The sequence below is a fragment of the Podarcis muralis genome, chromosome 14, assembly GCF_964188315.1.
Source record: "Podarcis muralis chromosome 14, rPodMur119.hap1.1, whole genome shotgun sequence".
Taxonomy (NCBI): domain Eukaryota; kingdom Metazoa; phylum Chordata; class Lepidosauria; order Squamata; family Lacertidae; genus Podarcis; species Podarcis muralis.
In genome coordinates this window covers 25,403,548-25,547,726 of record NC_135668.1, presented here as the reverse complement: position 1 = coordinate 25,547,726, position 144,179 = coordinate 25,403,548, and positions in this window count along the sequence as shown.

Here is a 144,179-nt window from a genome sequence, read left to right as displayed (position 1 = left end):
TGGAGAGTCGGCTGGCTGGCTAGGCCCCTAGATTTAGAGGCCCTAAGCTTCAGCCTACTTAGCCTATACATAAATCCGGCACTGGTCCTAAGCTATAGCTTGTTTAGCTTATACGTAAATCCGGCACTGACTGTGGCTCAGTGGCACAGCACCTGCCTTGCATGCAGAAGGTCTCAGGTTCAATTCCTGGCATCTCCAGGTAGAGCCAGGAGACAGCTCTGCCTGAAACCTTGGAGATCTTCTGCCAGACGACACCAAACTAGATGGACAAGGTGGTCTGACTCTGCATTGGGAAGCTTCCTATAAGAAAGGGCCCTCGGATATCAATCAGACATCACTTGCCCACTCCTCCTTTGCTCTCTTTTATCAGCCTGAGGAAAAGCTAAACCAGTGCAGGTGCTTCCACTTCGGGGACTGCAACGGCAGCCACCAGCCCCGGTGCTTTGGAAGCTAACAAATTTGCTGTGTCACAATTGATAATCAACTCGAGTAAAAGAATGTCCAAATCAATTGAGCTTTAGCGAGGGCAAACTGACTGGACACTGCGAGGCTCCCAGCAAAAAGTAGGCCAAGCTTGATAAATTTGCCCTTATTATAGCTATTGATGTTTAAATTTCTTCGGGGATCTTGCTACATGGGTGCCTGGCGGTGACAGAGGTACAGTGACCTCCTTCGATCCTTAATCTACACCTGTTAGCTGCCTCCCCAGTTGCTTGTGAGTATACTCCAGCTTAAAGGTTAACAAAAAAGAAAAACAGGCCGCGTTTACGTGGCGCAGCAACAGATCAATGCCGAGTAAATAACCTTCTCCCTCTTATTTCCCCCAAGCATTATTGATCCTGGTTCTTTGTTCTTTGTCATGTTTCTGTCTTCTAATCCCATGGGACACTAAACGATCGCCTCATATTGGACATGTTAACTGGCACATTATGACAGCTACCATTTTGTCACTCAATGTAGTGTTCTCTCTATAAAAACAGACCTTACTTTACGGCTTTGTGAGGCAGGCTGCCTTTGTGCTGGATCTCAAGCTTCAGCATACTATGGTTTGTTTGTTTATTTATTTGTGTCCAATTCCTCTTTTTTAAAAGAGAATTTAGGGCTGTGCTTTGGCATCAAGGGCCTCGTGGTGGCTCACAATGCCATTTTAATATAGCAGAAAAACCAAATATAATTAATAGAGAACATGTCAAAAAATGTTCTATTCCACCTAATTGTTGGAGGGGTTGTGATGAACTTGCCACACATTATCATTTATGGAGAAAATGTACATCAGTACAAGATTTTTGGAATTTAATTTTGACAGAAATGATAAATATTTCTAAAGAAACTATTGTTTACAGTCCAAAATTAATATTGCTGAATATTTTTGATGATATAAGTGTGTGTGTGTGTGTGTGTGTGTGTGTGTGTGTGTCAAAAGAACAGGTCTTATATATGATATTGGCAACTCAAATAGTTATGACAACTCAATGGAAAATAGCCCAAAATTTCTCTGGATGCTTGGTACCACGCACTTTGGAATACAACTATATTGGATAAAATTACATGTATTTTGAGATTTTGACAAGAACTAGAGCCCCTGCTCTGGTATCTTGTCTAGACTCTTATGGAGTTACTGTATCTTTAAGTTTTGGGCTAATGGTGTGATATTGTGTCAAATTACTTGTACTTAAGTAGGACAATTCTGCTAGATCAGTTACAGTCCATAAAGAATTTCTGAAAGGTGGCGTTTTGCCCTAGATCTTAGACAACTTTGGGGTTTTCCTGAAAAGAAAGTTCAACAACTTTTGGGGTGTCCTGGTTTTTACTTTTTGAAATATGGCAGCCCTATATTTGTGTACTTTTGTAACCCAAGAACATATTTAATATAAAACAATTTAAAAAGGCAATATATTGTACTTCAACAACAACAACCCTTTTCCTCCTTAGTATGTGTGCTTTATGAAGTACTTAACAGGGCCAATTCTAAGTCTGAGGGGCACTCAATGAGGCAAACAAGCTCCTCCGTTGGTGGGTGTCTGGGCACCATTTCAGACGTCCTGGAGCACAAGGTCACTCTGCAACACTGTGAGATTTTAAAAATAAGGGGCAACTCCTCAGCATCAGCAAGATACCCTGAGGTGGCCCTTGGACCCTAGCAGCTGCCCAAGGCTGTCAGCTGTCAATGCCAGCCCTGAAATTTGACATGACACTTTGCCTGAACCGATTTCAATCAGTTCAGGTTCAAAAAAATGAACATCTGAAGGAACTTCTGTGGACAGCAATCATTATTATTTGTTACGGGCAGAACTCCCAAAATATGAACAGTCCATAATAAGTACAAACAGGTGGCCATCTTCATTGGCTATGATTGATTGCCTCCACTCAAACTCTCCCACCTTTAAAGGTGGCCAGACGACAACCTCATATTTTGAAATAGAGAGCCCTTCAGCTCAGGGTTTGCCAAGCATTCATGGAGATGGCTTGGCCAAATGCCATGGTATCATTCCTAACCTGTTGCAGCTTTTTTATTATTTTATTAGGAATCGGAGCCCTTTTCTTTCATTGCCAAGGTTACATTTATAGGATATTGCACTCCTGTAAGTGCCCTCCATGGATTTCCAAGGGATATTACGGATATCAGTCTGACGGTGCCATCCCGTGCGTAATCGTTTGGCTTTGCGGATTCTCTCTCCTTAACAGCTATGTAAACTTCCAGATTTGTGGCTAAATTGAGTGTTCACTTGGAAGCTATTGGATTTCTTTTAAAAAAATCAACTTCATTTCCTTAGTTATGAATGCAGTTTCTACCCGCCAGGCTGGGTGAATAAAGACTTGACCATAATAACTCCCAGCAGGGGAGGAAAAGATGAGGTGGGAAGGGGAGACGGAATGAACTTTGGGAGCACAAGATCCTGAAGGTGTTTTTTTCTTTTCTTCATTCGCTCTTATTGCACATAATCCAGTGAATTGCTTAGGTGAGTGGAAAGAAGGATAGCAGGTTGAAAAGCGAGTCACAGAGGCTCTCAGTGAATGTGTAAATCAATGAGGACAGGTATTGCTAGCTGCTCTGCTGCAATGGTGTAACTGCTGTTGTGGGTGTGAGAAGTGCCAAAAAATCACCAGCATCTTATGCAGTCCTTTTTTGAATAATAAATATATATATATATTAATAATCAAGAGGTGGAATCTGTGAAATTATCATGGGTGGGGTGCAGGGTTTTTGTTGTCCATACCTTACTTCTGAGGAGGCCAAAGAGTACTTCCTTTCTGTCATTCTACAAAGCATGTCCCCTGTGCTCTGCAGCCTCCCTGGGTGCCCACATTTCTATGAAAGCCCAGGAGAAGACTTACATAGCTAAGTCCTCCAATGGGGCCTTTGCAGCCTCCTTGGATGCCAACACTTTCTATTCTGAAGAGTGCTGGAGAAATGTTTACTGGAAAGAAAATTACACACATACCACCTGCTGGCACCTTGCAATGATCTGGTCGGCTCAGAACTTCTAAATAAATCCCCAAATATCCTGAGAATGATGGAAGCCTTTTTTTGTGCAGGGGTTGGGGAACTTGTGAGAAGATGGGGGACAGTTTTTAGTGCACTTATGAAAAGTAGTGATGTATTTAAGGGGGATTCTCCACAAAAGATGTTGTGATGATAATTAAGAATGAGCAGATGATGATGCTAAATTTATATTAATATAGTACTATTATGATATAAAATGTCATTATTCTGCATATAAATTCTTTAAATTGCAGATTGATGCCAAAAAGTCTACTACTATATTACCTTCCAGATCAGAGGCATCGTGCCTCTGAATGCCAGTTGCTTGCAGTTACAAATGTGAAGAGTGCCATTGTATTTGCTTCCTCTTTGCAGGCTTCCTGTCAGCATCTGACTGGCAGCTTTGGAAACAGAACACTGAATTAGATGGGTCTGATCCAGCAGAGTTCTTAATATGTGTGTGTATGTGTTGCATGCTCCACAGTCCTTGCGCGTGCACATTCCCACTCATCCTGCTAGATGAAAAAAGCAAGAGCCCCCCCCCCCCAGCAGAGGTCCCTTTCCATTGCAGAAGAGGCCTCCTTTCTCCTCTCCCTTCGGAAAGCAAGAGAAGCCCAGGGATGAATAGGAGGAAAGGAATGCGAAGCACCTGAAGGGCAAAGACATAAACATCAGTGATGTTCTCCTTGCATTGCAAGGCAACAGCTTTCTATTGATTTCTTGGGGGTGCATTTGCCATCCTTTTCTTATTGAGTAATGATTCCTTCCTAGGTTCATGATGACTCTGCATTTCATGGTCCAGGTGAGGAAATCATCCCTGATTCATCCACTCCTCGTGGCTCTTTTTAAAGAAATGATGGGCACAGCTCCCCAGGATGTTCTCTTGTACATAAGACCCATTGAAATGTATGTGGGATCCTGGGACTCAGCTATACAGTGGTACCTCTGGATGCGAACGGGATCCGTTCCGGAGCCCCAGTCACATCCAGAAGTGAACGCAAACCGCGTCTGCATGTCTGTGCATGCGCGGGCCGCGATTCACACTTCTGCGCATGCGCGTGACATCATTTTGACCATCTGCGCATGCACGAGCGGCGAAACCCAGAAGTAACACACTCTGTTACTTCTGGGTCGCTGCAGCGCGCAACCCGAAAATACTTATCCTGAAGCTACTTCAACCCGAGGTATGACTGTACAGCTCAAAACATTTTAATAGTGTTGTAAAGTGCAATATACAAATGTGACACCAGATGGGGATGGTGAGCTATGGCAAATTCAATATATTTTTTCAAAACTTTTTTTTTTAAAGCATTTACACAGCGTTTTTTATATGTGTGTAGATTCCACTCTGGTATGCCCATGAGTTGACCCCATACATTTTGATGGGAGCTACATGTGTGAACTGTGTCCAGTGTTACTGAATTTATTTTTATATTATTTATTAAATTTCTATACAATCCTTTCTCTAGAATTACAGGGCATTTTGCAACATAAAAATACAAAAACACTGTAGGCCGGAAGAGTGTAACTATTCCTAGTTATGAAAAGATTTCTCTCTCACTTAAGAAATATAGGGCAGATTTAAATGGTTGAAACAATCCAGTACTCAGAGTAGCTCCACCCACACTGATGTCACACTGGTGGTGCTAGTGGGGATCCAGTTATTTGGATAACTGGAAACATTCCTCAAGTGAAAACATTGCAGTCTTTATCAGTGTGAAGAACAGACACCTCATTCTTAGCTAGCTGGGAAAGATGCAGATTAAGGGAATTAAGGGGAGAAAATAAGAAACTGTGCTAACCTGTAGCTAGGGAGGGCACAGAAATTCAGCATGGTTTGCATTAATTTTTCACTCCCTGAAGTAGCATGTGAACCAAAATGCAGCTAGCTTTTGAAATTTGCATTCCTTTGAATTTTGTGATGCAGTTCTGCAATTCAAAACGTGCTTAACAAAAATACATCTATTAGGCAAAAGTGTGCCAAAAATGCATATATTAGTGAAAATAACAAGCATTATTTTAAAGGGATAAATTGCTTGCAAAATATACAATATTGTATACACACCCACCCACATTTAAAAATATGGGGGGGGGGGTGCACACATGCTCACAAAATGTGTGTGTGTTCGTGTATTGTGTGTATAATGTGAGCTGATGTGATGTAGTTAGACTGTTGGACTTAGGTCTGGGAAACCAGGGTTCAAATTCCTACCCAGCCATGAATCTAGCTGGGTAACCCTGGGCCAGTGGCTGCATCTCAGCCTAACTTTGTTGTGGGTATTAAATAAAGGGGGGGGGGACCATGTATGCCACTTTGACCTCCTAAAAGAAAAAGGTAAGATATAAATGAGAGAGAGAGAGAGAGAGAGAGAGAGAGAGAGAGATCCTGCTCAATGAGGTTTTGCTTGTTTATTTGTTTTGCGCAAAGCAAAACGAAACAACTGTTGTGCAAATGCGATAAATGGAAGTTTAGACTGGAAACTTGAGAAACTGAGAGAAACAAAAAATGATGGATGCCTCCATCCCTACTTGTAGCTCAGATTTAGCAAAGGGAGATCTGTGAGCTGAGGACACTGATGACCTGTGATATTTTGATGCCTGAAGTGGAACCCACATCTCTCACCACCCCTGCGAGGGCCAACATGTTAAAATATCTTGCTGCATCACTCAGAGAGCAGATTCGCTTTCATATACCCACATCCACTCCTTGCAGTGCGAAGTGTCCCAAGGAGCTGAAATTCATTATATTAAAAGGCTGTTGCAATTATCAAAATATGTTTGTGAAGAAAAGCGTAAGTGATTCCCCCCCCCCAAAAAAAAATGTTTAACAGAGTTCCATTCCTTTTCTTCTTCTCTTTCTTCTCCTACCATCGACTCTCCTCAATTAATAATTGTCTGAAAGGAAAATTGGGGGAAATTCTGCTCTCCGCAGAGCTATGTGTGAGCTGCATGCAGTGGTGGTCATAAATCTAAATTTGGTTGGGTGCCACGAAGTCTGGACTAAGAGCAGATGGCTTCTCGGACTCAGGGAGCAAGGGACTTGGTGCAGCCGCTGTAAGGGACATGGGGTAAGTGAGAGATTATGGAGAATGGTGACAGTGAGCACCTGCCCATGTCAGACTTGGGCACCATTCCCTGCCTTGATGGAAGGTGCACAATTACTTGAACTCATGAAGAAAGGGAGCCAACTTGGTCACTTGTTTGAGCAATAGGTTGTCTTGAGTCAGGGCCAATCCTACTGCCAGCCAGCATGAGGGGGACATTCCTCAAGTGGCCAATTTTGCAAATGCCATGAAAAAGCAATCAGTGATACTTAGGGGATGGGGGAGGAAATTTGATTCAGTTCATAGCTAAACACAGATTCACACCTCCTGGAACAATGCAGAAACAAAAGCATAACCACCAGTTTGAAACTCATGCTTCTTCATAATTTGCAATGTATCTCTCCGACGGGGTAATGTGTACAGAAATTCAATTACTGGCGAAAATTACATGTAAAAATGCAATATTGTTGTTGTTGTTTAGTCGTGTCCGACTCTTCGTGACCCCATGGACCAGAGCACGCCAGGCACTCCTGTCCTCCACTGCATCCCACAGTTTGGTCAAACTCATGCTGGTAGCTTCAAGAACACTGTCCAGCCATCTCGTCCTCTGTCGTCCCCTTCTCCTTGTGCCCTCAATCTTTCCCAACATCAGGGTCTTTTCCAGGGAGTCTTCTCTTCTCATTAGGTGGAGCCTCAGCTTCACGATCTGTCCTTCCAGTGAGCACTCAGGGCTGATTTCCTTAAGAATGGAGAGGTTTGATCTTCTTGCAGTCCATGGGACTCTCAAGAGTCTCCTCCAACACCATAATTCAAAAGCATCAATTCTTCGGCGATCAGCCTTCTTTATGGTCCAGCTCTCACTTCCATACCTCACAACTGGGGAAACCATAGCTTTAACTATACGGACCTTTGTTGGCAAGGTGATGTCTCTGCTTTTTAAGATGCTGTCTAGGTTTGTCTAGGTTTGTCATTGCTTTCCTCCCAAGAAGCAGGCGTCTTTTAATTTTGTGACTGCTGTCACCATCTGCAGTGATCATGGAGCCCAAGAAAGTAAAATCTCTCACTGCCTCCATTTCTTCCCCTTCTATTTTCCAGGAGGTGATGGGCCCAGTGGCCATGATCTTCGTTTTTTGATGTTGAGCTTCAGACCACATTTTGCGCTCTCCTCTTTCACCCTCATTAAAAGGCTCCTCACTTTCTGCCATCAGGGTTGTGTCATCTGCATATGTGAGGTTGTTGATATTTCTTCCGGCAATCTTAATTCTGGGGGAAATTGCATATAAAATGTGGCCTGAGGAGAAGAGTCCCTGTGAAGTGGGCTTGATTGTTAAACCACTCTGGAAAGGAAACAGTTCTCTCCCAACAACTCTCAGCACCCTTAACAAACTCCATCTCCCTGGATTCTTTGGGGGAAAGCCATGATTGTTTAAAGTGGTATCATAGCACTTTAAGTGGATGGTGTGAAAGTGGCCTTTAAATCTGATGCTGGATCAGGTGGATCCAGGCTCCCTTTCCCCTTGTACTGCGAGTTGCCATTAGCAATGCCGACAGTTGCTAGATAAAGTTAAAGACTCATGTAGCGATCTTCACCCTAATTGGACTGTAATGTATAGTCTCGGTCAAGCAAATCTCTCCTAGCGCTCCTCTCCACAGACGGCAATCAAGCCATTTAGGGAAGATGCATTGGCTGCCGAGACCTGGGAGTAACCTTAAGCTATGCTGGCCTTTTAGCAGAAAACACAATTAATTTTGATACTGAAGGGCAATTAGGACTGGGGTTAAAATAGGATATATATATATATATATATATATATATATATATATATATATATATATATCCCCCCTATGTGCCAAATGGAGAATGTCAAAGACAAGGGAAGAGAAACCATTTCCCTAAGATTCTGTTGCATGCATTACATCAAACAAGGCATAAGTATTCTTATCACTACAGACTGCATCTTTCCCTGAATGAAATAAACCTGAAAATCAGGAACTGGAAATCCCAGATGAATTGGCTTATTACATGAGGGGTGTTGAATGCTTGTGAATATTAAAGAATATATATAATTCCCCCACTTAAAATATGAATTTAGTGGTACTTTCCAAAATTCGAATGCCACCTCCTTCTGTGTAATGGGTAGATTATCTCTCAGAGCTGTCATTTGGAGAAGGGCCAAATGGAGCAGGTGCTTTGCATGCAAAAGGCAACTGATTTAATTAATTTCCCCTATATTCCTTTGTAGCACACAAAAACACATGCTTCAGTCGGTTCAATAATGGACTGACTGGGACAATCGCTGATCCCAATAGATGATCCTTGACTCTCTGCAAAACTTTCCTTTCCTACCATTAAGTTGATTTTTAACATGGAGCTGAAACAAGGTGGAGGGGTTTTATGGTAACATTTTTGGCCGCAATTTCAGCCATATCAAAAGGAACGTCTTCCCCTTTCTGATATGGATGTGCATTAGATCTGAGAAGAAAAGTCATTAAACTGTCCATCTATTGAGATCTGGGACATTGCCTTCTGATGTGTCACATAACACCTCTTCACAGTGCAGTCCCTGATTCCCAGCAGAGGCATATTTAGGACATATTTAGGGTAGACACACACACACACACACACACGTTTACTGGATTCGACTGAGTCCCCAGTCCTGAGCCAAATGGAGCATATTTGGAGGGACTCAGGTATCAGATGCAAGCTGATTTCCTATCAACATGTGGTTGTCTTCCTCTGTTTTGCCTTGCTTGAATATATCAGTGGTGATTTTACACTGACGGCCTGCAAGGAACTGGAAGGACATTCAGCTATTTTCCCATGTAATTTTCCCAACCTTTATTAGCGCGTAGGATCTGGATTCTCTCTCCCCCCCCTTTCCTTTTCTTTGGTTCATAGATGGACAGATTGAAGGGCTGGCAAGTTAAACGATATCCCCACTATAATACACGATACAGGGAGTTTCAATGGACAATCCTGCTCTAGAATGCCATTTCTTTAAGTGCGTGTTCTGAGATTTCACCGTTATTAACCCTCTTTCTTTTGTAAGTGGATGAAAGCACTGAACGTTTCTATTTTATGTGAAATCCTAGTGTCCAGGGGCCACTACTGGAGGTATTGAGGTCCTCTAATTTAAACCTCAGAAGAAGTGTGAAAATAAGAAGACAGAGAAAAGTCACTCTTCTTTCATTTTGCTTAAGGGCGCTGCGCAAATACCTCTGCTGGCAAATGGGAATGAAGAGAGGGCCCTGGCGCTACAGAGAAGGATGCTGTTATCATGATTATCTGCCATTCATCAACAACATAACTTAACCTTCATCCAATGTGTGTGTGGGGGTGTCATTGGTGGGAAGGGCCTATAGAGCGAGATGAGCACCACAACCCCAGAGTCGTCTGCGACTGGACCTAATGGTCAGGGGTCCTTTACCTTTACCTTTTTACACACAAATTTCACCTGATGCCACAGACACAAATATTATCTGCATTCTAACCATCCCCACACACTGGGAACCTCATTGGGGTAGAAAAAACACCCCAAAAGAGACAATGACATGAAAACTGTCCTTGGTTAGAGAACTGTCCCCAGACAGCATTATATGGTTTATGGCAGCCTCCTGACACTTTCTTGACTTTTCTCTGACCATTTGCCTGTTGGAAAATTCCTCCACGGTACCAAACCCCTTTAGGACAAGCTGCAGGATACTCACCAGTGCTTTATTTGCCCTAATATTAAACAAAGCTACAAAATACCCCACCTTTGCCAACTATCCTCAGTGTCAAATTTCAGCAGTACCATTTGTGACACTAAAATCCCCCCCACACACCTCTCGTGCTCCATTCTACGGCATTGTTGTGGTGTCCTCTTCTGCTGGTGCCCAATGTGGCCAAACTGGTTGCACTACCTTAAAACTATCTCTGACTATCCTGATATCCTTCCCAAGGCAGCTTACAGAAGGCAAACCCTGCCCCCCACAACTACCTCCAATCAGGTGGTTGTGGAGAAAGACTCTCCTCCCTGGAAGAGAGGGGAGTGGTTGTGGGCGGGAGCCCGAGCACCGCCCCTAGCAGGGGGCGTTAGCCCCCTGCCTCCACCTCACCTGGCTAGCGCCCACGCCCCTCGGCAGGCATCCAACCAGGTGCCTCAGAGGGGGCATGTTCAGCAGCCTTTTGCTGCGGCGCCAGCCTCTCCCCGGCTTCATTCTTCGCCGTCGTCTCGTCGCGAGTCACCCACCCTCCACTCCTTTTGAGTTAGGGCTTAGGTCATTGGCCTTGCTATGGACCTTAGGTTGGTCACCCTGGTTGTCCAGGGGGCCTGGTAGGAGTTTTTTGGTTTTTTCGCCTACCTCGTAGCAATCGTCACAACTTTTGTAGTATTGGTGGGTAGGTTAGGCAATGGAATAATGTGTTGTGGTGTGTCGAAGGGCTAGGTGTGGCCATCGCCTATGCCTTCAATTTTTGGGTATTCCGTTAAAGGAATCTGGCAGTCGTGTATTCTGTCCGATGCCTGCTTGGCGGGAGGCCATGGCACGACCCTCGGTGACATCAGGGGTGAGCCTATAGTTGGATTAGCATCAACAGGCTCCACCTACTGGTGAATAAACCCACTTGTTTTAGAGATCCAATGCCTAAGCCAATACCTTTTCACTGCTGTAATCAATAAAGTTGTGGCCTTTCCTTGCCCATTAACCTTACATCACGTGTCCTTGTGTATTCATTTCACATTGCGGGGGTCGGGTCCTCGAACCACAAAATTCCTACTCACCCTCAAAGCAGTCTGCAAACCTATACTGCTCCCTATAGAGAGGGCAGAAGTTGCAAACAGACCAGACTTAAAGTCAAGAAGTTTCTACACATCTACCCCAAAATTCCCTGCTTCCATCCCAGGAAGCAAGAGGCTTTGTCATAGTTCCAAGGACACTTTTCAGCAAAAGCGGCCAATGAGAAGGTAGAGCAGGGATGGTGAAAGGTGTGGAATTGGGCAATGGGGTTGTGGTTTTTGGGGAGATTCCCAAGGACCAATTAGAAAGACTTGGCAGACCATATCCAGCCCCCTAGACCTGAAGTTCCCCACCATGTATATAACCCAACCCCAGAGTGGCTGAGTCCCAACAGAGATGTACCATTTCAATATCCTGACTATGCAGATCTGCCAAGCATTTCATCACCTGGAGCAAGATAGAAAGCATAAGAACATAGGGAGAGCTTGCTGCGTCAGGCCAATGGTCCACCTAGTCCAGCATCCTGTTCTCACAGTGGCCACCCAGATGCCTGCAAAAACAAACAAACCCTCCAGCAGGATTTGAGCACAAGAACACTCTCTCCTCCTGTGGTTTCCAGCAACTGGTATTCAGAACCGTGACTGCCTCTGACCACGGAGGCAGAACATAGCCATCAAGGCTAGCAGCTCTTGATAGTCTTCTCCTCCATGAATGTGTCCAACCCTCTTTTAATGCCATCCAAGTTGATGGCCATCACTGCCTCTTGTAGGAGAGAGTTCTATAGTTTAACCACATGCTACGTGAAGAAGTACTTTCTATTGGGAAAGTATGTGAGGAAGTACTTTCTATTGCTTTTTTTAAAGGCCTGTGCTTCTTGCGTAGGTCACAGAAGATTTGGCACTTAGCGTACAGATTCTCGGCTGGGCAAGACAGTGAAGTGACTACAGCTGAAACATGCTTTGCCAAGTACACTAAAAGCTACCCAACTCCAGCTCCTGGCCAGGTTCCCACATTCCCCACCCCGCAAAGGAGGAAAGCTGGAGACACCCCCCCACCCGCAGGTTAGAAGACATACGCCTGGCACCATGTCAGATGCTTAACCTTTCACACCTCCCTGCTCTTGCACGGGAGAAAGAGAACTTGTTGGAATGCCTCAAGAGAGAGGCTGAAGGGACAAAATAGTCCCAGTGCCCTTTGGGGCCAGGCAGGATGCCCAGGGCCGGAATCTTCCTAACACCTTCAACCTTCAGTGAGTCTCTGACAATAATGATATATGTTTGAATAAGCCCCTTTGAGCTGACCTACAGTTGTCCTGGTTGTTTTGTCAGCTGTTTCGAAAAGTGTTTCCCATTCTAGAGCATAAGTCGTTGTTGTGACGCCCCAGTCCTTTCGTTTGTTTGCTTGTTTTAAAGATGTGTGTGAGTGTGTGTAGAAGGCCTCCCTCTCCCCACAGCTTGAACATTTGTGGGCCTTATTTGTTTTCAAGCACTTCCAGCAGGCTGCTACCCTGACCTCCTGAATCAAATCAGTAACTCCGCTCCTCTTCATTTCCTCATCCTGTGTCCAGAGTTGCAGGAAGTGGGTTGCGACCTCCTTTTGCAGATAATCTGAGGCACGGCAGGCAGGGACGGAAGGCTGGACTTCATTTCAACAAAAGCTCAGAGTGCTGGCCTGGACGCATTCCGGAAAGAGACACATAGGAAATGGCTGTCGTGTCGCCAACAGGCTAAAGAGGGAGGATTTTGGCATCCAACTGGGTGTGAAAATGTTAGGTCATCTGTAATAAGAGGGATGGCTGGGAAGAGTGGGGTGCGGGAAGCGACTCAAAATAACCCCTTTGCCACACATTGGAAGATAAGACAGAAAAGTGCTTATCTAGGCAACCGTTAAAAAACTAAAAAGCATTTTGTTGTTGTTGTTGTGCATACAGGGTATGAGCCAAACCCTCAATTGTTTGCATAATCCCCCCCCCCTTTATCTTCTGCAAAACCAGAAAGATCCCCAGTTCATGTACGGGGCATGTTAGAACTCATGGGATGGGCGGATCTGTCAATTTTGATTTCTCTCAGTTTTGCCTTTTAAGATCAATTCTTCATATGTTCACATCAGCGTTTTAGTGCAAATATGCCCCTCGTAATTTGCACCTTTTCTATGTCAGTGTGCCTAATATGCACAATTTTGCAAATCAGAATTCCCTAGTACAGTAATACCTTGGTTTAAGAACAGTACTGTTTATGAACAATTTGGTTTACGAACTCCGCAAAACTGGATGTAGTGTCCCAGTTTGAGAACTTTACCTCGGTCTAAGAACAGAATCCGAATGGTGGAAAGGCACCAGCGGCAGGAGGCCTCATTAGGGAAAGTGTGCATCGGTTTAAGAACAGTTTCGGTTTAAGAACAGATTAAGTTTGTAAACCGAGGTACCACTGGATAATAGATTTTTGTATGCCATCTCCACAAATATATGCCTTTTATGGCCACAGAATATTGTATACATTGCTTGTCTGGTGAGCTGCATTGCACATGTCAGAGATGGGCAAATTTCAAAAGATGGCTGGCTGGGCTTTGGTCTGCATATTGCTTTGGAAAGTATGAATTATGTAGGTTGACCTCTAATTGTGAACTGAATCAAATTGTGATCTCTGGTCATAGAGATTTCAGAGTAAGATGCTTTGGAGTCCCTCAGCAATACATACGGTGGAGTTTCCAAGCAAAGAAGGGCCACAGCTGACTGGCTGAGCACATGAAGGTCCTAGGTTCAAGTCTTGCATTTCTGTTGAAAGGTTTCTGGCTAATAAGGTTGGAGAAGGATTTGGCTTCAAACCTTACTTCTCAGGTGGGCAACCTTTTTGCCTGTGTTTCATGTTGGCTGCCAGTCTCCAGCTGATGTTGGACCACAACTCCCATTATCCCTAGCTGGGAGCAGAACTAGTGGTCAGGGATGATGGGAATTGTAGTCCAAAAACAGCTGGAGACCCAAGTTTGGCAGGGATCTTTCTCATGATTGAATCTTGGATCATTTGCACAAAAACCATGTGCTCTACTCTTGAGCTACAGTTGTCATCCAAGTCCAATCAGCTTTCAGAAGCTTTGCAAGAACTTATTTCTTTGGGTTGGCCTAAGATATTCGGGTTAAGCTGAGAAATATAGAAAAGCTGCCTTTTATGGAGTCAGATTGGATACATCTATCTCAGCTATTGTGTCTACTGACCAGCATCAGATCCAGGGGCAGAGGAAGGGGTGTGTGGTGGATGCAGGCCACTCCGGGTGTCACCACTGAGGGGGGTGACAAAATGCCAGGTGGCACTCTCTGCGGGGCCTGCAGCATGCCCAAGTCACACCAGTGGCGTAGCGTGGGTTGTCAGCACCCGGGGCAAGGCAAGTAATTTGCGCCCCTTAACCCGTGGATTTGTGCCCCCTAACCCGTGGATTTGCGCCCCCTAACCCGTGGATTTGCCCTAACCCCAGATGTTGCGCCCAGTGCGGCTGGCCCCCCCTGCACCCCCCACGCTACGCCACTGAGTCACACATCTCTCCTGTGCAGGCTCCACAGTGCGGAAACAGTCTGCCTGCTGCTTCCCCCAGCTGTAGGCCGGCTGAGTGGAAGGAGGCAGGTAGACTCCAGAGGCCCCATGTTGCGCCTCGCCCCTATGGGTGGCTTGCCCTGCCCTCTCCTGACCCCTATGGGCGCACTGCCCCAGGCACCCGAGCGGCTTCTTCTGCCACTGATCAGATCTCCAGGGTTTCAGGCAGGAGTCTCCTCCAGCATTACCTGGAAATATCACCTAGAACCTTTAGGATACAATGTGTGTGCTCTATTATTAAGCTATGGACCTTCCCTACAGCAGCCAATCTGGCTGCAGCTGGTTACTGAGCAACAGGTATAGTTGAGGTACTTAAACAGAGATAGAAAGAGAGACCCAGACAGCTGAGCTCATGGAAGAGGCTGCACGAATCTCCTGTGTGCATATCAGGTTTAGTGCATAAATCTCGCACTTCATTTCTATCATGCAACTCCTTAGGCTAAGTTCCTTGACAGCATGCAAAATGGCTCAGGTTTTCAGTTTCACAGAGAAGAACTCAGCTGTCTTTCAGGAGGCAACTTCGGATTTGTCTCTTTGTTGAAGGGTAAGGCTGCAGAAAGATGAGCTTGCCTATAGGACCCATTTGGCAGAGTAAGAGCAACCCTGAACCTAGTATCGCACGAGGCAGGAAAGAGGCAGAATCTTTGACCTTCAGCTGTCCAGAAGCAGGGAGAATCCTGTAGGAAACAGAAAGGGGAGCAGAAATTGTCAATACTCACTTATTTGTCCCATGTCCAGAACGGAAATCAATCCATCAAAACAATCGGTATTCACTGTTGTTGTAGCTTTCAGTCCACAAATGCAATTTATTGTGACACACACACCCTTTGCATTGCATTTCCTTTGCAATGAAAGAAATGGAGTACAATAATGTAATGACAATGTAAATTATATAAGTTATAGAATTTCACCACAGCCGACAGTGGGACAAATAACAGTTTTGGGCAGAAGGCAAACTGCAGTGGAACAGAAACAGCACTGCATGCAATAAATACAGGGCAGAACAATTGGTCCATCTAGCTCAATATTGTCTACACTGACTGGCAGCAGTTCTTCTGGAGATGCCAGGGAATGAATTAGGGACTTTCTGCACGCAAAGCAGATGTTCTACCGTTGAGCTATGGCCCTTCCTCATTTGAAATAATCCTCAAATACCTCAAAAAACAATCCTTCCTTTCCCTCCCACTGTCTTCACTTTAATCTTTGCTTCTTATAATCTTCTGCAAAAAACAGTGTGTTTTATTTCTTTTATTATTCTCTCTCCTAAAGGAAGTCCCGTGTCCTTCTCACCCCTGTCCTGCATGCAATATTGCCTGCCTTTATTTACCTCGACCCCACCCCAAACAAAACTCAGATAATTTCTCCCAAATGAGAACTGGCATCTCGTCAGAGTCACAAAGATGAAAGGAAGGATTAAGTCTACTTTCAATATTACGGAATGGTTCGGAAATAGATATCAGGGTTTAAGAGTCCAGATGGTAATTCAACAGCCTCCTTGCTATAAAAATGATTTGATTTATGGGAGTCACTAATGGTATCACAGTTTAGATCTGGGCCGCTTGGCTTCCTCTCCTCTGCAAGCTTTTGAATTCATTGCCCCCCCCCTTCCTCTTTCACTCCTACCATCAATCCTTCACTACAAAGAGATACTATTATCAAGAATTTGGGAGTTCTTTAAACGCCAGCAATTGATAAATGTTAACAATCCTAATCCATGCAAATTACTGCCCGTCTCATTTATAACACAAAGTGGCTGTGCTTATCCAACGCATTCTAAACAAACTTTGACAAGCTCCAGCTCACTCAGCGATATCTCCTTCTGGCTGGAAGCAGCATCCAGCCTTCTTTCCTCCAGGAGCTTTCTGTTTTCATATACGTTTCGATGGAATCATGGATTCTGGGTGAAATCAAAACCCCTTTTGCACCCAGTGTGTATGGAGGGGAAGGGGGCTGTTGTCAACTGAGCATAGCAGTCATTCCACCTGAACAGGTCCGAACATTTTGCATACCCTCCAACCAGTGGCTGAGCATATGGCCGCGCTGTCCAGGGTGGGGGCGCGCTCCTGAGGAGGGCGTGGCACGGAGGGTGCCCTCCCAGGAGCGGAATAGCTGCTCGGGAGCCCGGAGCAGAGTGTGTGCCCTGCAGCTGGGGGCGGAGTGAGCTGCCCATGGGGGCAGAGCGAGCCTCCCATGGCGGACATTTGGCATGCGACCTGCCTGCAACTCCCAAGCTTCCCCCAAGCTGTGAAAACAAAGGGGGAAAGGGGAAATTCTGTGGGCAAAGCGGCGCAGCTCCCCCCTTACCCCAACGGCTCAGGGTAGGCTTGGGAATCGCAGGCAGGCTGTGCACCGAATGTCACCCCCTTCAGTGAGGGCACCTGGGGTGGTCCGCCCCCACTGCTCCCCTTCCTACGCCCCTGCCTCCAACATTTCTCCGATGAAAATAGGGGCATCCCATTCCATACTGATAATTTTACTATTTATACCCCACACATATTACTGGGTTGCCCCAGCCACTCTGGGCAGCTTCCAAAAATATAACAAAACATTAAATGAAAATAGGGACATCCTAAGGAAAAGTGGGACACTCCAGAATCAAATCAGAAACCAGGACTGTTTCTCTAAATCAGGGACATCCCTGGAAAATAGGGACACTTGGAGGGTCTGATATTGCACCAGTTATGGCCCTAATGCACTAGTTGTCGATTGTTTTCTGGGCTCAATTCAAAGTGCTGTTTTGACCTCTAAAACAATGCACAGTTCATTACCACAATGCCTCTACTGCTACCTCTCCCCATATGAACCACCCCAGGCCCTGTATTCTTCATCAGAGGCCCTTCTTCATGCACCCTACCCAAGTGAGGTGAAGACAGTACACACAAAAGAACAGGCCTTTTTAGTGGTGGGCCCTGTCTGCAGAATGCCCCTGTCTGCAGTAAGACACACCTAGTGCCATCCTTGTCAGTTTTTAGGCACCGGGCTAAGACTTTTTTGTTAGTGCTTTGGCAGCTAGGTGCCTTCATCTTTAAATGTGGTGGGTAGGTCTGGTCCTTATTAATATGTTACTAGATGAGCAATTCATGTATTCTGAACTATTCATTGTTTTACAGTTTTTCAGCTTTTAATTTGCTTTTATTTGTTGTGTTTTATCTTGTCAAGTTGCTTTGAGGCCTTTTCTTTTGTATAAAGTGACTGATGGATGCAATTAAGCTGGCACAGTGACCTGGCTGTCCTTCCACCTTCTGTCTCCCCACGCACAGCGTTAAGCCCACTGGTCATCAGCTAAGCTTAAAATCACACCTGAAATGGCATGAAACTGCAGTTATATTGAACAATAAATCAGTGTTGTGGTCCCAATTCTGTGGAAATCAGACCTCCCCTCTTCCATTGAATTTAATGAAGATCTTTCAGCTGGCATGTTCATCATCATCATCATCATCATCATCATCATCATCAAATACCTGGCCTTCATCCTAAGTGTCCCAGGGCAGGTTACAACAATGTTGAAAACAAAGAGGTTTGGCCATTCAATACCTCTTCACAGGAAACTGGGAATTGTAGCTCTGGGAGTGGAATATGGGTCTCCTAGCAACCCTCAGCACCCTTGACATACTACAGCTCCCATGATCCTTTGGGTGAAGCCAAGACTGTTATAAGTGGTTACATGGGTACATGGCGTCAATGTGGCCTGAGTGATTCCAGCTAATCAGGGATAATGTACTGCATGTCATCCAGTGTTGGAGACAATTACGGAAAATGAAGCCTATTAGCATTTGGGTGAGGCTTTGTCTACTGGTCACATGAGAGTTCCTAGCCAATCAGGGACCAGCCTTTTCATCATGAGCTCCGGAGATTGCTATAAGTGGGAGGGCTCAGCATTAATTATTTGCTTTGTAAAATACATTGCAATTTTTTATCTCCAGAGGCAAAATGAACGCCATCGTTATCACTTTCAGGTTGTGTGTTTTTAAAGCATCAGCACTGGAAATGAAAATGAATCTATATCAGGAAAGCATGAAAGAGTAGTACAGAATTCAAAAGCAATTCCTTGGTTTCTTCTTATCATCATTGTTTCAATTCAACATAAGTTATAGCTGATATGAATAGGCCCTGATTGCTTACCATATGATGCAAGCGTTAATACTGGCATCCGCTGGAATGCAAAGGCAGAAACACTTCTCCCCCAGCTCTTTTCTAAAGGAAGCAGTACTTGAAATGGGCAGACATGTTGGGCACTACCAGACATTTCTGCAAATGGCATTATTGCCACTATGTATGGAAACAGTATACCCACAGCTAAGAATGAACTCCACGCTTCATTCTATAGGGTTGCTTACTGAGCACCAGTGCAATGCAGTGGCAAGAGGGTCTGATGCAGAGTGGGAAGACCTAGGTTCAGATCCACACCCTGACATGAAATTTACTGGGTAACCTTGGGCTAGTTGTGGGATGTGATCCATGAGATGTAGTCAAGTACAACATTCCTTGTAATGCTAGAGAAGACATGCAAGGGAATGTTTGGTCCACCCAGTCGAAACTTCCTGCTTCTCCTGGCTGGAGCATCCTTCCTTTTGCATGTGATAAAAGGTGGGCGTGACCTAACCTGTCCAGGTAAGAAAAGGACAAATCACGCAGCACACCTCCCTCTTTTTTCACTTCCTTCTTGGTTTGAGCAGCTTTTTAGCAAGGACTGCTCAGCTAGCAGAAGCACTGGGATTATTCCCCCATATGGGGTAGATCCACATGTATATATTTGTAACTAAGTCTGCCTTCAGGGATCCAGCTGTGAACTGATGTAAGTAAACTTCTTTTATTGATTTTGAATAAGATTGTGGTGTCTTTATTCTTTTAAGAGGGATTCAAGGGAACTTACCAGGAACATACAATTCAATCTGAGACAGACGCTCACATGATCCTGCAACCAGCTATCTGCTGTGCATGTAAAAGGGGAATGTAAACTCTGCTAAGTAAAGAAACTTGCTAGCACAACTTAGGAAGGACATTAATAAACAATATATCCTCTCCTGCCACCCTGAACATTCCCACACTAGTCACCATCTCTCGGCCTGGTCTACATCATAGAGTCACTGTGTGGATAAAATTGGAGGGGAATGAACCCTGTATGCCATCTTGAGTTCAGGGTGTAATTTGAATTCATTATTAATATGGATCTCCTAATGATTTCTGTGAACACATGGTTCCTGGTGACCACATCTCACAGCCACACCTTCTGGCAGCTGCACATTTGGAGTTAGTGACAAAGAGGGTTCAAAATGCATATATTCCTTCTCACAAGCAAGACCAGAATCCAGCTCTTTCCTAAATCCCAGGCTGGACCTAGAACCATTTATAGTAGGGTTGGGACAGCAGTGACTATCCAGATGGGCACAGTCAGTGGTCAGAGACAGGTGCGGTGTGTCTCACTTTGCCCTGTCACTGCTGTGACACCACCACCACTGGTGGAAAAGCGGCAATGGCATTGAGTTCTGTTGAGATCTAACAAGATTTTGCGCACTCTGTGAAATATTTTGAGATTTCATCAAGAAGTGGCAGAGGCAGTGGGGTGGATGGGGTGCCTGAGGGGCACCACCTCGGGGGTTTCTGCTTCCTGAGGCAGCTGCTTCACCCTGCCTTATGGGTGGGCTGCGCCTAGTCAGGGATGACGGGAGTCATAGCCCAAGGACATCTGCAGAGCCGCAGTTTCCATGTCCCTGATTTATAGCAAAGTTCTATAAAGTGCTATCTGCATTCAGCACAAGCATGGTTGCTTGTGGTCAGTCAGGAGGCATAATCCTGCTCTCACTTTTTGATGTATTCATTGAATACATGGGGGCATTCATAGGAACACCCCTTGCATTGATTGGTGGGGGACACCTGTCACAACAAGAGGTGCATTGCTACCTGCTAGCACTGGGCAGAGCCAAAGAAAAAAAAATGTGGGGATTAACAAATCCTAATTTCCCCTTTGTACTCAGCAGTGGAGCAAGCCGATTGGGTGTCTGGGGAGGCATGCATGCCCTCAGCCTGGGGGCAGAGCCAACCGCCCATGGGGGTGGGGCGAGCCGGGGCAGGACGCTCCGCAGGGCCTCTGAGGAGTCTGCCTGCCTCCTTCCACTCAGCCACCCTACAGCTGAGAGGGAGGAGGTGGGCAGACTGTTTGGGGCAGTGCAGAGCCTGTGGGCGCCCACCCACTGTGTCACTCCCAGGAGAGACGCATGTCTTGAGCGTGCTGCAGGCCCCACAGTGAGTGCCGCCTGCCATTTTGTCACCCCCTCAGTAGTGACACCTGGGGCGGACCGCCCCCACTCCACCCCCTTCCTCTGCCCCTGTTTGTAGTGTAGATTAATTTCTAGACACCCTCTCAAACCTCCATCCAGACAATCAAGAGGTGTTAGAATCATAGAGTTGGAAGAGACCACAAGGGCCATCGAGTCCAACCCCCTGCCAAGCAGGAAACACCATCAGAGCACTCCTGACATATGGTTGTCAAGCCTCTGCTTAAAGACCTCCAAAGAAGGAGACTCCACCACACTCCTTGGCAGCAAATTCCACTGTCGAACAGCTCTTACTGTCAGGAAGTTCTTCCTAATGTTTAGGTGGAATCTTCTTTCTTGTAGTTTGGATCCATTGCTCTGTGTCCGCTTCTCTGGAGCAGCAGAAAACAACCTTTCTCCCTCCTCTATGTGACATCCTTTTATATATTTGAACATGGCTATCATATCACCCCTTAACCTCCTCTTCTCCAGGCTAAACATGCCCAGCTCCCTTAGCCGTTCCTCATAAGGCATCGTTTCCAGGCCTTTGACCATTTTGGTTGCCCTCCTCTGGACATGTTCCAGTTTGTCAGTGTCCTTCTTGAACTGTAGTGCCCAGAACTGTACACAGTACTCCAGGTGAGGTCTGACCAGAGCAGAATACAGTGGCACTATTACTTCCCTTGATCTAGATGCTATACTCCTATTGATGCAGCCCAGAATTCCATTGGCTTTTTTAGCTGCCGCGTCACACTGTTGTGTTTAATAGTTCAAGCCTGCAAAAACATCCAAGGAGGTTATGAAGCCAAGTTGGCAATGGTGTGTGTGTGTTGCTTGGGTAGAATCCTGGGGACCAGGTAGAGAAACAGCCAGGCTTGCCCCTGGCCCCTGCTCCTGGGGTTGCCCACCTCTGGTCTCCTGCTTAACAAGGCGGCTGGCATTCTCTGTTCCGTCCTTGCTTTTGCTTCTCACCCTGGTGCAATTTCCATCCTAACTCAATTATATTATTATTACAGCGTGTCACTTTGAGTCGCTTTCCCCCTTATTGGCATATGGCTCTTTTCAGTTTCATTGCTAATTCTTTTCCAGTGGACTTGTTTAAAACATACTCATTTTCTCCTTAGACTCGGCGCTGTTCACGCATCACATTTCAGTGATGCCTCGCTAGCTTCCTCGGGAGGAGGAGGAGGAGGGAGGGAGCCAGGGAATCGCCTGGTGCGGCGTTGCATTTGCTCGGGTTTAGATGCCAGATTGTCAAAATACAAACTAGATGGCAGGGAAAGGTGAGCTGTGCCCCCCATCTGTCAAGAATTTTGCATAGGAGGCGGGTCCCAGCTGAACCTCGTCCAAGGCTGTGGGCAGAAGCAGAGAGAAGGAGCTCGGCAATGCGCCGAAAACAGCCATCTATTAATAACTTCCTCGGTGTTTAAATGTCTTCCTTTTGACAGTGCGTGGTCCTTTTTAGCATTTGCTTTCTGGATGGAAGCTAAGAGGCTGCTGGCAAGATGCGTCCCCCCCCCCCTTCATTCTTTTCCTCATCCCAAGACTTCTCAGGCACCCAACATTTGGCGGCGATAGGTAGGGGTGTCTTACCCATAGAGGCTAGTGGCGTGGGGCGCCAGGGCGCCAAGTTCTGGAGGGCGCCAGGGAAGAGGCGGAGGCTGGACGCAGAGCCTCCCATCATCAGCTCACTGTCTCTGCCCGCCTCCACCATGTCGCGCCAAAGCAGCGCTGCGCCCAGAGCCTCCATCTGCTGTGGCCACCATGGCATGAAGAGGCCAGCTGAGCCTGGAGGCACCACGGCCAGCCTCTGCCTCTTCCTCTCTGGAGGAGCCACCCTCCAGCTGCTGCCCACCTCCTCCAGCCCCACCGGCAGCACCGTCCTCCCTAAAAAAACTCTGGGAAACTGGGGGGGGGGGCACCGGAGGGAGCTTTGCACCACGGTGCTGACAGCCCTGGGGATAGGAGGGTGCTCTGCATCATGGAGATGTGCTAGATTCAAGCTCTTTGGGGGCAAGGTAGCTTCAGAGATTGCTCAGGGCTTGGAATCCAGATCTGATTGATTTTAGGGTCAGGAAGGAATGCAGGAAACTTCCTTTTACTCAGAGCATTGCTCCGTCTACCTTAGTTAAACTGACTTGCAGCAGCTTCTCTCTGCTGGAGACTGGACCATTAAGGCAAATTGGGCACTATCCCAGCCCACCTTCAACCACCCCCCCCACCTGGCTGCTTTCTAACCTAACAACCAGTCCAGAAAGTGGCCCTGCCTGTCAGCTTTCTCCTGCTCAGTCTCAGTGTTACCCTTGTAGCAGCAGGGAGGAGGAAGGGGGCAAAATTAGAGTTAGTTGGCTCTGTCTCTCATTGGCTCTGGAGCCCCCTACTGTTGGCTTCCTTGACTTCTGCCATACTTGCCCCAATGCACACCAGTCAGCATTGCATCTCCAGGGGTTTCAGACAGTCTTTCCTAGTCCCACCAGAAGGGGGCTGGGATCTAACCTTCTGAGTGTTAAGCAGATGTTCTAATGCTGAGAGTTAGTCTTCTCCAGAAGCCCCCTTAGATTGAGTTGGACTAGGACTGAACTGGCCATGAGACGAGGTGAGGCAGCTGCCTCGGGCAAGTTGGGAGGGGCAGCAGGCTCATCCATTATGTATCGCTGCCGTCCACTCCCCTACAGAAAGAGGGAGATGCAGTGGCGGGTGACTGAAGGGAAAAGGTTTCAACCCGTCAGCTGCATCTCCCTATTCCCTGAGAGATGGAGACTCAACTTCTATGAACCAAGCAACCCCTTACTGAAGGGGTTGGCTAATAGCTGGTGTGTTTTTCCGATGCTGGTCCTCATTCCCACCATGACCTCCAATATTCCCCAAATGAAGATCAGTATTGGGAAGAAGGGAGGCATGATGATCATTGCTGGGATGGCAGGGGCATGAGGAGCCTCAAGTGTACATTAGAAAGCACCCTTAACAAACTACAATTGGGGAGGCACCAATTTCTGATTCATTTCAGATGCCAACATATCTGTGGCCGGCCCAGTGTTGACCATTTAGCTCAGTATTTTGTACTAGCAGCAACTCTCTGGACTTTCAATCAGGGATCTCTCCTAGGAGATTGTGGGGATTGAACCTGTGACCTTCTGCATACAAAGCAGACACTCTACCATTGAACTACAGCCTTTCTTCCCTGCCTGATTGCTCTCCTTTCCCTGCAGTATGCAGTATGTCTAAGTTACTTGGCATACTTTCTTTTATTTTATTTTAGTGCCGCCGTCTCTTTCTCTCTCTGGCTCATGGTCGTCTGGATAGTGTGCACTGATCTCTGGAAAGCTAGATGAATGGTGCTCACCCATAACTGTCACTCTGCCACAATTCTGTGCCAAAAGCTGTCTTCTGATTTCTCAGTGTTTTGTTGTTGTTGTTTTTGTCCTCTGCAAAAAAAAAAAAAGGCTTCCCTTTCTCTACTTCATTCTCCGGGCACTTTAGAATTTCAATGTGTGTGGGGTTTTGAGCTTAGCTTATCATTGTGAAATGGCTGAGCGTGTGTAAATGTGGTTCCCTCCCCTTTCTTTCCAGCAACCCTTTTTTAGCAACCTGCAGCCTCCCTGGCTGCCCACACTTGCTGTTCTTTAGAAGCCCCATGGGAGGAATTAACTTCATGATGTCTTATGCAATGGGTGGATAAAGTGGAAGATTTGGGACAGGTAAAATAAAGGGCTTCTTCTTCATGTGAGAGCACATGAACTCGCTCTCACAAGAAGAAGTGATGGTCACCTGGGCGGCTCCCAACAGAACATTAAAAACACAATAAAACATCAAAAATTAAAAACCTCCCTAAACAGGGTTGCCTTCAGATGTCTTCTAAAAGTCAGATAGTTGTTTATTTCTTTGACACCTGATGGGAGGGTGTTCCACAGGGCGGGCACCACTACCGAGAAGACCCTCTGCCTGGTTCCCTGTAACCTCACTTCTTGCAGGGAGGGAATCGCCAGAAGGCCCTCAGAGTTGGACCTCAGTGTGCGCACTGAATGATGGGGGTGGAGGCGCCCTTTCAGGTATACTGGGCCAAAGCCTTTTAGGGTTTTAAAGGGCAGCACCAACACTTTGAATCGTACTCAGAAACGTATTGGGAGCCAATGTAGGTCTTTCAGAACAGGTGTTATGTGGTCTCGGCAGCCGCTACTGTTTTTGAAAGCAATTACCCCACCACTGACGGAGCATGTTTGCAGAATGAAAAATATTCAGCATAGCATTAACTATGGGCCATGACTCCTGTACAAACTCTTAATCCCTCCTTTGCTGTGCCCTTTGATATCCATATGAGAAAAATGTCTATCTGCACTTAAAACCAAGATAAGCTTCCCTGTTTTTCCTGTCTTTTTTGCAGTGGGAATCTGGATGGAAGAGGACAGGAAGAGGAGATTGGCGTGGGGGGATGGCACTGGGAGGGTAGGTGTAAAGCAAGAGTTATGGGGAAGAGGGGGTGTCACATCCCTAAGGACATAGATTAGATGCTGTCAGGGAAATTACATTGGTCATGAATTATCAAAAAGAAGGGGGCATTTATTTATTACTATTTTTTTTGCAAACTCTGAAGTTTCACAGCTGTGTAAAACTATGAAAAGGAACAACAGCTAATATCCTGAATAGCTCAGGGGGAAAAGCCCCCTGGAAAAAAAAAAAAGGCAAATAAACACTTCCTATAGCCCAGTCATTACTGGCACAGGAAGATCTCATGAGCCACTTTTTTAAAAAAGACAACTTTTGTCCTTTTGAAACATCATTATTTGGCACAATTTATTTTTATTTTATTTTTTTGACAAAAAAGATATTTGGGTAAAGAATCAGCATTTCAAACAAGAGAGCTTGGGAGTGAGACAGAAGCATTTATGAATAATGGAACATTTCAAATCCATCTGGTTTCCGAGACACTTTCCTTTTTTAATTTTTGTTGTTGTTGCAGCCAATTATATCGCACGCTTGAGTGATAAGTGGTTGCATCCTCAGGCTTATTCCTCGGGCTTAATTTCTACAGCGATAGTTGTTTCCAACCTGAGAGGTTAGTGGCCATATGGAAGCCCAATATGGCAGTTAATATTGCACTTGTAATACAGTGGGAAGTTGATTCCAGAAATCATAAATCCATAATGTACTAGACTAGACACTGAAACCTGGCGGGGGGGGGGGGGTATGGACAAGAGGGAGGTGGATTGTTTCAAGAAATTTCCCGGCAAACGCTGATCCTTCTTTTTTTGTAGTTTTGAGGATATTCCAAAATAAAAATTAACTAAGAGGATTTTTTTTTGACAGATTTCCATTTTGAAGATGTGGGAAGTACTCAGAAGTTCTTCAGCTCTAAAAAGTCCCCCAGAGCAGATTACAAATCATTAAACTAAAACCTAGTCTTTGATCTCAGGATTGCAATAATCAAAAACGCGACATAAAAGGAAAATTCCTGGGAGGGAGGAGGAAATAAGTAGGCTCAGCTTCACATGCTTAGTTACAAGTTGTTCTAATGATCAGCTAGGATGAAAAATGTCAAGGAAGGAAGGCAGCAAATGTTGCTGGACTCTCAGTGCACCATTGCAATCTCCCTGCCTCTCTTACTACAGCCTGATGTAACCACATAAAAATTGCTTTGTGGGGGCAATGTTTGGAAAATACCCACATATCCAGAAATAATGTTAATGATAGCAATATAAAAATGGAGGTTTTCTAACATGCTGGTGTTATTTTGGAAACATTGTCAGGCCACTAACGAGTCCAAAATCCGGGGGGAAACTCTGCAAAGCCCTGGTGACATTCTTAGTGGGAATAAAAGTTGGGATATGACCATAATACATCTCTTGCATTAAACACAAAATAAGTTTTGTGAGTGAAAACACAGCATTGGGGTGGGCATTTCAGGTTACAAGTGTCTGGCTGCAGATTCAATGCCCCCCACCCCAATATAAGAAACCCACTCTTTGATGTGTGTGGGGGGGGATGTGTATATTAGGATATAATATTCAATTCAAGGCATGTCTTTTTGCAAACCTACAGTCTTGTTTTGTGCATCGCCAGCAATATCAATGTAGCGTAAAGCACTTATTTTATGGTGTACTGGCTATGCTGGAAAGTTGCATGAATCTAATAATTCCAGGCCAGTAAAACAGTTTAAAAGCTTCCGTGATCAACCTGAAGTTGACCTCTTAACTCTTGAACAAAATGTGCTTTTATCAACATGAGCTGCCACACAAATTTTGAAAGGAGAAAAAAAAATAACAAAAAGGAAAGCAAATAAAATGTGCCCATACCTTGAGAGGTAAAAAAAAAGAGAAGAGTTAGAGGAGAAAAATGATACATTAGATGGCATGCCTTAGGCAAAATCCAGAGTCAGGAGGGATATATATATATATCTATATATATATATCTATATATCTATATATATGGTACATACAACATGTGTACAATTTCTGTATCTGAGTATACAAATAGTTCATCTGTACACTCATACTGTCATTCATATGTAACCTTCAATAAGTGTGAACCTGTGTATACAATAACTGAGCTGTACGAATCAACAGGGGCACACACTACTGCTTGCCCAGAGATGATTTGTACCTGTGTTCAGAGTAACGTGTGAACACATTAATCAGTCGTGGGCTGAGAATGAAGATACATAAATGAGGTTGTGACCAACTCTAGACGTTTGTTCCATCAAAATTCTTTGGATTGCCCTTGAAAATCTTCAGACATTTAGTCTCTGAAGGAACTTCCAAACCGATGTCAAATTTTACTTTAACACGAATGTACGAAGCTGCATTTTACTGAATTTGAGCTCACTGGTCATAATTTTAGGAGAGTGCAATCTGTGCTCTGGTCCATGGGGTCATGAAGAGTTGGACACGACTAAACAACAACAGCAACAACAGCAACAACAGCAACAACAATAACAACAACCACCTGTGTACAAGAACAGTTGGCCAGTACAATCATTCCCACATGATGTTCAACAAGTGTACAGTCTTCATACCCGAGAATGCAATAATTGAGCTGTGTACATTGTTTTACACAAACAGTTGCACACGTGTAGAGACAGCTTCTACCTGTGTTCAGTTGAACATGTGAGCAACCCTACTGAGTTCTGGCAGCAACATGAGGTGAACACAAGTCCACTTCAGAGGGGAACTTATTTGATTATGTACTTCTGGCTGTGGACATTAGATCTCCTTTTCTGGATCAGAGGGTTCACCATCAACCAACAAAATGGACTTTGGATGCTAGTCAGCTTATGTGCCCCAGCAGCGCAAGGGTTTCCACTTGTGCAACAGGCCTTTCCCTTTCTTCTTTCCCCATGCATGCCCCACACCTTCACCAAATCTTCCCCGGAGGGTTGGAGGAACCCATAGAACAGATTTAGGGAGCACATCGGGGAGGAGAGAGGAGAAGTCTCATTGCACAAATCCTTGAACTGACTCAAGATGTGTTACTCAGCACTAGTTTGGATACAAACCATTGTGGCCATTAAAAAAAACAAAACTGAACCTAAAAACTCCTCTGGAGAATTCTCTGAAGCCTGAAGTTCGCATTCACCCTTGTCCAACCCTTGAGAGGGGTCATGGCCAAAATTGCGTGTGACCACTCAGCACTCTGCCAACCCCAGAACTGTGCCTACTTTAACATTTATTTCTCCTTCTCCTTCTCCTTCTCCTTCTCCTTCTCCTTCTCCTTCTCCTTCTCCTTCTTCATTGAATTTATATTGCATCCTATACTCACAGGTCTCAGGGTGGTTATTGGCATCACCAAAACTGGTGGGATCTTAGGCAGGCTGCAGAAAAATATGTGCAGAGGAGAGACTACGGAGCCTCTGAACGGAGGATTGAGTCAGTTCAGGGAACCACTGCTCTGTGAAAAAGAAAGTGCTACATTTTGGGACATGGTACAGTGAGAGGGGAAACTGTTGCCTTCTCTATCCCTGACCCCCTTGACAGGGATCCCCCTAGGAGCATGCTAGGCAACTTATTTTAATATAGAATTTTTAAATTGTTCTAACCTGTCATGGTGGATAAGAAATTGGGGAATGACCATTGCTGAGTGGTAGAACACCTGCTTTGCATGCAGAAGGCTGCAGGTTCAATCTGTGGCAAGGGCGAACAAAGACTCCCTGTTTGAAACCCTGGAGAGCTGCTGCCAGTCAGTGTGGACAAGACTAAGCCAGAGAGACTCAGTGTAAGGCAGATTCCTATGTTCCCTATGCTGTCATTTTGCTAAAAGATAATTGATATTAGTCCTCTCTTAAGCTGGCATTCCCCGAATGTTGGATCCTCTTGCCCTTTAGTCCATGAACCGAAGATCTCAAACCAGCCTTTTAATTTAACGTTTGGCAGACTTTCAGTTGCTGAATAGGAGGGGAAGAAAGGGAGGGGGAGGGAGTTTGCAACTACAAGGAAGGTGGGAGAAGGAAAAGGGGGGGCATAAAGAGAATGGCATTCATGGGGGGGGAGGGAAAGGACAACCCTGTCAAAAAGCGACGAGTGATCCGCTGCCGGCTTTATGCTATTCATAGAAAATGCCAGATTCTTCAAATAGTAACCACATGTACGATGCGTTTGCAGGCTCAGTGTTCTCCTGCAAAACAAAACAAAACAAAAAACCAAACCCAAGACATTCTTCATCTTAACATGCCATCAAAAGCAGTGAAAATATCATCCAAGCCTTCTAGGCTTAACCCTCCGTCCCTTGATTGTTAAAAGTTTAATTCAACGATTGTGGTGGGGTGGAGGGTGGGTGCGAGCGGTGGTGGTGGTGGGGTCGGAATGGGAGGAGATGGAGAAAGAGGTAATAATACTCCGTTTTGCTTCTCAGGCTTTGCTAATGGAGCTGCCTAATGTTTGCCAATCATACATCCAGTCAATTAACGGATCTGTTTCCACGCCATTTTTATTCATAGCCGTGAAATCTTGAAAGCAGCAAGATGACAGCTGACATTTCTGATCTCATTTGCCTTGAGAGAGGGAGACAGGAGTGCACAACTCTGGGATGACTCAGGCATTGCTAAAGCAGGAATCGCTGGAATGTCTGCATTCAGGAGAATGTGGGCTTTATTATCTGTGCCTTGGTTTGGCTCTTGAGCTGAAAGCTGAATTCATTCTAAAGATTTTGCTCCTGTTCCCGTCTCTTCACTAACTTCCCACGCAGAGGCGTGAGAGGCCGTTTCACACCATATGTTTAAAACACTGTGCTACCACTTTAAACAGCCATGGCATTTCTCCAAAGGATCCCAGGAGCTGTGGTTGATTAAGTGTGCTGGGAGCTGTTAGGAGACCAATGTTCACCTCTCTGAGCTACAATTCCCAGAGTTCCCTGAGAAGAGGTACTGATTGTTAAGCCACTCTGGTTATGTCTTCATTCCAGAGGGGGGCAATATCTGCCCTGGGCACCAAAATAGAAGGCTATTTAGGCATTAAGTAGTATATAAATATTGTCATAGGTTTGAGGGGTCAGTCTGAATGATAACTGTGGGTCCCTTTCAGGCCTGTGGTTCTGTATCAAGGAGGCTTGGAATCTAGAAGAAGCTGCATAACCCGTCAGACAAGTTGCTTTGGGAGATAATGGCCTTTGCTAGCCAGTGAAGTACAGCCATTTACATGTCCAAAGAAGTTGCCCAGTTGCCATGGAGACAAATGGCTGGGTCTTCTCCCACCTCACCTGGCTGGATGTGATGTCATCCCGGGAGGAAGAACAATAGGCTAAAGGGAGCTGTGTGAGAGGTTTTAGTTGATGTTGGAAGTTGGAGAAACAGAGGCTTGTGTTGCTGGACTTCAGGCTGTGGTCTGGGGATCTACCTAGGGCAGCCAAGATCTGTAGAGTGTTACTTCTGTGAGCACCTCCATCCTATGCTTAGGTTGTGTATATATGTGTGAGAATAAAACCATAGATCCTAAAGACACCGCAGTCTCCACTGACTTTCATTCCAAGGAAGCTGAGCCCTGGGTAAGCACTGGAACACCTGGAATTTCTAGCCACTTGGAAATTGGAGTGCATGCAACAAAACAACAATAGCCTGACAGCTGAATGAAATGCCATTTGGGGCCCAGTTCTCACACTTTTTGAAATATTTCCTGCTCTTTCAGGCATCAGAAATAGAGAAAGAGAAAGATAAAAGCATTGCCATCAAAATAAGCCACTATTGAAAAACCTCACCTTTGTTCAGTTTTGCTCAACCTTCCAGGGCCTGGGTTTTTGTTTTTTTTAATGAATATAGGGGAAGGTCTCTCCTATACACAGGAAAGAACAAAATGAAGATGTTGCTTTCACTCAGGAGACCCCAGAGATCTGCCAATGGTAGAGAGGTTTGGCAAGGCTTAGCCAAGAGAGGGCCCAGACCCCCGCAGCCTGGCTTTCCTGCGATGAAAAGAGATTTACTGTAGCTGTTGTAAAGGCGATTTGTTTTAGAGGAAGAAAATGAAACAAGGGCCCTTATTCAGAGCTGGTGGCCACTGAGTTTCTGGAAGGATTCCTTGGCTGCCTCTCAGCCTCCGAAAGCTCCAACTGGGCTTTGCGGTGTGAGTCCAGCTCAAGACAAAAGCAGCAGGAGCTTTTCCCATCCCATAGACAGTATGGAATAAGTGCTCTTTTTAAAGACTGCTGAAAGGAAATATTGGCTGGACACCCACTCTGGAAAAGAAAGAATGAAAAGACAATCATTTTGTGAGGGTGTTGAAAGCAGGAAAGGCAATGGCTGTGAATGGGAAAGAAAGTCCAAAGGAAAACGAGTGTGTGTGAGAGAGATTTGAGGGCTGTGTGGTAGAAAACCTGACCTGCAACCAAGACTTAAAACCTTCTGACATTTACATATTTGGGGTTAACTCATGGAAAGCTTCTGATTGTGGTTGGGACTGGCACTCATCTGTTGCTGCCTAGTGGAAGGTCCAGGGCAGACAAAAGGAAGGTCTTATCCTGTTGAACATGCAATAAACAAGCAGCATTCACTGCTGCACGGTGTCACAAGAGGTTATGGCTTAGATGGATCTGAAGAAGGACCAGACAAATGCATGGAGGAGAGGTTTATTGGCGACTACAAGCCAGGAGAGTTGGATTGATTCTCTTTGAGAACCTAAGAGCCCTGTTGAATCAGGCCAATGGTGCATCTAGTTCAGAATCCTGTTCTCACAGTGGTCTCCTCAATGCCTATGAGAAACCCTCAAGCAGGATGTGAGCACAAGAACACTCTCCCCTCCTGTGGTCCCCAGCAATGAGTATTCGGAAACTTTACTCCCTCAAATTCTGGAGGCAGAGCATAGCCATCGTAGCTAGTAGCCGTCAACAGCCTTCTCCTCCATGAATTTGTTCAATTCTGTTTTAAATCCACCCAAGTTGGTGGCCATCACCACTTCGTGTGGGACAGAGTTCCATAGGTCAACTATGCATACCATCATACATTCCAAGGTTGTCGTCAGAAGTTATGGAAGTGAACCTAGAGGCTCCTCCCTAGGAAGAAAAACAGGAAGCTTTCCCTAATCTAGTGCTCAGTTGTTTTGGACTACAACTTTCATCAACCAGAGGCAACAGCTGTGATCTTGAAGTAAGCCAAAACTCTTCCTATGAAGGCAAAATCTCACAGGGTACCTTGGTAGCATATCCCTACCCTCTTTGACAAAACCGCACAATGGGACATTAAATGGGTGCATCAAAGACCTGGCATATCTTTTTATGAACCAATTACAGATCTGCTTCACTTCCTACAAACTGAAGAAGCATAAGAAAAAGCACAAGAAGAACTTGCTGGATCTGACCCATGTCTCCTTTAGCCCAGCATCCTGTTCTCACTGCAACTGGTATTCAGAAGCATCACTGCCTCTGGGAGCAGAGGTAGAGCATAGCCATCATGGCTTGTAACCATGATCATCCATAAATTTGTCCAGTCTTCTTTTAAATCCATGCACAGTGGTGACTCCCTCCCGTACAAGCGAATTCTATAGTTTAACTAAGCATGCCTGTCTTTGTGACAGACAGACCGGACTTGAATCCAGAGAACCTTCATTTCCAGCATTCTAGTTTGCTGACATTGACCAACTCTGCTGCTTGCTCAAATCCACTTCAGCCCAACTTCAGAAAAAAAAGAGCTGCTAACTGGGTCTCGAGGAGGCTGTTGTTGTTCCCAGGATTCTGCTCTACAGCAGTGGGTACAAACTATGGACAACTTCCCACTCTTCTGCAGATGGCAAGCACACTCTCTAAATCACAAGAAGACCTTGAACTTTTCACCTCAACTTGGCATGTCCCTGAACTTCCCTTCTTCCCCCCACCGCCCCCACCACCCCACCATCTATCCCGGAGCCATAGGGGGAAGAAGCAAAATTTATACTCACATGCCCTTAAATTGCTGACATTCCATGTTTACAGAAATTGTTTACACAGAAAATTAATCAGTTACGGTTTTAAATTTTAATTAAAGAATGCTTTCTGGGGTTATTGCAAAACAGACAAAAGCCCATAAAATGTATAGGCTGTGTTGTTCTTGGACCAGGGAACAGGCTGCTGATCAATCATCCATGAGATAGATGTGTGTGTGCATCTCTCTCCCCCTCCACCTTTTCCGTTTAACATAACACTCTCCACCACAACAGCATTATTTCAAGGGCCCCTTTCAGAATAAAAGCAAGAGTGACTAATATTTACAGACAGCGGGCCATAAAATGTGTATTTGACTGCCCAGGTTTATTGTCTTTAAATGGGAGAACGAGCAGGGAATCAATCATGTATAAGAACACCCCCCCCCTTAGAATATTTTTGTGTTTAATGTAACGCTTTCTACTTGAGTGATGCTCACCATCCCCACCCCACCCCTCAAATGGGGGGGGGGTGTTGACAAATTTCACTTGAGCCGAGGCTTATGGGTGAGTTGTGGGAGCTGAGTAAAGCCAGGATCAAAGAAAGTCTAGCTTTGACAAACCTCCAGATTCTTCTCAGAATCAGATTTTGATCTGAGCTGAAGCAGAATATCTTCCTCGTCCCTGACATTCCACCCCACCTCCCAAAGCCCTCACAAAACACTGGAAAGATTCACATCATACCTTTAAAGTACTATGATACCACAATAGTCATGGCTTTCCCTGAAAGAATTATGGGAGCTGTAGTTCATTAAGGGCTCTGAGAGATGATTTCTAAACAACTTAGTAAGTAAGTAAATTAGTCCAGCAAGTCCTAAATTTCCACTATATTCCACTAGTGATGCAAAAGCTCAAATATAAATGTGAAAAATAACAGGAAGATGTCAGGGAAACAAGAAACTGTTATGTCCATTAGCTTCAATGGGTCTGCTATGAGGATAACTTGGTTGGATCCAGCCCTTTATGTCCCCACCCCCGTGATGTGGGCGATTAACTTATTTGCAAAGCCCTCATAGCCCAGGCTAGATTTAAGGAGGTGAATTAGAGGATGACCTTCTGTCAACCATTTTCTTAACCTTCAGTTATTTTTTCCAGCATCACATCAGTGAGTTGTTGAAGTTGTATCAGACTATTTCAGGAGGACACACACACATGCACAACTTCACCTGCTGAAGTGCTCCCGGTCGTCTTGCACATTAGCGCCGAATCGCCGGGGGAGGGTGCTCTTAAAGTGGCCACTTTGCCCTGAGCAATTATGTACTTAATGATTCAACCATCAGGCAATAAACGGCAAAATCGTTCTCTGACCTGATGTTTAGAGAAGTCACCTTTCAGAATCGGGGACACCCAGGTTAACTTTCCTTAAAAACTTTTATTACGACGGTCCTGACTGTCAATTAATACCTGAAATATTGTCTGTTTCTTTTCTGAAATGACTTCTGTGATGGCTCGTGGGCACATAAAACCTCGCTATTATTTTGAGGAGTGTTCACAATGGAAACTGAGCTTCCCTGGCTGAGCACAATTTTGGTGCTAATTAAATATTCTGAATTTCTGTGAAGATTATTGTCACCTATGTAATGGTTCATTGAGTTTATGAGCCACATAGTTTCTTTTTATATTTATATATTCCCATCAGAACAGTTAATAGGCACTATTCCTTGATGCAGAACTGGGAAGAGGTTTTTTTGGTGCTATGGTCACATCTGCACCACACATTTAAAGCACTCTTATACCACTTTAAGTGTCATGGCTTCCCCCAAAGAATCCTGGGAACTGTAATTTGTGAAGGGTGCTGAGAGTTCTTAGGAGGCCCATATTCTCCCCACAGAGCTACAATTTCTAGAGTCATTTAGCAGTCAACCCTTCTCCTCAAGTACTTTGAGAAGTACTTTTAAAATCCATGGATTCGTGTGCTAAAATGCCTCACATTGGAAGATTTATCAAGTACACAAAGTACTTGTAAGTGTATAGGAAGAGGTTTTTAGTTCCTTTCTCATAATGCTAGAATTTGGAGACACACAATGAAGCTAAATGTTGGAAGAACCAGGACAGACAAAAGGAGGTACATCTCACAGCTAATTTTGGAATTCGCTCCCACAAGAATCAGCAATGACTGACCACTTAGATGGCTTTGAGAGAGAATTGGACAAATTCATGGAGGATAGGGCTGTGTCTATCTCCACTGCCAGAGAGAGCTCCAGTTCCTGGGAAAGAAAAGCAAGAAGAATGTTGTTGCACTCTGTTCCCACTTGTGGACTCCCATTGTCATCTGGTTGGCCCCTGTGTAAACAGCATGCTGGACTAAGGCCTTTCAGTCTGATCCAGCAAGTCTCTACTTATGCTAAAAGTGTCTAAGTTTGGTAGGACCACTACTAACAATTTCCTGCCCTCTTAGGGTTGCGATATGTCCTCTATTTCCAGGACATGTCCTCTTTTTTCCTTTTTTCCCTTTTAAAGAGAAATCAAATATCTTTAATACGGTCAATGACCAGCAAGCAATTTATAAAATAAAAGAGAGTTGTCATAGCAATCCATAGTTAAAAGCAGAAGTCTGCAAATGTGTCCTCTTTTTTGCTCTTCATAATATGGCAACCCTACAAAATCTGCCACAGGAGGTGAGCTCCCTAATAATAATGCTGGATCTAGAGGGAGAAAGTTGCATTTGTATTATGGGGACACCCAGTGATTTAGAACCTTTGCAACTTGTTTTCATTGCCTTTTTAAAGAGATCTAAGGTCTGGGGGACATAGTGATTGCACGTTCGTTCTAATGCATCATTTGGAAGGCTCAGTAGATAAATGAGATCTTTCCTTTTAGTGATAGTGTACAAGGGTGACACAAGTTTCTCGGATGTTTCGAAAAGGGCAGGCACTACAGCAGTTATATCTGACATCAAGTAGACACTGTGAAGAATGGAAGATCATTGTCCATTACATGGGAAGTCACCCATTCATGAGAAACCGTAGTTGAAAGGCCAGGCAAAAGTGAGGAATCCCAAGCAAACTCTCCTGTGATAGCTAAGTGATAAAGCACATCTACCTTCACCACCTTGATTATCATCTCTGAGATTTATAGAAGAACAGGAGAATTGATCTCCTGTTGTTATTCCTGGACCTCAGGAGTCAATAACAAAACAAGGGAAAGGGGATGAATATTCCATTTCTTCAGTGCATTAAGATGTTCCTTAGCTTGGCTTTCTGCTTTTGTACACTGCTTCACCATTTATGTTTCACAAATGTTTTCTTCCCCTAAAAGAAAGGAAATCTTCCATGCCTACGAGCCATGGTGGCTGCATCCACAGCCAGAGATGGAAAATACTTCTGAATAATGTTTGCCGGAAGCCATAGGAGGGGCAAGTGCTATTATTCTTGGGTCCTGCTTGTGAGCTTCCCAGAGGTATTTGGTTGACCTCTGTGAAAAGAAGATGCTGAACTTGATGAGCCATTGGCCAGATCCCGCAGGGTCTTCTCATGCTCTCATTTTTCTGCCTTGTTGCTCAAGGCACTTCAGAATTTCTCTAGAAATCCTTTATAATTTCTGTGGGTACCAGGTTTCTAGAGGGATGCAGGTGGCACTGTGGGTTAAACCACAGAGGCTAGGACTTGCCGATCAGAAGGTTGGCGGTTCGAATCCCCGACACAGGGTGAGCTCCCGTTGCTCGGTCCCTGCTCCTGCCAACCTAGCAGTTCGAAAGCATGTCAAAGTGCAAGTAGATAAATAGGTAGCGTTGCAGTGGGAAGGTAAACAGCATTTCCGTGCACTGCTCTGGTTCGCCAGAAGCGGCTTAGTCATGCTGGCCACATGACCCGGAAGCTGTACGTTGGCTCCCTCGGCTAATAAAGCGAGATGAGCGCCGCAACCCCAGAGTCGGTCATGACTGGACCTAATGGTCAGGGGTCCCTTTACCTTTACCTTACCAAGTTTCAAACTATTTCTTGTGAATTGGCCAAGGGTAGTGCATGTGCTCTTTTCCCCTCAGCACTTGGCAGCCTCCCAGCTGCCTTCACTTCCTGATCTGAAAAAGCTTTGTAGGAGCTTCTTCCCCTGAGCATTGACTGAAGATAACTGGGCAGGCTGCAGAGTGTGGACCACCAGAGAGGTGATTTGCAGCTGGAAAGAAAGGACACAAGCAACCCTTGGCCACCACAAAGGTAAGGTCACTACATCAAAAAGCATGCACCCCACCCATGGTAACTCACTGCAGTCTCAAGAAGGGATAGGGGAGAAATTCAGTTCAATTTTGCATGTTAATTTGCCCACCTACCTCATTGCATTTGGAACAAGATGCAAAGTGAACACAGCTGCCCTTCAAAATGTGCATTTCTCCTGATTTTGCGATTCAGTTCTCCAATAAAAAAACTGTACCAAAATGTGTAAACTAGTAAAAGTGTCCATAAAATTGCATATATTAATGAAAATAACAGGCAAATGTAAAAAATACTATGAGAAGTCACATACAAAAATGTGTATGTTATGAGAAATTGTCACTTAAATGCTGACCTATGTACTTGAGGAATTATTTTTTTAATTGCACTGATGAAGAACTGTGATGAATGGAGTTTAAGACTGATGAAAAGAGAAAAACTGGGAGGAACTGAAATTGACTGATTTGTCCATCACTAGTCTCAAGCAAGGATTGAGCTTCAAAAATGAATAAACCTGAGATGGTAGGAATTGAACCTGAGGCATTCACATACAAGGCGTCTGCTGTGCCAGGGTGCTATCGCCATTCCCCATACTTGGTCAGTAGTCGCTGGGTAGATTGGAGAGGTCTTTTTAAATTATTTTTTGCCTGGTGGCTGTCTGGCAAATCCCCGTGTTTATTCATGGATGCGTCTCACTCGTGCAGTTGTCTCGACGCAATTTGCATCCCATAAGAAGACGGTGACAGCAAGAGGCTCAACAAAGAAAGAATCTCAGCACAACAACACCGGCATTCTCGAAAGCTGTAAGAGCAACAAATAGACTGGGTTTTGTTCTCTTTCTCGGGGATTTTCTATGCATATTTTACTGTCAGCTCCATGACATTTTTGTCAGCTCAGATTCAGAGGCCAGAGGTGCCCCTGGCAGGTCCAGCAACATTTTTTTTTTTATTCTCCACTGTATTTTCAGGGGAATAAATAAAAACAGAGCGAGAGAGACAGAGAGAGAGAGAGAAACAATACAGACATGGGCAGAAGTTGAGAGGTTATTGGGAGAGCTTATAAGCAGCCTGTGTGTATATCTGTTGAAAAATATCCACCGGGTGCAAAACATCCCATCAAAGAGAACATATTGGTGTGCTAAATGTATTTGCCCAAGAAATTTCATAAAATTTAAATTTAAACGCACACAGGCATAAACATAAAAGGAGGTTTTGACCAAGAGCAAGTGCCTTTCCCCCCAATTATATGATGCATTTACCACATACGTTTGCATAAGATTTCTCTTTCACACTTGGAAGCGAATCAGTGCCGAGTAAAATTGTGGAATCAAAATGTTAGTTTGAGGAGTGAGTATAGACGGATGCTATTGAAAGTTTTTCTCATTCTGTGCTATTAGTTTTGTTTTAATTATGAGCGTGTGAGAGAACACACACACACATTTGATTGATTGATTATTAATACATTGCAAAATGAGAAGGGCCCTGCTAGTTCAGGCCAATGGTCCATCTAGTCCAGCATCCCATTCTCTCAGTGGCCCATCAGATGCCTCTGGGAAGCAAACAAATAAGACCTAAGGGCAAGAGCACTCTCCCCTCCTGCAGTTCTCAGAAACTAGTATTCAGAAGCTCATTGCCTCCGACTTTGGTGATAGTAGAAGAACTAGCAGTGATCTTTAAACAACCACCACCACCACATTTGGTGGGGCAGGATAGTGCTCCATGGCTGCATCAGTGGGTTCTGCTGGTGCACCCATGCAGCCCCAGTCTCACCGCTGGCCTGCTGCACCCCAGCTCTGTCTCAGTAAGCTGCAGTGATGTGGGTGTCAGGAAGACATATCCATAGTGGTACCCCATCCCATGAGATACTACTGAATCTCCCCTCACTCATTCCTCGTTTCTAAAAGAAGTTTATGGTTTAAATTTCTTCATTTCAGGTGAAATGTGTGTAAGGTGTCTCTCCCCCTCATCTCAGCACCTCAAATTGGATAAGCATGTCAATGATTAAGTCAATATTAAAACAGAACAGAACAAAAACCCACCACAATTGAAGTTTAAGTATTGCATCCCATGCTTGAAACAGAAAGATTTTTGTAGCTTCCCATTAAGCTACCCTCATGAACTTGGAATGAGACATTATAGGAGGAAAAGAAAGACGTTTCTGTCTGGAGTTTTAGAAACCTCTCAAAAACACAGTGTGGGAGGTTCAACTTTTCTGTTGACCTCAAAGCTGCTTCGAAACGAGCGTTTTGTGTATGAAAGAGTGGGATTCCTTACAACAACCTCTGATCTTGTTGCTAATTTATAGATGGGTAGAGAGTAAAGCTGTGATCCTTCAACACATATGGGATGAAACCCTACTGGATCCAACACGGCTTACATCTGAGGAGGTATGCATACAATTGTGATGCATGTTATGAAAATGGCTAACATTTAGAAACCTCAGTGACAGTAATATGGATTGCCTGATAACATTCAATTAATTTATGTTGCACAAAACTGTATTCAGCCTCCCAAGTCTAAATTTATTTTTATGAAAACAACCAACATGGTGTTAATACTTCTGAAGAATACACATGCCTTGCTTATAGACTCAGTGTTGTTGCTCCTGTACCTTGATTTAAGGACAGAATTTGCATTTGGACTGGTTCCTTCATTGATTACTTTCACCTGCTCAGGTTGTAATCATAGTGAGATGAGGAACAGACGTTGGGTTTCCTTACTGGTGAGTAGAAGCAGCAGCTGCTCTGACGTCACAGAAGGTTTGTGATGCTTTCGCAAGTAGGCTGGATTGCAAAAGAGGCTAGCTGCCAATTTGATGGGGTCAGGGAATTCTGAAATAAATGGAATCGGGAGCAGAAATTACCAAAGTTCACTTATTTGTCCCAAGTCTAGAATGAAAATCAGTGTCCTGAATATGACCAGTATTCACTGTTGTTGCTGCTTTCAGTCCAGAAATGATACATAATTGAGTTTAGTTCTCTTCCTATGTGCATTGTATTTCCTTTACATTGAAATGAATGTGTTGGGATAATGTACCGACAACATAATCTATGTAAATAATTGCATACATTACACATGTGATGTAATTTCACCACAGCAGACAGTGAGATGAGTAACGTAGCTGTTGGCGAAGAATGGACTGCAGCAGAACAGAAACAATACTGCAAGTGACAAATACAGGGCAGAATTGAAAACAATGTTTTCTACACCCCTAGTCAGAATCGTATTGTCTAAGGCAAGAGAGAGTGCCATTCCAAGGCAGCAGTGGAAGTGCCATGTCCAGATCACAAGAAATAATAGTTCAAATTCTATTATGAACTGGTTAGGCCAGGCCTGGAGTGCCAGGCTCAGATCAGGGTGCCACAGTTTAAGGACATTTCAAAAATCTAGAGCATGACCAGAGGAGAATAACAGGGATAATGAGGTTTTGGAAACCAAGCTCTATGAGAAATGGTTGAAAGTACTGGGCATGTTTAGCTTGGAGAAGATTAAAGGAGGGAGATGGCACCTGCCTTCAAATATCTGAAGGGCTGTCATGCAGAAGATGAACTATAACCTATAGGTGGAAATTGCAAGGAAGCAGAGTTTGGCTAAACGTTCAGAGCAGGAGCAGCTAGCATCTTCGGAGGAGATGGAGTGCATTGTGCAGGAGGGCGATCACAGCAATATTTCATATCTGCACTGAACAACGTCATAAAAGTGTGTGTGGATGAAAACACTAAACCAGTTGCAAGGCCGTAATTCATGTTTGTGTTTTTTTATGACATTGGCTGTTTCAGATATGCTGGAGCTCTTGAAGCAAGAACGCAGCCCAGATTCTACCAAGGGTCCACTCTGGCTTTACAATGGCATACAAAAAGAAAGGCTTCTTCATTTTTCCCCCTTCTTCTTTTGCCAGAGTCCAATAACTTTGCTGTCTACCTCTGTGAGAACTACAGCTATCTGGGAAAGTAATGATGGTCAGGGGCTGATGCCCTGAGGACCGATGTCTCTTCACGGCTATGTCTTGTGTGTGTGATTTCAGACTGTTCTGGAAATTTCTTGTGGGGGGAAACAGAGAGAGAAAAAGAGAGCTCCTTCTTTGGAGGGAAGAATAATTTCTTGTAGGTAGGACTAGTATTGGAAAGAACTGAAGATTAAAGATGCTTACCTATAACATTAATTTCCATTAAAACTCATCAGCATTATTGTGTGAGTCATTCCTCCTGCGTACATTTATGCAAGCAGTTCCCACATTTTTGTATGTGATTTTCACTAGCGCATGCATTTTTGTGCACACTTTCTTATGAAATAGACATTTTTCGACACCTTACTTGGATGGATAGTGGGGTGTATAGTGTGTTAGGGGAGTGGTAGTATGTTTGGTGGGGAAACATCATGTTCCTTCTGGGGTATTTGTCCACCTTTGGTCCCCACTCTGCACTCAGCTCTCACCTGTGGCTCCTAGAAGCTGTTAGCATGCAACAGTGACCACACCCCAGGAACGGCTTCAACTAGCCAGCTAAACCAGGTGAGGGTGGGCAACGAATCTCAACCCCTTCAGTGGGTTAGATACAGGCTCTGGCGGATAGAGGGGACATGAACAATAGTGGGTCTAACAGTCAAGAAGGTGGCTTCTGCACATGATGTAGAGGGAAGTGAGGAGCAGATGGGACACACCAACCTGGGAAGGTGGCCCATCTAGGAGAAGGAAAACTCTGATCCTAAACTTCTGCTGCCCTGTGGGATAAGAAAAGGCTAAGGAGTAAAACCTACAGAAATCTGGAGTGGAGTCCCTAAGATGGTTGGAAGGGACAACTCCTCATGGCAAGCTGCTGCCAAACATATCTCTGCTTTCCTTTGGACAACATCAGTGAGGTGGGCAGCCATCTGAGCAGTGCAGGACCTCCATACACACACTGCCCAGGCTTGCGGCCCAGAGAGGTCACTATGGCGCTCTTAACGCAGCCATTTGACTTCACCCCCAAAGGCACACTCCATTGTCTCTCGAGACAAATGAATGTCAACAAAAACTTGGATGGAGATGGGCACCGCAAAATTCAGAGACATGTGAATTGCAACAGGTAATTGTGTTTGGGTTGGTAATTGTTTCAGGAAGCCCCAGCTAAGGAGTTTGGTATTAAAATGCAACCTGGACCAAATTTCTCTCCCCTCTCTGGTTGCTACTGAACCCCAACTCATTTGCCTCTATGGAGGCAACTGGAAGTCAAGCACTATCATGTTGTGTGTGTGTGTGTGTGGTTTTTTAAAAAAATAAAAATTAAGAGGTCCTCCATTGTAAACTGTCAGCTTGCAGCGGAAGCTACAGGGGAGGGAATTTAAACTTCTATGTGGAAAGTGGTTCACTGGAATTAGCAAACAACATGAGTGAAACACCATGTTGAATGAGCTTTTGATGATAACGATCTTCCGTTTATATCAAACATTGTTTAGCCAGATGGACGCCAAACTGCTTCAATGTGCTTTGCTGCCAGTGCAAAGCACCTCTAAAAAGCCACTTTTCCCCTGATGAAGTGCAGCTGTCTTGTGGAGGGGGGAGCAAGGCACCATGGGATGGCTGCGAGCAATTCTGGCACCAGCACCTGGCAGCCTCAGGCAGCTGCTGGGGCCCACCAGTGCCCCAGCGGGACCCACCAGCCCCAACATTTGCTCCAGGTCCTCCAGATCAGGAAACTGGGTCTGTGTGCGTCCCTATTAATTCCCTGCATTCCCTGGCATGACACCATGTGAGGCACTCTGGGGTATCATGGGAAATTGTAATGGCAGCTCCCAGCCCCCTCGGAGTGGTGCTTCCACTGACGGGCTATATCCAGGGCCCCCACCAATCCTTACAATTAACCTGCAGGCAGGCTCTTCCACGGTCCATATATTTGTATGTTCATGGCATCTATGCCCTGCTCTTTAGCCACAAAGGCTCAAGAGAAGCAGTATTGCCCCTGCCCTTAGGCTTGCGATCTGAAAAGACCTGGCACACAAGGAAAAAGGGAATGGAAGGAAGGAGGAAAAAGCCAAGCTCAAGAACAGGTTAGGTAAAGGTAAAGGGACCCCTGACCATTAGGTCCAGTTGTGACCGACTCTGGGGTTGCGGCGCTCATCTCGCTTTATTGGCCGAGGGAGCCAGCGTCCAGCTTCCGGGTCATGTGGCCAGCATGATTAAGCCGCTTCTGGCGAACCAGAGCAGCACACGGAAACGCTGTTTACCTTCCTGCCGGAGCGGTTCTTATTTATCTACTTGCACTTTGACATGCTTTCGAACTGCTAGGTTGGCAGGAGCAGGGACCTAGCAACAGGAGCTCACCCCGTCGCGGGGATTTGAACCGCCAACCTTCTGATTGGCAAGTCCCAGGCTCTGTGGTTTAACCCACAGCGCCACCCGCGTCCCTCAAGCACAGGTTACAGTTCTTCTAACACAGTTAAGGACAACAACTCCATATTTCCACATCAGTTTGCTTTAAAAAAATAATCATGGGATTTAAATACAAATTTATCCCATTGTATCCATTTTTGTATACAATTTCCCCTAGCATACATATTTTTCCACATCATTTTTTTTTTGGTATGTTGTTTTCACTAATATTCATTTGCACCCATACTCTACCCTAGCATATACACTTTTTGTGCACATTACCTGACTGGGGAACTCCCGTACGAAATTCTAAGAAGTGAAAATTTGAAGAGATGGTTTCAGTTCCTGCAATGTTTTGGAAAGTGAGTATTTTGGTAGGTTCGCCTTTAAAATGCATACAGAATTGAATTTCTCTCCCATCACTAGGGAGAACTCATTCTTTTTGTGCAAGTGATCACCTCTGATGGCTGGGATGCCACCTAATTGCAATGAGCATCTGATTCGTCTGCAAACATTTGCAGTACATTTGAAAGATTGCCTTCGCGCCAAGAGTGAATCCAGTCAGTGCTCATAACTGAGAAGCTTCTGAAAACTTTGTTTCGCTTCTGACTTCACAGGGAGAATTCCCCCTGCTTCCCCCTCTTCACTCTTACGTTCTGCTTCTTGGGCTTCCATTGTTCTATCCGCATCCTGACCCTCCCTGACCCTGCCTTGTGACTGGTCCTGATGGGAGCCCAGCTAGAAGCTGTTACAGCTTCATCGACTGCATGTTTCAGGACAAATCACACGCCAGCCCTGACAATCTTGGCAGACAACCCCATGCTGACATGGTGAGCTAAGAGCAGTGCAACATGCAAAGGGAGTTTTCTGTCCACTGACCACGCTCCGTCTTGTACATTTGCTTTCACTTGCATTAGCCGAAAATGGACTTTGATAGCTCCCGATAAGGCAATGTATACATGCCGCGCTAGATGCAGTTCTTTGCTCTATTGCTTTCATTGCTTTTCCCATGCTTCCACCCCCCCCTAAAAAAAACCCAAGCAGAAGCAACATCAAACCTTATGTTTTTGGTGTATGATTGTGTTACCTTCAGAAATATGTAGACTAGGTGGGGGAGTGAAACTCAGGAAAGTGGTGCCCCTATACACACGCAAAGAGAAAGAGAAAGAATATATGAAGCCACTGCTATCAATATATCTGCTCTTAATTACCATATTTCTCTGTGTATAAGACAATGTTTTGGGGGGTCTTCTTATACACAGATGGTGAATACACAGGGGTTCGGGTTCAGGCTCTGGCAGGTCTGGGTTTGGGTTTGGGCTCTGGCATGGGCGACCAGGGTTGAGGTTCAAACTCTGGCTCTAGCCCACTTTCTTAACCTTGGGTTCAAAAAAATAGGGGTCATCTTATACATTGGGGTGTCTTATACACAGAAAAATACAGTATATAGCCAATTGATTACTGTGCTCTGCAGGAGATTGCCCCCCACGGATACAATCTTATCTGGAGGTCTATTCCATACAATAGACCATGGTTTCCCAAACTTTGGTTTTCGGCTGTTTTGGGACTACAGCTCCCACCATCCCTAGCTAGCAGGACCAGTGGTTAGGGATGATGGGAATTGTAGTTCAAAAACAGCTAGAGATCCAAGTTTGGGAAACCCTGTGATAGACGGATCAGACCTTAAGTGTGGTGACTGGTCCTCTGGATATTGCTGAACTACAGACCCCATCAGTCCCAGCAAGCATGGCCAATGGCCAGGTATGGTGGGAGTTGTGGTCCAGCAACACCTGGAAGGAAGGCCTAGGGTTCTCCACACCTGATTACAATGCAAACATTTTGTGAATTCTTATATATATAAAAAAAAAAACTTCACAAAATGAACCTATTACTGAGTGCCAGAAAAAACTGAAATGTGGCTGTATTAGGCTGCTCAGTTCATCTGTCCTGCCGGAGCAATGGATTCTGAATAATTCCATGCCCTAGAAGAATGCAAACTGTCTTTTTCCTTCCTCCAAAGCCTTTATTATATTATAAACTCAATATAATAGTATCACATGTAATATTTCTTCTACCCTGAAGCACTTGGCATTGCGCAGACTAATTTCTGAAAGCCAACAGCAACCCCAAATTCACAATTGCAAATCCTCCAGTGGTTAATATCATGCAGAAGTGGAAATGTTTCTCTCCATTTAGGAACATTCCCATGTAACATTTGGCAAAGGTTTCTGCATCGTTAGTGAGAACTGGGTGGTATTTATAGGATACGAGGGTGGTCCCAACATAGCCAGTGGACCAGCAAAATATTTTATGCTTTTGTGTGCTCTTGTCTCTCTCTCCTGTCTTGCCACAGAAAAACACACAAACACACATTTAACTAAATTTGCTAGGCCAATGAGGAAGCCAGCCCACTTGACTGGACAGGAGGAATGACACACGGGTGCTGAATATACAGGTCACAAAAATATGGTTTAAAATATTACTTCCAGACTCTCTTCCTGCGCAATTGGGAAATTTGTGTAGCCTATGCAGAGGTCTCCCTTTTAAGGGAGAAAGCATTGTAGATTTGTATGGTGTCTTTAAAAAAGACCCCAAAAATGGTTCTTTTACTAGCTGTGATGGCTATGCTCTGTCTCCATGGTTAGAAACAGTATACTGTGATTCTTGCATTGCACAGAGTTAGACTAGACGGCCCTTGAGGTATCTTACAACTCTACAATTCATTCATTCATTCATTCATTCACTTGCTACCCACACTTCACCCTAAGGTGATTTGATGAATCTATGAATACCAAATGCTTGGAATTGCAGAGCACTTGTGTCCGGCATGTAGACTTCCCGTGGGCATCTGGTTGGCCACTGTGAGAACAGGATGCTGGACTACATGGGCCATTGGCTTGATCCAGCCAGCTCTTCTTATGTACTTATGCTTTGCAAGTCACTCCCATCATCTTCACTGCCCAACACTGACATGGTCCAAATCAAATGATTTATTTTAATCACTGCTGCTCTTTTTGTAATGCCAAGATAGGGACTTGAACCCAAGATTCTCCACTGCAAAGGAAATACTCTACATTTAACATTACATCAGTGGTATATACAGCAAATGCCTTGAATAAATGAATGATAGAATTGTAGAGTTGAAAAGCACCCAGAGTGCCATCTAGTCCAACCCACTAAATAAAATAAATCAGTTTTGTTTGCATTTGAATGAGAAACTATCTAATATAAACCTTTATCTAATGCACAGCTAGCCTTTATAATCTGCACTTCTCCAAATCTTGCAATGCAGTTCTCCAACCAACATATATGCAGATTTTTAAAATAATATTTTTATTCATTTTCAAACACAAATTTATACAACATATCACATTTTATCACACATTCTTCTTTTTTTTTACTTCCCTCAGTTTCTCTGCAAATCTTCCGTTTAGTTTATATTATTAACGCATTTCTAAACTTAACATTGCCTTTAAAAATATCCTCCCTTTTTTACAATATTCCTCAGTTTTTCACAGAGCCTCTTGAAAACCTACAAGCGTTATCTGTTCATCACATATACTTTTCAGATAATCTGTGAATCTTCCCCAGTCCTCGATGAACTTATGGTCTCGCTGATATCGAATCTTCCCTGTTAATTTATCCAATTCTGCATAGTCAGTCAATTTCGATCTCCATTCTTCCACCGTTGGTAGTTCTTCCTGTTTCCATTATTGGGCCAGAAGTATTCTCGCTGCTGTTACTGCGTATTGGAAAAGTTTACAGTCTTTCTTATTTATTTCATTTCCTACCAATCCCAATAGAAAGGCCTCCGGTTTCTTAACAAATGTATATTTCAACATCTTTTTCAGTTCATCATATATCTTTTCCCAGAAACCTTTCACCTTCTTACACTCCCACCACATATGGTAGAATGTCCCTTCTTTTTCTTTACATTTCCAACACTTGTTACATGTTTTATACATTTTCGCAAGTTTTACATATATGCAGATTTGAGTTAGAATTATCAGATCAGGTTACTGCAAAAATGTGAACCGAATCGTTCAGGAAAAGACAACCAAAATGACAAAGGGGTGGGGCAACTCCCCTATGAAGAAAGGTTGCAGCATTTGAGACTTTTTAGTTGTTGAAAAGATGAGCAAGAGGTGATATGGTGGAACTTGATTGAATTATGCATAGCATGTAGAAATTGGATAGTTAAAAGCTTTTTCTCCCTCTCTCATAACACTAGAAATTCGGGGGCATCCCTTGACAGTGAACATTTGAAGATTCAGGACAGATAAAAGGAAGCGCTTCTTCATCACAGTACATAGTTAAACTATGGAACTCATTTCCACAGGAGGCAGTGATGGCCACCAACCTGGGTGAATCTGAAAGAGAACTACCGTAAAACAAATTCATGGAGCAGAGGGCTATTGAAGGTTACTAGCCATGATGGCTATGTTCTGCCTCCACAACTGAGAGAAGTAATGTTTCTGAATATTAGCTGCTTGAAATCACAGGAGGGGAGAGTGCTCTTGTGCCCAAATCCTACATCTGGATGGCATCCTGAGAGCAGAATGCTGGGCTGGCTGGACCCGTGTATTCCTTCCCCTGCCCCTAACTTTGCCCTCATTTTCCTAGAGAATACCAAAAGCTGCCATTCCCACCTTGAAATGCCTCCCGCTTCTTCTTTTTCCTTCCAGAGCCCGGAGCCTTCAAGGTACAATGAAACGGGCTTGAAATGGTTAACGGCAATGATATATTTGGACTGGTGAGCCTTGTCTCAGTCTGCTTTCTTAGCCTTATGACCTGTAGGCATACACCTGGCATAGGGGGTCAGGTAACAGCCCAGTTCGTTGATCTGTGGGTCAGGACCTGGCGGGCAATAAGAGACCCCCTAACCCTCCCTTGGTACGAGTGATCACTTAAGGAAACAAGAGAACTTTAGAGGATATTAAATGTCAGTCAGTCTTTCTTTCAGACTTTATTTCCCTCCTTTAATTATCACGTAAGGTAAACATGAAACAGCCCCAAGAGTCACGAGCCAGGGATAAGCAGGAGCTGTGTTCAGGAACACGCTCACTAAGCCTCAGCGCAGATTCATGGCTCGTGGAGAGGGGTGGAGGGAAATTAGACGTTTGTAACCTGCCCTATTAAACTTCACTGAGCTGCTGTTAATTATAATCCTGGCTCGAAATTGCATTGCTCTGGATTATACATCTGGGCACATTGCTACTGCAAGCTCATTTGCAAAACTGTAAAGAAATGTCAGCGCCTGAGAACCATCTGTTTTCCAAATGGAGACACCCAGAAAGAACAGGGAGAGGCTGTGCGTTACGATCCTTTTCGCCACTTCTGACATGCCTGCCTTTCTTCCTTTTGCAGCATCTCTTATTATGGGAAAGGGAACGTCAAAAGGAGGAACAGGAGGGACACCCACAGAACTGAATCAGCATCGCTCATTAGGGCCAGTTAAGAGGGAGGACAGCAGTGCAGGTAAACAAAAGCTGAAACAACATTTCTCCAGTTTTCTCTCCCAGTCTATTTATTTTATAAAAATTATATACCACTTGACTGCAAACCTTAATGTGGAGTTACAACAAGGATGAAAAAACACACAATAAATTATCAATTAAAGGAATTATTATCACTGCTTTAAAAATTTATCAATTAAAGCCACTATTCAAAGCATTAAAAAAATAATTAAAACCAATGATAAACTAAATTAAAACACATTAAAGCTGTTGGAGATTCTCGACCTCTGCTTGAAAAATGTAGAACCACTATACGGTACCTGGCTGTTTCTTCTTTTCCATGGGACCTCTTTCACATGCCCCACACCTCAAACTGGACTGCTAACCAGAGATGTGGTGGAGGACAATATCCCATTACTGAAATAAGATGTCAGACCAACTGGCTTCTATACATGAAATGATGAGGACACAATCTTTGTCCTTTGTCTCAGGTAGCAAAAATTCTTGAGCTGCTCCTGCATATAGCTACAGAAATTTAAGCTGACATTTTCAAACTTCTCCAGCTTAAACCTAAAATTGCCCTATCACATAGAAATGATGTGTGTAGGGGGAATCCATTCTTCTTTCAGTGGGGGAAAGTATGCACAGGTGAAAGGTGGAGACTACTTCCAATGGCTTGCACACATCTTCTGATGTTTTTACAAATGAAAATTGGGAAACATTTTGGAACATATAAATATTTCAGAACATAGCTTACCACTCCATCCTTGCAGTGACCAACTCTCCCCTTGGCCACGGCACATAAGAAGTCTGCACACATGACCCGGGCACCATGTTCTCTGCTGGGCAGCCCTCCAGAAGTCACACAACAATGGGAGGCAGGAGCAGAGGCTAAAAAAGAAGGTGGACCATAGGACCTAGTGGGTAGAGCAACATTCCTGCCACACAAAAGTCCAAGTGTTTCATGCATCTCCATCTAGGTAAGAATAGCATAAGAAAAGCCTTGATGGATCAGACCAACGTCCCATCAAGTCCAGCACCTTGGTCTCACAGTGGTCAACCAGGTACCCATAAGAAGTCCAGAAGTGAGATCTGAACACCACAGCTCTCTCCCCACCTGCAATTCCCGGCAAATAGTATTCAGAGACATCCAACCTGAACCTGCTATTAACCCTGCCTCTTCTGAGAAGGTGCCTGTTCTTCTAAAGAACCATTGCCCTGTTCTCTTACAGCTTGACGGCGGTGAGTGATGGATTGGAAGGGTGGTCCTCTGAGCTGGAGGAAGTGGGAGGGACAATGACACCCCAGCTTTTTGCCTTCTGAGTCTGCCTCTGTGCCAGACATCGGATTGTGGTCAGAGTACATGTCAGGGGATGCCTCAAATGATACAACCAAATAATAGTTTCACCATGTAATCTGGGCAGAAAAGCTCTGTTGTGGCAAGTTCATAGTGAAGGGCAGTTATCCAATAGTACTCCATCTGTTTTGCATGAGGAAGATCCCAGGTTTGACCCGCCACCATCTTGTTTTCTCCTGTTACAGAGGGTAGAACCTGGACCAGTGGATTCAAGTTACAAGAAAGGAGATTCTGACTAAACATCAGGAAGAACTTTCTGAGGTAAGAGCTGTTCTAAAGTGGAACAGATTCCCTTGGAAAATGGAACCTTCCTTGGAGGTTTTTAAGCAGACGTTGGATGGCCATCTGTCATGGATGCTTTAGTCGGGATTCTTGCAAAGCAGGGGGTTGGACTAGATGACCCTTGTGATTCCTTCCAAATTCTCAATTCTATGAAGTAGGGCTGGGAATGTCTCCTGCCTGAAAGCCTTGGAGATTTGCTGCCAGTGTGTGTCAACAGTCCTGGGTAAGGTAGGCCTGACTCAATGACATAGCCATTGATTGCGTTTATTCTTTTCAACTTGTGTAGTGACTAAGTTTTCTGCCCAGAGAGGCATTTTAAGGACTCTACACTAAAACAGAAACTGTGATCTCGGGTGCAAGAGAACGACAAGGAAGCATAAAATTCCGGAAACAAAAACACAGTAACAACTGAGAGAACAAAGCTAATATAACCAACTGCCAAATGACTTGGAAAATGAACAAGATTTTCAAGGATGTGGGCTACACAAATTAATGCAATCAAACCAAATATGCCTGCATCGTCAAGGTTAATGCGACTTTAAATCCTTCCGAGCCCTTTATATAGTACCTTCTAGAGTTTCACAAAACAGGTTCTTTCCATTAAAACTATAAACTTCATTGGCGTAATTAAAACTGATTTAAAGTAAAATTAAGCTTGACATGCATTGGGAGAAGTTACGCCATTAATTTTCCTTTTGCTCTGGATCTGGCTGAGTTAGGTGGGAGATGAATGGGGAAATGATCAGCTAGTAGTCATTCCACACACACATTTCTATACTGCCTTGAAACGTAGTCAGGAGCAAAATCTCACCAAAGGTAACATTCCATTTGGAGGCAAGACGGGAGAAATTTTGAGGACAGTCTTCAATAAGGCGACCAGGTTGTCTCATGGGCAACATCCCAAGGTTCTCACTAGGGCCTGGCAGCACTAGGGGATGGTGGCCCCTTTCCACCCCCTATAGTTGGTGCCCCTATACTAGTCCCAATGGGTTTGTGCCATTTCCAAATCAGTTTGCATTTTAAAAAATCCTGCATGAAACATGCACACATTTCTCCTAATGTATGCCTTGTTTTATACGTTATTTTGCTTAGTATACCTGTCTTAGCAATTTCCCCTAATACAATGCAGATGTGTATGTTCTTTTCACTATTATATACATTTTGTTGTATCCTTTTTGGTTGGAATACAGCATCGCAAAAAAATGGAGAAGTGTTGATTTTGAGGGATGGCTGTGTTTCGTTTCATGAAGTATAAATTAGGTAGGTTTGCATTAAAATGTGAACCACACATATCTCCCCCATCCTGATTTTGGACCAATGTATGGATTGGAACTAAGCTATGCGCCTTATTTTGCATGACTGCAAATGTTTGTGACACCATTCTCAGCAGCTAAGCATATAAAAATAAACATTTTAATATGTATTTTGATAGAAAATGCACATTTTTTAAATTTTAAAGTCAGATTAATGCTGCAATGGAATGGCATCATGGGTAAAAGGTGCAAAAGTGATGCGGATCAGAAACAGGCAGAGCCAATGCTAAAGAGTGACATTTACACCATTCCACTCTTTTCTGTCTTTTCCACTCTTTATACCCAGTACACCTTCCCCTTTAATACACACCTTGAAACAGTAAAGCCTGTCCTCCTTGAAGAACCACTGCAGCTATCGTTCTAAATTTTTGCAGGATTCACCCCCTCAGAAGTCATAACAGTGAGTGCATTTTTTTTATCCAGTTCTGGCAGAATAAGTTTTAAAAAGTACTAAAGTTTTATTTAAAAACGTAAGTTTCAAAGGTGGCCTTCATGGAAACCTCTTCACATATCTGCAAAATGAAAATAAAAATGGAAGGCTTAATCCCCTTTAGAAGGGCTCATGTGCCTGTCAATTCCACCCACTTTGGCCCAAAGGGGAAGGGAGTTGAAAGTGCTTTTAGACTCCCCATTATAGTGAATGGGAAACCCAGAGCTTCGTATTCTGCAGAGCAGTTCAGAATACAGAACACAAGTCAAAACAGAGAGAGCACAAAGTGACCCAGAAACAGACTTGAATTTATTTATTTTTAATTATACAGACACAGATACGGGGTGAGTCCCCATGCACACACTGTCAATTTGGATTTGTATGAGTGGGGGAAACTGTATGCCCTCAGTTAAAACATTCAGTTACAAGTTGTGGCTGTGCAGGACCGTTCCCCCGCCATTCTCCCACTGAGTTTTGCTAATCGTTGTACAGAAATTTACTATGATTGGGCTCTTCAGGCATGCAGTCACATAAAGTGGAACCTGCTGGAGCCTAGTGGAACCAGAAGCCAGGATGCCTTAGGAATGTGAGGACCATAGACCAAACCACAAATCGGATGGTGCTTGCAGGAGAATGGGTGAGCAGGCAACAGTTGCATGGAACGTCCCTCTGAGGTGAAAAAGTTCTGCAAAGAACTGCCAGGCTAGCTTCAAAGAAATGTATGTGTGTGCTTATGTATGTATTTCTAGAACTGACCTCACTCAGGCTCTTTTCTCCTGTTATGGTGAGGGGGAAGGCATAAAAATGTGCAGCCACGGCCGGGCAAAACCTTACCATCTTTAAAAGTTTGAATGCTAATCGCGAACATATTCATTTTGCCTTGCTTATTAATCACAGCCATGTCTCCACCTGAAAGTGAAGTAAGAACCCAATTAGAATAAAGGATTGCAAGCACTCTCTCCCTGTGTGTGTGTGTGTTTTAAAGGCTGCGGAACAATGGAACCAGATGTTCCCCAGTGCTTATAAGAAGCTTCGTGAAGCAGCTGGGAGAGATTTTGTTTCCATCAGCCGCTGGTAAAAAGCAAGGCATTAGCGGCACGCAAGCCCGCTTCCATTTTTAATACTAATATAAAAGCTGTACTCCTTTAACCCAAGGAATATTAGCCTTAAAAAGGTGCATGTGTGTAGGAACACCACTGAAAGGTCCATTGAATTTGTTGGCAGAAGGAGGAGGGCACACATTTTGTAAAGGAGGCGGAGGAGGTGGTGAAAGAAGAAGCTTTTCTCTTTTGCCTATCAAATTTCCAATTTGCCCTACGAGTGTGTGGCTTGGGGTGGGTACTGAGAATTGGAAGAGGGAAATCGTTTATAGCCGGAAGAGAGAAGAACCTAACTTGCTTCTATTTTCAGCTCTGGAGAGATTCTAGGACAAAGGAGCATAAATGGAAATTAAAGCAGATTTAAATCAGACATCTGGAAATCCCCCCTTTCCCACACACTGAAGGTAATAAAAGAGTGGGGCACAGCCTATCCTGAAAAGTTGTAAAAGGCAAATTTCCTTGGATCGTTCACATGCCAGTTGTTGTCACTACTGATGGTAAATGGCCATTTACTGTACCTAGAGATGATTAAGGAATTGTATATATGCAATTAACTGATCTACAACTCTCGCTCTAATGTGGAGATCGGACCTTAGCTATTCATTGGATTTCACAGTCCTCCCAATATGCTGGTGCAGTTTTCAGTAGATGAAATGTACCAAGATGCACTTTTAAATGCACATTTTGAGCGAAATCAAAAATTTAAACACACACACGTAATTTAAATATGCATATTGAGAGGGGTTTTTTTAAAGGCAGGATAATGTGGAAATTCAAAACTAGAATATGGATAAAAACGTGGGAAATGATATTAACCAGAAGTAGATTTGTCCATGCACAATCCTACTTCATCAGAGGTGCAGAGGTAGGAGAGAATTTTGATTCGCTTTGCCTTTCAATGCAAACATAATACATACTTTCCAAAACATAGAGTATTGTTTCCACATCTCAAAATCTTGTGGTGAGGTTCTTCAACCCAAAATATGTTATATTATGAAAAGATAAAAATACATATATTAGTGAACAAAAAATACAAACATGCATTATATTAGGGAAAACCTACTTGCAAAAACTATATTGGGAACAATGTACAATAAAATTTTCATGAGATTTTTAAAAATATCAAATGGATGCTGAAATATGGAAAACTGAATCTAAAATTGGAAGAGAAATGGGAAACTGAGAGAAACTGAAATAGACCGACCTGAAATTGCAACCTACATGCAACTTAAATGGCAATTTGGTGGCATCTGATCCTTCAACTGTACCTGCTGGTCGTTTAATTGATGAGAAGAATTTGTTCACAAGATCAGTTGATGTCAAACATTAGAAGCCACATGCTTTAGCAGCTGGGTTGAGTTGTAAGAATTTGGAAGGAATCAATCCCTTAGCTTAGGGCAATAATTTCTGAAGCTGAAACCCAGTTTGTTGGTTTCCATAATTTACTCATTCCACTTGCACTCACCACTTAAGGTAAGGCCAGTGATCTTGCATAAAGCTGGTGGCACCTTAATGAATATTGCAACTGTGGAATCGGTGACAGCTCAATTGATTCCCACTGGAATCCAATGTAGCTTTAGAATTTGTAAAGTAAAGCAGTCAATGAAAAAGAGGGAGGGGGTCAAAGAACAGCCTTATGGGGAGTGGGACGGGGGAGAGATCCCCTGGGAGTTCAGTTTTTCCCCATTGACTAGTCAGAAATCAATTGATACGGATTTCAGATCATGGCAGTAGATTATCTAGTATTGAGCTCAAACAAAGAGGCATGGCTAGGTCTTGAATAAATGGTGACAACTAAATTAGCAAGTGGGAAACTAACACAAGACGAGGCTGGCTGGATCAGGTCCATGGTCCATCAAGCCTAACACCTTGTCTTTGAGAGCATCCAATCAGATATTTCTGGGGAGCTCACAAGCATGCCATGAAGGCAAGTGCTCTCTTCCTGTTTGTTCCTGGCATCTAGTACTGAAAGGCACACTCTCTCTACGACTGGGCGTTCTATTTAGCTGTTGTGGCCAATGGCCACTGATGAATATATCTGCCTCTATGTGTGTGTGTGACCTCCTTCTAAGGCAGTAGGCATCACCCACACCTTCTGCCAGAAAACTCCAAGCTGGCCCCTTCACTTCAACCTCCTGCTTCAAGTCCCAGGGGTGCCAACTATAGAGAGCAGAAGCGTCTTCATCCCCCTCAATATTTCTAGGCAGGGGGCTGAGCCCCCCAATATTGAGAGAACTGCCATCCCCCTGCTGGCCTGGTAGGTGAGGGCAGGAGACACAGAGGGTGATTTCCCCTCTCCAAGCCCCCCGCCTCTGATGGGCAAGCACTGGCCAGTCAGCTGAGGGCAGGGAGGGTGATTTTTGCCACAACTGCTAGAGCGCCTCTGGGAATCCTCAAAGGGATGTTTGTGCGTCCTGGCAGGCCTGGGGGAGGGGCATTGTGCATGTAACATCATGCATGTGTGGTGCACCCCCCCAAAAAAAATTTGGGCCCAACTCAGCGCGCCTGCCAAGCCCTGAAGACCCCTGCCAGCCCCAGCCCAGTATCTTCCAGCCTTCCCCCTAACTCTCCCACAAAGATCAGTGGTAACCAGTTGGAACACTTAGCATGCTCAGTCCTCACTGGGCCATTTGGGGATTCTCCCCCATTTAGGGTCTTTCCTCCTTAAGCTTTTTTGTATTCCTGCAAATCTTGGAGTTCCCCAGGCATATTTATCCCTCTCTGTTGTCTGTGGAAGGCGGCAGAAACAGCAGCAGTGTTACAGCGTAAGCAACGACTCTCACGCTTGAACATCAGAAATAGAAGGAGTGATGGAATCTCAAAGATGACATTCAAATGACTCAACATGTGAGTTCATATCGAGTCCATTGCCATCTCAGGTTTTATGCCTCAGATAGATCTCAGCGCCATCGAAAGTATACTTTTAGTTTAATATTTCTGTTACCACAGAAGGAGAAGTTAGATGAATGACTTCCTGCCAAGTGCATTTTATTGAGGAACATGAGAGGCTATTATAGTACAAAGTCATTTTCTCCTCTGTGTATCTGTCCCACTGAGTGGAAGTCCCTTTTTATCATCAGGGAGAAAAGAGGTATTACTTAGTGTGTAGAGGAATGCAAAATAAGAAGCAGTTGGCAGTTCCCTGCCTAGAGAGGCAGCAATGGGGGAAGCTTTGTTAGTTGAATTTTGGTGTGCCTTGTAATCCTTAAAGGAACACGAGCCCCATTTCCACCAGAAAAGGTAGAAATCTGAACTTCACGGCATATCAGTTTTGTACAAACTATATTAGACAGAAGAAAATGTCCCCTTGTGTGTGTTGAGATATAAGCAAATGCTGTTTTTACAAAAAACAATTTTTGCTCTGGAAGCAGCTAACTAACTAACCAACCAACCAACCAACCAACCAACCAACCAACCCCTAACTAGCCCAAATTAGTTAAAATCTAAATCCATTTCAGTCTTGTTCCAGGCCTTGGTGGATGACTTACAGTGGGAATTGGGCAGGGGGAGTGTGTCCCTGTTGGTTGTGTTGGACCCTTCAGCAGCTTTAAATACCATCAACTATGGTACCCCTCTGGGCCACCTTGCTGGGATGGTACTTGGAGGCCATGTTTTATTGTGGCTCTGTTCCTTCCTGGAGAGGCAACCCCAGAAGTTGGTGCTGGGATACTCCTTTTGGATGCCTTGTCCATTGACTTGCTGGGTCCCTCAGGGTTCTGTTCTGTCCCCAATGCTATTTGGCATTTCCATGAAACCACTGCTTTTAAAAAATAAAGACCAGTTTTTAAAAAATAATAATTGCTGTTTTTTTTTAAAAAAAACAAACCGGTTGACTTGTAGGCTTCAAACACCTTTACCTGCACGCAATGGTCCCCTCTCAAGGAATTTTGGACAGTTCTTTATTCAACAGTGGCACACTTTTATTAAAGTGGAAATGACTTCGTCTTCTGTGAGCAACAACAACACAAGGTCTGATTTAAAGTGCTTCCATTCCACCAACTTCTGAAGAGTCTCCTATTTAAGTGTGAGTACTACAGCTAGGTGCAGATGCTATCTAAATTCACTGTTGGGTTCTTTCCAATAGGCTTTGCCTCCCACTTGGCTGCAAATGAACACAAATCCCATTTTCAGGTTCAGAAGCTCAGCATGTACAACGGACCCTGTTGATGAAGCAGTCCGGGCATCCAGCTACCCGGGTCCTTGCCACTGCTGAGGTAGTCAAAATGCACTGACTTCACTGCTGCTGTTCCTGGGTGACATGGGCGAACCTGGCATACATTGAGATCCCTCCCTGAAAGCTCAAAGAGAAATGTAGAAATGGAAAGGAAACCAGGGAGGGGAGTTTGTGGGAGGGGAGTTTGTGATTGTGACTGACTGGAGACAGACACATTTGCGGGGGGGGAGGGCTGCCAAAAGATGCAGGTCTAAAATCATGGATAAATGCTGCCAGTCCGTGTAGACAGAAGTGGGTAATCTCCCACAGGTCTAATTAAGCACCCACCAGGCCTCCTCCTTTGATCTGCAACATGGTTTGACCCAAGCCACACCCACCCACCCTTCATCACTTGACATAATATGTTATCAGATGTGGAACAGGTAAGCCTGCAAGGTCAAATTGAAAAGAAAGAGTCAGGAATGCACCCTTTGGTTTTCCCAATCTTAAATTCAGTTCCTCACATAAAGTTTGTTTGTCTTTTTCCATCCACTGGTTGAATTCAGCAGTTTTTGAACTTTGTTCCAGGAAGGACAAACTAGGTAGATTCACCTTAAAGTGCAAATGGAACCAAAATTCCTAGTTCCCAGCAGATCCATTTCAAATATTCATTTGCCTTAACGAAGAGAGCTTCATTAAGGGTCATGTGCAATCCAATGTGGGAGGAGGAAAGATGGCCTTGAGCAGTTACTTCTTATTTATTCCTCATCAGAGTTATACTTCCCCATGCCCCTCAGAGGAATAAAGTGATATTTCTCTCTCGATCAGTGGAAGAATGGATGGTAGTAATCTGCTGTCTAGAAAGAGCCGGAACCCAAGAGTGTTATTTGCAATATGCCTCATTAAATAAATATTTATAATACTTCAGTTACTGCCCTTCTAAATTCACTGGACTGAAGTGACCCAGTGGGTGATCCCTGATCATTCCAAAGGGTTACTGAAGATTAATCCATGGAATGTATACTGCAGTGCTAAAAATGGCCTGGACCATTCCCAGTTGCCAAGTCTATCTCCTGCCAGCCTTGGGAATGCAAGCTGTGGTGTTCTCCCTCCCGGCTTAAGCATAAAATCCCTTCAATGTAGCAACAATACCGGTCCAATGTTTTGCAGTCAGCTACAGTCTCATTTGTACTATACATTTAAAGCTGCATCATACCACTTAAAACAGTCCCTCAAAGGATCCTGGGAATTGTAGTTCAAGTGTGCTGAGAGTTGTTAGGACACCACCAATTCCCCTTGAAGAGATACAAGAGAGTGGTTTAATAATCAATCCCTCTTTCCAAGGAGGTCTGGAAATTGTAGCTCTGTGAGAGGAAATGGGACCTCCTGACAGCTCTCAACAATTGGTGTAGACCAGGGAAAGTGCCATCACCCTCTAAAAAACTGACAAATGTGGTGTGGTTTGGATGGGCTGCTACAATTCCAGTCCAAAAAACATTGGAACAAACAGCAGCTATAGGGCTACAGAAAGTATGTCTGCAAGGGCCCTACAGGGAATGTTTGAAACACCTAGGCATTCTTTTCCTAGAGAAAATGGGGCTGAGCGGTTTTCCGCTTGCCCTATGATTTCTAGGTACAGGTCTACAGTTAGTGTCAAGGTGTTGGGCTGTGCAGAGAAGTCTAAACCTCTCTGCTTACCCCAGTGCTGTGTGTACTTGCGTTTTCTGTTTGTCTCCACTGGCTGGGATCTTTCAGGTGGCAGAAACAAAATTGCTTTGTCAGAAAGCTTAGCCCCTACAACTTTATAGGAAGCAGAATATTTGTAGTATATAGCCTTAATTAGAGAGGGGTGAAACTCTTGGTTTTGGTTTTGGTTTTCCCAATCTTAAATTCAGTTCCTCACATAAAGTTTGTTTGTCTTTTTTCTTAAAAAAATTCCCCAGCAAAGTTTTCCTAATATATGCATGGTTGAATGCAATTTTGTGTAATATTGACTTTTTTGCAAAGTGATTTTGCAAAGTAATGCAATGCATTTGTGCATGTTATTTTGACTAATATATGCAGTTTGTGCACACTTTACACCAGCATGTGCAATCTTGTACACATTACTTGGCTGGCGAACTACTTTGCAAAATTCAGAGATGTGCAAATTGCAAAGGTTGGTTGTGTTTTTGTTTCAGGAAATGTACATTTGATAGGTAGGTTCACCTCTAAATGTGAACTGAATTGAATTCCTCTTAAATGAAATGATTGGAATCATTCCTCTACTGTCTTCTGCCCTGTTTCCTTCTAAAAATCTTCAGCTGATTGAGATGGTATGGAGAGAGAAACTGAGTAAGCCCCAACTGGGGGTACAGGTGAAAGAAACTTCTCAATTATCAGGGAGCTCTCCTCCTGTGGTTAGAAAACTTGTTCACGTGTTATCCTGAAACAGAGATACAAGCTGTATCTACGCATATACAGCTCAGCTATTGTGTACACAGGTGCACAAACAGTAAACTTGCTCAACATTACATGTTAATATCTTTATGAGTGTACAGCTGAACTACTGTGTACACAGATTTGCACCCTTGTTAAATGCAATGTGGGAACAATCCTATTCGTAGGGACCAACTCCATAGGGCTGAGGTATATTCAGGCCCTCAGAATCTGTTGGTATGGGGCTGAGCCCCCCCCAATCTTGAAGGGCAGGGCATTGTGGCAGCGGCATGCTTCACAGGACTTCACTGCAGCAGCAGGCCTCCCTAGGCCTTGCCACAATGGCAGGGGCCTCTCTGGGCTTTGCGGCGGCACTGGACCTTGCCAGGCCTCACCGAGGTTCTCCAGGCTTCATGCCACAACAATCATGATGTCACATGTCTATGTTGCATGTATGATGTCACATGCTCGTGGTGAGGCGCCCCCAATTTGGGCAGAACTTGGCACCTCTAACCCAATTTTGTTAATGCATACATCTTAGCTGTGACCCTTCAGGTGTGAGAACCCGACCCTTGGGTCTTATAGATTTGATTAGGGGCGAAGGCAGATGCAACTCTGCCAAAATTCAAATTTCTCGTGCACATATATGTAACTCCTTGTGCAAGGGCATCTAGGCACTCTCTAAGTGCAATAGCCTTGCTGCTTGGGGCATGTCAAGGAGAAAGGCAAGAAGCTGCCTTGTTGCAAGTTAGGCCATTGGCCCATCTAGCCGAATGCTGTCTGCACTGACTGGCAGCTGCTGTTGGGGTATTCCAGACAAAGTTATCTCCCAGCCCTACCTGCAGATGCCAAGGCATGAAACTGTGTTTCTTAATGCAAAGCAAATACTCTGCCATGGAGCACACCTATTCCTATTTTAACCAGTTTAAAACTCAGAAGCTGTACAGTGGATGAGGTTATAGAGACACTGCAAAGAAGCAGCTCCCCCCCCCACCCCACCCCCCAACAAAAACAAAATAGGGGAGAAGCATCAGCTGAAACCCTCCTTCAGTCAGATCAACAGCAGGGGGAGCACCTTCCTTGCACAAAACCATCACCAGTTCAAGGCATTTGCTTGGAGCTCTCAATTTGCACAGCTGACAGCAACCCTGATTTTTATCAGTTCGACTCGATTTGAGAATCATATACCATTACTGATTCTTTTCTCCCTCTCTCCCTCTCTCTCTCATTCTCTTGTCATGCCGAAAGTCACGCTGGTTTGCGTGGCGGATTCTGTGTGTGTAGGCCCGGGCAGGCGCTGAAACCGTCACTCCAGCATTTCAAGGAAACAATTCCTTTTAATAAACAGAAACATTCCAGTGCCCAGACTTACAGCAGCTGCTAATCTAATTATAAGCATGCAAACATGATGGATTTATCAAGGCGATCAAGTGAAGCCTTGTTCTCTTGGCACCTAGAGGGAGTAAAAGAGTGAGGCAGGATCTGTATTTTTCTAAACAGGTAGCCCTGATAGATATATTTTATCTCCTTCACATAAATATATTAATCCTGCACATAAATACCTCTCTTTCTAACACACACATGGAGAGAATTCTTATTTATTTATTTTGCATTTTTGCAACTAACTGGCTGATAGTCAACTCTCTCTCTCTCTCTACTCTTCTTTTCTCTCTCCCTCTCCCTTCTGTTCCCAGGAAGAGAAGCACAGCCAGCTGTCAAAGACAGTCCAATGCTATTGATAAGCCTTTTGTGTCAGCTGAAGCCCCCTTCATGGGCGAATCCAAACACAACATCGCTAAATCTGCATATCGGCAGGAAAACATGTTGGGCTGCCCATGGAACAAAGCAGAGGGAAAGTGAACAAAACAATCACAACTGACTGTGCAATCCAGCACAGAAAAAAACTCCGGGGAGTTGAAGATTCAGTGCTTACTGCAACATTCCTTGACCAACCCACCCCCCTCATCTTTCACTATACATTTAAGTGGGGCTAAGGTGAAAGGATGGGCATTTTCTGAACCATTTCTCTGCCTCCCCTCCCCACAAAATCCCAGTACAAACTGCTCCCCCCCTTTTCCCAATCTTTTTGGAGTTTTGTTATGGGAGACACAGCAGAGAGAAGACATGTCCCAGTGTACAATCAAGCGATCCCATCTCCCCAATGGGCACATCTGGCAGGCAGGTGAGGTGGAAGCATCTTATTTGGGTGGCAAGGTTGTGACTTTAGAGAAGGGCTGAGGTAGTAAAGCACCTGCTTTGCATGCAGAAGGTCTTGAGGTTCAATCCCTTGTGCCTCCATGCAGGGCTGGAGAAACCTCCCTGCTTGCAGCCCTAGAGAGCTGCTGTCAGTCGGCACTGGCAATATAGAGCTTGATGGACTAATGACTCAGGCTGGATCTACATTGGGCTGTAAGAACATTATTAAATATAACATCATATAACTCCCAATGCAGTTCTCCATTATCAAAGGCTCACTGCTCTACAGCACCCTCTAGTGTCACATTTTAATAACACATTTTAACGTTATAAATGACCAGCGTAGATCCGTCCTCAGTATACATCTGTTTCCTACGTTGTTCCTAGGTTCCTATGTTGTTGTTGTGGCACCATCACGTAGCCAGATCTGATTGGCTGCATAACAATATCATTGTTACTAAGAAAGACTGTACTGCAATTAAAAGATGGCTATTCCTTGGGTAAGGGATCGTGTTTTCACTTAGGAGCGGGAAATCCCAACAACATGAGAAGGTGCCTTATTCCTTGTTGGAACAATGTTCCTTCTTGCTCAGTACTGTCTACAGGGACAAGATGAACATAAGAACATATGAATAGCCCCACTGAATCAGGCCAGTGGCCCATCTAATCCAGCTTTTTCTTCTCACAGTGTAACCCACAAGCAGCACCTGAGCTCAAGAGCACTCTTCCCCTCCTAGGGTATTCAGCAGGCAACTGGTATTGCCTCTGACCATGGAGGCAGGGCAAAGCCATGATAGCTAGTAGCCACTGCTAGCCTTATTCTCCATGAAAAACATCTTCATCCTGTACACTTCAGGATTTCAGACAGTAGCCCCTCCTGCTCCTGTCTCGCAATGCTATGTTACAAAGGCCTGGCTTTCAACTTGGGTATTTGGTGTCACTAGTCCCATGCTATGGAACACTCTCCCAGCAGAGATTCAGAAGGCACCCTCACTACTGACTTTCAGGCATCTGTCGAGGACCTTCTTACACTGACAGGCCCACGCAGCTGCTTACAGACCCTCAATTAGCCCTTCATTGTAACGATTCTGTCAGGTGTTAAGAGCAGCAGAGGGGGTCTTCTTGGTTGTTCCACCTCTCAGAAGTTTTGGGAGGGAGGTGGTGGCCCATAAGTAGAGGGCAGCCCATAAGTTGTAGAATTCCCTCCCCACAGAGCTGCGTCTGGCATCTTCACTAAAGACTTTCATCGCACCTCTTTACCCTGACCTTCGACACCTGAGATGTGTGTTTTCAGGGCCCACTCTATTCCCATGACTGTAATTTGTTTTAACTGCTTTTAATTCTGAACGTTAAATTGTTGCAACTTTTTATGGGACCCACTGGTGAAGGGTGACTAATAAATTCAACAACAACAATTTCCTTTGTTGTTGTTTTTACAGTGTTTGATGTTTTAATAGCATATACAGCCCAATATTTTACATGAGTTGGCAGTTTACAAATATTTTTATAAATAAAACTAAACCAAGGCCAGGGATTGAACCTTGTCTTTGGCACGGGTTTAGCACCAATCTCTGGCCCTTCCCTGTGGATCCCTGTGGCCTGCTTGCTGCTTATATATCTAGAATGATTTGTGGTAATATGCACTACTTACACAAGAGGGGCAGGAAGCAACAAAAGGTTATATGAGCTAATAACAGTGAGACGGATAAGGAAACTGAAAGGGACTTACTGAAATGCATCTCCCTCTGTCTCAGTACTTCGAGGCCAGGGGCTTAGCTCGGTGTTATGTTTGAGGTGTGATGTAACAGAAAGGTAGCAAAAGTTGAGGATGGAATGTCAGCCTTTACTTTAAACATCCTTTTATTTGTGGGGCTGTATAACATAACACTAATGTTACTTACACATTGTGTTGGGCGTGTTACATTATATGCCTCCACATAAAAGGAGGTAACAGAGTAGCATTCAATCAGCCAGCCGAACAAAGGCGACATTCTTACGTCCCCTGAAAGAGCTTTGGGAGAGATCTTTGTTGCACAACAGTAGGCAGGTCTCAGGATTGTGCTACCTGTATTAATTAATTCCAAGCTCCGCGACCTTTGGGCGGCCCGTCCGATTGGGTTGCCGATAAGTGGCCCGGCCTTCCAAAGCTTGCCCTCTTCCCAGCCATTCCCTCTGAACCCTCCCCAAAGTTATGAACCCGAGAAAGTCTCTGCTTAATAACATTTACAAAACAAAGACCCCCTTGAATCCTAACAAGAAATAAGGCAGGGGGGAGAGGGCTCCCATCAGCTTGTTGCTCTTGTTGCTAATTTACATAATGGCAAAGTCCGCTTGAGTCCCACGAGGGTTATCTCTTGTGGACAGGTGCTGAAGCAACATTTCCGAATGGGGGGAATGGTGTGTGTAGTTGGTAATATATTCTGCAGCCACAGCCCAACATTTTCTTGAGGAGGTCTCTGATTGAGAGGAAGAGCCCTGCTGAACCAGACCTCAAGATATATTCATCACATTTTGCATGATGACTCCAGTGATCAAAGAGCAGGTTTTCATTTATGTGTGGTAATAACTGTATGCCATTTTGAATCAAGATGGTGGATTGAACCTTTCAAACTGCCCCAATTTCCCCCAAAACTGCATTGTTTGGGTTCTTCCGAGTGCTATTAACATCTCCCTCAGTCACTTAGAATGGCAATGGCGCCCACCAGAGAGGTGCCAGAACTGAGTTCCGGCAAGTTCCACATGAAAAAAAAGCCCTGATTGTTCCATAGAATTCCTGAGCAATGCTGGCTATGATTCACTTTGTGTGTGTATGTACAGACACTCGTCTATATCACTTTAAAATCCCATCCATTCCAGCTTGTTTTTTCCTTGGTGGTTTTATGACGCTTCCGTTGAAAATATCTTAAATCTTTTAAAGCTGAGCTATAACTATATGATTCTATCTGCCATCAATTTGTTGGGTTTAAAATAGTTGTCTTGATTTCCCTTTTTCCTGTTTTTGCTTGTTGTTTATTTACTGTAAGCTGGGAAGCTTGGGAACCTGTTTACCCCGAAAGACCCACTATAGATACTTTAATAAATAAATAAAAATCACATAATGAAAAATAAGCTCCTTAAACCCCCCCCCCCCAAAAAAAAAATTTATAGTTTCCTGAATGTAGAGTGGCTGACTCACTCAGGCAGAGGAATCCAAAGGGTTTGCATTTAAAAAGGATTAGAGGTTATATAGGAACATGTGGTGTGTAATGATCATAGTCATGCTTTTCAAGTGTTGACTGAACTGACAGTGGACCAAATTATGTAATGTTTTGTAAGTATTCCTCTTAAATTTAATGGACCTTCTTAATGAGCAATTTCTCGTTCTCCCTTTAGAATATACTCAGACTCCTGCCAAGATTTACACTTTTTTTTTACAAATGTATTCATGAAGTTACATGGGACTGTTAATATTGAGTTAATGCTTATTTTAAAATGTGGCATATCTTCTATTTGCTTGACAATGTATTCATTGATCTGGCTGTCTTGCTGAAATCTCTGCTTTGACTGTACCTCTTCAACCTGCTGTTAGAGGGTTGCCATATTTCAAAAAGTAAACACCAGGACACTCCAAAATTGTTCAGCCCAAAAAGCACGATTTTTCAATCGACTTGCCTGAGCTAAGATCCAGGACGAAGCACCGCCTTTCAGATATTCCCCCTGGACCTCAATTCCACCTTTGAAATCCAGGTAATGTATGGCAATCCTGTGCATGTCTACTCAGAAGTAAGTTGTACTTACTGCAAGTGGGAATTGCTGCAAGGTGGGATTGCAGCCTAAATATCAAGGAGAATTATTTTCCCTTTCTAGCTTCCCTCTGATATGCTAGATTTCTGTATTCAGGGGGGAAACTGAACAGAGGACTATTCACTCATGTCAGTCTCCACCTGAAACAGAAGCTGTGGCCTGATCTTCTTGCTTAGGCCTTTGGTATATAAATTATGGGACGTGGGTGGCGCTGTGGGTAAAAGCCTCAGCGCCTAGGGCTTGCCGATCGAAAGGTCGGCAGTTCGAATCCCCGCAGCGGGGTGCGCTCCCGCTGCTCGGTCCCAGCGCCTGCCAACCTAGCAGTTCGAAAGCACCCCCGGGTGCAAGTAGATAAATAGGGATCGCTTACTGGTCGGAAGGTAAACAGCGTTTCCGTGTGCTGCGCTGGCTCGCCAGATGCAGCTTTGTCACGCTGGCCACGTGACCCGGAAGTGTCTCCAGACAGCACTGGCCCCCGGCCTCTTGAGTGAGATGGGTGCACAACCCTAGAGTCTGTCAAGACTGGCCCGTACGGGCAGGGGTACCTTTACCTTTTTATATAAATTATGGGTTAAACCCCACCAGCCAATTTTGGTGGGGGCAAGGGCAGGGGGGAAGCCCCATTGCACAAGTGGGAGTCCTTGTGCAGGGTTTCCATAGATGGGGCTTGGTAAGTGAATCATGTGTTAATCCCCATGTGTTATTTCATAGAAGACAAGTTTCACTGGAGGAGGAAGGAAATGGACCTTTAGTGATTTCTCAGTGACTCTGACTGCAGCCATGTATTCCAGGCTCCTTGTTTACTTGTTTTCCAGACTGTCCTTACTGGAATTCTTTCTCTTTGTTTTGGGGGTGTGTTCTTTTTCTTAAAGACAAACTAGAACAGCTGGAAGTGTTCTAAAACTTGGCCACCCTGCCGAAATGGAATTCATTTTCCATTTGCTTGATATATTTCGTTTCCTGAAAAGGTCAAAATTAATTGGCAATACATTGTTTGTAGAAGCCCTGGGACTGATAAATGTGGAGAAAAGATTCACACAGTAGTTCTGTTTTGCTGCTAAAAGAAATGTGAAGGCTTTTGGACCCTTCCCCACCTACTTCTACTGATCGCCCACATTGAATTTGTCCGGTTTGCAAAGAATTATCCATGAAATGCACACATAGTCTTAAGCTTTCCAATCCTCCCAGCCTCCTGAGCAGGTAGAAGATACAGAAGATAGAACATTGACACTATCAGTGTCCAAGAGTACCCTCAAAAAGTTTTGATTGCCCAATCCAAACATCCTTTTGGTTTCCAGGTTTGTTATACCAAGTTTTTATGTGTGTGGGGGAGTGCTACTGGCTAGGTTTTTGTACTTTCTCTTCTTCGGAATCAGTCCCTGCCTGAAAATGCCTAGCTTTGTACATATTTCCTTCAGCCCTTTCCCTTGTTCTTGCTGTCACCACTATGGTAAAGACCAATGGTTCCCAACCTTTCTTTGGCCATGCCCCACCTAAGCACCTCTAAAATCCTGATCCCTCCCCCATGACATATACTTCTTATTATTCAAAACATGAACTCCTATTCATGTGGAGGAAGCCTAAAAGGCCATTAACTTGGTCTAAACAAGCTTCCAAATTGCCCCCTAAAAAATCAAATTGCCCCCCCTGTGGGGCATGTACCCCACACTGGGAACCATGGGTCTAGACTCTAGAGGGTGGATTAATTCCTCTGCCTTAATTGTGGTCTTCCTCCTTTGTCATTATTTCTAGATATGCTCATCCAGTGCTTTGCGTCTTAAATATTCATCAGCCCTTCCTCATCTTCTCTCTCATTTAAAGTGGTCTTTACTTCCTAAATTGCTACAGGTTGCAGCCCATGTTAGTCATACTCAAGAGTGGACCCTCTGAAATGAATGGACATGACTAACTTAGATCTAGTAATTTCAGCCGGTCTAGTCTGATTAGAACATGGAATGGAATGGAATGTATCCAATCAAGTTCTACTTAGAGTAGACACACTGAAACTAATATACATGATTAGCTGAGGTACATCAATTTCAATGGGTCTACTCTGGCTAAATCTTATTTGGCTACAGCCTAATGTTTTCAATAGAAGTAACAGCTCAAATTTCTCATTTAACCCTTCCTAGGTTGCAGTCTCATGAGATTTAATTTCAGTAGCTAGGAAAACTTCACACTTAATTTATACATAATTGTTCATTATCAGATGTATTCACACTTCTTAGAGTGTCTTGATTCCCTGCTTTGAGTTGCTTTTAGCATTTCCTGTTATCTTTTCCTGAATGGTAAGGGTACGCGTTCTAAACTTGTTTTAAGATTTTAATGCCTTTCTGTTGTACTCCCGCACTTAAAGCAGTTGTGAGGTAAATGTGCCAGGCACCTTGGCATTTTTTGGATAATGTAACAAGAATCATACCTTCAGAATTTGGTCCTAAGTGGAGTTTTCATGAACAGAGTGATGCACAGCATTGTCAGCGTCGAGGCTGAACGATGGGGGTGGAGACCCTCCTTCAGGTATACAGGGCTGAGGCTGCTTAGGGCTTTAAAGGTCAGCACCAGCTCTTTGAATCTTGCTCAGAAACGTACTTACTGGGAGCCACTGTAGATCCTTTAGGACCAGTGTTATATGGTCTCGTTGGCCGCTCCCAGTCACCAGTCTAGCTGCCTCATTCTGGATTAGCTGTAGTTTCCAAGTCACCTTCAAATGTAGCCTCATGTAGAGCACAAAGGATGAGAAGACTCAGTGGCTAAAAAGTTCCTCTTTCATGTTGATTGGGCAGCTCTAGGATGCTGGAGGCAGGGACCCTTCAGGGGCCTTGATGTAGAACGAAGAATGGGTTTTGGACTCCCTGCAACCCCAGACCACTACATTACCATTGCTGGGCACCACATGCAAAAAATGGCTTAATTGCACAGAGGAAGTATGCATCAATTCATATTTGAGTCATTGGTGAACATGTGCAACTGGTTTATTCTGTAAAGCCCCCCACCCCCAATATCAACCAATCAGCTTCTGGTCCAGGAACATATTCAGTGTGAAGCTGAAGAATCACTGCTATTTGCACCGTGTCTGGGCTACAACGTTGCAGAGAGCCCTGGAAAATACGCCGCGATGCGTAATTACAAGCATCTCCCTTTGACTATAAAGACATCTGACTGCAGCGACAGCTCCCATCATGTGCTTACAGGGCTTTGCCATTTGCATGTCTACACCCAGCTGTGCATTAGGAGCTGTGTCATCATGGGGGTGGGGTGGGGAGTCAGCTTCAAGAATAAAGCAGAAATGTTTTGTACATGTCACCCAAACCAAAGATGAAAGTATAGTCTTAATAAATAAGCATACTTCTTTGAGGTGTTTATTGTATTTTTCATGATGCGACAATGTAAACAGAGGCCCGCAAACACCCACCGCCGTGTCAATGGGAACATTTGTCTGCGGCAATTTCCCTAATTTGCTTTCAGAAGGTGTTTGTATTAGTATTTGTTTGATGTTTTGCAAATCTCTCGATCTGTTCTGCTGATGAAATATTAAATCTGGCTTCTTTTTGAAGGCTTTTTTCCCTCTTTTAACAGCAGGCTGGTGCCTCTGACATATCTCTCCTGAACATTTTGCAATGTGGAGCTTGTTGGCACCGACTGACTGCCAGAACTGATGAGCTTCTGAGGCTCATAGCAAGGCAGGGGAGGGGTGAGTTAGGATATGTCAGTGTTAGCATAACATACGGCAAGCACTTTGCTGGGATCAATTCCCAGACCCTGTTAAGGCTCAGCTCCACCGCAGATTTTTGATCTGGTGACCAAAGGGATGTCAGACAAGGAGTCAACCTATGAGCCAGTGGTCTGCTCTGGTCAAAGGACAAAACTGCATGTAGACCAGCAAAATCACAGCTGACCAGGTTATCAAAGTTTCTAGAAGTGTTATGTGCTTTCTATACTGATATTCCTCAGGATTCTATAAAAAAGGTGCTGAATAAGGCTGTCTAAGGCTCTCAGCTTGCTTTTCTTGGTGTAGTGGTTAAGAGGGGTGGACTTGTAATCTGATGAACCAGGTTCGCTTCCCCGCTCCTCCAAATGCAGCTGCTGGGTGACCTTGGGCTAGTCACACTTCTCTGAAGTCTCTCAGCCTCACTCAACTCACAGAGTGTTTGTTGTGGGGGAGGAAGGGAAAGGAGATTGTTAGCTGCTTTGAGACTCCTTAAAGGTAAAGGTAAAGGGACCCCTGACCATGAGGTCCAGTCGTGGCCAACTCTGGGGTTGTGGCGCTCATCTTGCTTTATTGGCCGAGGGAGCCTGTGTACAGCTTCCGGGTTAAGTGGCCAGGATGACTAAGCTGCTTCTGGCGAACCAGAGCAGCGCCATTTACCTTCCCGCCAGAGCGGTACCTATTTATCTACTTGCACTTTGACGTGCTTTCGAACTGCTAGGTTGGCAGGAGCAGGGACCGAGCAACGGGAGCTCACCCCATCGTGGGGATTTGAACCACCGACCTTCTGATCGGCAAGTCCTAGGCACTATGGTTTAACCCACAGCGCCACTCACGTCCCTTTTTTGAGACACCTTAGGGTACTGATAAAGCGGGATATCAAATCCAAACTCTTCTTTCTTTCTTTCTTTCTTTCTTTCTTTCTTTCTTTCTTTCTTTCTTTCTTTCTTTCTTTAGCAAAATTCTAGTCCATATGGATGGGGGGGGGAAGTACTTTGAAGTATGTAGGACAGACTCATAAAAACTGTTGAAATCTCAAGAAGCCCAGAGAAGCTGGCTGGTTCAGATTTCCAATTGGGTGGATGTGTAGTGGTCAGAATTCCCTCTTACTCCTTACCTGCTCCTTGTTATTAGCAGGAGAGCATAGTAATATTGAAGAAAGCATGTGTACAAAATATGAGAAGCCACACACATTTGCTTAGCGTGCCATGGTTGAGGAATTCAACTATCCTTGATAAATGGTTTTGGCTACATTGTTGCATCATTTTGATTTTATGTATTTAGGTATGGCGTGCCTACTCCAGAGGTTGGTGAAGCTGAGAATTTGCCAGGGTCTCAAGGCCAGCACTCCAGGACTGCTACCAGTTCCAGTTTGCACACAGTATCCCTCAAGATCAGATGAAGCCCATTTGCCTCACCTGTCGGAGGTAGGTTAGGGCACCTACTGTGCCTGCCATGCCCAAGTGCCCCCCCCCAAAATCTTGGAGCCAGCTTTATGCATGCATGCAATGGTTTAGCACAGAGTATGCTCTGCTTGAGGGATGCAGGTGGCGCTGTGGGTAAAAGCCTCAGCGCCTAGGGCTTGCCGATCGAAAGGTCGGCGGTTCGAATCCCCGCGGTGGGGTGCGCTCCCACTGCTCGGTCCCAGCGCCTGCCAACCTAGCAGTTCGAAAGCACCCCCAGGTGCAAGTAGATAAATAGGGACCGCTTACTGGCGGGAAGGTAAACGGTGTTCCGTGTGCTGCGCTGGCTCGCCAGATGCAGCTTTGTCACGCTGGCCACGTGACCCGGAAGTGTCTTCGGACAGCGCTGGCCCCCGGCCTCTTGAGTGAGATGGGCGCACAACCCCAGAGTCTGTCAAGACTGGCCCGTACGGGCAGGGGTACCTTTACCTTTACCTATGCTCTGCATACAGGCCTCCATCTTCCTCATCAAAACACCTCTCATTTTACTACCCCTCTGGCGGATCAATGTCCTGGTCTGTGGCCACCTTTTATTGCACAAACATAAATATCGACGAAGAATGGATTGCCTTTCTATCACCCTTGGTACTTTCCTCTCTTCCCCATGCTCAAGCTCTTAGCCATAAGGGAATTATCCCAGGACCATACCTGTCCAGCCTAGGGATGGGCAGGGCATTTTATTCCTCATTCATGTCTGTTTCACATGTGCCAATTTCACATTCACAGGATAGCTGAAACAATTGGGGGGATGAAACAATTTCATCCCATTTCTGCCTTAATCTGCTTTTTATGAGATGGAAATGCATACTGAAATATTATCACATAAATGTTTTTAAATTGAATTTTTACCTCAGTGTACACTTTTATAAATGTATTTTATCCTAAAGCAGGCAACCTGTTATGCAGCTTTGATACTTAAAAAAACAACAACCCAAAAACCACCAATAACTTCATCACAAAATTTGGAGAAGTGTGAAATCTGAAAGATAATTGCATTCTGCTCTGAATGCTAGTCCAAGAGGTGCAAATTAGCTCAGTTTGTTTAGTAAAACAGACCCAACGAAATCTTCCTCCATCCCTAGATTCCAGTCTTAAAGCCTTCTCAGTTTCTCATTTACGTAGTCCATTTCTCTTCCCTTCTCTCATAGTCCACCTGGGGCTCCTGTTCTTGGGAGATCAGCTCCCATTTCCTCCAGGCTCCTTGCCCCATGACTGCACCTGTCCTACTGGTGTGGCACTGGGGGTGGAAAACTGTCAGCCTCCTGGTCTTTAGATGAAGGGCTGTGGCTCAGTGGTAGAGAAAATGCTTTGCATGCAGAAGGTCCCAGGTTCAACCTATGGCATCCCTAAGTGGGGCCAAGAATGTCTCCCATCTGAAACCATAGAGAGCCACTATCAGTCAGTGTAAATAGTACTGAGCTAGATGCTTGGCACGCAGAAGGTCCAGGGTCAATCCCCAGCATCTCTAGCTGGGGCTGAGAATGTTTTGAAAAGACACTGCCAACCAGTGTAGGTGGCTCTTGTGTTTCTGTTCTATGAGGAAGGCCCATTGCATGCCAAAGGTCTCAGGTTTAATTCCTGGCATCTCCAAGTTGGGCTGGAAAAGTTTTTCATCAGAAACAGTGGAGAGTTGCTGCCAGTCAGTGCTGACAATACTAAGCTAGTTGGATCAATGGACCAGTGTTATGATGTTGGTCAGGTCAGACTTCTTCCTCCACTCTCACTGCCAGTTCTTCCTTGCTAGGAAGGTCCACCATGCTCAATTCCCCCAAGCTGCCTCTGGACCCTCCCTCCTAAGACCCATGGTCAGTAAGATTGGTAGACAGGCTCTGGTTTCCAGTGAGGTACTTCCAAGCCTTAATGCCAGGCATGCATTCAGCCATTCCAGAATCACCCAGAGCACAACCCAAACCACAATCAACAGCTCTTAATGCAATTTTCAGACACATTTGATACCATCAGGAGTGCTCTGGTGGTGTTTCCTGCTTGGCAGGGGGTTGGACTCGATGGCCCTTGTGGTCTATTCCAACTCTATGATTCTATATATGGATAATCTTATACACTGGCAAGTTGCTTGAGACACACCAACGCGTAATTCTGAGTGTGCTGAATATTCTGTTAATGATTCACGGTGATTACAATGTTTGGTTGTTTTTGTCAAGAAATTACTAAAAGGGAATCAATTCTGCCACATATTCCCTGCGATGAAATTTCACTCCCCACAGGATTTTGTACAAACCAGGCGAAGAGCTTGCTTGAAAGAAACGGGGGGGAAAAGCATAACTACAGAAGTGTGAAATAATGCTTTCCGTGAAACTTTGTCAATCCTGTCAGAATTTGTTCAACTTATCTGTATTCCCCCAGGCTTTCCTTTGACATTTCCTCTTTTGGCTTCGGATGAACCTCGGGATCCACTTTGAATTTTGCTCCAGGTGCAAATTATAGTGACAAACTAAGACAAATCCAGGCATTCATCCCCCTCGTTTGATGAGAATCACAAGAGGGTGAGCAGGGATGCATTTCTGAGCCAAACCAACTCCATTGTCTTTCCATGCACAGCCATGTCATTCCTAATGCGCGGTACGGAGGCTGGGGCATTGAACATCTACAGCTGGGGCCTTTATGCACCCTGTGCAATTTAGAACGCTGCACAATCAGGATTCTAAACCTTGTCGGGAGTTTCCAGGAGGATAGCAGACTCCCCACTGCAGATGTTCATCCAATAGTGCATGGAAGGTAGTGAATGTAGACACAGGGGGGTGATGGTAGGGGCAGCCAGCTCATCTTCACTCGTGTGAGTCTAATCATGTGAGGTAACTGAGGGCCCAAACAGGCCTCTAGTGTTGTATGAACATCCGCTCTGGGAATTGTAACCAGTCTTATCGAAACCCTTTGGGCTGCCCTTGCAATTCCTCCAAGGTGGGTTTTTTTCCCTTCTTCCACCCAAGGGGAAATAATCTACACATCGCTGTGATTTTCACTTGAGATGAAATGTCTTTGGCAGCTCTTAAGCGCAATGCTCTCTTCTGTCAAGTAGCAAGTGATCCTGATGACTTCTCTATAGGGATCTCTCCTTCTTAAGTGAGCACACTTGTTTTCTTCGGCTTGTTTTTAATTGTTGTTCCTCCTTCTTGCCTGAGAGCTGCAGTATCTCCCTGTTTATTGTTACCGCTTTGCTCAAACCCGGTCCAAAATTGACTCTGTTCCTTGCGCAGCTGCCTTATAGACCAGCTGCTCCTAAAGTGTAAAAGGGGAGGGGGAGAGGTTACAAAACAAACTATGCGTGTATGTATGTATATATAGATATAGATATAGATATTCCTCATCCAGTAAAACATTTAATCGTGCAGCACATTTTGAGTTTGAGATCCTAAGTGCACTGACTATGCAAATATGTAATGTCCATAGCTGCAAGATTCTTTAGGAAGCAAAGGTGTTGGTGGAACCAGGTCTTTTCTAAAGGAAAAGCACAACTCAAGATATATTTTATAGACTTCCTTACCTTTCTCTCTGTATCTTCTTTGTATTAAGGAATGATCAAGCAACTTTCCAGAAAGTTTACTGGGGATGCTATTCACATTTCAGGGGAATGATTTAATATTCCAGTATGGGGAGGGATTAAAAATGTTCATTTCTTGTAATACTAAAAATTAACTTCCAAAAAAGCAAAGCAAAAACAAACAAACATTTGTTATGATTGCTTTAAACAACAGGTACACTTTTACACACCTATAGCCAAGTTATCAACAAGTTTCTGACTTACCTATTTCCAAGCAAAGTGTTCTGTGCATTCAACACCATACGGTACACAAACCCATTCAACTGTTTTAAATCAGTGGTTTCCAAACTTCCCCTGCCTCCCATGGACCACTGGAAAACTGCTGAAGGTCTTGGCAGGACCACTTTTTCTGCCTGTGTTGTAGCAATTCTAATGCACTGTACTAGTATGGTTTTTAACTGTATTTTTACAGACATGCTGAAGACCACATGAATGAACTCTGTGGATGTGTGGGAAATAACAATCACACATATATAGAACCACTGTACTATCAAGTGATTTTAAGTAGTGGGAAACAACTGAATGCTGGGACAGTGCCCCAAAGTCCATCACATGAACAGTGGTGGCATGTTTATGAAAATTATAATCCCAAACTTAAGCCATCTTCTGATTTAATGGAAATTGATTGCAAATGGGTTTTTTGTTTTTTTGTTTTCTAGAATAAATTAACCCAGAAATGATCTCTAAACTTTCATTAGATTCCACTAGATTTCCAAAAAGTGGCATTTTGCATCATGTGAAAGATGTCATGAAACGTGAAAATTGTCAGGTAAGGAAACATCGAGGAAAGGGAATAAAGTGCTGTCTGGATGCAGCTGAAGCATTTCCACTAGTGCAACTCTTGCATTGGAGAATTTATTGAGGAGAAGGCTTTCAATGGCTACTAGCCATGATGGCTTTGCTCTGCTTCCATAGCCAGATGCAGGAATGCTTCTGAATGCCAATTGCTGGGAAATACAAGAGGGGACAGTGCTTGGAGTCTGCTTGTGGGCTTCCCATAGTCAGCGGTGGAGCAAGCCTATCGGGCGCCTGGGGAGGCGTGTGTGCCCTGCACCCAGGGGCGGGGCCAGCCACCTGTGGGACAGGGCCAGCCAGGGCAGGATGCTCTGCAGGGCCTCCATGGAGTCTGCTTGCCTCCTCCCACTCAGCTGCCCTACAGCTGAGGGGGAGGCAGCGGGCAGACCGTTTGGGGCAGCACGGAGCCTGTGGGCACCCAAGCCACCACGTCACTACCAGGAGAGACACATGGCTCAGGTGCGCTGCAGGCCCCATGGTGATTTTGTTACCTCCCCTCAGTGGTGACACCCGGGTCAACCCGCCCCCACCACACTCCTCCTTCTTCCACCCCTACCCATAGTCCTCTGACCTTAAACCCTGGAGAGCTGATGCCAGTCAGAGCACATTATGTTGAGCTAGACTTACCAACCTCTTGACTCGGTATAAGGAACCTTCTTGTGGCAAGAAGTTATTCTATAACAAAAATGTAACACATTTTATTAATAGTTTCCCCTGTCCTTATTTTCATATACCTTTCTTTAAAAATAAAAGTATATTCATAGGCCTTTATACCTTCCATGTAGAAGCAGGAATGTGAGGGTTAAATGAAGTTTTGAGAAAACAAACCATTTAGAAGTGATTTTCCGTAACCCCTGGGCAGTTTGGGACATAAATTCATTATGGTTACTTCCAGTGATTCCCCCACCCCCCCTTCTCCCTCTCCACATGGAATGATTACTGGAATTTTACAGTATTTTTTTTAAACTGTAAAAACAGAGTGGGGAATACAGCTGGTTCATCTCAGAGTTGCTTTTCATGAAGGTTTATTAAGATGTAGCTATTTGACACCTGAAGCACACAGCATTATTAAGGGGGGGGGGGGAGAGAAGCAGGGAAAGAGAGAAACTGAAAAGTCAATAAAACCCAATACTTGAGCTGATCAGTCTCATGTTACATTGTTTTCAACTCAAATTAACTGTAGCCATCAATAAAACTACAGGAAGAGGGGAAATTGCTGTTATAAATTAATGATTATTTGCTGTGAGCCTGGACATAACGTGTGGGCCGCATTTTTACTGTGATGTTTTATTCCTATTTGGGACAACAGTAATTGGGTCTTAAACATGATAAAGGCATCTTAAAGGCCGTCTCTGTCACAGGAGCTGTCTGCAGTAGGTTTTTTAAGTCTACTTTAAAAGAGGTTAATCAAAGCTAATGAATCTATTTTATCCATTGCCAGAAGTGTGTGTCTGTGTATGTGTGTGTACACACATGCATGAGAGCATTTGTAAAAACAGACCACCAGGCGAAACAGCATAAAATGTGCAGGGCAGAGCTGTGATGGTTGTGTATGCTGTGGCTAGACCGGAAACAAGGCACATTTATTTATTTATGACATCTATATGCTGCGCCATAAACTTCAAGCACTTGGGGTTGTTTATAATATGTAAGTGAAAAAGAAAGGAGTGGTATACAATTCTAATCTTAGTCTGAGTAGACCCATTGAAGTTAATTAAGATGAACAACCTAGGTTCATTGATTAACATGGGTCTACTCTGAGTAGACTTAGGCAACCATATATTCACCATATATTTAAAGCACTGTAATGGCACTTTAAACAATCAGGAATTTGCCCAAAGAGTTTCAGGAAGCATAGCTTGATGAGAGTTGTTAGCAAATCACTGTTTCCCTTAAAGAACAACAGTACCCAGAATTCTTCTTGAAGAGGATTTACAATTCATCTGCTCTGGGGACTGAGACAAGGAACAGGGGGTCTTCTAACAACTCTCAGCACCTTTTACAAACTACACTTCCCACAAACCTTTAGGGGAAGCCATGGCTGTTTAAGGTACTATCCTAGTAAATGTATGATGTGAATGTGGTCTTAAAGGTAAAGGTAAAGGGATCTCTGACCGTTAAGTCCAGTTGCTGATGACTCTGGGGTTGCGGCATTCATCTCACTTTACTGGATGAGGGAGCTGATGAAACCAGAGCGCCGGAGCAGTACCTTTCGAACTGCTAGGTTGGCAGGAGCAGGGACCAAGCAATGGGAGCTCACCCTGTCACAGGGATTTGAACCGCTGACCTTCTGATCGGCAAGCCCTAGGTTCTGTGGTTTAGACCACAGTGCCACTCGCGTCCCGAATGTGGTCTTAGTTCGTGACAAATCCCTCAAAAACCAGAATACAGCATAAAACACATTGTCATGAAAAATTTAAAAATCAAACTACATTAACACATTCAAAAGAAAATGTGCTGCACCTCCAAATCTGAAATCAGTTTTCCTAAGCTGTTTACAAGGCCTGGATGAACAGAAAGGTTTTTACCCGGCACCTCAAAGAGTGAAGAAGAGGGTGCTAGGCGTGCCTTCCTGAGATGGCCATAAGATCTCCCCTTCCTTGACCTTTCAGCCAATGTGGATGCTGCAGTAAATTCCCAAGCCAGCAGAGCTGGAAGAGAGAGTCTTCCCACCCCCCAGTTCCCCTAGTCCAGCTCACCGATACAAACTGGGCAACACAAAATATTGCAGTGTGGAGTCCATCTATCTGGGGTTCCAGCAAACCACCCTGCACTCCCCCAGGATATTCCATTCCATTAGGAACATAGGAAGCCTGCCAAAGGGCTGTCAGGAATGCAGGTTCATCCACAGGTCAGGAAGAGGACTCGAGATGCAAAGGGCAATCAGCTTTTATTCACAAGAGTAAAAACACAACAGCATTTATCTAGGCTTATCTGCCCTAGCTGAAGACGTTGCTGGGACTGGCGTCTGGCCCCTCCTTCCCTCTCCTTCCCTCTCCCTCAGGACTCCTCCCAAGCAGCCGTAAACTATGGTGAGGGGGAGAGATCCCCTCTGGGCCTGTCTGGCCCATTGCTCAGGAACGTGCAAGGCTCTTCATGATCTGGGTGTCAGCAGATGAGGAGAGCTAGCTGAAGAGGGACTGTCCAGCTTCTGAGCAACTGAAGCAGCATCTGGCTCCTCTCTGTCAGTGTCTGCGCTCACAGTGAGATCCCCGGCTCCCAGCTCTGTCCTTGAACGGCTTTCTTCTTCTGACCTCCTGTGTTCACTCAAACCTCCTGCTTCTACCACATCCCAGCTTGTCTCTTCCGCAGACTAGTCCTCAGTATTCCACCACCACTGTCCTGGGTCTAAGTCTTCTTCCTCTGTGTCATCCCTGGAGGGTTCTTCCTGGGGGCTGGCATCTCCCACCACTCTTCACCAGCCAGCCAGTCCTTGACACTGCCTTATATCAAGTCAAACTGGTAGTCCATCCACATCCAGATTGTCTGCATGGATTGAAAGAGGCTACGAATTGAAAAAGGTATTTAGGTATACCTTTCCCAAGAAACCAGAGGCCTTCCTGCTGGGTATGGTGGACCAGAAAATGTCAAAGAAGGACAGAACTTTGTTTATGTATGCTAGCACAGCAGCAAGAATACTCATCGCAAAGAGTTGGAAGACACAAGATTTGCCCACGCTGGAGGAATGGCAGACGCAGTTGATGGACTACATGGAGATAGCTGAACTGACCGGCAGAATCCGAGATTTGGATGAAGAAACAATTGAGGGGGACTGGAAAAAATTTAAAGACTATTTGCAAAAATATTACAAACTGTATGAATCCTAAGATAGTGCACGATCAGGAAATGTTATGCTTTAGCAACTATGATTAAGTAAATGGTAAAACAAGTGATAAAAGAGAAAAGGAGACAAATTGAATCGAACATGTTATGTTTATTTTAAAGGCATTAAAACTGAGATACAATACATTGAATTTGGATACATAACAATTGAAAGTTACAATAAGGTATGAAATAAGGTAACAAATTGCTGACATTGTCAACTTAAAGAACGCAGATCCGGAAGGGGTGGGGAAGTCCAAATAGGGATTTATTTTCTTTTTGTTTTTTTTTGTTAAAAAAGAAAAATTGTTTCTTGTATTTACTGTATTTGTGTGGAATGTACAAAATTATGGAAAGAAACGCAATAAAAAAACTTTAAAAAAAAATGAAAGAGGCTCTCGGGGGTTTCAGGTGTGGGGCATTTCCAGCCCTACTTGGAGATGCTGCGGATTGATGCCTGGGACCTTCTGCATGTCAGCTGCCCTTCTGCCACGTTATGCTCCTTCAGTTCACCCTCCAGATTTTCATACTTTTCCCATTGCTTTTTTATGACATTTTACTGCATTTGGTGGAGAGTCAAAATATAAAGTGAACGGCTGTGTAAAGATCCATGCCATCATGATTTAAAATGTATATGCCCTGTTCTTCATTATCAGAGCAGCTCCCAATAAAATATTCTGAAAGTTAAATATGGGGTGGAATCCGAAGGTGCCCTTTATGGAACAGTAAACTTAGGCACAAATAAAGATGCCTTCTACTAGGTCAGAGCATTGATCCACCTAATTCAGCACTGTCTTCACACTGACTAGCAGCGGCTCTCCAGGATTTTAGGCTGGTTTCTCTTCCAGCCCTAACTGGAGATGTCAAAGATTAAACCCAGGGCCTCTTGCATGCCAGTGTGGTGTAGTGGTTAAGAGCGGTAGACTCGTAATCTGGGGAACCGGGTTCACGTCTCCGCTTCTCCACATGCAGCTGCTGGGTGAACTTGGGCTAGTCACACTTCTTTGAAGTCTCTCAGCCTCACTCACCTCACAGAGTGTTTGTTGTGGGGGAGGAAGGGAAAGGTGAATGTTAGCAGATTTGAGGCTCCCCCGGGTAGTGATAAAGCAGGATATCAAATCCAAACTCTTCTTCTTCTTCTTCAGAGCAAATGCTCTACCACTGAGCTGTGGTTCTTCCTCAACAGTTTTCCAATAGAGTAGAAAAGTGCTACGTGTGTTAAGTCTTTGCAATAATTCTTTCTTAATACATTTTTGTCAATGGCCCAAGAAAGTGTGTATGCTACATATTTTGCATTTTTCTTCTGCTGTAATACAACTACGGATGCAGAAGCTATTCTGTTTGGCAATATTTTCTTGCAAACCTACCTAATTTGCACTTCCTGAAACCACATGTGAACCAAGATGCAGCTATTCTTTGAAATTTGCAGATCTATGAATGTTGCACTGCAATTCTCCAACTAAATGTGTACAAAAATGTGTGCGCTGGGGGAAAGTGAACATTAAAATGTATGTTTCAGTGAAAATTGTGCACAAAAATGCATTCTTTAAGGGGAAATTCCCTGCAAGAATATGTATAGTAGGAGATATACACCATCAATTGCTGGTGGATTTTGTATGTGAGAGAAATCTCAAACTTACGTGTAAATGTGGCAAACTGAGCTTAAGACTGAAGAAATGAGAAACTGAAAGGGACCAAAACTGTCAGATTCAACCACACCTAAATGATATTCCTACAACAGCATAATAAGTTTTCCCAATGCACGGAGCAGCAACAATGCATCTGTTTCTCCTTTGGATCTAAGCTGTATGTTGTTATTTTGCATGGATATCCTTATCCTGCTACTGACAAAAGTTCTGTACTCTTTCAGGTAAACTCCCGAGTAGATCTCTAGTTGAAACAGCAGCCAGAAAGAATGGAGCACAGGAGAGAGCAATCTCGCAGGGCAATGAAGGCATGGACTAGGAAATCCTCCCGCCCACTGCCTGGTGATTTCTGCCTGTCATGCAGCTTGAAAAGACACGAAGCTTCTATCTGTTAAAAAGGGGGGGGGGGAGGCAGATCTATTGACAACAGTGACCTGAATAATTATTTTGCAGGAACACAGAGAGCATCTCAGTAGTGACACAATAGGAAATTAGGAACACCTGATGCAGCATACTAAATGCGAAGAGGCATTTCCATTTCCACTGTTTCATGGGAAAGGTTGCCATGCAGTAAAGGACTTGCAGAAGGTCCATTGCAGCCGCCAAGATGAGCACTTTGAACCAGGAAGGGTGATTGGCATGGAAGCAAGCTTTGGCATGGTAATTGCCCTGGATTGCATCTAGAACAGAAAGTGAGGGCCAGCCAATCTAAACACCAACCTCTAGCGCAAGGCTCATACACCACACCAATGCTGTGCCAAAATCTGCCATCCAATTTCTCAGATGTCTCCCTTACCTGGAGAAGAGGTCTCCATGATTCTGTCTCTTTTTCAAGGCAACTGAGGATTTATTTACCATTTTGGTAGCCATAGAGTTCTGAGCTTACCTTATTGTTGAAAGTTGGCTAAGGGTGGTGGACAGTTTCCTCCATATTTTTTTCTGCAATTATTTCTCCAGCACTCTGCAGCCTTCCCAGACTTCTTGATCTGAAAAGGAGACACCTCATGGTGTCTTTCCTCGTGGTGTCTTTAATTGGAACAATGGCATCTGGGAAGGCTGTAGAATGCAGTCTTGGGAGATTATCTGTAGAACAAAAAATTATCCACAAACACCCCCTTGGCCACTTTAAAATCAAAGTATGCATGCCTAAAATCTTGCATTCCACATGAGACTTTTCCTAGAGCTTTCTCTCTTCACATGCTGTTTATTTTCTCATTAATTGATGGAGTATGATCCTAACAAAAAAACAAGCAAACAAACTATGGGATAATTTTCTGCCCAGCAGGACTACACCACACACATTGCCAGCAAGTAGATGGTCCTCACTGGGAGCACCAACCACGTGAGTTGTTTATTGGTTTTCTGAGAGTGTGTTTTTGCAGTGTAGTGTGTCACCTGATTCAAACCAAGCCCTCAACAGATGATCTGTGCTAACACTCAGCATCATCTCCCTGTGGGAGCATTCACACAACTAGGTGTTCTATACAAGGGCTGTTAATGCATATTGGATATATTGAACACTGGATATATATATCAGCTATATCCCATGGAAAAAGAGATGAGCTATAAAGTTGTAAATCAAGTGCAGTGTTGGATGGCAGGTTGAGAGGAGTTCCCTACCAGGACAGACTTTGCTCGTGTGCTCAAGACATTGATTCTATAAAACATATTTTGCTGCACTGCACGAAATATGAGCAAGCCAGGGCTGAACTGATATTACCCTTGCTGGTACCTTTCCTGGGAAAATCAGAGGTTCACTATGTCAGGTTCCTATTGGAAGACCGGACAAATGCTAGAACATTAGCAGTGACGAAGTTTTTATCGGTGGTTGCAAGAACCAATGATCCCTATCTTTAAGTCTGAACAAAATGCTTGTTTAACCTGGAGGTAGGCTGTCTGAATTGTGCATTGCTTTGTAATGATTTGTTGGGTCTCTGGACCGTAATAAAGATTGATTGATTGTAAATCGATTAAATAAAGGAAGGGGTTGGTACACCCGTTTTCTATGACATATTCTGCATAAGAAGAACCAGCATCTAGTCCAGCATCCTGTTCTCACAAGAGCCACCCAGAAAATGGTGGGGAACTTGTAAGCAGGACCCAAACACAAGAGCATTCTCCTCTCCTGTGGCTCCTAGCAACTGGCATTCAGAAGAATTACCGCCTCTGACTGCTTGGACAGAGCATTGCCAACATGCCTAGTAGCCATTCATAGCCTTATCCTCCATCAATTTGTCCAGCCCTCTTTAAAAGCCATCTTAAGTTGGTAGCCGTCACTGCCTCCTGTTTGAGTGAGTTTCATAGCTTAACTGTGTGTTGTGTGAAGAATTGCTTCCTCTTATCTGTCCTAAATAACCCGACATTCAGCTTCATGTTTTTAGTATTACATGAGAGAGGGAGGAAGACTTTTCTCTTTCCACTCTTTCCATGCACTTCTATCCTGTCACTGCCTCCTTGCCTTGTCTCCAAACTAGAGGTTCCAAATGCTGCAACCTTTCCACACAGGAGAGTTTACCTGTGGGCAGTTCTTAAACAGGAAAAAGACAAGCCTCTTATAAAGAACAGGCTGATATATTCAGCATTAATCGTTCATGAGGGAAATCTGAAGCCATGAAAAAAACAACAACCCTAAAGGCCTTAATTCCATCCGCAATCCATCGTGATTTGGAGTATGAGTTTCACAGAAGATTTGGCCCCAAATTTCCAAAACCTTCTTGAGGTTTTTCACTCCAGATATTTGAGGTGGGTTTTTTCTCTCTCCTTTTCCTTTCCTCCTTAGGCCTCAGCTAATTAGAAAAAATGAACGTCTCTCTCTCTCTCTCTCTCTCTCTCTCTCTCACACACACACACACATTTGCTCTCAACCCCCTTTTCTTTCTTTAGCACCTTTTCTCTCAAACATTTTCGTCTCAGGAGGGGTAGTCAGCCTCTTGGCTCGGCTGTTTTGAAAACACGCTTTTGAATGCTGCTCCCTAATTCATCTCTTTTGTTTTTGGGCCTTTGTGTTTGCCAGTTTGAGCATATAACGTTCTACATCTGGTGTATAGTTTGTTGGGGGCTTTTCTCTCCTGCTCCCTCTCCCTCTCTCCATCTCTCCCCCCTTACCAAAGCATCCTATGCGTTCCCTAAAGGAACCTCTCTGGGTTTCAATTTGAAGCCACAGTGCAACATAAAGAAGGTAAAGTGAGGCTGAGTAGCTGGAGAGAAGGAGGGAGAAGAGAGCCCCACATAAAGAGCAGGGTGGTGGTGGTCGAGGAGTGCTGAAAAGAATTCTTTCCCACTTTTCTTTTGCTTCTGCCCCCCCTCCCCAGCTCCATTTCCCGCACTTTACACTGGACTCTGCATCAGGCCCCGACAGCTCTCTGTGGGAAAATGACACAAGGAGAGAATAGATCACTCATTTGGATTCCGGCAACATATTCGTAAATAAAACAAAAGCGTTGAAAGAGAGAGGGGTGGGTGGCTTGGCAGGGCAGGGAAGAGAAGAGAAGAGGAGTTTTCAGAGAGGCTGATGGGGAGAAAGAAGAGCAAGGAGGTGAAGAGAGCCACACATGAGAGGAATCGCCAGGGATCCGCAATCCTAAGGCTGGATCTTGAAGGCACTTACAACGTCAGTGGCTTGGCCTGGCCTGCGTTCAGGTGGCTTACAGCTAGGAATGGAGGGGAGATTTGATTTTGTTTGCATTCTATTTATTTCTAGAAGTATTTCTAGATAGTTCCGTATCATAAAATAGCAGGACAGCATTCAACCATAAAACACCATTAGAACAATACGAATAATCATTAAAGCGACCAGCTAATTAAACAGCTGCAAGGCCCATCCGCAAAGAAAGGTCTTCAAGAGACACTTGAAAGTCAAAAGCAAGGATGCCTGTTGAATCTCTGGTGGAAGTGTGTTCCACAGCATAGGAGCAGTGATACCAAGTGCTTGAAACCATCTTTAGAAGAAACTACCCAATCTGCACTTCTCAAACCCATACACAAACAGAAACACAGCTCGCTTTCGAAATTTGCACTTTTCTGAATTCTGCAATGGTGTCCTCCAACCATACAATGTGTACAGAGCCGTGTATTTTTAGGGTTAATTGTACATACCTGTGCACAGCTTCCCAAGAAAACATAGAAAAAATTCTTACATTAAGGAAAATTGCTTGCAAAATACATTTACTAGGAGAAATTTTCACTGAAACGTTGACCAATTTTCATGAAGATCTTTTCTTTTTTAGGGAAAAAAATCACAAATTGCTGCAGAAATGTGAAGAACAGAATTTAAGATTCAAAGATAAGAAAAGAAACCAAACTTGATCTCAATCATAGAACTTCTTCATTGGTATGGGAAGGCTTGCTCAATTTTTGATACCAGAGGCACAAGCTCGTCATTGATATCTCCAGAACAAATAGAGATAGCCTTAAATTTGTTGAATTTATACACTTCCCACTAAAATTTGCAACTAAAGTTTTGCAAGCATGGCACGTCTGCAAACATAACTTGAAGGCTGGCAACATCACCCCCGCAAAGCAGATGTCTTAGGACGATCTATCTTTGGCGTAGTGGGGGAAAGTTCCATTAAAATCATTTCCCTGCAAGCTGGTCTTTCTTTTGACTAGCAATGGGACCAGGATTTCTGGGCAAGGGTGACTCTCAGATTCCCTTGTGTAGTTCAGGCCTGTGTCAAGGAATCTCAGCACATTCTTATTCCACCCCTTGAGATAATGCTGCTCTCCATATATTGGACATGAGAGGCAGGATTAGGTTGAACACCTCCCAACTCCATGAGACAGAGAAAGGCAATGGCACCCTCAACATAAGGTTCATTTCACAAGTTGCAGTTCAGTGTCTCCTGTGCTGGAGATGGCTGAAAAAAGTCCGTCTACATGCCCAAAGGCATGGACTCCTTTACATTTGCTAGTGGAAGAAGAAATTTCAGCAAAGACAGCTATTCTCATCTCTGCATGGCAAGCTTCTCCTGCTCTGCATGATGAGCTTCCATCCTGCTCACCCTAACCACCAGGGCTGCCAACATTTTCTGGCAGGGTTCCTGTGCATTTAACTTGTAGGCCATAGGCCGAAAAGTCAAAGGAGGACTATTCTCCTGTCTAAATTTCTACTTTTTGTCTTTGAATTGCAGCATCCTTCCGCTGCTCAACCATTAAAAGCACAAGAGCACTCTTGAAATAAAAAGTGGCAGCTGGCAAGGTCTGAAAACAGAAGGGGGGAAAAACATATGGGGAACATGAGATATTGTGTCATATTGGGCACTGGGTAGGATTGCCAACTGATCAGGTGTCAACATACTGGCCTGCTCCTGTGCTTTTAACACCAGCTTGATCTTGGGTAGCTTGGGGAGAGAATCAACTCATCATAGCAAGCGAGAAGATCAGCCTGATGAGTTGCTTGTGTCCACAGATCAAGCTGCAGCTAAAAGGCCCAGGAGCAGGGACGGGGAATGTATAGAGACTTCCATGGGCCTTTTGCATCTTGTATTTCCTGTGTATTCAGAAACATATAGGCAAAGGCCCTATACACCCAAAACTTCTCCTGTTCTCCACCTTAGATCCTGAGCTTGGAACAACAGCAAAAATAGGAAGGTCCCTGAAGGCAAATTAAACAACACCAGCCCCACAACCCTCTAGAATCACTGACTCACAAACTCCATTGCCTTTGGAGTTTTGCTGCTCTCTCGGGTCCTAATAGCAGGTGAGAACACAGCAATGCCTGTGGAAAAATAACATTTTGCCAGTCGAACGACACCTTTAAATTTCAGCTATTAACAAGTCTTTTACAGAAACAGGAACTGCCAATAAGAAATTTGGTTCCTACAGTACCCTTGGTAATAATAACCCACTAATTTGACCAGGTCCCAGTTGGTCGAGCATAACTTTTATTGCTTAAAGGGACCTTTTCTTCTTCTCTTTCTCTTCACACTCTCTGTCACCTCTCTGCCCCCCCCCCCTCGTACCAGTCTTTGTTTTGGTTGATTTTGCAGCTGGGAACTCTTATCTCATTTGGGGGAAAGAGAGGTTGGAGGGGGGAGAGCAGTGCAGGGGGACAGAGAATATATGCAGAGATCTGTTGCCAGCTAAGAATTCCTTTTTGGGATAAAGATGTTAGATGTGGCATGAGGGTGATGATTGTCTTATGTGGGCCTTTGACATGACTCAGGCTTTTCACAGCTGAGCTGAAGGATTAGATTGTTAACCTGCCATCTCCCTCAGAAGAAGAGTAAAGCAGGGAGGACGGAGTTAATTAAGACATAGACCAATAATAGCACAGAGTGATTCCTCACCGTTTGCTATTCCCACCACTATCTCAAGTGGTAACAGTTTCATGATGGGTGTTATGCACATTTAATGGTGAAGGAAATCAAAATGTCTACAATAGCACCTATTGATGGAATCTGTAGGAAAATACATACCGGGATGCACAGAATTGTTTTCCAGAGTTGCCAAATGAGTTGAAGAAAATGAAATGGCCGGGCCACAGATATCTTTCTGAGCAAATGTATAGCATCTTGTTCAGTAACGGGGTCAAAGAAAAAAGAGGTTCCAGTGAGATTTCTCAAAGGGAGGAGGGAATCCACTATGCCTGTCAACTTTTTCACTGACCCCTCTTAAGCATTCAGCCACAAACCCACCTGTGTGTAGTAGATTGAGCAGCTACTCTGACTTTGTGCTGAAATACACTAAATGCTGAAATATAAAGTGGTTTTGCCTCAGGTGATGCAATTTGCAGTTTGCAAAACTTTCTTTCCTTCTTTCTTTCTTTCTTTCTTTCTTTCTTTCTTTCTTTCTTTCTGCTTTCCCTATTCGAGGTCTTATACAGCCACACGCCAAATGAGATGATTTCCACCCCTTTTTCTGTAAAGAAAATTATTCCCAGTTTATACAAGGATATCTAAGGCCTCCTGCTTCTCATAAAAGTGGCATCCATGCGGCCTTTGAAATTTGTAACTGCTGCATGTTTTGCTTGGAGGTAGATTTAACACTTTATAGCAGTTTTCATGGCAAGTGATTTGCTTTCTAATTTTTTTCCTCTTCTTCTTTTTGGCCTGAAGCCCAATCTTAATGTATGATCACTGGTGCTATAGTTAAACATCTGAGTTGTTTTGAAGTGCCCTCAGCAGTACAGTGATAAGACACTTGATTCCCCAAGCAGCTGTATCAAGGAGGGCAGTTTTCCTGCCCCTAGTGGGGAAGATGGGAGGCTAGAAGTGTGCGTGTGTGCACATGCATGCACACACACACACACACACCATGTGGTTGGGTATGCATGGAGATTTATCAATTGCTAATTTTAAAAACTGCTGAGATTTGCTGACGTAGTATGTCTAGTAATTAGCCAAATTAAATGCCTATTGCCAAATTCACTGCAGAAACCAACAATGGCGTATCTAGGGTTGCCAACTGATCAGAGCATAATCCACAATAGTCTGCTCTTGTGCCTTTAATGGGGTTTGCATGGATAAAAGTTTTAAAACTCAGCTGTTTTAGCAAAGTGTCAGCTATGGTGAGAGACTTCTTCTGAATTTTGTAACTGAAGGTAGGGGAGGAGAAATCTCCCGATTCTGGGTTTCTCTTAGTTTCTCATTTTTCCAGCCTAGTTCAATTCTCCACATTTCCACATATATTTGTGTGTGTGTGTGGTTGTGTGTGTGTGCACGCGCGTGCAATTCTGTGTGCATTTCTCATAACATTTATCCAGAATTCTGAAGTTAAGTCACTTTTCTCAGGTGCAATTTTCATCCAACGTTACGGACACAAATATTATCTTGAGTCTACATTATATCCCCTTCCCCAAACAATGGAAATCTCATTGGGATAGATAAACACACCCTAACTATTAATGTCTTTTCAGGAAAAAAACCTCAAGATGATGTACAAAAAGACTTTTTTAAAAGTACAGAAACAAGAATAAATGCAGTTTTGCCATGTCCGTGGCTGTATGCCTTTTGCAAGCAACTTCCCTCTATTAGTTTCCATTTTTGTATGTTGATTTTCACTTATTAATGCACTTTTGTTTTGTTTTATTGGTTGAGAAATTGCATCACAGAATTTGGAGAAGTGCGAATTTCTAAGGAAAGCTGTGTTTCAGCCTGTGCACCAGTTTGGCAAGTGCAAATTCAATGGGCCCAATGCGAATCAAATGGATTTATCCCATATCCTCAATGGTATCGAGTGCATTTTTGGGAGACCCAGCAGACTTGAAGACATCGATCCACCAGCTGCTTCCCCTTGCCTTGAATCTTCAGCATCAGGGAGAGATTCCTCAGCAGGTAAGTTGATGCAGAAAGAGTTCCCTGAAGGTGGAGCAACAACCCTCTGTCTTAAGAAGTGGGAGAGATCCCACTTGAGAGAAGCGGATGACAATAAATGTGAGGGGCGGCTGGCTTGTGTTGACAGGTGTCAATCTGTTTCTCTGCCACTATTGTGTTGCTGATGTCGGAATGTGGCCAGAGATGGTCTCCTCTTTGAGGAAGGAACCATGTAAATTCCCGCTGTCAACATGGACGAGGGATAAAAGGGGAAAGTTTTCCCCTATTAAATTTGTAGGTTTTAGCTACTCATTCACTGCATCCCCTTTTGTTTTGGAAGGTGTGGGAAGTGGGCCGGGGGGGAGGGGATAGAAATAACTTTCTATCTCTCCTCTCTCCCTTAGCAAGCTGTGAAACTCACCAGGAATAAATGATACAAGTTATTTCCGTCTGCCTCTGACCCCCCACCCATTTAAATTCCAGCCCCCAAAGGAAACTGCTAGCAACAAAATATCTCTGTTTTATTTTATTTCATTTTATATTTCTGCAAAGGAGGTGCCCCCACCCACATACCAAATAGATTGAATTAGAATAGAGCTGACATCCACAATGTGCCCAATGAACAACCATTGGGGGAAATTAATTCACAGGCTGTTATAAATGAAATTTCCTTGACTGCCTTTCTTTATATGCTGCATGTGTCAGCTCTATTGCGATAAAACCTTTTAAAAAGGAAAACTCATTTAGGAGGTGGGTGGGATACACCATATGTACATTTCCCCAGCAAATACTTGCATTTAAAAGGACATATAGGGCCCCTGGCCACCCACCTCGCTTGGTTTATCTGTAAATCGAATATATGAACCTGTCTTATACTCAGTGATCATTGGTCCTTCTGCATAGGAAGTTGTCTTATGTCGTGTCAGGCCACTCACCCATCTCAGTACAGTATTGTCAACACTAGCTGGCAGCAGCTCCACGGTGTTTCAGGGAGGAGTTATTCCTGGCTCTTAACTGGACAAGTCAGGGTTCAAACCTAGGATCTTTTACATGCAACACGTAGTTTCTGCCATTGAGCTAGAGCCCTTCCCTAAGATTTCCAGGCTGATTATGTCTACTCTCACTGAAAGTTAGTCTCCAAGGTTTTAGACAGAGACTTTCCTCCACTGACCTGAGATCTGTTAATTCTAAATCTCAGGGACAATCAGTGCACATATTCACATTTGCATCATGCATTTAAATCACTTAAACCATGGGTAGGCAAACTAAGGCCCGGGGGCCGGATCTGGCCCAATCACCTTCTAAATCTGGCCCGCGGATGGTCTGGGAATCAGCATGTTTTTACATGAGTAGAATGTGTCCTTTTATTTAAAATGCATCTCTGGGTTATTTGTGGGGCATAGGAATTCGTTCATTTCTTTTCTTCCCAAAATATAGTCCAGCCCCCCACAAGGTCTGAGGGACAGTGGACCAGCCCCCTGCTGAAAAAGTTTGCTGACCCCTGACTTAAACAGTCATGGCTCCCCCCCCCCAAAAAATAATAATTCTGGGATCTGTAGTTTGTTTAGGGCACTGAGAGTTGTTAGAAGGCCTCCCTATCCCCCTCACAAAGTTACAACAACCAGAGTTCCCCAGGGAGATGGATTGACTGTTAAACCCCTCAGAGAATTATAACTACAACTCTTGAAGCAGTTTCACAGTCAATCCCAGTTCCCAGGAAACTCTGGGAAGTGCATTTCTGTGAAGGAAATAGGTGGCCTCCTGACATCTCTCTCCTCTCCCTTTAAGAAACTACAGTTCCCAGAATACATTGGGGAAAGCCTGTTTAAAGTCATATGATACTGCTTTAAATGAAGATGGGACCTAAATCTGCAAATCCCTGCTAGGCTGCCACCAGATTTCAATCCGGGATTGTCTGTTGTGTGCATATGTTCCCAGGGTCATGAATGGGAAAATCTGCTTCCATCCCTCTGGGTCACTTACTTCCAACCAAAGCCTGATATTTTGGAACCCCCAATAAAGGGGGGCAAAAAGAGTTGGGTGCTGTGTGTGTATATACATCTCAATTTGTCCCCTATGGAAGACGGGCTGCAGAAAGCACCTTTTCGAGCCAGGAGAATACTCCAGCCAGCCAGGGTGTTATAAATTAAGGGTTGTCAGTATTACAATGTATATTAATAGTCACACCTCTTTTTAATGAGTTTGGCATTGGCAGCTGAGAGGAAATACAAGTCATCTCAGCTCTGCTCATGCACACCCCGACAAAGGAATCCGTAATAAATCTTCCTCGAACAGCACTCACCATAAATATGTATCACATAAGGCGTCTGTTTTACATTCTGCATATAAATCAGCCCAGCGCTGAATAGCAATGAATCAGCTTTCAATGCCTGATTTGATAACAAATCGACTCGGATCTGAGGAGAGAGAATTTACAGCCCTCACCCTCAAGACAGATCGTCAATACTTAAGGCGGGTGCCAAGTTAACTTTCCTTTGCCCAGCGAGTTTACACAATGAGACATTTTGGATTAAGGAAACACAGGGGGTGGGGGACTGCAAGAAAGAACTAAACTACTTGCCAAGGGTTTTATTTTTATTCTCACCTCAAAGGACGCCTCAAGTTGCCTCAGTGCCTTTTCTCCATGCTACCTGCAGTCACAGGCAATGTTTTTGACACAAGTGAAAATTGAATCATAGGGGATGTATCCAAGACTAGTCCTAGGGTGAATATTGCATTAGTTTCCGTGATTATGATGATGGTGTTTCTGTCACGGTTTCTAACATTCCTTTCAGAATGCAGTACCTGTTGCATTATGGAACTTCTGTTGCCACTAATGTCCCACCAACATGTCACTCTAAATTTCCTCCACACCAGTGGGTGTGGTACAACAACAAACCACACTGGATAATGTTGCTACTCCACAACCCTTTCCAAACATTGCTTCTGTTCCCCCATGAAAATGGGGGGGGGGGCTGTATGCCAGTATACTGCCTGAAATTTTGTCATTTTACTCCCATGATTTTCTAGGTTAATGGGATTGCAAATGGATCCCCCCCCCCAAAGCAGTTAAAATGGAAATGAGAGCTAAACTTTCACTGTATTCTGCTAGATTTCCAGAAGTGGCCTTTATATCACGTGAAAACTCAAATATGATGTGGAAATTAACAGTTAGGGAAACTGAGTAAACGGTTGTGTGATTGCAACCCTAACCGGAGTAGGCCCATTGAAATTAATGGATCTAAGTTGATCATAGCCAATAACTTCAATGGGTCTGTTCTGATTAGGACTGGCATTGGATCCAACCCTCGCATGTGTGGGTGCAAATATCTCTTCAGGTGATACATCTGAGGAATTTTGAGGGAAGGCAAAAGTTGGTGCTGTCTTCTTGTGATGTGTGAAACATAATGGCTCTACCCATCCCTGCTGGACCGCCATCAGATTTTGTCCCCTGGTATTTCAGATCTGAAGTTTTTATTCCTCGGGATGGCCTATATTCTGTCATTCAGAAGCATTATTGCCCAACTGAGGAGACACAGCATAGCCATCATGGCTAGTAGCCATCGATAGCTTTATCCTTCATGAACTTCTGCAGTTCTCTCTGAAAATCATCCAAGTGGGTGTCCATCACTGCCACCTTTGGGAGCAACTTCCATTGTCCAACTATATATTGTGTGAAGAAATACTTTTTTTATGTGTCTTTAATCTTCTAACATTCAGCTGCACTGGATGTGCACCAGTTCTGGTGTTAAGAGAGAGGGGTAAAAACTTTTCTCCATCCATCCACTTGAAATCTAAGTCTTATTTTTGGGGGACAGAGGCAAAACATATATTCCCATTGTTTGTTTGTATTTATTTATTTATTTATTTATTTATTTATTTATTTATTCCATTCCATTTATGAACCACTTTCCAAGAAACGTCCCCAAACGATTTAACAATAAAGGCACCCGCAATTACAACTGGTAAGCAATATCTGCAGAAATCAAGGGTCCACATTGTCACAAAAATCACCGTTTCCTGCTCTTTGTGGTCGAGGGAGTCGTTCAAAATCCTAATTGGGGTGTTTTTTTGTTTGTTTCTTTTCTAAAGGCCGGGAGGAGAACTCACGGGAATGAAAGTAGACAAATATAGCATTATTTAGCTTTAAGTCGGTATTTCTTTTTTCTTTTTTTAAGAAAAAGAATGAAAACAGCAAGGGCAATAATAATAATAATAATGGTCAATCATATGCTGATATAGTGACAGCCGTCCTTCCCTTTTCACTGCTGCACAGGATATCCTGTCTAGCAGCAGGAACAAAATGTGGAAATGAATCAGTTAGCAGCAGACTCTCTCCCACTAAAGCTGCTGGCAGCTCGCATCCCTGCAACGGAAGTTGCACACACACACAATCCGAGGAGGCATTTACTCTTGGCATAGGACAAAACTTTCATCTTTTCTCCCCTCCTCCCCACAATTTGTATATTTATCTGACCATAGCCACACCATGCATTTAAGTAGGGTTGCCATATTTCAAAAAGTGAAAATTCGTACATAAAAGTTGTTGAGCTTCTTCTTCTTCTTCTTCTTCTTCTTCTTCTTCTTCTTCTTCTTCTTCTTCTTCACCAAAGTTGTTCAGCTTTTTCGGCAAAATCTCCTGCAAAAAGAGAGAACTTTAAAAGCCATTTTTAAAGAAATTCACCAAAAAAATCAACACTTCCGGTATGGGCTGCCATATGCCCAGGTTTTCCTGGACATTTTAACTGATTTTTAAAATTCCTCCCAGATGCCATTTTCGACGGGTGAATTCCGGCTATGTCCAGGAAATTCTAGACATATGGCAGGCCTCATTTAACATATCATGATACTACTTTAAACAATCATGTCTTTCCCTTAAGAATTCTGAGCTGCAGTTCGTTCAAGGTGCTAAGTGGTTAGCAGACCCATAATCCCCTCCCAGAGCTACAATACTCAGTGATTTAACTCCAGTCCCTCTTACCAAGGGATTCTGGGAATTGCTGCTCAGGAAGGGGGAACAGGGGTCTCTTCACAACTCTTAGCACCCTGAGCAAACTACAGCTCCCGGAATTCTTTGAGAGAAGCCACGACTGTTTAAAGTGGTGTCACAGTGCTTTATACAAATGAATGTGAATGTGGCCTCTCTCCTTCTTTCACATGTGCTGTTGTATGGGCACCACAGCTGCTCATAAAGAGTGTAAAATAGCCATTCTGGATCAGGCCAAAGGCCCATCTAGTCCAACACCCTGTTTTCACAGCGGCCAGACAGGTGGCCACTGAAAGCCCACTAGCAGAAATTGAGTGCAATAGAAACTTGTGTTCCCCAGCAACTTATTTCTAGTGTTAATCAAGAGCTGGGTGACTGACTCAGCATAAGGAAATTTCACAGAACTGTAGAGTTGGAAGGGACCATGAGGTTCAGCTAGTCGAATCCCATGCAGTGCAGAAATCTTTTTCCCAGCGTGGGACTTGAACCAATAGGTAAAGATAAAGGTACCCCTGCCCGTACGGGCCAGTCTTGCCAGACTCTAGGGTTGTGCGCTCATCTCACTCTATAGGCCGGGAGCCAGCGCTGTCCGCAGACACTTCCAGGTCATGTGGCCAGCGTGACAAGCTGCATCTGGTGAGCCAGCGCAGCACACGGAACGCCGTTTACCTTCCCGCTGGTAAGCGGTCCCTATTTATCTACTTGCACCCGGAGGTGCTTTTGAACTGCTAGGTTGGCAGGTGCTGGGACCAAACAACGGGAGCGCACCCCGCCACAGGGATTTGAACCGCCGACCATGCGATCGGCAAGTCCTAGGCACTGAGGTTTTACCCACAGCGCCACCCGCGTCTCTTTTGAACCAATAGGCAAGGTTAAAATGAGCTGCAACTTAGCTGTTGCTGAATCCTACTCTGCTGCCCTCGAGTATTTGCTGCTTGAGGCAGTTTGCTTGAGGCACACTTGGTAGGGACACGGGAGAGGGCCTTCTTGGTGGCTACTCCCAGACTTAGCACCCTAGAGAAATTAGGCTGGCATCCTCCTTCCTGTCCTCCTGCTGGCAGGTGACTGTTTTCTTTTTCCAACAGGCTTTTGGGAACCGACTGTTTATAAGAAAAGCTGCTGGTGTTGTGATGTTTTTATTCTATTGTTCTGTATGTTTTCACAGATCTCAGATTATTAGATAGATATAGATAGATGATAGATAGATAGATAGATGATAGATAGATAGATAGATAGATAGATGATTGATAGATAGATAGATAGATAGATAGATAGATAGATAGATAGATATGATAGATAGATAGATGATAGATAGATAGATGATACATAGATAGATGATAGATAGATATAGATAGATAGATAGATAGATAGATAGATAGATAGATAGATGATAGATAGATAGATAGATGATAGATAGATAGATAGATAGATAGATAGATAGATAGATAGATAGATATAGATAGATAGATGGATGATAGATAGATGATAGATAGATAGATAGATAGATAGATAGATAGATAGATAGATAGATGGATGATAGATAGATGATAGATAGATAGATAGATAGATAGATAGATAGATAGATAGATGATAGATAGATAGATGATAGATAGATAGATAGATAGATAGATAGATAGATAGATAGATGATAGATAGACAGATGATAGATAGATAGATAGAGGATAGATGATAGATGCTATTAATATTTAATTGTTTTTTAGTTATTGCTTCCCCATCCATATTTTTAACTCTTTATATTTTAGCTGCAAGCAGCCTTAACAAGGCTGTTGATTTGTTTACAGGAGGGGCTGTCTTATGCATGCACCTGTATCAGGTAATAAGGGTTTCAGGTTAGCAGACTTCGTACTCAGGCATGCGCCAATTGTTACCACAAGGGGGCACAATCATGAGACGCATTTATGGCGGAGGTGTCATAAACTGACGCTGAAGTATTCCTTTCCTCCCACATCAAGTGTGATATTTCTTTCCAGCCTTAAATCCATACTCCTGAAGACAGGGTGAAATAAAACATCACATCCTTGTGGCTTTCATTAATCTCTCCCATATGTGTCCATCTTTTTCCAACTCTAGTTTATCATGTCAAAAAATAATAATAATTAGAACAATAATCCAGCAGAGCTTAAGCATGTTTTTGTTTTGCTTGATTCCATGCATGCACCGGTCTTCTAGCTGTTCTCGGGCCACCCAATGGACTGACATCTTCTCTTGACCTCACTGGGAGCCATTGCGGGGTTAACGAGTTTGTTTTTGAGTTTCAGAAGTGAAATTTACGGAGGCCGATCATCTCCGGGGTGGGGCTGGTGCCGCTGCAAAACTCCACTTCATAGCTCACCAAGATCTTGGCTGAGACCACCGGAATAGCTTTTTCATGTGTGGGCTCATCTGACCATAATTATTTCACAAGCCTCAGGAGGAGACAGCACCCTGGGTCTTTCTGCTGGAAACAGAGAATCGAAGTCAAAGGGGTATGGGCTGGACCACACAATCCCTCTGCATTTCACAGGAGCCCTGCTCTCCTTTTGCAGATGATGATGAAATGAAAACATCACTTCTCTCTACACAGTTAAGAGAAAATCCCTCACGTTCTTTTTTTTAAAAAAAGCTCTGACTTCCTCCCTCCCTCTCTGTATATCTTTACAGAGGAAGGGGCCAAATGGGATCTCCTCTCCCCTCTTCAAAACACACAAATGATCTGATGTTAGCAGTTGGGGGGAAACACACACACAAACATCTGGCTCCTACTTATGTGATCATAACAGATGTTTCGCGTGACTGTTTCCTGCAAGCTTTGCTTAGGGGCTATTATTGTCTTTACCACACATTAGGTTGAATTGAACTGAAGGGCTAGGATTGTTTATGTGAGTGTGCAGTTGTGTGTGTGTGTTTAATCCTTCTGTGCAGCAGAACTAGCTCCATCAATGGCATTAAATTGTGGAGAAGAGCGAGGGGTGGGCCAGAAGGGGATGATAACCTCCTGATGTCATCCATAAAGCAATATTGCGAAGCAGTTATGAAACCTCGGCCCAGTGGAGGGCTTGACAACCTGGTTTGTGGCTGTTTCTATAACCACTCTGTTTCCTCTCTCTCTCTCTCTCTCTCCCCCCCCCCCCCAGCCTCCAAACCTTGTTCCAAGTAGAGCAGGCAGATGGAATGAAAATAAATTGTCAATGCATTTCTAAAGGCATACTGAATGGTGGTCTTAAATGCTTGCACTCACCTTCCCCATTTATTCAGAAAGAAAACAGATTTGTGCCATACCAAAAAAAAGGATGCTTCTTTCCTGTCTCCCCAGATCCCTGTGGCACTATATGTGTATGTGTGTTTGTTGGCCCATCTCATTCTTTGAAGTACATCATCTTCTCACATCCCCATCATAGCCAACTCCAAACCTGGCTGCTCTAACATTGAGTGGACCACTTCTCCTGACACCTTTGAAGGGGAGGAGGAGATAAGCACTACACCGTACATGGATCTATAGCAAAGAGAAGAGGATGGTAAGATGAACCTTAATATGTGATGTTCATGCAAGTGGATTACTCCATTAAGTGGTACAGTAATCTGGGGTCGTGGGAGCTTGAAGATCTGGTACTATTTCTGCAACAGGGTCCCACCAGGGTCCCTGTCTCCAGCATCCTAGAGCCACACAATCAGAGTAAAAGTAGGTGACTCAGCCATGGAAAAAAAAAGGCTTCTAAGGGTCACTCTGGAGAATGCTCACAGGAAGAACATTGAGAAGGAGCTGTGCTAAGCATTTAGGGGCACAGAAAATGCAAGGTGCTTCAGGGTTCTGCTATATCCAATGTAACTTCACAGAAAACACAACTTACCATATTTTTTCGTGTATAAGATGATGTTGTTGTTTTTGCTAATTTTTTTAGTAAAAAAAATGGGGGTCATTTTATACATGGAATGCACAGGGGTTAAAAGGAACACTACTTACCTTCCCAAGGCTGCTGTGAAGAAGCTGGCAGAACCACTGGTTCCACTGTCCTTGGAGCTGCAGCAACCACCTCCTGCTCCTCAGCCCTGGCAACACACTCATGGATGGAGGCAGAGGCGGGGGCGCATTGCTTTATCCATCCTTGGGCCTCCCAGAGGAGGATGAGGTGCTGGACGATGATGAGGCAGATGCAGAAGCAGCTGGCTGGGCAGCAGTAAGAGCTCTGGTTCTCCTTGTCAAGAGGCGGTGGTGCTCTGGAGCTGCAAGCCAGCTTGGGTGATCTCCCCCCAAAAAGTTCAATAACTTTGGACAATCTTGGGTTGGGCGATCTCAAAGTTGTTCTGTTTGATGTTTAAAATACTGATTTCTTAATTTTGGGTTCAAAAAAATAGGGGGAGTCATACACGGAAAAATACGGTAAGTCATTCCGAAAGAAGACACTGGGACACTCCAAATCATTGGTTCATATATGTGCACAGAAAATAGTAGATCTAGCTGAAAGGCAATGCATGGAGAATTGCTTTGGTTGTTTTAATGCATCCCTAATTATTATTACTGTCTAAGTTTACTGTATAATCTTAGAAGGATGTATAATCTCAGAAGGGGGCGTGGCTGTGAGGGGGTGTGACTGTGGCTATCATGAAGTGGCATGACCAGGGCCATCTTACCCATAGGTGCTAGGGGTGTGGGGCACCCAGGAGCCGGGCTCTCAGGGGCGCCAGGCCGAGAATCCAGGGCCCAAGAGTTGTGTCTGGGGCAGAGTCCGTCCGTCAGTTGGAGCGCTTCCACTGCACGCAGCTCTGCACCTCGAGTTCGGGTGTGACCAAGCCAGTGAGATGCTGAGGCGGCTGGCTGGCTCCACCCTCCTGTGTGCCTGGGACTGGACAACCAGGGGGGACGCTGGGTGGATCTTTGCACCCCAGCGCTGCATATGCTTAAGACAGCAGTGGACGTGACATGTATGAATTTGCCACCACACTGCTGGTTGCAGTTATTTCTGTCAGCAAAGCTATTCTGAGAAGTCTAGCTCGGAAGTGAACTGCTGAGTTCTCAAAAGGTTGCCTTCAAAGAGAAGGGACATTTTTAGACCTCCCCAAATCATCCATTTCTCAAGTGTTATGTTGAAGGTAAAATGTGTGAGTGGTGAGAGTGGGGGTGAGCATGCTAACTCCAACCCCCCCCCCTTTAACATCCTTGTTGGGTGGCAACCATTCTGTGCCAGGAGATCCCAGTACTTACGAAGCCTCTCCACATATTCCAGATCCCTGATTTTACAGGATTCAAGGACACTCCTATTTTTATCAGAGATATGTTGAAGGGTATAAAATAAGATATCCCTATTTTCATTGGAGAAATGTTGGAGGGTATGCATTCAATACTTTGGGAGAAATCTGCCAAGCAGTGGGCATCACCAGATTTAGCATGGCCACTATTCTGCAGTGTTGATAGGCTGTTATTTAATCTGGACCTGGCCTGATGCTTATTCTGTGTATCAAGTGGGGAGGGAACCAATGCTATAAAATGGCATGCTGACTTGTTTAATATACTAAGGCTGCCATATGAGTAATTCCTTACAATAACCAGGACTCTTCTGCTTCTCTGAAGTTGGGTACTAGTCGTGCTGCATTTCCTGTGAAATGATTCCCAGTTTTGGCATCCACTAATTCTGTAACCCCGATCCTATAAATCCCAGATAATAGATATTAATACTGCCATGTTTCAAAACATGCCCACAACATTTCTACCTCTGAGAAAAGAGCATGCATCGTAAGATCTCCCCTGATTAAATAATAAAACACATTTTCATCTAAGGGGGAAGGGAAAGGGGAAAAAAGAATCATTATAGCAGGATGGTAATTTACTTTATATGACCTTCAATTGATTATCCCACGCCTGCTACACAAATATCACCGGAGCTATTGATCGTAAAACCAACCAAATAGATCTCTAATAGCTTTTACGGAGAGGTGGGGAGAAATAATTATTCTAGCGCTGTGGTCAAACACACATAAACCAATGTGGAGGTATTAATATATAGTATTATTACCTATCTGTCTGAAGGCCTGTGGCAGAGACACAATGGATCTGAAGCTGCAATAGCTGGTCGAACAATCACAGGGGGTTGTGCCCAAGAATTCATTGCAAGCAGCAACTGAAGGGTTGCTTAATAAACAAAAAGGTGTTCAGAGCCACCTCCCTAATTACATCGCAGTCATGCCTTTTTGGCCTTCAACTGATTTTGAGGCCTCCCTGCTGACCTACAGGTTGGCACCTTCATTGTATGGCTGCTGTCATCTATTGAAGATGCACCTCTGTCTCTCTATATACACTCACATATATATCTCACCCTATTCTTGATACACGCCTGCCTTCAGATGTCTAGGCCTCAGGTTCCCCCTCCCTGGGTTATTTATTATGTATTTTGTTTTTTCTGTATCGTGATTTTATGTTGTAACCACCCTGAGACTTGTGGGTATAGGGTGGTATCCAAATTGTAATAATAATAATAATAATAATAATAATAATAATAATAATAATAATAATAATAATAATACTATTTTAAATTGACATCTATACATGTAGACGGTCTAGGGCAGGTATAGGCAAACTCTGACCCTCCAAATGTTTGGGACTACAATTCTCATCATCCCTGACCACTGGTTCTGTTAGCTAGGGATGATGGGAATTGTAGTCCCAAACATCTGGAGAGCCAGAGTTTGCCTATGCCTGGTCTAGGGTGAGTTGAACTGCATTTCTTTCTATTTAAATGATAGCCATAATTTCCAAATGTGCAGTGATCATGTATAAATTTGCACAAGCAAATTCGATGGGACTCTTGGAGGGGGCCTCCAGTGATACACAACTGGCCTACTCTACAGCAGCTTCATATGCTCATCAATATCCATTGTATTAAAGATGTAAATTCCATGATCCATGTGAAGGGGAGAGGAGGAAGGCCAGAGGAAGGTTTCTCATCCCCAATTTTCTCCCAAAGAGAGCCAGGCTGTGTCACAGACTCCTAGAGAAGGATGGAGCCCAATAATGAGAAGCAAAGCATGATGCTCCTTTGAACCTAGTTGAGGAGTCGCATGAGACAGAGACAGGAGAGGCCAATAACTCCTATACTTCTCCCAGCCTCTCAGGAACAATAGGGTTCAAATGTTAATTTTCCCTTTCCTCTTTTGGTCTTAGCAGTTTTGGTTGCCAACCGCAGAGCTCTCAAAAGTTGGAGTCACTACTATCTTAGAGAATGATTTATGATTTGCAGGCAAGAGATAAGAACTTTTCTTGCCAAAAAAAGGGGAGTCGTGTCCCCCTCCCGGCACCTACAACTTTCTTAAAGAAACAGATCCATGACCGTTCTCTAAAAACGTGCAGATTGAGGACTGCTGAATCTCCACTGCTCGAAACCCTTTTGCGAGACCTATAGCACCCCATAGTCCCCTTTCTAACTTCAGTGGACTGAGCAGAGTAGACATTTGTCAGCTGCCATCAACCTTTATGCACCATTGGACACATTTGGAATTTGGATAAAGTGTTGCGGGTACCAGTCACAAAATGGCTGGAAATTGTGAGGGGAAGAGAAGTCTCCTAACAGCACTTGGCACCCTTCACGAACTACAGTTTCCAGAATTTTGTGGGGGAAGCCATGGCTCTTTAAAGCACTATGCTTTAAATCAGGGGTAGGCAAACTAAGTCCCGGGGGCCGGATCCAGCCCAATTGCCTTCTCAATCCGACCCATGGACGGTCCAGGAATCAGCATGTTTTTACATGAGTAGAATGTGTCCTTTTATTTAAAATGCCTCTCTGGGTTATTTGTGGGGCCTGCCTGGTGTTTTTACATGACTAGAATGTGTGCTTTTATTTAAAATGCATCTCTGGGTTATTTGTGGGGCATAGGAATTCATTCATATTTTATTTTTTTCAAAATGTAGTCCTGTCCACCACAAGGTCTGAGGGACGGTGGACCAGCCCCCAGCTGAAAAAGGTTGCTGACCCCTGCTTTAAATGTAGAATGCAGATGGAGCAATTATTTTGTTCCCGACTATGGGGAGTTGTGTACTGCTATTCCAGTCTTTATTTCTAAATTTGCATCTAAAATAGCAGATTCAAATCTTTTCCTTCTTTTTTGACAATGTGTAAGCAATCATCCTATGACTGATCTATCCAGGGCCTTATTGGAAGAATGGCTCAGGAAGGTCCATGTGGGACAGCACCCATTCCCTTAAGCCCATAGAGGGCTTGGGGGGGGGGACTTCACAATTGCACCCAGAAAGTGACCAGCATCCAATAGCAATAGATGTAGAGGAAGGCTGCATTTTTGCCCGGTAGTTTATTCAGTTTCCCTGACATTTCCTTAACTGTTGATTTCTGCATTATATTTGAGCTTCCACGTGATGTAAAAGCCACTTCCAGAAAATGAACGGAATTTAATAATAATAAAAAATAATAATTTCATTATTATTTATAGTGCATGTTTAGCACTCTTTTTTTCTTTTTGTTTCCACAAAAAAAGATAGTTTGCAGGCTCCTTAATGTGGAAATCCATGGTAGTAAAAATGATGAAATTTGGATACTGCATGCCAGCATAATGTTATTTCCTGGAGAAATCACGGGGAAACAGAAGCATGCATGTGCGGAAAGGGTGAGGTAATAGTGACGTTGTTGTGTCACACCATGCCCATTGGTGTGAGTGAATTTTAGTGTGACACACTGGTATATCGGTCAAAAAGCCACAGTTCCATAATGCAACAGGTACTGCAGCGTGAATGTTAGGAAATGGGACAGAAGCACCAGAACTATTATCAGGAAAACAAGCGCAACATTCCCTGTGTCTCAATGCACCCCAAATGTAATATGCTCTATGTTAGTTGCACAGATTAGCAAGCGCTGCCAGTACAAATCCATTTTCGGTCTCTGCTATGTTTAGAATCCAAGCCTCTACTCATGTCGGGCCAAGCAGGATTGTCGGAGGATACGTGGAATGCCGGCAGCACAGCCGCCGCGTCTGCTTGCAAGGGCATCGTGACATAAACGGTGTTATTCTTCCAGTGCTACGCAATTGGAAAAGGAAGGGAGCACACTGGTATTGGGGTCAAGGGGCAGGGCTTGTCAGCAGGTTGGAATCCCACCTGTGCTCGCTGATTGGCTGAGCCAGCTGTCAAAGTCGTTGAGCGCTCGGCAGGAGGATGCAGGGATGATTAATTGCCCTGTCTTGTGAGTGGAGAGTCCTGAGCTGCGGGGTTCTCGGCGTATGTAAATACAAGTGGTCTCAGCGCTGTAATGGGGACCAAATGAAATGAATAAAAAGACTTGACAAAAGGACTTGACTTGGAATGTTTAGATTTTGAAGATTAGTTTCCATTACGTCCCAGTGGGGGGAAGAATATGCAATGTGGGAAAGAGGCGAGGCTTAGTGTTCCACAAAGTGGAATTATCCCACTTCAAAAGGGGGGAAAAACCAGAGTTTCATTGCGGGGACGGGGGGGAAGGAAAGAAAGCTTTTCACAGCCACGGGGCGTGTGGCAGGAGAAGCAAAGCTCAAATCAGGTGCTTAAATTGGTTTTAAAACATAACTGAACTGGGTCTTAATGGCTATTTGGGAATTATTATGCAAGATCATCCAGGAGGGGATGAGAAATGAGCTAAGGATTGAAAGGAGCTATTATGCTAAAAGAGGAATCCTTGGCTGCTTTGGGGCTTACTGTTCCAAGTGCCGAATGCTCTTTCAGAATCTGTGATGAAACAAACAGTTTTAGAGAAGTTAGAAATGAGAAGCCCCATTAATAACAGTCTCGAAATCTGGTTTCCACACAAAAACCTATGCCAACGTTTTGCACCGTGTTGCATATTTCTGTGTTGAAATCAAGATTCCCCCCCCCCCAACAACAACATTGTTTCCCAAATCTTAGAGTGTTGGTGAAAAGTTCATAAACAGTGGGTGGTATCTTTCAGTTTAACACTTTTAGCCTTTCTATTTAGGGATGGGCAAATCTGTTTTATTTCCAGTAAATAAGTTGCATCCAGTGTTTCATCTGTTGGGGCCACAATCAAACTTTATCATACCTCTTTAAACAGTCATGGCTCCCCCAAAGAATCCTGAGGTATGTAGTTCATGAAGGGCTCTGAGGGTTGCCAGGAGACCTCTATTCTTCTCCCAGAGCTCCGGTTCCCAGGGTGGTTTAACAAAAATCTCACTTCCCAAGGAACTCTGGGAACAGTAGCTATGGGAGGGAAAGAGAGGTGCCTAACACCTCTCAACACCTATTACAAACCACAGCTTCCATCATTCTTTTGGGGAAGCCATGACTGTTTAAAGTGGTATCATTGTGCTTTAAACACAGGATGTGAATGTGGACTTAGAACAGATCCAATGGAATTAATGGACACAACAAACTTAGGTTCATTAGTTTCAGTGGGTCTGCTCTAAGTAGGACTAATTTTTGGCTACAACCCAATATTCCTTTCACATGTTTTCATGTACCATTCTGTTCCATTTCCCTATTAATCTGCATTTATTATTTTTTAAAATATATATAAATATCCTTCTCAAAATATGGTAGGTGCATTACGTGGCCCAGACGAACAACAAATAAGCAGACAGGACGCCAAGTGTTGGGATGAAAGCCAGATCTTTATTGATATCAGCAGGCAGGGTTAGGGTGGGCATGGCAGTAGGGTCTGGATCAGTTCCCCATTCCACCTGCCCAGTGCTGGTGGAATGGAATCAGCTGAGGCTGGACCATGCTGAATTCATTCCTTGGGAGTCGGTTGACCAGCATTGAACCTTGTCATGGTGGAAATCAAAATGGCATGGTCTCACTGGGTGACTGGGGCAAGAATCCCAGATAGGCAGGGACCCCAACCCAAGTTTGGGAGTGCTGTGGCCAACCCCCCAATTGACCCTGTCCAATGCCATAACAGTGGTACCCCGGTTTTCAAATGTGTCCGTTGACGAACATTTCGGTTTTCGAACTCCGTAAATGCTTCGGTTTTCGAACACGCCTCAGAAGTAGAACATGCCTCATGGCTTCCGTATTGAGATTTTTGTTTTTGAACGTTTCGGAACTCAAACGGTCTTCCAGAATGGATTACGTTCGAAAACCGAGGTACTGCTGTACTGCCCTTATACAAAACATTCTTCACCTAACAAAAGAAAGCCATAATTTTAACTTTGGGAAAGGCAACAAAACAAAACAAAACAAAAGCAACCAAGTGCCAATCAGGTTGGGAGAAAATATTCCTTTCTGGCCCCATCCAGCAGTGACCCAAAAAGCCCTAACTGGAGGGAGGGAGAAGTTTGTGGGGCAAAAAGCTCCTGAGGAGGGAGGAGCCTTATAAAGGCTTCTACCCCCTCGTTCTCTCACGGTGACCCACAGAAGGGTTTCTTTCTGTGGGATCCCATTGAAACATTATGTGGGCAGACTTCTGCCCTCAGTTGTCACTCTCCCAGGTCCTGCACCACTGGCCAAAAGCATCCCAATCTGATTTTGGCCCAGAATGAGGCATATATATTTATTTTTAGCATATAAATATGCATTTTATTTCAAAACATATATGAAAGGATGCCTTGTTATATGTTTGAACTGTGGTGAACGGCATCACAACACAAAGTCTGTTGGGTAGTTATGGCTGAACCTGCACCAGGCATTTAATACAATATCATACCACTTTTAAGCTATTGTGCTTTTCCTCAAAGTATCCTGAAAAGTGGAGTTTGTTAATGGTTCTGAGAGTGGTTAGGAGACCCCTATTCCTCTCACAGACCTACAGTGCTTAGTGTGGTTTAACGGTCAATCCCTCTTCGCAGGGCGCTCTTGGATTTGTAGCTCTTTGAGGGGAAACGGCGTCATCTAACAACTCTGGGAAAATGCTAGATGCTGACTAATGTGTTCATTCTAGAAATATATTAAACCTTTCCCTTTGGTTTTGCATATATGTCTGACCTTTCAACAATTGCCTTTACATTTTCAGAACTCTTCTCTGTGAAGGCAGATTTTAACATGAACACTCCTTTCTGTTTTAAAACATTATTATTATTATTATTATTATTATTATTATTATTATTATTATTAATTACCTGCCCTTCACCCTAAGGTCCCAGAGTTTAAAACAATTTAATTGCAAATATAACAGAATGAAGGGGAAGAAGAAACTATGCCGAGCCACATTAAGAAGCATAATCCATCACTCCTAATTTAAACACACACACGTTTAAACAGATATACTAATTTTAAGTATCCCGTGCCCTTGGCATCGCTGTTGCTCTCTGTCTTTCCTACACATCACACCTGCATGTATCCTTCCATGTTCCAAAGCACTTCGTGTGTTTTTTATGAAAGGGGAAAATTCACTCTTTTATTTTCCCCATCTCTTTTCACCTGGCACTTTGCCCTGTTTTCCTAAGCAGCAGTGGAGCGGGTTAAAAATACCTTCATGTTTTCTCACACCTTTGGCAAGCGTTCCAGTGCCTAGTAAATAAAGCAGCTGCCCGCGTCCCTCTTAGCAAAAGCCATATATCTGCTCAGACTTGTGATTTGCACTGTTTATATCCTTTGCCCTTGAACTCTGCTTATTAATGCAATGTTTCTCCAAATGATGCCATATAAGTCTGCTCCAAGCGCATTCAGCGAGACGTTCGCACACACAAAACTGCTCTGGAAGGCCAGTGCTAAGAGGAGAAATGGAGCAGAGGGGTGGCTGTGGGGGCGGAGAGATGAAAAGAAAGGGGGGAAGTCAGCTTCTGAATTACACAAGATGTGCTGTCCTTTATATTATGCAACACAGAGCACTCTTTAAAAGGCAACTTAGATGGTGGCAGCAATGCTTAATCTATGGCTCAAACTGTATCTAACAGTTGTAAGTGTACGCTCCACCCCGGTTTTATTTTAATATTTTGCAAAAGCAACCCTGGAGGTTGCAAGGGTGGGGGGGGATAGCAGAGGAAGGGGCTGTTTAACCCCTTGACCTCCGGCTGTTTTCTAGCTCAAAATGAATTAACCCTCCCCAAGCAGCTCTCTTCACACCACAGGAAAAATGAGAGGTATAACAGTATATTTCCTCCCAATGGGTGGAAGCACAGCTGAGTCCTTGATTTTGAGTGGATAAATGACCACAGGTGAAAGGGTTAAGCAGCACCCACCCCCCTGTTTTCCACAAGTCCCCTGCTTAAGATCTTAGTCTTCATGGAAGACTTTGGTGAGTGAAATAACATACAAGCTGAAAGAAACAAAAGTTGAATACATTGAGTCTTAGTGATCTTGTATAGACTCCTGTATAGAATGTTATTACATAGGATAGTCACTAGATGGCACTAGGTGGAGTCAGGAGGTTCCTGTGTCCATTTCCTGTGTTGGAGACAGACAATAAAGTTGTTGTCTCGTTTCTTGAGAGGGTGACTGCTAAGCATTCCATGAAAATCATTATTCCCATTTTGCAGACCCTGGGTATGGAAGGGGGTGAGAGGAGTCGAGATCTGAGGACAGCTCACCCATGGTCACTCAGCATGGAAGAGGGGAGCTCAGACTAAAAGACCTCCTGATTCATACTCTTCCGAACTAGTGTTGAGAGAGATTTGGGGACAAAAATCATCGGATCCCTTTTTCTCCCTTTTTGCAGTGCTGCACATTGACTGGTTGCCCCCAAGAGTTTGAAACCTGGGCAGAGAGGCCTGAATTGTATGCACCTTTTAACTTGTGTTCTGCACAAAAAAAGCTTAGGCTAAAACAAACCGCATTCACGATGCTCGATAAAGAAATAAAATGCTTTACACACGAAACATCAGAAGTCACAAAAACGAGGCGTTAAACGTGTTTCTCCCTCCGGTCAGGAGAAAGAACATAAAAAGGAGGTTCCAAAATGGTTTTCAAGAGAAAAGAATTAGTTTCATCTTAGGAACAAAACATGCAATCGTTGTGTTAATGTAAAAAACAGGTTGTGTGGCTCTTCCAGCTGGGAAGATTCACCACATGGAGTTTGGGGAGCTGGAAGCCAGGGATAACCCTTGGTCTTATATCACCATTCTTCCAAAAGAAGAAGCGGAGCAACCTGGGAGAGAACTGAGATTGCAAAGTGCTTCTAAGTCCCTCCCAGGAGAATGAAGTCATAGCCAGGCAACTTGCTGAAGCTGATAGCTCAACTTGGTCCTTTCATGCACACAAAGTGTGGGGCAGATACTACCCCACAACTCTTACTAAACCAACCATGAAAAGGAAGCTATCTCTTCTTCCCTCGTGATCACCTCGTGATCACTCTACTATGGAATGACAATTTGTTATACTGGAAACCTACAGGTCATACAGTATATGAGAGCTAAGAAGCAAGGCTTCTTCCTTCGCTATCAACTTTTCAACAGGTAGCAGCCATTTCATTAGGCTGTAGTAGAGGAGGCAGCAGATGGAAGGAAGGGCCATTCCACCGATACAGCTGAGAGACCAGCAGCTTCCGTAGCCTCCTCTCCTTGAGCTTTCCCACCTAGCTGATCTAAAGATCTTGTAACTAATAACTTGCCCCTGAGCTTTCATATTTCCTCCTCCCTCCCGAACCATTTCCCTTTTGTGCCATGTCTTTTTAGACTGTAAGCCAGAGGGCAAGGACCGTCCCTGTTAAAGTGATCTGTAAGCCACTCTGAGATAAGAGCAGGGAATTTTAAAAATCTTCAAATAAAAAATATAAATCCCATTTTCTTTGAAACTGCTTTGCTCCTCCCATATCTGTTCTTACTAATTGAATTGTTCAAGATCCTCTTACTGTGACTTGAAGCATCCGTCAATTCCATCATGTCAGGTCTATATTTCATGTCTCTTCCAGAGGACCGTATGGAATCTATGAGGTCATCAGTTCTCTCAAATTGAGACATTAGTATTGACCGCCACCCTCCTTTCAATAGGAAATCAATAAATCCTCCACATAGACAAAGGAAAACAGGGTTCTTTCCAAGTGCAACAGAGCCACATGCTTTGTATTTTGAGAGTTGTTGTGTCGTAGGGGCTTGTACAGCTCGAGTGTGGTTGACACAGGGACACAGACTGTACATGCGTACTGTGCATGTGAGTAATTGTACATCTGAACTGTGAACCAGAGGTATGTGGATTGTACATTCATTTAATGTAAGGTGTGAATAGCTCTTCTGTGTACTTGTGTATGCAATAATGGAGCTGTATCAATCAAGAAGCATTAGGGTTGCCATATTTCATAAAATCTGGACAAAGAAAGTTGTTGACCTTTTTGGGGGGAGGGGTCAAAGTTGCTGAGCATTTGAGGGGGCAAAGTTTTTGACCTTTTTTTTTGCAAAACCGCCAGGAAAAAAAAAAGTTTTCCAGCTACTTTTAAGATAATTGGCACACAAAAAACCTCCACCATCATACAATTTTTCAGATGCATGGCAGCCCAAAAAAGTGTACACATTTTGAACAAATACTTCCACATATGAAGAAAGTCAGTGTGGTGTAGTTGTTAGAGTCCTGGATGAGGACCTGGCAGACCCAGGTTGAAATTGGCTATGAAGCTGGCTGAGTGACTGTAGGCCAGTCACTATTTCTCAGTCAAAGCTACTTCTCAGGGTTGGTGCAAGGATAAAATGGAGAGGGGAAGAAATGTGTGAGCCAGCTTAGCTCCTTGGATAAAAGGTAGAGTTATAAATGTAAGTATAAAAAATTAAAATAAAAACAACAGGTACAATAGCAGTGTAAAACGTGAACTGACCACTTGTCACCACTACAGATGGGCCAGAAATTCAATTCAGTTTGCATTTAAATGTGAACCAAAGCTGAAACACAGCCGTCCTTCAAAAGTCTCTGAATTTTGCAATGCTCTTCTCCAATTGAGCAACGTGTATAAAAATGCATATACTGAGGTAAAGCTGGCATAAACATACCTGCATTAGTGAAAATAACGTAACAAAAGAGCTTTAAATTTGGAGAAATTGCTCTGTAGAAATTGAGTATTTGGCAAAATTGCATGCAGACTTGGACATTAGAAGAAATTTGCACTAAAATGCTGGTGAGTTTCCATGAGGGATTTTTTAAAATAATAATAAAAAATAAACCAATGTGGAATAGTTCCTTAATTCTCTAAAGTTGCAATACTAAAGGGGATGTGAGTAATAAACTACACCAGTTTACTACTCTATCCAATACTCTGAACTGAGAGCAGAGGAATCTCCTCCATCAAAATTCCCTTCCAAGGGAGTGTGAGAGTTCAGAAAGCTTTAGATCAGTGGTTCCTAAATGTCTCAGCCAACCCTCATGGACCATGTGAAAACTGCTTATGGCCTTGACTTCAGGATTTTCCTCCCTTTGCAGCAGTTGTTACATGCGGTGCTAGATGCTGCTTGGTTTTTAATTGTATTTTTATTTCTTCTTTTATATTGCATTTCTTCTCCAATACAGCTTGCCTTCCATAGAATTCAAATTGCAAGACAATAAAATGGAATATAAGAAATAAAAGACGCAATAAAAATACAATTAAAAATCAATTATGAATATTCAAATATAGACACAGACCACCTGAATGAAGCACACTGCCTGCTTGTGATTCACAGGCTGCAATTGGGGAACTCCTGCTTCAGATCCAAGCCACTTCCTGGTAACTTACTCCTGGAATGTCCTCTTTTCCTTCTCCATCCAACATTGGTGCTCCAACATCAATTGGGCCAGCATTTGGAGACATATGACATCAGAGAGGTAGGTTCCAACATTGAATCTCTCTTTCTGATGTCTCTGAGAATTCTCCTAGGAACCAAAAGATTGTGTGTGTGTGTGTGTGTGTGTGTGTGTGTGTGTGTGTGTGTATCTCAAATTCCTTGCAATCCATAGATCCAACCAAGACTCAAGGGGGGGAGGTCAGGTCTGGACAAGAAATTTAGGCACTTAAGTAGTCTGCTGGAGATGATGGATTGGACAGACATGCTGGACTCAGTGAAAACAGATTTGGCAATCTTAGGATCAAATTAAATTAAACGTTGTTTTCCTTCAAGTGAAGGTGGTGCTTTCCATTCCCCTTGCCCCCCACCTCCCATCCCAATATTGTGGTCTTGTTTTCAGAAGAATATCACTTTTATCTTTACTTTCCAAGTTGATGATACACTGCGGGTGATGATTGAGGGGAGTGACAAATACTTATTCACGGGAGAGCAATTTTCCTGCCCAAATAAAAATGAAGTGAGTTGGGTGGAGGGACATGACTCCCCATACCCTTGAAAGAGCTGGTTGTTCTACCTAGGTCATAATTTTTTTATTTATTTGGCCGTGGTTTGTCCATTTCTCCTTTTATTCCCTTCCTGACTAGAAGCTTGCTCAGTATCAGAAATGTAGCTCTTTTCTTTGCAGCAACAACACCAGATTTCGAAAGGGCCGTTTTCTGTGCTCATCAGAACTTTTTCAAAGGGAAGTCTGTTGCCAGTCATCTCAGGTATTTGTCGTTGTCTGGTATCTTTTCTGGACATGAGGGATTCTTTTCAAATTCTCTTTATTCACATTTCTCCCTGGAGTTGGAGTTCTGAATTACTGCTCTGGTTTCCAAAGGGGAATTAAGGCATAAACATTTTCCCGCCCATATTCCATATCTGTAAAATGCCCAGATGTTTTACTGAGCATTATGCACACATTGTTTTCCATAGCTTTTGGTACCTTCAGTCCATTTGCGTCTCCCATCTATATTATCAATGTGCAGGTACAGGTTTCTTTGTTTTTTTAAGAAAATGTCCCTACACTGTGCTGAAAATTTATTCCACTTTTTGCTTTTATCTATTCTTCAGCAATTAATGAGAATATAAATTGCCTTCCAAACTACATTATGAAAGGGGAGAAATCTTTTTTGGTGAAATTCTCATGGGTAGGGTTGAGGGTTTTTGCATGTTTATTCAGAGGCAGTTTGACTCTAAATTCAAGACTCAAGGAAACAGCTGAGGCATTCAGCTTCTGCTTCTGGGCTTCCCAAACACACGTGGTTGGTCAATATGAAAACAGGATGCTTGGCCTATTGGACCTTTGGCCTAGTCCAACTAGTTCTTATATACTGTTTCCATGAGGGAAGGAGAGAGTGAAAATTGAGAAGAAAGAGAAAGAATCAAAAGATAAAGTAAAACTCTGCATGCTGTAGATCCAGAATTAATCTTAGGGATTATTCCAGCTAAACTGTAACCCAGTAGAAATGGGATGAAAGGCCTAGCAGAAGGAACAAGAGGAACAGTAAAGGAGAGGAACAGAAGGGATATTCCTTCATGGCGTTGCGATTCCATCTAACATCCTAGTGACTTCGTGGAATCAAGAACACAAAGCCACACAGAGGAGCTTTACAACGCATTTTCCTGAAACTTCTTTTGATGCGTCTAGATCCAGCCCATGCATAATTTCATAAATTTCCACAATGTCGCAACTTACTTGATTTGTCCCAAAAGTAAAAAATGCTATACTAGCTCAGGATTGTTTACCCTGGCTAGCAGTAGTTCTCCCAAGTTTGAGCCAGGGGTCTCTCCCAGCCCTGCCTGGAGATGCTGCCTGGAGATGCTGAGTATTGAACCTGGGACCTTCTGCCTGAAAAGCAGATGCTTTACCACTGAGCTATGGTCCTCTTCCTCCAAACCCTATCTTCCATAGCACCAAAGGAAACCTGTTTATCCATGGCCTAAAAGATTGAAACACACACACACACACACACACACACACATATGGTGATGCCCTCACAAGACTTCAGTACATCAGAAATTACAGAACCTAGAGGGCTCCTCAGGCTCCTCGTTTGCCTGTTACACAGCTTGGAGATGTACAGTTGGAATGACAAATAGAATAACAGCAGTTGACAACAAGCACATGGAGACTAATGGGGCACAATCAAAACAACATGTCAAAAGAGGGAAAAAATGCAAACGTAAGAGTCATAGAGATATTAGGGAAATATGGACATATAGATGTGAATGCTCAGAAAGGTTAAGACTGGCTTATAGTAGGCCTGAAACTTAAATGGGGGTTGTATTCTGGGGGTCTGTGAGCAAAGGCAAAATTGTGCAAAGCCAGGAAGAACCCTGGAACTGTGGCCACCCCTACCTGTCCAATGCTGGTGCTCTGAGCTGGTAGGATCACAGGAGCTTCACAGAACCATCTGGAGCCCTTTGCCTTGCTTACTGGGTTCTGGGAATGTTGTGGGAGAGCAGTGGAGGCTCTTGAGAGATCTCACATTGCCCCTTCTGATGGGTTGGGGTTTTTTTGCCTCCTATTCTCCTGCCCGCTTTCTGTTGGTTGGTTGATTGATTGATTGATTGATTGGCAAAGCATGCAAGGCTGCAATCGCATAAAGTAAATTGCATGTAATTTTCTGGCCTACAGTCCTACAGAGTGGACAGAAGAGAAACTGGTGGAACAGTGACTATCAAAGGGATGTATATCATGTATATTAGAAAGCCAAGAGAAGCTTGTAGTGAAGGCGGCTTGTAAGAGCTGAGCTGTAATGTTGGGCGGCATTCACTCACTCACAGCGTACACCCAGCTCCCTATTTCAGTTTGTTTCCCCCCAGGAGTAAGGTCTGTTAAATGGGGCAAGCAAAGTTTATCTGGAGGGAGGGCAGGCAGTGTTTCTCTCGTTCTGGTTTGGCTTTGTGACATCATCACTGGCTGTGTGGAATCATCAAGATGCTGATTCGGAGCCAGGGCAATGATTGGCTCAGTGGTGATGGCACGATGCCATCACATTGACAGTGTGTCAGGAAGACGCACACCTTTGTAGGTTATTCACTTTAAAGGTCACCAAAGAAGCCAAAGAAGCAAAAAAAGGTAAACAAGACAAGATTCCTGAAACCTTGCTTTCTCCCTACAGCTGACTTCCATTTCTTTCTTTCCTTCATTGATCCCCAAAGTGACCAACAACATCTGAAACTACAGTGGCTTCTTTCTTCCCCTGCCCCCGTATTCAGACATTTTTTTACTGAACCTGAAATCTCTGGAACTTTGTCAGTCCACCCTTCTTCTTGCTTTATCTCATATACTGTCTCCCCAGGACACTGAACTAAATGCATAATTTAAAGAGCCCTTAATCTGCAATGTCATTCCCATTTGGTGAAATGTGTAAACTTCCCCAGAAAATGGCATTTTCCTTTTATTTTCCCGAGGATGCACTGCAGAGCAGCTTCTCATGTAAGCCATTTATTCAAGATGTCCCTGTCAACCTCGTGTAACACTGGGGGCAGAGGTGATGACAATGGATAACCTTCAGTCCCCTACTCTCTCTGGGAGGGACATGGTCATGGTGTTCAGAGGACCTCTTTAATTTGTATTGGCCATAGTCCTTTCACACTAAAGGGTTGTCAATGATACCTCTACAGACAAGTTCAAATCTGTGTGATGGGGTGAGCTCCTGTTGCTGTGTCCCAGCCAACCTAGCAGTTCAAAAGCATACCGGTGCAAGTAGATAAATAGGTACTACAGCAGCAGGAAGGTAAATGGTGTTTCCATGTGCTCTGGCACTCGTCACAGTCCTCTGTGCACCAATAGTGGTTTAGTCACATGACCCAGAAAGCTGTCTGTGGATAAACGCCAGCTCCCTTGGCCTGAAAAGTGAGATGAACACTGCACCCAATAGTCGCCTTTGACTGGACTTAACCCTCCAGCAGTCCTTTACCTTTCCCTACAGACAAGTCATTCATTCATTCATCATTCATTCATTCAGCCTTTATTGGCATAATACCTAATTCATCTTAGGCCACATTCACAGCATACATTGAAAGCACTATAATGCCACTTTCAACAGTCATAGCTTCCACCAAAGAAGCTGAGTGTAAAGAGTGTTGAGACCTTTGTAAAGAGTGCTGAGACCTTGTCACAAAACTACCATTCCCAGAGTTCCCTGGGATGAGGGATCCCCCTCTGAGTATTTTAGCTCTGTGACGGGAATAGGGGGTTTCCTAGCAACTCTCAGAACCCTTACCAAACTACAATACTCAGGATTATTTGAAGTGGCCTCTTTGATCTCAGGTGGGAAGGAGTCCCACAAAATTGGACCTCTAATACTGAATAGAGAGTGCACAGCTCTATTAATGGGGGACCATTAACAATGACTCACTGGAAGACATCCCCTGAAATTTGAACCCAAGTAATTATATAACTATCATGGAGTCATACAGCCAAAGTCATATTTTTTCCAGAGAAGGCTGTGTTTGTGTGTTTTAGACAGGGAAGCACCCCAAACATAAAACATCATAAACTGCGCATTCTGAAGTGTCACTGTACAGAGTGCTAACACCTTGAGTTCAGCCCTTCTTCTGTGAGCTTTGAATGGAGGTCATGAAATAGTCATTGTTTTAAGCTGGCTTTCCAGCTTTCCTTTGCCATCCGTGAAGACAATGGGAAGTCAGCATGTTGAGGCTGACAAATAATATTTAGATAATTGTGAGACCCTTCATCCGGGATTCAGAAAAGTTCAACAAGATTGAACTTGGGCTCAGTAGGAAGTTCAAACTTTTCTTTGAAGAGCCCCCTATTCCCTGCGAAGCTTCTTCTTCTTCTTTTTCCTTTTTCCTTTTGCTGGCGAGAAAAACCACAAAGCTGAGCGATGCATAAAGCATCTCCCCGACCTTGGTTCTGGGGAAAAATCTATAGAGGGAACCAAACAATAAATAACCCAAATTATATTCATAATGGCTGTGGCAACTCAAACACATATTGCGGGTGATTGTTCCCACATTGGTAACGACTTGAGGCTATTTAATTCCAATCTTTGCCCAAACCTACTTAAGCAACGTCTGTCTCGAACGCACTCCATGGCTTGCATTTAATCGGTTACTATAATAAACATATATAAAAAAGATTCTCTCCCACCCACCCCATGAGAGGACAGAGCAGTGGCTATATAAAAGGACATCAAATGACACATTCTCCATCTCCCAGCAAATAAAAAAGCCATCAGCTCATAACAAGACGGTGATAAAAGGTGCTGAGGCCAGTAAGATTAAGACTTTGTAATAAGGTTCGGGCGCCAAAACTGACAGCCATTTTCTTTTATATTTATCATGTCTTCACATAGGGGTGAGAAGCCATGGCTCTGTCCCATTGCCAGGCGGAATTTATGGTGGCACCATTATTAGGAGATTGCACCGAAATGGGGTAAAGGTTTTTTTCCTCCCTTTTCTTTTCCCCGAGAACGCCAACGATAGCCTCCTACATTATGCAGCTGACAGGTTTGTCAGCGCTTCATAACAAGCCTTGTAAAGTACTTTAATATCATTAGCACTATTTTCTTAATGTGTCTGCTGTTCTTGCAGCCTGGAAGTATCATAGATCATCCAAAGAGGAGAGAAGGATATTGTTATCTCCCCTCACACCGCCCCCACCACCCTGACAGCCCTCCACCCACACGGCTCTGTTTTGTCCCTCATGGATTTTATGGCCGTATATGGGGAGCTTGATATTTTAATCAAAATAATGTAGCCATTTCCCTTTATTGATTAACAAGTAAATATGTATAAATATGTAGTTAGGGTGGACAACCCTTTTAGGGGATATTGGAAACAACATAATTAATAGCTTCTCAGAGTAATTATGGTGTGTGTGTGTGTGTGTGTGTTATATCAACCCATCTCCCCCGGTCTCCTTTCCGCTGTTGCCAGGGTATTTGTACATTACATGCAGAGGGTCAAAGGTTGCGGAGAATAAACCCCACACCTCCTTGCCTGATGCCATGTCTGCTCAACCTTATTGCCTGGGAGGAAGCGACTCTGTCATTCACAGGACTGAAATGGAATGGTGCAAAAAGCAGATTGCAATAATGATAGGCAATGATATTAAAGGATTATATGGATTCCAAAACAATAGCAGGCGATCCATTCTGATACATTTAGTTCTGGATTATATAATAGCATAATCCATCATTGTTACAGTCTACTTTTAGCACGATTACTTCTGCTGCATCTTACTGTTATTATAACAAAAGGTTTGTAATTTTTGTGTGTGGGGAGGGGGGAGAAGTGACAAACAGAAAAGGGTACGAAGCCACTGATCATTCCTTATATATCTATTCAGGGCATTTCCAGTCCACTCTTTAGTATTGGCAGGCTGGAGTACATAATATCAACAAAAAAACACAATGAAGAATTAAACCAATACATAAGAAACATGCACAGCTGGGGTCAAGATTATCTGAAGGACCTTATTCTCCCATAAAAATCTGCCCAGGTTCTAAGACGTTCAGGGGCAGACTCTTCTTTCAGTGCTGCCACCTTCATAGAGAAGTCTGGTGAGGACCAGGGAAAGGGCCTTCTTGGTAGTTGTTCCCAGGCTTTGCAGCCCCTTTCCTAAAGAAGCTAGACTGGTTCCCTACTTGTCCTTCTGCTGGCTTGTGCGAACTGACTGCTTTGAAGGAAAGGGCTTTTAATAGTGTGCTGTACTAGGTTTGCTTTCACTTTTGGTTTGTTTTTTTTTTGCAGCTTTTTGGGACGTGGGTGGCGCTGTGGGTAAAAGCCTCAGCGCCTAGGGCTTGCCGATCGAAAGGTCGGCGGTTCGAATCCCTGCGGCGGGGTGTGCTCCTGTTGCTCGGTCCCATCACCTGCCAACCTAGCAGTTTGAAAGCACCCCCAGGTGCAAGTAGATAAATAGGGACCGCTTACTGGTGGGAAGGTAAACGGTGCTTGCCAGATGCAGCTTTGTCACGCTAGCCACGTGACCCGGAAGTGTCTCCGGACAGCGCTGGCCCCTGGCCTCTTAAGTGAGATGGGCGCACAACCCCAGAGTCTGTCAAGACTGGCCCGTACGGGCAGGGGTACCTTTACCTTTACCTTTTATTTTACATCATTTTAGTTCCAAAGGCAGTTTAATTTCTTTTTAACAATAACTTTTTATAAGATTTTGGCTGCTGCGTGCATTTTATCTGTGTTTGTTTTTTAATTTTTTTGTGAGCTGTCTCAAGTCCCGCTCCTGTGGGTGAAAGTGGGAAATAAGTACGTAAAATAAAATAAGAACATAATGCAAGCCTGCTGAATCAGGCCAATGGCCTATCTAGTCCAGCATCCTGTTCTCACATGGGCCGGTCAGATGCCCGTGGAAAACCTGCAAGCAGGACCTGAACACAGGAATATAGACCTGATACTTTCAGCAGTGATCCACAATAAATTCTGAAATTCTTTGGACTGGAGAAAAAAGGGGGTTAAATAACTGGAGCCTCTGTGTGCCTGAGATTGTTGTGGTCGCTGATTTAGTTTTTAAGGGAAGTGCTTCCTTTTACCATTAAAAAAATCATATATATATATGACAGGGTTGCAGTCAGTGCTGGTCCTACTCAGAGTAGACCTATCAGAATTAATGAATATTACTGACTTAGATCCATTTATTTCAACGGGGCCACTTTGAGTAAAAATTTAAACAAACAAAGCTGTCAAGCACGTAATAGACAGCTTCCTTATCCTTACAAGAAAGCCTAGCTGAGGATGTCAAAATTCCCCCCCCCCCACAGCATATGTGAGCACCCAGGAAGGCTGCAGGGGGTATTCCAGTGGAGAGGTGATTTGAATAATGAAATAAAGGACACTCAGAAAGCATCCCTTGGACACCTCAGAAGGAAGGTAAGCACTAAGGAAATTAGATAATGGCTTTTGTTTAACATTTTCCCTCATACTTTTTTTTTTTTTTTTGAATACAATGTCTTTTCTCATTAGCTGATGGAGAATGGTCTTCAGAGAAGGCGGAGTAATGCGGAAGGAATTTTCAGCACAGCACTACCATTGGCTTGCTTTCCAGAGAACAGACATTTCCTTTTTGAAAAAAGAAAAGTTGCTTTTCTCAAACGATACAAACTTTCTCAAGGTTATGGCTTTAATAGTTGCCCTCACTGCATTCTTGCCTATGAAAATAATCTCTTGTATCCGTCACTCTTCTCACCTTCGCTTTGGAGGCAGGCAAGCAGCGATGGAAGACGATAATATTTGGAATCCATCCCAGTGTGTGTTTTGATTGCATAGGCCGGTTAATGGACATTCCTCAGGCAATTTCTTTTGTTTGTGCTATTGCCTTCAAATGTTTGGTAGAGATGGAGATCTGTCGATAAATTGACCTGCATTTTGGGGGACAGATTTATTTTTTAAAGGGATTTGCATCCGGGTGAGAAAAAGAGTGTGCATTTCAGGTGCAGTTCAACGAATGCTAGATAGCTAAACCATGAAAGTGACTAGGGATGGGTGAATCTGAATATCTCAGTTTCACATTTTTCCATTCTTAAATTCAGTTCTCCATATTTCCACGCCAGTTTGCAATTCTTAAAAAATGAAGTCCTCATGAAAATTCATCAGTATTTTTGTGCAGATTTCTCTGAATATACACATTTATGTATGTAATTTCGCCTAATGCAAACAATATTGCAAAACCATTTTCCTTCATATAAAGCTTTTTTATATGTTACTTCCATAGATAGATAGATAGATGATAGATAGATAGATGATAGATAGATGATAGATAGATAGATAGATAGATAGATAGATGATAGATAGATAGATAGATAGATAGATAGATAGATAGATAGATAGAAATGCACATCATTAGGCACACTTTACAGCAATATATGCATTTTTTGTACATATTAATTAGATGCTGGACAGTACAGAGAAATCCAGAGAATTGCAGCATTCAAAAGATGTCTGTGTTTCGTTTCACATATTGCTTCTGGAAGTGCGAATTAGGTAGGTTTGCCTTTAAGTGACCAAATCAGATTTCTGCTCCATCAGCACCTTTTCTGATACATGTATACAAAGTATATCTGAATACAATTATGGACCTGTGTGTACAAATGGATAATGCATCTGTTGGGGCCTTTTCACCAGTGAAGCCAAGACTGAATTGACTTCCTTGCATTTCCTTTGCATTCAAAAGGCCTAGCATGGGAAAGACTTGGCTTTTTCTTTTTTTTCCTTTTTTTGGCCATTAACTATGATGCTGAGCTTTATTGCACTGCCCAGCTTTTCTGGCTGTCATGCAACTCTTACAGAGAAAAGTAAGTCGTCTGTAAAACGAGCACCCGGTGCTACAGTTGTATTGACTTTTCTGTCATGTTTGTTTCAGCGTCCCAGTCAAAACAACTTTCAGAGCTCTTCCCGCTGTCCAGCAGGTTCAATCTGCCTTATGAAAATGAAGCTGTCTTGTTTTCTGCTTCATAAATCATTGTCAAGCCTACAGAGAGAAGGAAGAAAGGAGTGCCGATTCTGGGGATGATTATTTGCGGAGACGATTCTATTAAATATACAGAATGCAACTTTGATTTTCATAAACTGTGTTGACTTAGCAAAAGTGAGACTTGGGTGGAGTGGGTGAGATATTAACTAGTAATTGGAAATCTGAATTCTAATGTCCATACCTTTGCAGTTCTCCCACAGTCATAAGAACATAAGAAGGGCCTGCTGGATCAGGGTAATGGCCGACCCAGCTCAGAATCTTGTTCTCACTGAGGCAATCCAGGTGCCTGTGAGAAACCAGGAACTGAGTGCAAGAACGCTCTCCCCTCCTACAATTTCTAGCAAATGGTGTTCAGAAGAATGCTGCCTCTTACCACAGAAGAAGAGCAAAGCCATAGTGGTTAGTAGTTTTGACTCCTTCTTAGTCTTCTGCTCTCATAGCCCAAGGGATCTGCTTTATGAGCTTCAGCCTTCCGATAACTCCACCCTCAAAAAGTCTCCTGCTGTTGCAAATTGCTCCACCGATTCTCCCTTAGAGATAGGAGGTCCTTCTCTCCTTCTCTATTTATATAGTCAAACCTCGGTTCTCGAATGGCTCCGTTTTTTGAACATTTCGGCTCCTGAATGCCGAAAACCCGGAAGTAAATGCTCTGGTTTTTGAATGTTTTTTGGAAGCCAAATGTCCGACGCAGCTTCCGCTTGAGTGCAAGGAGCTCTTGCAACCAGTCAGAAGCTGCGCCTCTGTTGTCAAACGTTTCAGAAGTCGAGCAGTCTTCCAGAACGGATTGTGTTCGACAACCAAGGTTGGACTGTACTTCAAATCAAAACCCATGTCATCAGTGAAGCAAACTAAAGACATCCCAACACAATGTGGTTGTGGCTATATAGCTGCTCTGGGGAACATATTGGCTATACTGGCAAATGTTTAACTGTATTTTTTATTTTATTTTTAAACCCTCTGGGAATGGTAGCTCTCTGAGGAGAATTTTGTTCTCCCAACTATAGCTCCCAGAATTCTTTGGGGGAAAGCCATTCCTGTTTAAAGTGGCATCATGGTGCTCTAAATGTCTGGTGTGAATGTGGCCATGGTATAAGATAACCTGCTAGGTCAACCATGGACTTAACTCAGATTGATAGCCCTCATGGTACAGCACCCATTTGTTTCATTGGAGCTTGCTTAAGAGAACTTCCCAGTGCATGGTGTCCCTTGTATTTAGGACTCCATCAGATGCAACCCCCCCCCCCTTTTTTAAACCCCAAATGGCTTTAACAATGTGAACAATAGATTTTAACCTTTTGCCACTTTCCTTTTCGGCTGCTGTTGTTTTATTATCCGTCTGTGCTTCCACTACCAACTTAGCACAGGGGGCTTTGAGCTAATTACATTCTCTGTGCTCCAGCCAAGTCTCACTTGCTTCACGCTGACATTCGGATACATCTGGGCCTGCTAACAATTACAAATACTCTGAGCAAACATTTTTTTTAAAAAAAGCGCTTACGTTTCAATGTGAAACAGCATGTTTTACAGCTCTCATAATGGTCAGATAAATACAATAGCCTCAAATCTCTCTTTGCTCCCCCCACCTTAAAACATTTGGCAATAATTCATTTTGCTCAAGAGATCGCCAACAAAGTGAAGCCAGAAACTTTGTGTTGCTTTTGCTTTAAAGATGTCAAATTTATACGGAATATTTCAGTCACAGCACAAGGACAGGGAAAAGGGCTTTTAAACACAGTTTGGTCTTATTCATTTACGTGTTTTTGTTTTGGTGGGTAAAAATCTTCTGCAACTGTTGCCAATGGGGGGGGGGTGTAAAAATGCTTCTTGCCATATTGAGGACAAACTTATGACGATTATATATGGCTTCAACTGCCATTATGTTTCTCCAGGAATCTCAGGAATTATAGTTTTGAAGAAGGTGGATGAGAAGTCTGGGTTTGAGACCTGTGGACCTTCTTGGAGAATGGTGAAGTGGCCTTAGAACAAGTCACCTCCAATGGCCCATCTAGTCCAGCATTGTGTACTCACAGTGGCCAATCAGATGCCTGTGGGAAGCCTGAAAGCTGGACATGAGCAAAAGATCACTCTCCCCTCCTGCAGTTTCCAGTAACAAGTCCTTATGAAAATCCAGCAGCATGTTCATGTGAATTTCCCCCTATTTTGGAATAGCCAGTTGTTTTAATGATTGCCCTGGAATTATTCTAAAGCTCTCTGATGTTGCTGAACATTGCTCTTACGTTTTGCAAGAGGATGGTATATAAATTCTTTTATAATTAAAAACAGAATATTTTTTGTAAAGTAATGTTCCCCTATATACACATTTTTACAAAGCAATGCAATACATGCTTGAATATTATTTGCACCAATATATGCAGTGCTTTTTTTTTTCCTAAAAAAAAATATATGTTTAGGGGTATTCTCATTTTGATTCAAGAAAACCACCATTTTATAGTTCGAATCAAGGAAAATAAATACAGTAAATGTAAAAAAGTACAAAGATTCACAAAATGTTTAGGGGTATGCGTCCCCCCAGAAAAAAGCATTGAATATATGCATTTATACCCATACTGTACCCTAGTAGTACTTCCGTATACATTTACTGGCTGGAAATCTGCACTTCAAAATCTGGAGAAGTGTGAATTTTCAAGGATGGCTGTGCATCGGTTCACATATTGTTTTGGAAGGTGCAAACATTTAAATGCAGGCTTAATTGAATTTCTTTTGTCTCTCTGGAACTCACTGCTGATGAATTTCACTGGGCAATTCCAAGCTGATATTTTGAGACACACACACACACAGAGAACTGTTTCCATCCATTCATAATTTTACAAATGTCTCTTGTAGTTATCTTTTTCTCAGGCGTGATAGTTCCTCTTCATAAGCAGGGAGCCTCCAATCACCTAATGATTTCAAAATCCACAAAATAGTGAGTAAGCTTTTGAGTTCTCCAGAACGCCCAAGGCAAGATGTTACCCAAAGCAGGGATGGTGATAATTTTGCTATTTCCTCCCTGCAAAAAAGTACAAAAATATCCACTGGCAACCAGAATTGTGCTCAGTATTCCAGATCCGACTGCAACAGGTCAATTTATACAAAGACATTGTGACATTGACATATTTATTGTTAACTACATTTCTAATCATTCACAGCACTGAGTTTTGCCATTTTCACTTCTGCTATACACTGTGTTGGTGTTTTCACTGAGATGTCCATCACGGCTAGTGCAGTGCCAAAAATGTTTCCCTTGCATTTTTGTTTTTAAATATTATTTTACCCCTCTCCATCAAAAATTGAGAAAGGAAATTGCATTCAGAAAAATTGGTGAAGTTCTCATGGCTATTTTGAGTATCTCAAAATAGGATAACAGGTAGTTAAATATAGGTATCTTTTCATAAACCTGTGCCATAGTTCTATGTTGCGTCTTGCTTTTTCTACCCTATTTCCTGGCACAGAAAATTCTTATTTTGGGGGGTCACCTAATTTTTCAAGGAATAAAACAATTCTTCAGTAATTTTGGGGGGGCTGAGTGGCAGTAGCACATCCCCCCATGGCTGCAAGTGGCAACACTAAGTGTGGGGCCAGTCTGGTCACCATTCTGCAACAATGCAACACCCACAATGCTTTAGCATCATTCTGAGGCACTGTGGGAAGAATCGCGGCTTTCACCACCACCACCTCAAATGTGGAAAATAGAGAAAATTCTGCCAAGTGGCCTTCTATTTCTGGAAGGAGTGAGAAAACAAGGGAAACCTCAGGATTTTTTCTCTGGGGGGGACCCATTTTGGGAGACATTTCAGTTCAACCACAATTTTACATCTAGGAAGTTCTAGTCTGCAGACAGCTTTCTGGAACATGGGGCCAGCATCACCAAACCGTTTCTGGTGCAATGGAACACTGTGATGGAAGCCAGAGTGCACGGAAATGCCGTTTACCTTCCCACTGCAGTGGTCCCTATTTATCTACTTGTGCTAGCATGCTTTCGAACTGCTAGGTTGGCAGGAGCTGGGACAGAGCAACGGGAGCTCACTCCGTTGCCAGGATTTGAACCGCCAACCTTCTGATCAGCAGGCTAAAGAGGCTCAGTGGTTTAGACCACAATGCCACCTCCAGCCAAGAAACATTCCTCGAACCACTTCCATATAGCCACTTGAATATAATGGGGTTAGTAGAATTTGTCCTCTTTATACTTATTGTTAGATGAGCATTTTTAGGATTCCTTCTCCCCTGTGAATATGGTTTTTCTATGAATCTTTTCTATGTATTTGTGTGTTTTTTTAAATGATTGCCAAGCTGTTTTGCATTGAATAGACTTGTTACTCACTTTGAGGAATTTTCTTAGGGAAAACAATAAATAAATGCAAATAGTCGTAAAATAATTATGCAGGAGAAGGAGAAGAATTTAACACTGAAGCTTTCCCACACATTAGGGTTCCAATTTTAGTAGCCCCTGACTCAATAGTGTGATGATAGACAGCAAAGTGGGTCCTCCTGAGAAACCCAAAATTTAGGGAAAGAAAACAAAGTAGATTTTATTCCTAAATTGCTTTGAGTGAATGAAAGTTCTTTAGTGAGTTTCTTCCGCTGTGCCACACTTCTTAAGTACTGTTTTCAACAGGGAGAAATAAATTGCATGTGTAGCAGAGGGAAGGGGGGAAAGAGGTGAGCTAGACGGAGAAGAATTAAAGAAACTCGGTTTACGTTGGGCCGTAACAATAATCAGCTGCCAACCAAACATCGTACTGGGTGTGTGTTACCGCATCAGCAGCCATCCATCTTTTCTCAGTAAACAGTTGGGCAGTCATAAAACTGAGCAGCACGGCTGACTTTAACCTGGCAGATTTCCCTGCTCTTCATGTTTACGTCTCCTTAAGTATATCTTTGTCATATGGCTGTGAGGCTATTTTACAATCTCCGGTTTAATTCTCTGGCAGAACAACAGACACTTTCGCTATCAACGTTTGCAAATGTGGAACTCACTTGTGGCCAGTCGTCTTGCTCCCATTCCAATGAAAGAGTCCTCGACGCAACTTACGGATGGAGTTCGTTCTCCACCCCACCCCTGAAAACAACTTTGGGCCCCCTTCTGCTCGGAAATATTCCTAGGGAGAGATGTCCTTGACACAACTCTGTGAGTGGAGTTAATCCCCTACTGAAACAAGATGTTCTGGTCCCCTTATCCTCAGAAATATTCCTAGGGACAGATGCTTTGAGAATGAAGCTTGCTTTCTGATAACTTCTGTGGGCTTGTTTTATTACTGACTATGCTGTTTTCCCCCCCTTGTGTGTGTTGTTTGCATGGTAGGATGGGGTCACTGGCACAAACTGGGGCAGAAGCCCAGCAGAATTTTTATTACCACATCTTTGCAAGGGAGGCAGGGAGAGAAAACTGGAAAAAGTTGACCCGAACTCTGGTAACCCCTTGGCCACCCCTCCCAATTCCAGTGGTCACCAGCCATCACTGTGTGTGTTTTTAATGTGTGTGTGTGCGAGCCTGTGTGTGTGTGTGTGTGTGTGTGCACACGGTGTGCGGGGACGGGACTTTTTCTTTCTTTCTGGAAAGCCAGCTTCCTGCATTCTCAGGGGTTATAAAAATGGGAATCATTTTTATTGGCAATCCACTGGAATTGTGCTGAGACAAATGGAAACGTGAAGATAAGGATCCTCAGAGGTGAAAACATACAGCTGTTGGGAATTGCTAGAGATTCTGACCAATAAAGGAAGTCACTGTTTTTCCAGGCCTGAAGTGAATTATTGGCCGAGACGGGTGTTGTATATTTATGTAAGGCTACAGCAGGGGAGTTTAAGCGCCCGTATATTGCTGAAAGAGCATCATTCACATTCAGGCTAAGACAAAAGGTGGAAATGAAGTAACATCCTGAGAGGAGAAAGGCTCACGACAGTATAATAACATTTCAAAGAGGAGGGCTGTGTGCTAGGCTGTGGGTAGGCCTCAGAATGAGGAAATGATCAAGATGCCTTGTCAGGTTTTCAAAAAAGAAAAGAAAAAGCCCAGATATACACACATTCTCGTTCGCAAAGGTGGCCTGGCTGGGCGTCCTTGGGAAGGATGTCCATTTATCTTTCAGAGAAATGCGTACACAATTACTTGCAAACTTCATCAGTGGAGTAGTGAGCAATGGGTAGGTTTGGCAGAAATCCTGAGAAATACATGCAGTGTATCACAGCATATATTACAGTTTTGCCAGGAGTCAGTTATATGTATCAGTCTAATGTAGTCTTTCCACGCTTCGGCATTAACAGGGGTAAGGGCAATAAAGTTGAAGGCATATCTTGAGCCCCAGAATGTTCTTGGTTTCAAGAGGATATCCTCTTGCAAATAATAATAAGAAAAGCTGAACTTATCTTCCAGCCTCCTTTTTCAGGTTAAATTTGTTCTCCTGGATACCGTTTTGAATGCAGATTGGTAGCTCTCCAAGTATGAGAAGAAGTGAATGGAAGAAAGAGAATGGCTGAGAGGACTTAGAAGTTTTGCACATTTTCTCATGCAAAAAGGTTGCAGGGGGGAATCATCTAGATATTCTCTTACACATGGCGCTTAGCAAAGCTAATTGTGCACAAAGTCCACGTATGTGTCAATGCTTGTGCAAAATTCTTTGCAATTTCACACTGAACTGTGCAAGCAGTATCCAGAGTACTCTCTGCATTTATTTACAAATATAAAAATGGGGAATGTTCATGCTCAGCACAGTTGTATGTAACATATGTGAGTGTATATATGACAGACACCCACTATCTGCACTTTCTGGAAACAATTGAAGACATTTTTGTTCTGACAAGCCTATCTATCTGGATGAATAAGGTCTTTGCTATGGGTGTCTATTTTACATTGTTGTTTAAAATTAATATTCGGTCATTTTAATTTTCAAAGTTATTTTATTATGCTTTTATTATATTTATTATTATATTTATTTTATTATATTCTATATTTACATTGCCTCAAGATATGTAATATAATTCAGAAACATATCAGAATTTCCCACTGATATTTGAATGATTGGGAACTTTATGTAATTTGAAAAGTTTCTACAATATTCATATTGTGTGGCTTACAGGATGAAAATACACACATTTACCTATTATAGCCCATTGAACATATGAAGCTTACTTCTGAGTAAACATGGCTAGTATTGCATGCAAGAATGTCAGAAATAATATTTTTTTCATTAATCAATTATTTTGATTATTGTTTCCAAAAATAGCTAACATCTCAAATATTTCATGTTACTCCTTATTGGATACTCCTATTTTTTCTGTTGCTGATTCTAGTCGTCCAGTTTTGGCACAGCAATCTATTTGACGGGTTGGGAGAAAAAGCTCTCTTTAATAACCCAAACTACCTTTATGCAGCTGATTGATGGATCAGCTTTCTTTTTTACTTAGCTTTCCAAAATTACCATCCTTTATACATTAAAAAGGTGGCTATGGGAGAGAAAAAAAGAAGGTAAGAGATCTGGCATTAGTCCTCTCAGTTGCAAGGAAATTGCAAAATGTGCCCACTTGCCGACTAAGCAATTTTTGCAGTCTGCTGGGACATCCATCTTATTAATGAGCCTTGTTTATAACCCGATGCCACATTCCAGTCACCTACCCTGTTTACATCTTTGGCCCCTTTAATTAAGAGAAGAACCAGTTAAAAGAAACTAAGAAGAAATATTAATACGATCTGATTAATTCAGCTAGCAGGAGGTTATGGGGGACCAAGGTTATTATAACTTATAAAGGCAGCACAAGCAAAGCTGTGTTCATTTGTAATTTTATTAGGCGGAGCAAATTAGCGGGTTTGCGTGGCAGTGACAAAAGACCCCTTCCTATTCACACTTACCCCCTGCTGAAAGGGCCAGGAGCTGAGAGTTAGGCCCAATATTAGGCAAATGGGAGCTGATAAATCTCAGACAGGCATCTAATGAGGCTCTCCAGATTCAGAGCTGCGCTAATTTGAAAAGATTAGCTGGACTCCCCCTATCTCCCTTCCAGTATATCTGAGAAGTCCAATGAACTCGAAACAGAAATTCCGAGATGACGAGAAGAGAGAGAAAGAAAACAAGATTCAGAGATAAAACTGCAGGAAGATGTGAAGGGGAAAATTCAAGAACATATGGGAAATTAAAAGCTGAATTGCAAGCAAACAGAACACAGAGAATACAGTGATTCTGTGTATGCCAAGATGATTGTGGTTCTTTAAATGCGCATACCAAAGGAATTATTATTATTATTACTTTTCATTAATTTATCTAGAAAGATAAACTGCTTAATCAGAGAGCTCTGTAAGAGGCATACATAAAAAAACTGCAGATAACTATAACTGTTTTAGAAAATATTTATTTTATTTTAGAAAAATAAATATACATAAAATAACGACTAAATTACATGTTTATTGATAAATGCTTATTGAAAATGGTCAACCAACTATTACAGAAAGTACAGCCAACCATCCTGTAAGATATGTATTTATTATTTATCCCACTATTGCAAGTTAATGAGATTGAGGACAATGTCCAAGGAGTGACTTCATGATACAGGCCAGAAGTTAATGCGTTTACTTCTATCTCCCCAAACAAACTGGTCTGTTAAGAACCCTTCCAGAAACTATGTGAACTGTGTAGATGTTAATGACCTTGCCTCTATGAGTAATGCCGAATGGCAACTACGCCAGAGTAATGCTAGTTTGCACCCATGGTGCATCACTATGGTCAATAGCTACTATCCATGATGGCAATGCCCTGACTCCATGGTCAGAGATAGTAATTCTTCTTAATACCAGTTGCTGGAAGCCACAAGAAGGGAGAGTGCTATTGTGCTCATGTTCTGCTTGCCTGTTTCCCACAAGCACCTGGCTGGCAACTGTGAGAACAGGATGTTGGACTATATGTGCCAATCCAGCAGGCTCTTCTCATGTTCTTACAGACATTTGTGCAACCTCCTGTTGAGCACACAAATTATTTTGCTCCCTTGTTGTCCCATTCCAGTTCCCAAAGATCCCTAGAATTCTTAAATTCTATCTTTGGAGGGGTAGTAGGGTCAGTCATACGCTACCCCCGACTTCCCCCTGTACTACCACCAGAACTGACTCAAGGTATTTTGGCACCTGAGGCAAACCCCAAAATGTCCTCTCCTGCAGGGAGGGTGAATGAAGATCGACATCAGGAATAAGGGAGGAATAAAGATCTACATCAGGAACAAGGTTGGAAGGAGACAGTGGTGTAGCTAGGCGCTTGGGTGCCCGGTGCAGCGTGGGCGTCCTCCAGCCGGGAGCAGTGAGAGCTGCCCATGGGAGTGGAACAAGCCAAGACAGGGTGTGCTGAGTGGAGCCTCTCCACAGCCTCCCCCTCAGCTGTAGGTTAAGAGCGGTAAACTCGTAATCTGGTGAACCGGGTTCGCGTCTCTGGTCCTCCACATGCAGCTGCTGGGTGACCTTGGGCTAGTCACACTTCTTTGAAGTCTCTCAGCCCCACTCACCTCACAGAGTGTTTGTTGTGGGGGAGGAAGGGAAAGGAGAATGTTAGCCGCTTTGAGACTCCTTGGGGTAGTGATAAAGCGGGATATCAAATCCAAACTCTTCTTTCTGAGGTGGTGGACAGACAAAAGCCCCGTGTTGCTCAAAAAAGCAGCGCGGAGCTTGCAGGCAGTCTGCCCGCCGCCTCCCCCTCAGGAGAGACGCGTGGCTCAGGCACGCTGCAGGCAGCACGGTGTGGCACCCAGTGCCCCCCATCTCACCTAGCTACCATTGGCATAGGAAGGGGGTGCAGGGGGTGCTGGAGTTATTTTTTCAAAACAAAGTGTTGTGAGCCCAATTTTTAAAATTTTATTTTAAAAACATATTTTTGCCATTTTGTCACCCCCTCAGTGACCCGGGGCGGAACACACCCACCACACCCCACTTCCTACGCCACTGGAAGGAGGCCAGTAGTGTTTCCTATTCACCAAGAGGACACTGTAGAGGCAACATAGGGGAGGGGTGGGATCTGTACAGCAGATGGCAGATCCAGTCTCCAAGGAGCTGTCACAGTCCCTCCAAGTGTCCCTATTTTCCAGGGACACCCCTGATTTAGAGAAGCCATCCCAGTTTCTGATTTGATCCCAGGATATCCCACTTTTCCTTAGGATGTCCCTATTTTCAATGGTGAAATGTTGGAGGGTATGGAGTTATCTGACCATCTGAAGACAATCCTGTATAGGGGAGGTGTTTTGTTTTTTTTGTAAAAAATGTTTTTTTTTGTGTTTTTATATATGCTGGAAACTGGCCAGAGTGGCTGGGGCAAGCCAGTAAGATGTGTGGTGTATAAATAGTAAAATTATCAGTATGGAATGGGACGTCCCTATTTTCACCAGAGAAATGTTGGAAGGTATGCTGTCGCTGCCTACATGGCAGCTGCAATGCGCAACACATTCCTTGGAAGCTGGGTTTTTTGCCCCAGTGGATCCTGCCACCTGAGGCAGTTGCCTCACCTTGTCTCATGTGGTGTAGACATGCTTGGCTGAATGCACTTGCAGTCGGAAACCCTGTGAGTTTAGGTTTCCCTATACAATGTCTGAATATAGTGGTGCCCCGCAAGACGAATGCATCGCAAGACGAAAAACTCGCTAGACGAAAGGGTTTTCCGTTTTTTGAGTCGTTCCGCAAGACAAATTTCCCTATGGGCTTGCTTTGCAAGATGAAACATCTTGCGAGTTCTTGCAACTTTGTTTCCTTTTTCTTAAAGCCGCTAAGCCGTTAATAGCCGCTAAGCCGCTAATAGCCGTGCTTCGCAAGACGAAAAAACCGCAAGACGAAGAGACTCGCGGAACGGATTAATTTCATCTTGCGAGGCACCACTGTAGGACTCTAGTCAGCAACTATCTTTTTCAGATGTTGAGGCAGTATGCTTTTGCTACAGAACGTTTCGGCTCCCGAACACAGAAAACCTGGAAGTAAGTGTTCCGATTTTTGAACGTTTATCGGAAGCCGAATGTCCGCTTGAGTGCAGAAAGCTGCTGCAACCAATCGGAAGCCGTGCCTTTGTTGTCAAACATTTCGGAAGCCAAACGGGCTTCCGGAACAGAATGTTTGACAACCAAGGTTTGATTGTATCAGCAAAAAGCGTGACACCATCCAGCGGTTTAAAAGAGCTGAAAAATAAAACTTATTTTTGTTTTGTTTTTGGGAACAGTTTCTTGAATAGACTTAAAAATGCAAGTTTGTGCGGGAAACTGTTGAAAGGGAGGAAGTTAGCTCTGGGAGGCTGTCGAAATGGGGAGAGCGCAAAATCAATTTTAAGGGTGTTATATTTTGAACTATGTCACCTAAGTTTAGATAGGAAATGCAGTCATAAATGTGATGAAGAATTACAAGCATGACAAAACCATTTGACACACACGTTGTGATCATTCTTAAAACTGTGGACAGCTTCCTAGTATTGGGGGGGGCGCACCTGATGATCAACCTTTGTGTAAGGTAAGACAGCTGATGTTGGATAACATCTCACTTAGAATGCAATGGGATAAATGAGTGAGGAATGGATGAATGCAGGCTCTCAGCCTGTCAGAAATGGCAATTTTGTCACTTTCTTCCCATCAACAAAGCCTTACTAGGGATGGGGGAGACATCCGTTTAAGTTCACATTTAAAGGCGAACTTGCCAAATTCGTACTTTCCCAAACAATATGCAGAGCAAAACTCAGCCATCCTTTGAAAATTGCAGTTCTTCAGATTGTTCAATGCAGTTTTCCAGCCAAGTTAATGTGGAATAAAATGCATAGGGTGAAAGTATCTACAGTACTGCTACCCCAGGCAGGATATCAATTTAATATTAAAAAACAAAGAAAGCACACAGGCAACAAATGATCTAGGCATGTCCAAATGACACACGGCCATGCATGCCCGCATGGCGCCGAACCCAGAAGTAGCCCCAAAATCTTGTAAAGGCTTCAGGAAAAAGGGCAGGGCAGAACAGGGTGGAGTGGGCTTATGCCGGCTCCACCAAGGCACATGGGGATCCAGAATGTAATATCTGCACAAAACAAGGATTGCCTTTACATTGAAATGCATATAGTATTGAAAATCCTACAAAAGTGCAATGTGTTAGAGCAAACTTTCTGTGTCCCAAGCAAAATTGCATGCAAAAAAAGTGTTATGAATGCCCATTCATTTTTCAAAAAATAATTTGCTGTGGAAATGTGGCGAGCTTAGCTGAAACCACACCCACCAGAACAGACCAGAGCAGGATATAGGTATCCTTTGATTGTCCCAATTTATTCAATTTGGTGATGCTCACCTCAAAAACATTATCAATATGCCTCTGAAGATATATGTGTAATTTGAGAATTACGAATTATGTAACTGAATTATGAATGCATGCATGCAAATGCAACAATGACTGATCTGTCGCTCTCTACCTTTACATTTATCTCATGATAAAGTTCATTGTATGGGGGGGGGGATAAAAAGGGTTCATTGCAAGTCTTTAAAGTGGGATCTGTCAGCATTTGATTATGCTACCTAATTGGGGTTAATGCAGGTTTGCCATGAATTTCTGTGGTCTAGTGGACAGAGAATTCAGATTGAATCTGAAAGCTTCAGAGTTCAAATCAGACAGGGTCTCCCTGGTCTCTAATCTAGCCTTCTGTGGGACCCACATTTAACCCTCATTTACAACTTGGAATTCACCTTTCTACCATAAGAGGGTCTCTTTCTCCAGAGCCTATTAACAAATGAGATGAAATCAAGATGGGGTTAGATACACTGGATATCTAACAGACATTGAAGCCCCTTTTATGTTATTGCACAATGAGCACTTTTGGTCAATTAATGTTCTTTTATCTTTTTGATGTATTTTACATTTTAAATAATGCATGCTTATATAATTGTAAGCTGTTTTGGGACATTTATAACAACAATGATGTATTGCAAAATCATGGGGGGGATGTTCTCCCCCCTCTCCCCCCACAATCTCAAACAGGCTTGAAAGAATTTTGGATATTGTAAAGTTATTAATTTGGAACGATAAGTTCCAGGAGAATATATATCCAGTGGCGTAGCGTGGGGGGTGCAGGGGGGGCCAGCCGCACCGGGCGCAACATCTGGGGTTAGGGCAAATCCACGGGTTAGGGGGCGCAAATCCACGGGTTAGGGGGCGCAAATTACTTACCTTGCCCCGGGTGCTGACAACCCACGCTACGCCACTGTATATATCATATTATAATTAACATATTACAATAATGTAAATTAATTAATTGCATTGTTCTATAGCTGTATAAGTATCCTGTGTTTGTAAAATGAATAAAAGTTTTTTTAAAAAAAAGTCATTTGGACATAAGAGCATTGTTGACAGTGCAAAACTGTGAAGGTTGACATGGCAGTAAGTTCCCCTTTGTTCAATAGGATGATTGCTTTAGTTGCTTGGATTTAAAGGACAGCCAGTTTGAAGCACATCTAAGTTGCATCCTAGTTCTGCTCTAAAACACATGTTTTGCAAGAGAAAATAAAACAACATTTGTTTATACTATAAGTGGTTTTCAGAAAGAAAGAAAAAATCCCCCTTTCCCAGATTGTATCTCAAAGTCAGTCATTAAGGGGGGGGGGGGACAAAATAAGAATAGCTCTGTATGAACTCTACAATATACCGATCAACTGGTGGCCTTGGCTCTTCGTTACCTGTTTATATTTACAAGGCTAAAAAGTTTAATTGATTGTTCAATAAATTATCACTTAACAGATCAGTTTGGTCTGTGGAACAACCCACCTCTCATGATGTTAACACACAGGATATAAATGAGTCTTTCTCAATAGGATAGAAATACGTTCCCAATGTACAGTAGGTGTGGCAATTAGTTTATTGATTTTAGGTAAATGTCTTGTTAATTATGCAGTAGGCTTAACTTCTGTCGCTAATTAACTAACTGTTTCATTAGATCAATTGCCAAAGAGAAGGGGGGGAACAGCCCACAGGAAGAAATGACCCTCTCCCAATGGACATGGGGGCAGAGCTGTTCCACGTTTCTGCCTCAAAATGTCTGCAGGTGTGAGGTTAAATTGAGATTAGCATATTGTTATGAGCTGGCTGAGGCTGGCGTGTGTTTGTGTATATACGTTTCTCCAGCCTACCTGCAGTCAACCCTGCTGCCCACACTTCCTGATCTGAGAGAGCCTCATGGCAGGAGTTAACACACAACGTCATGGGTAGGCAAACTAAGGCCCGGGGGCCAGATCTGGCCCAATCGCCTTCTCAATCCGGCCCATGGATGGTCCAGAAATCAATGTGTTTTTACATGAGTAGAATGTGTCCTTTTATTTAAAATGCACCTCTGGGTTATTTGTGGGGCATAGGAATTAATTCATCCACCCCCAAAAGATATAGTCCGGCCCCCGACAAGTTCTGAGGGACAGTGGACCGGCCCCTGGCTAAAAAAGGTTGCTGACCCCTGCACAAGGCCTTCCTCTGAGTTTTAATGGATGTGTGGGGAGGGAACCCGGGGAGACTGCAGAGGACAGGCCACTGGTGAGATGATCGGTAGAATAAAAGAGAAGACACTCACAGACGCCCCACAGACACTTCAAAAGTAATGTAAATCAAACAAACAAAAAACCAGGCAAAGTACCCCTGAGAATTCCACAAAAACCCTTTCCTCCTCCCTTGATAATTTGGAATGCAATTTTGTTTCTCATCAATGGATGGAGGACGGTCAAAAAAAGGAAAAAGGAAAAAGGAAAAAGAGGAATTTTTGGCACAGCAGTAAAGATGATAGTGAAGGGGGACACATTCTCAGTGGAGGAAAGGGATTCCCCACCCCCATTATTTTAAACTGATTTTTAAAAAACAAAAAAAAGAAAAGAAAAGAAAAGACAGTCTCCTGTAATAAAATAGTACAAGTTTGTGAGCAGTTCACATTGATGTTTACATGAAAGCCTGTTATACATAATTTTCCAAAGCTGTTTTCAATCATGCAAATGATTTTTTCCTTTTGCAATATGCTAATGCAATCTGATTTATTTCAGTTGTAAAAGTTAATTACAATGTGTTTGTGAGTCCCTAAAGATGATGTATTAAATGTTTATAACCAGGATTATTAAAATGTCCTGTCTCGATTACAGTGCTTCTCTTTCAAACACTAGAACTAATTGTAGCCTTAAATCACAACAACCTCGCCATTAAAATTAACACAAGGGCAACATTGCATAATTTTAATTAATTTTAATTTGGCCAAAGCAAATTAATTTTTGTTTTCTGGAAGGACAGCTAAACTATTCTGCAAGCCATTTCTGGTGAGCGTAGAGTTCACAAAGGTCCTCCCCCTCCCCCCGCATGCAACAGCACTTTTATCTCTTTAATTTGTTCCACTGTTGCATATTTATTATTCGGCTTCCAACACAGCATCTAGCCTTGCTGCAGTTATTATATTCATATTAGCAACCATCTTGCTTTGTACCCAAGTAAAGAGGGTGAAAAAGCTAAAAGAATGTTGCGTACTCATATGGGCTCAAAACCAAGTGATTGGAAGGACAACCTGTGCCTGTTGAACCAGCAAAGATTAGAGGAGCTTCAGGGGAAGTTTAGGGTAGTGGCCCCCACACAACTTTTTTATTTTTGGCCCCACAGATGTGGAATGATAGGTAGATAATTAGTAGGTAGGCGATAGATCTTCTTTTCTCACTTCATCACCTATTACCCCTTTTTATTAGGGATAATAGGAGATGAAGTGAGAAAAGAAGATCGTAAACTATTTCTGTATGCCACGACTGTCGCTAGGATTCTGGTGGCCCAAAAGTGGAAATCCCAGGAGATCCCAACTTTAATGGAGTGGCAGACAAAATTATTTGAGTATGTAGAATTGGCGAAAATGACCTATAAAATTCGAGAGCACAAAGTGACAAAGTTTGAAGAGGAGTGGAGTAAATTTGTTGCGTACATATGAATTAACTGCAGAAGTTTAAAAACTGTAGCAGGGCCTAACATAAATCCTGTGATGTGAATAGAGGGTAAATAAGAATCTGTAAGAGAAGATGTAAATTAGGAAAACTGAAGCAGGGAAGGAGGGAAGTCCAGGCGCGAAACTGCACAGGGTAAATAAGATGATACAAAACGTTGAATGTTAAAAGTTTAAGTTTTATTTATGTTTGTGAAAATCAATAAAAAGCATTTGGAAAAAAAAGTAGGTAGGTGATAGAGTTTTGTTCATGATTCCCCCCTTTTGTTTGTTTGTTTGTTTGTTTTATTGCTTCAAGGTACAGTATTTCTCAAAAAGCTATTTAAAAATGGAAGGAGACAGCTGGCTAAATGAGCAGGCTGTATTCTCAGTCCCTCTTCTGCGCCTTTTTATGTGTTATATCCAATGCTACTCAGAGTAGACCTTTTGAAGTTAATAGCTTTTCAGTGTGTCTTCTCTGAATATGACTCAGTTGGATATATATTCATTTGCATTGCATGTGTGTCTATCTATATGCCATATCATTTTAGAAATTTTATCATTTAAAGGTAATGTCAACTGCCTTGGAAAAGCATTCATTCTAAAGGCGAGGCACACATAAATAAATGAAAATGAGCGAAATATGAGTAAACAAGCAAACTAGGGGGAATATACAACTTGACTTCATCCAAATTCCAGATAGAGAGAACCCATCCTGAGTTTTCAGTGTTAGGTTTGGGAGATGATCCTGTAAATGTGCAAAATGTGTTGCTGCTCGTCTTCTCATGTGACATCATCAAAACTTTGCTGTTTGCATTACGCTACTGACATTTCCCCACCAAACGATTAGACTATTTGTGATTGTACCATATGCTTACAGCAGCTTATCCAATGCCCAAGCTATTTTATAACTTTCTCAACAAATGCTATTACCGAACAAAGGCTGTGTTCTTGTAGGTAGCAGGGTTTTACCAACCAAATACCAATTAATCAACTAGTGTTTGAGTTGATTAATCTACTCATTGAATCTATTTCAGGTTGCAGCTCCATTATAACTACATAGTTATAAAAAATATTAATATTATAGCAAATGGAAGGATTTCCCATAGAGGCATCATCATCATCATCATCATCATCATCTGTGTGTGTGTGTGTGTGTGTGTGTGTGTGTGTGCACGCGCAGCCTTAATCGGCACCATTGATTCTGAAAGTGACCTGAGACTATACACTTCCCCATCGACACTGTCCTCATTCAAAGGGAAGTGGAAAAGATTAATGAAGGTGCAGCCTGGTGTGGACTCCCAATGACTGGGGTGATAAATCTCACTTGGAACAAACATGCCAATAAGGAGACTGGCATCTTCCCGGCCTGTTTGCTTGCTGCCTCCAAAGTCAGCCATTGAGTGGATGAATGCTTCCGGCTACATCACTATTGTTGGGGAGGCAATTGGAAGGAGGGAGAAAGAAGGAAAATTATATGGACCCAAGTGCATTTATCCTCCCACATGGCTCACTGAGAATGGGTTCATTTATATTTTACAGATATTATGGCCTAGCATGACTGATTCTATATGTCACAAGGGCTGACTGGTCTGTTTCAAGCTTCTGAATTGAGAGGCCAAGCTTTTCCTTGTCAAATATCATTCTTTGGGTGGGTGGGTGGGTGGGTGGGTGGGTGGGGGAATCCTTGCTCCAAATAAATGAGCACCCTGGAACATGAGAGCAAGTTCAAGATAGGCTAAAGTAGGAGTGGAAACCAGGACTTGGCGGCTTCCCATAGGAATCTGCTTCCTTGGAGGTTTTTAAGCAAAGGTTGGATGGTCATCTGTCACGCATGCTTTAGCGAAGAAGGTAGATTTAATTATATATACCAGGGGTGGGGAACTCTGGGCCTAGGGTTCAAATGAGGCCTTCTGGGGCTCTCTAGCTGACCTCAAGAACTCCCCACCCCACCAAATCACATACGCTCCAACATTTGTCCAATGAAATTAGGGGTGTCCTAAGAAAAAGTGGGACATTCCAGGATCAACTCAGAAACTGGGACGGCTTCTGTAAATCCAGAAAATAGGGACACTTGGAGGGCTTGTATTTCAATTGAACGTCTCCCCCGCCCTCTGCCTCCGATCTATGAACTATGAGCAGCTCAGTTCCATCCAGGTGGTAAATATATGAAGCTTGTAACATCAAGAGTTTGGTGCATGAGTTTGCCTCAGGGCAGGGACTGCATTTTTATTTATTTTTAGTGATTTTTTGAAGATGTTCTAGGAGCTTTTTCCAGCTGAAGTGTGGGGTATAATTGCTTTAAGCACACGAACAGTGGCAGAGACCACTATGTTGATACCCCTCACTGTTTTCTATGAGGCTCTGTGACAATGCTAAGCATTTCCTTCCCCTCCCCATGTCACACAGTGCCCTCCAATTTATAATTTAATCTTAAAATGATGTTTTCCTTGATGGGAAGATATTTCCTTTTACTTTCCTTGTGACTATAACAATGCCTGGGTTTGCCTGGCAAGCCTACAGATAAGTTCATAACATTTTGCACAATGAGTTCTTCAGCCCCGTGTTAACCCATTTGTGTGTATGGAGGTGGGAGGGGAAGTCAGAGCGTAATTAAAATTTGCATTGTTCTCTGATACGCACTCATGTTAAAGAAAAACATATAGGCAATCAACGACCTTCCTTTTTTTAGCCAAAGGTGCGTGTGACCAGGGAGACCTTTCCAACTGGGGTTGTAAAAAGTCCTGTGATATTAGATAAGACCTATTCTCCATAGAAGGAGATAAGCAAATGAAGGAGATGATAGATATCTTGCCAGCAAGACTAGAGTTCCTAGACAAACATATCTGGTGGTAGCTTTGATTGTGGCTCACATATCTGTTTTTCCTGCATTTCTCTGATTATAAGTAATATTATTGTAGTCACCCAAACTAAAATTGGAACCTATACTTCAAGGGCGATCCTTTTTTCCCCCTTATTGGTGCCTGACCTTAAAAGGTTATCAAGGATTTAAATGCAATTTCCCCCCTCTTCCTGACACCTTCATTGTGGTGGTAATCTCAGCTGCTGCCATGAATTGTGAGAAGGAACTTTAGAAATTAATAATAAGAAGAAAGATGGTCTGAAAATCCTACAATTGTTCTGTTGTAAATTGGAAAAAAAAAATTCTCATAGGAAAAACATCTCTTTTGGAGGAGTGGGTGTGTGAATATTGCCGTGGTGTATGGATGAAATTGACTTTCTCTCTCTCTCTCTCTCTCTTTCTCATGTTCTGCAAAGTGACTGTTTGGCAGGGAAGGAGAAGTGGACTGTCATGTCGAGATGAATCACACCCTTGGAATTTACCCACGACATGGGCTGAGGACGGGGGGCCAGGCACTGCAAGAATCCAAATGTGTATTCTCAAAACTAAAGCAAGCTGCTTCAAAAGATCCCCACTCATGGCCACATTGACACCCCCGCTTCCCTTCTTTCTCTTGGCAGTTTGCATTTCTGCTTTGTGTCTTGTCACCCAAAATGTAAACAAATCTGGGGAGTTCAGAAAGAGTGATGAGGGGGGCATCTGCATCAGGCGGAGGATGAGATGCCATTTCCTGGTGTTTCTTTCCACTGTCCACAATGAATGGGAATGTTCCAAGCATACAAACTTTCATGGGGATGGATTCCAGCTCCCTTGGCATTGCACTTTTTTAGGGTGGGGTGCGGGAATATTCGTGCAAAAGCATTATGGGATGCTGCATTTCCTTCTCCCTACCTAGGAACGGGGGAGAAATTCAGTTCAGTTTGAGCTGAATCATAGAATTATAGAATTGCAGAGTGGGAAGAAACCCCAAATGTCATATAGTCCAAACCCCTGTAATGCAGAAATCTCAACTAGTTCATATATGGCAGGTGGCCATCCAACCTCTGCTTGAAAACCTCCAAGGGAGGAGAGTCCACCACCTCTCGTGGGAGTCTGTTCCACAGCTCTTATTGCCAGAAAGTTCTTCCTAATATTGAGTTGGAATCTCCTTTCTTGTAACTTGAATCCATTGGTTTGGATCCTAGCCTCTAGAACAGGAGAAAACTAAAGAAGTGTGCATGCACATGAAAGCTCATACCAAGAACAAACTTAGTTGGTCTCTAAGGCGCTACTGGACAATTATATATATATTTTTAGGAGAAAACAAGCTGGCTTCATCTCTCAAGTGACAGTCCTTTAGATATTTGAAGATGATCATCATATCTCCTCTCCAGGCTCTCGGGACTCTTCTCCAGGCTAAACATACCCAGCTCCCTCAACCCTTCCTCATAAGGCTTAGCTTCCAGATCCTTTACCATCTTGGTTGCCTTCTTCTGCACATGTTCCAGCTTATCAATATCCTTAGACTGTGGTGCCCAGAGATGGACAGTACTCCAGGTGTAGTCTGATGAAGGCAGAATAGAGTGGTACTATTATTTCCCTGATTGAGACACTATACTTCTTTTGATGCAGCCTAGAACAGCATATTTTGAGAAACTGATGCTGGGTCTTAGTAATCGCAGCATCTTTTTCTAAGTGCTCAGCTAAGTCTATGTAATTCTCACTTTCTGAAACAACATGAGAAACAAAATAGAGTCATCCATTGAAATCTGCACTTATTCAGAAGTTGTGATGCAGTTCTCTTGTCAAACATTGTTCACAGATATGCATGTATTAGGGGAAAGTGTGAATATATATATGTGTGTGTGTGTGTGTGTGTGTGTGTGTGTGTGTGTGTGTGTAAAGGTACCCCTGCCCGTACGGGCCAATCGTGTCCGACTCTAGGGTTGTGCGCCCATCTCACTTAAGAGGCCGGGGGCCAGCGCTGTCCGAGGACACTTCCAGGTCACGTGGCCAGCATGATAAGCTGCATCTGGCGAGCCAGCGCAGCATACGGAAACGCCGTTTACCTTCCCACTGGTAAGCGTCCCTATTTATCTACTTGCACCTGGGGGTGCTTTCGAACTGCTAGGTTGGCAGGCGCTGGGACTGAGCAGTGGGAGCGCACCCCGCCGCGGGGATTCGAACCGCCGACCTGACGATCGGCAAGTCAGTATATATATATATATACTAATAAATAAAATAAAATAAAATACAAAAAATACATTATATTAAGAGAAATTGCTTCCAAAAATGTATGCATTTGTCAAAAGTGAATACAAAAATGTGTTAATTGGTAGAAATTTGCTATAAAATGCTTCAGAATTTTCATGACATTTTAAAAAACAAATAAATGTGGAGGACTGAATTTGAAACTGGAAAAAAAAGAGAAAGTAAAAATAATAATAATGAAATCGACAGATTCTTCAATTCCTGTTTCTACACCCATCAAATGATTGGCTTGTTTGTTGGCTTGTTTGTTCCCTGACCTGCCTATTCTAGAGTGGAAATGTATTTTGTATCAAGTCAACACAAAGGCAAGCAAAATGCAATTAATGTTTTTTTGTTAATTATAGGGGCTGAGGGGAAATTCATTTGGTTCACACTGGAATGTGGACTTACTTACTTTACACTCTGAAACAATGTATGGACCAAAATACTGTTATCCTTCAAAATTTGCACTTCTCCACATTTTGCAGTGCAGACCCTAAGCAGAAACATGTCAAATATAGCATATACTAGGGGGATATTTGCATAAAATGCATACATTGATGAAAATAACAAAGATGCATTATTTTAGTGCCCTGGAGGAAACTGAGCAACAGATTCTTCTGAAGAGATGCAGGAATGGTGAGAAAATGGCGGGAGAGAAAACAACACTCCCTGCATCAAGAGGTTGGCACCACTTTCCGCAGAGCCTCCAGGAATGGGGCAGAAACAGTGTCAGCCAACAGCACTAAGCTTCAGTAATGAAGACTCTCACTTTATATGTGGGTGCCTTTGTGGGATCACGCACAGAGCTACAGTTCCCAGGGAACTTACTAGAAATAGGGGGCTGGCTTGCTTCTCAGCAATCAAGTTTCTTGCTGGGAGGTGGGGCCAGTCCCATTGATAAATAGGGGGTGGAGCCGAGAACAGCCAGGCAGTTGGATCTGGAGATTCACCCTCCTTACCCTCCCTTTGTTTAATGCTTTCCTGTTTGCAGGTTAACTTTTTCTTCCTGTTTAGCGGGCACTGCTGCGGTCTTTGACTGGTTGCTGTTGAAGGATCAGGAAGAAATTTTCGTGCATTGGCAGGTTTTGTCTTCCTCGTAGCAGTTCATCACAACTTTGGCGGTTATGGCCCTGGGTAGGATCTTTTAGTCTTTTCTTACCTATAATGGGGGGGGGGGCGTGAAGTGGTGATTCACCCCCCTGTGGCGCCGATTCCAGGGTCCCCTCTTAAAGGGATTATATAGATATGGGTGTCACTAGCCATACACTGAAAGGTCGTCAGTGAACTACCCTATGTGCGGGGATATGGGCCCAGTTCTCCCAGCTGGGGGGCTGGGAGGGATACATCCCAAGACCTAAGCCAAGGTGGAGGAACGGGGGTGCGGAGGGAGCGGACCGCCCCCGTCACCACTATTCCGGTAGGGTGCCATCGTGGTGGCCCCCCTGGACACACTCTGCGCACCCCCGGGTGCGCCAGGTGCCCACAGGCAGCCTGCCACGCCCTCATAATGTGTGCCATGCCCCTGGGATGCACATCACGCCCCATGGGGGGGCGCCAGCCACGCCCCCGGTAGCGGAGCATGCAGCTTCGCCACTGGTGCTGTGAGAAGAAGAACTTTCTGCTGTCTGTCCCAAATCTTCCAACATTCAGTTTAAGAGTCAAAAGGCCCCCAGCCATAAAACAAAACTGTAAAACACACCCAACCGTTCCTCGAAGGAGGGTTTTCATTAACTGCCTAAGTAGGCCCCAATTCCTGATCACCAACTTGTTGATAAGGTTGCCTGGGGGAGTTCTAACTCATGCTTAAATATTAAAAGGGTAGCCTTCTTTAAATTATAGAAGCAAGCATATGGTCCAATTCATGGTTGTTGGTTTTTTTTTAAAAAAATGTTATTAATGATGAAAAGTAAAGACTTAAAGCCTTGCTATGCTAAGTCTCTCTCAGCATTAACTTTATATCCGTTTCTTTTTTTAAAAAAAAAAAAGCAGGAAAGAATGAAATCATATGGTTTTAATAATATTTTACAGAACATATAACTGCAGGTTGTAACCATATGTTTCCTCATTGCCTGTTCAGAAATATCTGCGCTAGATGTATAAAACAGCCAGCTTACCCCAAGTCCTCTTAACAAAGTATTTAAGCTAACGGGTATTATATATTGGAGGGAAGCATTATGTTTGGATCCCACGAGCAACGGTGTGCACCTTTGTTGGCTTATCTAAATAGCATAGTCATTCTTTAATTTGAGAGGAGCCAAAATATCTACTTTCCTGTCTATTAATCATTGAAATTGTGTGTGTGTGTGTGTGTGTTAGGGATGGGGATAACTTAGATTCAGTTCACACTTAAAGCCAAATCTATCAAATTCACCTTTTCTGAAACAACATGAGAACCTAAACATAGCTATACTTCAAAA